This window comes from Telmatherina bonti (genome assembly GCF_933228915.1).
Source record: "Telmatherina bonti genome assembly, chromosome: 9".
NCBI lineage: Eukaryota > Metazoa > Chordata > Actinopteri > Atheriniformes > Telmatherinidae > Telmatherina > Telmatherina bonti.
The window spans coordinates 11,074,212-11,218,390 of NC_136627.1; the positions used below are offsets into that span (position 1 = coordinate 11,074,212).

Genomic DNA, 144,179 nt, shown 5'->3' on the forward strand with positions numbered 1-144,179 from the left:
TTTGACTTTGAGAGTTAGATCATCGCGTTGGTTGTGTCAGACACATGGCAAGTCTCATACAACATGTTATATGTGTTGTGTGAAACATCACAGTGACAACATGATTCATTTCGTATCATTGAGGCAGGTGGGAGCGCTTTGGTCAACTTTGTTGCTTTTATCATAAATTCAGTTGCAGCGGCAACAAGTTACACCAAATTTGAGATGACAGAAAGTGCAAATTTACTGTTTGAAACATAAATATTACAACTGTTTAGATGGTCATTAGCGGGTCACTAGTAGGAGTGGCATTTGGGTTGGGTTTGGAGTAAGATACGTAGATAAAACCACTAAACACAGCAGCTTTAGTCACAGCTGCAGCATTGGCCTGCATAAGCTGTCTACGGGGGAAGGATGTTTTACTATTTCTCTGCATCCTGTCACATATTGAAAAAAATGAGCCACTTCCTGCCGTTTTCAATCTGTTTAAGGGATCGCTGGGTTCTCTTGAGGCCTCAGATGTTTTCGCATTATTGCTCCTCTGGTCTGCTGTGTCTCCTCTGGCCTCCATTTGTTTAGTCACTTCCCCTTCTTTATTTTATTTATTTTTTTAGTTTTGATGTTTTGCTTTGAGTTGCATGACTCTGCAGTGAATTTCTCTCTACTGCAGCCTTTTCTGGTCCAGTATGAACTGGAGCATCGATACAACATGCTTTCTTGTGAATATGCAGAGCTGAATGTGTCTTACGGCAATGTACTTGAGTGAGTGTTAAAGTTTATAGATGCAAGAGTAAAAGCCTGAGAAGAAGTGAGTATTTTTTGCTTTGACTTCAGGGGGAGAGGATCAGCTGACCGTGACCAGACTTAACAGACACATTCATATCCCAGTCTGACCCCTCCATCCCTACAGATGTGGATATCAGTCGCTGACAGATGGAGAATCCCAAACAAGCATGAACTCGACCTTGATATACTCATGTAAGCACTAAAGTATAATTCCAACGCAGCGCTGACACAGTGATGCTTCAAATATACCCGTTTTCTGTGACTACTAGCTGCAGTCAAAAACAAACAAACATGCTTAAATTTGAAGTTTATTTGTGTAGCACCTTTCATGTACAAGACAATTCAAAGTGCTTTGCATGAAACAAATGTTACAGATTTTGTAAAGCAACATAAAAGACAACAACAGATAGAAAAATCACAATAAAATTAGGTGAAAGTTGGCATGCAGATTTCCGGCTGGCACATGAGAAAAGAAATGTTTTAACCTGCATTTAAAATGTCAAAATTTGTTAAAAAAAATAAATAAAAATGCTGCTTCTCCATGTTTAGTCTGGACTTTGGTCTGGATTCTGGTCTGGATTCTAGTCTGGATTAGTTGACTTGAGTCTTTAGATCTAAGCGCTCTGCTTGGTTTATATTTTCTATTCTGGGCCTGAAGACTGAAAGAAGAAAATCATGCATGGACTTTAGAGTTAGGAGGCAGTAGCATGTAACATAAATGTGATTAAGATCTTGTTTAAGAGCACCGAGGGTGTAAAATGGCTAAAAATCAGCATGCAGACAAAGATATATGAGTTTTTATTTTTATTTTTTCATTCCGCACTTTCACACTCCAAAGGTCACATTAAACATATATGGAGCTGCTCGAGGGAGGTAAGTGCTTCCATACAGGGATCCAATTTCTAAAGGGTCATAGTAAAGCAATATCTCACCTGCAGCAGTCCTATGAACTGATGACCTGACTTTATTTACAAGGAGCAACATCCTGTGCATACAAAGAACTTTTTCATTTAACCATCAATTGTTCTTAAAAGCAAGATTTTGTTCAATTAAGTTGTCAAATTCTTACTAAATTGGATAACTAATGGGTAAACGGGACCTCTTACATGGAAATAGTACATGACAAACAATATGTTCTAGTCGCTGTGGTTTGGTTTGTTGCCGCTGGCCTAGTTGACTCGAGCATACTACTTAGAAAAAAAAGAAGAAAAAAAAGAGCGGGGTATGATTGGATGCTGTTCAGTCTGACAAAGTTCTGACTATTCTCAGAAAAACAAACCCTTGTTGCTTATTTAGATGCATTTTGGATCAGTACGTCCGTCCGTTTGGCAACGCCTGTGGAACTTAAGGGTGTCTGCCTCCTGCATTGAAATTATGACAAAAAAAAAAAACCAAACGCTTCAGCTGCATTTGAGGATTTATAAACACAGACACACACACACACACACAGGATGAAGCCAAATGGAGTTAAAAACAATCAAAAGAGAAGTTAACTAGGATGAAGGAGGATTATGTCTATTTTGGCCAACTGAAAAAATAGCATAAGCATTTTTAATACCGTGCTCTAAGACATGAAGTAAAAAAAAAAAGAAAAAAGATCACTCCACCACATGCTGCATTCTAATACATTAAATTTTTGTAAAAATTTCTACAGCTTCCTTGACTTGGAACTTGACTTGAAAGCGAACCGTTACATTTCTGACAAGTAGCAGCAGGAAACAGTTTTGCTTTAGCAGCAATTTAACACATTCTGTCAAGGGCTTTAACCTTTAAATTTTCCTAGCTCGTTTGCTGACTGAACCAATTTCTTCCTTTTTTTGAAACTGATTTATTTCTAAGTCAACAAGAGAAGTTTTAAGTTTAAGCATTCACATTTTAGTAGGTATAAAATCAAAGCATCACGGCGTGCATGCATCAGAGCATGGAAATATCAACAGCAGCAGCAGAGTCTGTTTACGTCCTTCGTAATGCCACCTGTCTCTGTTTGTTTTGTGTTGAGAAACTATTCTCTTGCAAGAGATGTGTCGACATCCTCTTTCCTCTTCCAGAAGCCATCAAAAGAAAAGTAATACAAGAGTGGGTCCAGACAGCAGTTCAAACTAGCGATGCAGCTCAGGATGGGTCTGTAGTCCTCAAAGAAAACTACCAAGGACACCGGCAAGAAGAATACGGTGAACATCATTAAGTTCATGGCAAAAATCAGCATGACGTTCACCTTGTTGTTGACCCTTGCTGACTCATTCAGATGTCTCTGTATTGTCCAAGATACCAAAACAGTGGACACAATATTGACTGCCAGCATGGTGAACAGTAACACAAGCTGAAAATAGTCAATGACCACGTTTAGTGTCTCAGTATCGTCTTCCAATTGCCGAGTGTCATTGTAGAATACAAAACAGGCGTGTTCTTTCTTTCTTAAGGTTCTTAAGAAGCCCACGCTCTCTGGGATATTCACCACCACCACCATGACCCATACAAGTGCAGCAGCTTTCCAGGCCTTGGATGTTGTTCGAAGGAAACGCGACCTCAGAGGAAAAACCACGGCCAGCAGTCGGTCCACGCTGATGAAAGTGATGAAGATGGAGCTGGTGCGGATGTTGTTGCGAAAGAGCATTGTCACCCAGATGCATGCCATGTTGCCAAAGGGCCACGTGCCTGTAGCGTAAAAGTAGACCCTCATAGTCAAGGATACGATCAGCACCAGGTCTGAGATGGCCAGGTTGACCATGAAAACAGCACTGGGGGAGTTGATGGTGTGGTGACGAAGCAGAATCCACAGTGACGCGCCATTGAGAGGCAGACCAGTGGCAATAACAAATCCAAAGATCACAGCATAGGCCAGGTTCCCCATGTCTTCCTCATGACCCGTTTGCCTTCATGCGACAGATGGTTTGCCTCTGAGTGAAAAGCAGAAGTGTGGCAGGGTGACTGTCAGCGGTAGAAAACCACACTAACTCCGCCTTCTTGCCAACTACCACCTACCATGCTGCGTAAACAAAGCGTGTTACTAGAGGCCAAAGTGCCAGAAACGGGAAGAGCTCGGACTCTGCAGAGTTTAAGGAAAATGTGCAGAGGGTGTGATTTTATGAAAGAAATCTTTTTTTGTGCATCTTAAATAAACACAAAGGGAAATCATGAATCAGAATTCCCAGCACCCTTCAGCTTTTCATGTGTGCTCTATGAACCCAAAGTAGCAAAACACCCACCACAAATATTCCCCACAAGTCAATTTGAATGTGGGATTATTAGTTTTTGCTAATTTTCAGTGTGTGACCTCAAGTATTCCTTTCAGTTCCTGTCACAGATCTCACAGCGATAACGTTTCTGTCATTTCACGTCGTGAGAAACAAAAATATCGGTTTTCCCCCCTAGACAACTACCGGACAGTCAGTAGTCTTGTATTTCATTTAGCACATTTAGAGTCTGCAGTTGACTTTCTGTTCCCACACTCAGAACCAAACATGGATAATATTTTATGCAGGTATGTTGAAACTCTCAGCCTGTTAAAATCAAGGTGAAAAACATTTCGATTTGCAACCTTCGATCAAAACACCTATTAATTCCTCACAGTGTCATTTTTATGTCATGCATTTTATCTATTCTTATTTGAGCTTTTTTTTTTATTTATTTATTTAATCTAATTTTAAAGTGTTTTTAATGCTTCCTGTACCCTGTGGTGTGCTTCTGTTTCATGTAGAGTGTTTTGAATTGTTTTGCACATGAAATGTGTTGTATGAACACACTGCCAGACTCTGTCTTCAGACTGTAAACAGTTCTGTAGTCTTTACCACTAGAAGTCCCAGATGTTCTAACTCTATGGCCAAACGGCGGCCGCATGGCTGGTTTTGAGCTAATATCTTGACTTCGGTGTGAACCATAGACTGCATATAAAGAGCCTCTGTGACGTCACCCATAGGTTTCTGAAGAGCTGAATTGAAGCTCGTTGGGCGGTTCCTACCGTCGCCATGTTGGCAGCGTCATGCATGTCGTCTCGCCCGGAAAATACAAATATGGGCAAAGAGGTGGAGCTGAGAGGGGGGCTGTGAGCGCCATGGCGGATGATTGACATCGAGTGAACTCTGAGCTTTCTGTAGCTAAAAGCTAACCAAGCTAACCCCGCGATAACGGGAGCTAACCAGCTAATGGAGGTAAGCGGGCTAAAGCTAGGTCACATTATAAACAGGGTAAAAACCGCGGTTCTTCTACGTTCTTCTGACTTGAAGCCGGAGATCGGTACCTGTCAATCAAAAGGCTAACGCCCCTAAATATGCTAAATTTTGAGATTAAATCACATTTAAACGGCCGAGTTAAGAAAAATATTCAATCCCCCCACAGTTGTCATGAAGGTAAACCTGAACTATAAACTGAAAATGGATTTTTGAACCAGGCTGTAAACATGTTTATTTCTGCCGTGAAGTTGACCTTTTTAACATGGGAGTCGATGGGGATGTGCTCTATTTTGCAGCCAGCCCCTAGTGGATGAAGGGGGAACTGCAGTTTAATGTACTTCGTTTAAGCTTCACTTTTTACCACCGGAGGTTTCCGCTTGGTGTGAACAGACACTATTGTTGTATAAATGAGGCCAATACTCATGCAGAACTAAAAGATAACTTCTGTTGCTTTACATTTACCTTAATGAATCTGTGTGTTGTAACAAGAGAGGGGTAGAGGTAAAGAACTATTATGCAATATTTTGTCAGTTCTTCTTGAGGGATTGAAAGCAAACTTTGTGAGCATTACTACAACGTAACATTTGTTGATTTTCACTCCATGTGAAATTGTTTGTATCATGATTGTCGAGTGTGATTTGTAACACTTGTAGTGTCCCTTGGTTCACGCTGTCACATGGCAAGCTTTTTGTATGTTTTTTTTGTGCAGAATACAAAACAAAGTATTTAGAAATTTTCCTTACAGTTGAGCTTATTACAAGTTAGTCATCCACCTGCTCATTATGTCCCTTTTATTTTAGCATTGATCAGTTGACTTTGCACCAACTGCAGCCTGCCCACAATGCTGCGGCTCATTTGCTTCCAGGAACACGACAATATGATCACATCACCTCTGTGCTTCTCTACGTTGGCTTCCAGTTACTTTTAGGACTGGTACAAGATTTTGTTATTGTTTTTAAAGCCTTAAGAGGTTTGGCTCCGTCGTACTTGTCACAGTTGTTAAACCAGCATGCTCCAGCCAGGACTCTGAGGTCCTCTTTACAAGTCTTACTCAAGGTCCTGTTTGCCAGACTTAAATCCAGGTGTGACAACAGTTTTCTCTGTTGCTGCTCCTAAGATGTGGAATAGCTTTCCCTGTCACATCAGAGCTGCCCAATCTGTCTCCGATTTTTTTTTTTTTTTTAATGTGTCTCCGATTTGTCTCCGATTTTAAGTCTGTACTGAAAACCCACTCTTTTGCACTGGCATTTGATCAAACCTGAGCTTGACCTTTGTGCACTTTAACTTTTATTCTAGTTTTTCGTTTTTGATTCCAGACTTTATTTATTTTTACTGTGCAGTGTTAAATTTTAAATTGTGGAATGTTGTTAACACTTTCTTGTTCAGCACTTCAGGTAGCTTCTGCTGTAAAATGTGCTATATAAATAATCTTGAACTTAAACTTGAGAAATTATTGGCCCATTGATTAGAAAGACACGTTTGAAATTTATGTCCTGATAATAGAAGGAAGCAAAACTGAAAATGTCTTGAATTGATAATAAGGAAATTACATGAATGAGAGGAGTGTTCACACTCAAAAATAGAGGTACCAGCTTGTACCTACAAAGGTACAGATGCTTGTCGCTGGGAGTGTACTCTTTTGAGAGACATTTCTGTACCCTTCAGTTCTGGTCTATTTTTGTACCTCATCAAGTTCAACCTCACCTTATCAAGTTATGTTTTTTTATGTTTTCCACAGCATTAGGCCTGGTCCATGCCAATTAGCAATATTATCTTTAATCTAGAAATAATCTTCAAAAACTCAAAATACTGACCGGCCATACACTTAATTTGCAGCATCTGACCTTCATTGTCTGGTGTAGTAAACTGTTAAGTAGTACTACTGTCATCACTCAACTCTGCTCTAGTTTGTAACATTACAACCGCAGTAGTTTTTTATCCACCTTTCCTCTCATCCAAAGCATGTCCACTTCAATGTAAACAAAGAAGCGAGTGAACAATGTGACGTGCGACGTGATGTTGTCGGCTACAACAAGTGTTTTGAGGCTAAACCAGTCTGAACAATACATTTCTTTTGAGGCAACTTTTTAAAAATGTTTTTATTAAAATAATAGCACTGCTGCTAACAATAGTTTTTGTCACTACAAACATTTTTCAATGCTGCAGGTACCCTTATGGTTAAAATGGTACAAATTTGCACTTTATGTCACTTTGAACCCTTTTTCGTACTCTGAAGGTGTGCTTCTGGTCTCTTAAAGACCAGTATTGTACTTTTGAGAGAACATTTCTTTAAAATGTACCTATAGGTACAGAAATGTCCTTACCTTGTACCTCTATTTTTGAGAGTGTTGTAGTGTGATGTCAGAGAAGAAAAAAAGCTAGTTTATGCACTGCCAGTTGGCCACATGTTGAACAGGCTACATGTGGGTATTTTGTTTTGGGCCTATGTCCTGTACAGTACGCACTACACTGCAGACTATGCAGAAAACAGACAGGCGCCGCCTGTTGACTGTGTAGCCATTTTTTGTGGAAACAACTTTCCTTTACTGTTTGTAACAATCACACAATGTGGCATCATTGTGAACAAAAATAGCTTTGAAGACACTTTTCTGTTCCCACAAAAGTAGTAAGAAAGGCAATTATGTATCATATGAAAGCAGGCTATCTGTACAATATTGCCACAGATGTTTGAACTCAAACCATTTCACATATGAGCGATGCAGAGTAGAGGGGATGTAAAAACTGTGAGAAATGGTCCAAAGCTTCTCAGCCCTTGATCAATGAGAGAATAGAGTCTGTCCTGAAAGCTCCTTCTGGTCCCTCCTCAGGAGAAAAGTTCTCAGAAGACATCTGAGGCTTCAAGCCCCCATGCCCCCTGATCTGACCGTGTCCATGTCAGACAATGGCCACGTTTACATGGAAGTTTTAATTCCTCATTAATTCCAAATATAAGTTAATTCAACTTTAAACTGGTGAAAAATGGACATCTAAACACTTAAATCTGAATGAAAAAGTCCATTTGAAATTAAACTTTATTCAGAAGTAAGTGGCTGATTTATTCGCATTTTAATTCCGAACTAATTCATCTGTCATGTAAGTTTGAATTCCCCTCTAAATTCCCTTCCAGTTGTTCTGCAGTTGTTCTGCACATGCTTCTTACTTTGTCCCGTCCCGATAACGCACAAATTCTGCGTGTTGTTTTGCCTCCAGTATTCAGCAGTCTATGTCCTTCTCATTTTCACCTGTTGAAAACAGCTGCACGCGAATGCTCGTGTCAGCCTGTTGCTTCAAAATTATAATCAAAATAACAGCAAATCTGGTACCATGTTTTGCATGTTACGACCAAAAAGACAAGCTGGACGTAAACTTTGGTCACCTCCAGTTGACATTAGTATGCCACTCACTGTTGGTTTTTTTGTATTTGTTGGTGTGCAAAAGCAAAATTATGACTGTAAGAAAGTATATTTATACAGCAGCTTTAATGAATAACAAAATGATTCATGGTAAATTATAGTGAGAATAAAAACATCTAAATGATCAACCAACATACTCCAACATCCCTGAAGAAAATATACTATATAAAATAAAAATGCCATGAAAGCCCTACGCTGATTGTCTTTTCCTGCTCTTTGAAATAGCAGGCTCAAACAATGCAATGTAAATGCAAGTTATTAACAGCCATTCCTTAAGAAGTTACATTTTAGACATGAAAAGTTGAAGGAGATGTCAAAGCCAAGCGCCGGCCTCCGGTAAAAAAGTGAAGCCTGTGCAGAAGTGCGAGAAGTTGCCTTTCCCCCCCCCCTCATCCACTCGGGGCTTCAAAAGGAAGTCGGTCGCCATAGTTCCATGTTAAAAAAACGAACTTCACAGCAGAAGGGAACATGTTTATAAACTGCTTCAAACAAACATTTCAGGTTTAACAGGTTTCATGACAACAGTGGAAGGGGTGGGTAATTTCTTCATAACTCATTCATTTAGATGTTATTTAATCTTGAAATTTGGCATGATTGAGACTGCGTCCTTTTGACTGACAGGTATCTGATATCTGACAGCAAGAAAGCAGAAAGCAGTTTTTATCCAGGTAACAGCATGACTTAGCATTAGCCTAGCTACCTCTGTTAGCCAGTTAGTTCCTGTTAGCTCCCGTTGGCTCCGGTTTGCTCTGAGTTAGCTCAGGTAGCTCTTTAGCTTCAGGCAGCTCAAAGTTTGATAGATGTTATTAATCCACTCCAATGCTTACAGCCCCTCTCTCAGCTTCACTTCTTCACCCATTTTTTTTTTTTTTTTTTTTTTAATTTAGTGGAGCTACTGAGCATTTGATGCTGTCAAGATAGTGACAATGGAAACCACCCACCAAGCTTCCATTCAGCTCTTTAGAAATCATCACGGAGGCTCCATCCATCCTATTCATATACAGTGTACACTCACAGCCCTGACTTTACCCTTTGAGCCAAGTGTCTATTACTGTCAGTTTCCACTGAGTCCTTGTGCACCGCATTCCAGTGACATCATGGTGTCGTTCTGACCTCTGCGTTGCGTCAACACACGCCTTGAGTGTGTCTGGAGTGCAGTCTGCATAAATGGATCTGCCAGATTATATGAACACACATTCTTTAAATACTTATATCATTTAATGGCTCTTTACTGATAGCTTTTGATTGAGTGGCAGTAAGAATTATTGCATTTATGATAATAAGTAGCTGCGTTTGACTCACCATACACTCCCAAATCTGTTGTAATCTTGGTCCATACCACCATTTTCTGTTGTTGTCCTTGTAAAGAGAATCTGTCGTGTCATAAAAAAAATCATTTAATTTGCCACTTTACCTATTTATAGATTTGTTTCTATCTGAAGGTGAGACAGTCAGAAGTGGTCTTTCCTACCCCACATCTATCGCTGATGGCGTGACATGCCTTTTGTAAAAACACCATTGGTTATAAAAGGAATGAGGTATTGTTCATGTATAAGGAAGTTCTGCATTCGAATGTGCGTGCATTTGTGTGTGTGTGTGTGTGTGTGTGTGTGTGTGTGTGTGTGTGTGTGTGTGTGTGTGTGTCCATTTAAAGTCATTCAGCTTCAAGTCAGTAAGTATAACCAAGTGCCTTATTTCATAACCACAGCTAAATAAGTGTTTACATGAGTATTAAATTAATGAATATCATGTTATGGAAAATTTAAAAAAATATTAAATATCTGTGATTAATATTTGATTAATTCTGAGTTAACTCAGGACACTCATGGGATTAATCATGATTAACTCATTGGCTGCCACCAACTACAATTCAGAGAGCTCCATACTGCCACCATTTTGAGTTGAGTTGTAGGACTACTGCAAAACAGCAAAAGACGTCTTTAGTGGGGAATGTTTGGATTCAATAAGACATACAAATATGTTTTTGGCAGCCAGTGATTAAATAGATTGAATAACTAATAACCCTACTTTATTTATGTACCATTTTTGAGGGCTGTTCGGCAGAAATGATTAAGAAACAGGCTGAATCAGAGGCAAATTTGTCACAGCAGCCTTTTTTTCAATTCAATTCAATTCAATTCAATTCAATTCAATTCAATTCAACTTTATTTATATAGCGTCAAATCACGGCAATGCCATCTCAAGACGCTTTACAGACAGAGGGGAAAACATAATGAAGGCCAATTCATAATAGCCTATATAAGGAAACCAACAGATTGAGTTGAGTCCAACTCAAGCTCCCATCCTGAGCAAGCACACTGGCAACAGTGGGAAGGAAAAAACTCCCTTTTAACAGGAAGGAAACCTCCGGCAGAACCCGGCTCAGGACAGGCAGCCATCTGCCTCTGCTGTGTGGGGGGAAGAGGACAGAAAGACAACAGACAACAGGAACTGCTACTCCCAGCCAGGGAGACCTGCTGAGACAGGAGACATACATGTTAATGATGCAACACTGTTATGGGGGGGTAAAAGAAAGAGATAAAGAGAAAAAGAAAGAAGCTCAGTGTATCAGGAAATGTCCCTCAGCAGTCTAAACCTATAGCAGCATAACTAAGGGATGCTAACCATCCCTAGCTATAGGACTTATCAAAAAGATAAGTCTTCAGCCTAGTCTTAAAGGTGGGGTGGGTGTCTGCTTCCCTAACACTAACTGGGAGCTTATTCCATAAGAGAGGGGCCTGATAACCAAAGGCTCTGCCTCCTGCTCAGCTCTTTGAGACTCTAGGAACCACAAGTAAGCCTGCAGTCTGCGAACGAAGTACTCTGCTTGGTATATAAGGAACAATGAGGTCTTTGATATATAGTGGTGCCTGGCTGTGGAGGGCTTTGTATGTAAGGAGAAGGATTTTAAATTCTATTCTAGATTCAACAGGCAGCCAATGAAGAGAGGCTAAAACTGGAGAAATATGATCTCTCATGCTGGTTCTGGTCAGGACTCTGGCTGCAGAATTCTGGATCAGCTGAAGGCTTTTCAGGGCATATTTAGGACAGCCCAGTAATAGAGAGTTACAGTAATCTAGTCTCGAAGTAACAAAAGCGTGAACCAGTTTTTCTGCATCACTCTGAGACAGAATGTCCCTAATTTTGGCTATATTACGTAAATGAAAGAAGGCTGTTTTAGTAACCTGCTTAATATGTGGGCCAAAGGACAGGTCAGGGTCAAATATTACTCCAAGGTTTCTCACTGTAGCACTGGAAGCTAAAGTAATGCCATCCAGGTTCATTACAAAACCGGAAAATTTAGCTCTGAGTTTTTCAGATCCAACGAGAATTACTTCAGTCTTATCTGAGTTGAAGAGGAGAAAATTTCTAGACATCCAAGTCTTTATGTCTATGAGACAATTTTGTAGCCTATTGGGCTGATTTGTTTCATCTGGTTTAAAGGATAAGTATAGTTGAGTATCATCTGCATAACAATGAAAGTTTATTCCATGCTGTCTAATAATTTTGCCTAAAGGGAGCATATATAGCGTGAAGAGTATTGGTCCAAGTACAGAACCTTGAGGAACTCCATGACTTACTGTAGTTTGGGAGGAGGACTTGTCATTTACATGAACGAACTGAAGTCTATCAGATAAATATGATTTAAACCAGCTTAACGCTGTACCTGTAATTCCAATCACCTTTTCATAAAGTTGGATAAATGTATGCCATTCAGATTAAATTTATTCCAAATACGGAACGCATTAATAATAGTGATACATCAGCTGGTATTTTCCAATGTAATACCATCAAGCAACTGACAGTATTAAAAAAAATATCTACATTTGTGACTGGGAGTTTTAACATGTGAAAAACTCACTTTGAATCAACTTCAGTTTGCACGCTGTTGCTCTATTAGTGTTTGCAGGATATACAGGTACAAATGTGAGAAGACAAAAAAAACACTGAAATAAGTTATCAAGAGGCCTATCTTCATCCCTTCAGTTTATGTAGAACTGTGTGACACAGGAAACAACACATATGGTCCACGAGAGTAAGGTGTTACATTTTATCAATTTTTTGAGCAGAGGTGAGAAACCAAGAAAGGAAGCTCATGATGCACACTTTATCAAAGCTAATTTTCGAATACACATGGATCCACAGATCAAGGAGAAAAACATGTTGCTCTATTAATTGTGCAAAGGAGAAGGAAAAACAGTACAATTTGTTTTTAAATCTAAATTAGCTGCTTAATGTTATTTATATAAAATATTTTCTTTTAGCTAAATGCATTGAATCTTTTTGTATACTACAGTACACGGGCCTGAACCCTTGCATATGGGTTCATTTACAATGGAGCCCCCAATCAGCCATTTCAGAGCAACCCTCTCTAAGCTGTAGAGTAAAGTCATACTTCGGTCAGTAAATTCCAGCAGCTAATCTGGACATGGTTACTGACTGGTTATCCCGCACTAACTTCTGTTTATTCCTTGCCACTGCATAAGAAATGTCCATTAAACACACCTGCACATAAGTCAATGCTACATCTTAAGCAGACATCAAGCAGTTTTGTATGAAAATGCTGAGTTTGGATGAGCAATTACCATATCTAAGTAGTAATTTCATGATTGTTTAAATAAGTTAACTTTCCCCATTTAGAATTGGCAGCGGACATTTTAGCTAGCAACATTTCCAGTCTGTCATGTGCTAATGTCTTACAAGTTAACATTCAAGTTTGGACGAGTAATTATCATGTCTAAGTTGTAGTTTTGTGTATTAATCAGTTATTTTCCCCATTTAGAAGTGGCAGGGGACATTTTAACTAGCTAACGACACTTCGAGTCTGGCAGATACTAAGGTCTTACAAGTTAACATTCAAGCTAACATTTAAGTAGTAATAAAAAGCGTATGAAAGTGTTTGTGTGTGTGTGTGTGGGGGGGGGGGGGAATCGCCTCATTAACTAACCGGAAACCTCAGTATTACAAGACAGAAATGCACCTGCTGTAATTTCTGTGCAGGTAAAGATCAAAGTTTTGTTTTTTTATTTTTTTAGTTTGTAGACTACAAGAGTGTTTTACTCAGCAGTTTACTGAGCTAGAACAGTACAGGAAGTACATTTCTTTTTCTTTTTTTTTTCCCTCCATAAAACATAATTTCTGAATAAGCAAATCTGTATCAGACACCATCTTGCACACATGCTTGATCTTTTTTTAACTGGTGTTCATCTCAAATCTGTCACTAAAAGGCGAAGACAAAGAACTCTGACAAGAACATGATGCTGTAAAACTGGTTGACAGGTTTTTGGTAGACTGAGAACTTTAAATGCAATGTTCTTCAAATTAAAATTTTTATATAAGTTAAAGGTGTTTTTAACACCTTTAACTTATATAGATTATATATAAGTTATACATAACATATATAAGTTATATATAACTTATATATAAGTAACTAGCTAAATGCTAGTTCTCAACTAAATTCTAGTTGAGAACTAGCATTTAGCTAGTTCTCAACTAGCTAAATGCTAGTTGAGAACATATATAACCCAGTACTTTCATGTCTGCAATATTTTTTAACATACTGTATACTGTCCAGCGGGAGGCTTTGGTTACGTAGCAGTACAGCAGAAATACTGCAAATAGGAGGAAATGGATAATCTTGTGTCATGCAAAGAGTTAAAGATATCCTTTCAATTTACGTTATCCTGTGTAAAGTTGTGTACTTTACACAGGATAAGTTGCAAGTAGTCAGTGTCTACTTACATGAAACCGACAGCAATGTGTTCGTTAGCATGTTAGCTTGTATGTATTAAAGCAAAAACTAATTTGTACCTTTTCCTCTCTTTCTTCTTAACGTTGGCTGATGGTTGCATTTAAGGAGCTACAGCACATCCACAGCTCAGTGAGTGATTTTTATGGTGACTGAGTCAGTGCAACATACAGCTTCTTCTTCACTGTAAAAATAAAGCCATTGAAAAGGTCATGACCTTGTGTTTCATGATATAATTGACCAACAGTGATAGGAATGCAGCATAACACCTCTCACCCATTACTGCGAGTAAGGCAGCTTGAACTAGCAATGATTATTTTATAGGCTTAGAACAGACTTTCACTCCTTTTTTCAGCTTTGGTGAGCTGGAATTATGTGTGCAACGCAAAAAATTAGGTTTTTTTTTTTTGCCTTTAATGGTAATTCAAATGTTTATGGATAGCTCTTGGATGAAAACTTCATAGCTTTCTATTTGTTTAGAATTTTCCCACTCCTGCAATGTTTGTTAAAATGAAGCATTTTTTTCCATTTTTATTGTGCTTGAAAGGAAATGTCATTGCAGCCTCCACTAACACGGCAGGAATTGGAGAAGCCATTCAAGCATGCAGGCAGGCAGTCACTATGTCTAACAGAGCTTTAATTAATTTATAAATGTCTTGTTTAGGATAATCTGCAACTCTACAAACCTTTGCAAATCCCATTAGTAATATCATAAATGTGATATAAAAGCTCTTTGATTAAGAAGTCAGACATCGTTGGATCTCTTAAGTCTAAGTATCCAGCATTATCCAGGAATTTAGTTTCTATTTAGTTCCACCCTTTATTATAATATTAACAGAAACCCAAGCCAAATTCATAAATAGCCTAGCTGATAAAAACCAACTGACTGCATTGAATCTGGACTTCGATCCAATCCCCCATCCTGAGCATGCATGAGGCGAAAGTGGGAAGGAAAAACTCCCTTTTAACAGAAAGAAATACGTCATACAGAACCCAAGTCAGGGAGAGCAGCTATCTGCCTTGACTGGTTGGGCTGGAGAGGACAGGAAAGACAGAATAACATGTACAGCAGCTTTTATCCAGGAAGATCTGTGGACAAAAGAGAAATATGTTAATGATGGCAAAACTGTCATATATTTTTATATATGAGGGAATAGGAGCAAGTACTACTCAATACATCATGTGACATCCCCATGGCTGCGCAAGTAATGGATGGCTAGACAACCCCTATATATAGGCGCAGAAGAGAAACCCCCAGACTGAGCAAGTGAAGCTCCTGGCACAAAGAATCTCCAGTATTTGCTTACTAGTGTTCCAATGAAAGCTAGGCCAATGTCAAGCAATGTAAAAATCCACAATATGCTTTCTCAAGAGCTATAATAAGTCTAGAGCAAAGTCACAATAGAAATTTGTCAAGAATATGGCTACAGTGAATAAGTAAAAGCCGAGGTCCAATAGTTGACCAGAGTCAAACTTTCAACAGGCTAGAGTAAACTTTCCCAGGTAGGCTGAGAAGTGTGATTTCCCAATAGATGGATCATGATCTATATTCACACTTTCTTTGAAAACAGAGATAACTTCCCCAGTCTTCCTCTGCCGGAAGGCTGGACGTTCTTGCAACATTAAAAAGGCCTGTTATCAGTGATAGATGAACAGTACCCAGAGCCTTCACTATCTGGGGACAAATCTGCCACAATGTAGGTACTATAAGTTGGCATAAATACATCTTCATCCCACTAGAGATTTTACGGCAGTTCACAATGCACTTCTGCTTTGCAAAATAAATTCTTAGCTTCAGAGTTTCTTGGTCCATTGATTTTGGGCAAACTTGTTTTTGTAGATCAATCTGCTTGTTTGTGTGACAAGATCCAATAGCATTGTGTCTGTGTCTGAGATCAGTGCAAACCAAGAACGGTACAGAGGTGAGGCGGAAAAACCTGAGCAATGGTATCTGTTTTTACAGAAATTGATCAAACTGATACCTTTGTTGGATACAAACATTGCCGTCATGGAGTACATATTTACACTAAACACTAAAATAAGTTTGGGGCACACTGTCCTCTTGGATGCAATGTGAAAGTGACTGGTACTGCATGTGTAGACGGTTTTAATTGCACAAAACTGTTTCTTAAATTCTTAAACAGGAAAATATGAACCGTATGTTCTCTCTACAATTCACATCAGCAACATGATCCAAATTTTCTCTTATTTAGATTAAGATCAGAAGTATGAATATTAATCTGCATCAATGACACTGCAGATGTCTGTGACAATGTTCTCACCAGCATTTATTAAATTCATTAGAGCCTTCTTAACAGTTTGACACCTTTTTCTGTAAACTTATAATACTTTTGCTTGAAACATATCAGAACCAGAAGGGAGAATAATGAGCAGATTGTACAAAAACCACTGCATGACTCATCAGACTAAGCGGATAGGATAATGAATGAATGCACTGCATGACTTCCCTCAATGCATTTACTAAAATAATGTCTAAAAATCCAACTTTCCTTTTGGCATGTACTGCTATTTACCACCTGTGATGAACCATTTTATACAATCACACCCAAACATCATCCCTTTTACCTTTTCATCTGATCTCCAATTTACCACTTACACTCTTCTTCCCTCCAGCTGTCTCAGCCATAACCTTTTGAAAGACTGAAATAAAAATGGCTGCTGTAATGATAGCTATTATGTGATTTTTCTCGGCTCACACACTTTAATGGAAAGTGTGCATCGTCTTGGGAGTATCTGGATGTCTCTATATGGTATTCATGCAGGTTTGAAAAGTGTCAAAATTGTTTTTCTCTCCAAGCACAGAAAGCATTTCCTCTGCTCTCTAATATTTAGGAATCTTGAGTGTCTCTTGGGACAGATTATTGTTGTTATCGGCACTCTTGTTAAAAATAGTGATTTGAGATGTAAAATAAAGGTTATGAAGACAAATTTAGGAGTAAGATGGCCATGTGTTCATAAAGAATAAAAGAAGATCGTAATGTTTTTCCTTTTTGTCTCTAAAGTAAGCTGCTGGGCTGAAAGAGGAGCAAAAACATTTATAAATGCTTAAAGCTGGAAGTAAAAATGTAGTGGAGAACTGGTTTGTCTGTCATTTTATTCATTCCTTTTCACAGTATTGTTCCCATTCACCTTACCTGTACACTTTCAAAACTCAGTTGTGATTTACTAACATCAAAATGGTGTGTGTGATGAAAAATCACTCGACTTGCTTAAAAACCCCCCACAAAACTTTAGAGTAAGAATGCTTGAGTGGAAAGGTGGACTGCGCTTGGAGTGGTCACCAAGACTGGAAAAGCTGTACGTAAATGCAGTCCATTCACCATTTACCGTTAGACAACATGCTGCATTTGAAAGTCATATGGGAGCTCTTGACAGTTTTGTCTCAGGAGACAGACTTGTAGGCCATTTGCCACATCAGTCATTCAATCCCAGCTATTCTAAGTCCACAAGAAATGTCCTGGAGCGAGACACTAAACCCCACTTTGACTCTGAAGCACTCATTTATGTATGTGTGTGTGTGTGTGTGTGTGTGTGCTTCAGTGTGATAAAGAAAAAGCATTGCATCGACTGAAAGAGCAAGAAGTGCTGTAAGTGCATGTGAATGGTATTTTTGACATGTAATTGTGCTTTGGGTGGTCTGTAAGACTAGAAACGTGCTACAAATGCAGTAAGTGCAATTTCTAAAATTCAAATAAACATCACTGAGTTTGATTCTTTATTTTTAATCTTAAAATCATTCCCAACTTAGATTTCAGAATGCAGTAAGAGGGCAACATCTACCTATTTTATTCACCAGACTTTAGACATTACTTTGAAGTAAATCAGGTCTTAATAATCAAATTGATCAGTCACCATGGACAGCAGCAGCATTTGCTTGTGGTGGCAACAAATGAGTTTACTGTAACGTCTGCTGGCATTGTGGGAAATGAAGAATAACACGAAGCTCTCCAACGACGTCTTTATTCAAGCCAATTTAGCAGGCAGCTTCCCAACAGCACACTTTAAACACACGGGGTTTCCTCCCAGATGCATTCAATGACCGTACCCAACACGGGAAATCTCATACACCACATTTACTTCCATGCTGGGTCTCACCTATAATATTTTCTCTGTTGTTAACGTTAGCTTGACAGGGTGTATTCTCAGTTTGAGTACAGCTTGTCTGGGCTGCCTCCTCGTGCTTTTTTTATTTAGACAGACAGGTAAAAAAAAACAAAAAAACATTGAATAAAATTAAAAAATTCTGTCTGATGTTTTTATATTTTTGTATGCTTGGGAACGCATGATTGGATTAATGATGCATCTGCAGCTACTAAGGAAGGACTGGAGCCATCCATCCATTTTCTTTACCGCTTTGTCCAAGTCAGGGTTGCGGGGAAGCAGGAGTCTGTCCCAGGAATGATTGGATGAGAGGCAGGATACTCACTGGACAGATCACCAGTCCCTCACACGGGGGGACAACAATCATCTGCACTCTCTAGGGACAATTTAGAGTAACCATTCAACTGAACATACATGTTTCTGAGCGAAAGCTGGAGTACCTGGACAGAACCCACACATACACAGGGAGGACATGGCTTGAACCAGCAACCTTCTTGCTGTGGGGTCACAAATCTAACTACTACGCACGCCACTGTGCAGCCCAGGACTGGAACTCTATGAGTAATTCTCGCACACAAGAGGGGCTCGCTTGTTTTACAAAAAACGAGCCCCTCGAAGTGTGCAGACCCTGAATTGGCACACAGCGAATGATGAGGGAATATAGCCATTTGATTCAAGTGTGTTGGAGAAGGGATGCATCTAAAAGTTGCCGGATAGCAGATCTGCTTTGATAGTTAACTTTCAGACTTTTTTTTCCCAAAACATGAGCATTTTCTTGAGAAATAAGAGCTTTATTACACCAATTGGTTTGTAAATTTAAGGTTTGTTCACACATGCAAAACTATTGTGCAAACATTTAAAAAAAAAATCTAAATATACATAATAATTATTAGATTAATGAAATTAGTGAACAAATGTTCAAGCGGAACCACTGATTCTACGTTTGATGCATCGGGCCCCACAGCTGCTGCGAACTGGTGCAGCATGGTGTCATGCAAAAACATCATCTTGAATACTTCCGGTTCACAAAGCTGACATTGACAGACGAAAGATGGTGTGATTTTATCTAACGGTGTGGACCATCCTTATCCTGTCTTGTAAAATTCTTTCAGATGGTGTTGTGCAAAAAACGTGTTCATAAATACTTCCTGTTCACCAAGCTGAAAGTTGAAAAAGGAAAGGTGGTATGATGTTATCTACAGGACAGAAGGATGGTCCGCACTGCTGAAGTTCAAACTTCCTGCCGCTTTGCCATCTTTTTTTTTCAGTAATACGTTTTTACAGCCTTGCATTGTTACCATGTAGAGTTGCTGTGCTTGCAGCACGTTTCATTTTAGATCTTCAGAGGGTACGCAGGTCTGTCCACTCTTTGTGCTCAGCCACTCTTAACACAACTTCAGTTACTGTGGCAACTATTTATTTCTTATACCTTTCTGTTTGTTCAAGCTGCTTTGCCAACATCTATTCTCTATCTGACTGTACAAATATGAGTTGTACCCCACAAAAATTGGTCAGTTCAGAGGAAAAGAACTGACTTTACAACTTTGGTTAAAGTGAATGAACTGAATGTGAACACATTTTCCTCAGCATGGTGTGTAAAGGCTTGAGGAGGGATGACTTTAAGGGCAGTGCCTGAATGGAGTTTTGCCTCTATCTGTAATGAAACAGGCCCATTTCTTACCAGTTTGGATGAAGTGCCATTCTCCACAACAGGAAGGCTGGAGAGACAGCCATTGCTGTGTTCACTTCATTAAAATGCCCATTTCTGCAACAGCAGGACTTAAAATGAACCGTGCCCTCATGGTCCAGTGCAAATGCATATCTGCATGGTGGCATTAGCCATGCAGCTGGTAGTCTGGAAATGACTGACCCATAAGGTTGTGTGTGTGTGCTTGAAGCACAATAGTGTGTTTAGTGGACGATTGGTTGTAATAAATATTGAAAAGGAAACTTTTTTTCTGTTCTATGGTGCTTTAGTTTGCTAATTATAATCACTGAAAACCCAGGAGGTAAATCTGCTGTCCAGCGCAGACTGCATTGGTTTCCATTTGTGTCTCACTTGGTTGTGAAAGAAAATGTTGTGGAAGAGCAATGGATTTAAAAAAGATTATATGCTTAACAACATTCAACGTAGATACCAGCTGGGGCGAGGCAATTAACCCACTTCATATGTTTCATCTGAGGCCATGACAACCAAAACAAGTTCAGGGACCCTACTGTATTAGTCGCAGGAAAAGAGAGGACGAAGGAAACTCAAGCTCAAATAGAACTTTATTTACTCTCTTTTCCAATTAGTGGCTGCCATCTTAAATCTGAACAGGTTCAGGAAGTATGGGCTGATTACCTATGCAAATGAGAGGAAAGCTTTAATAAAGCTGCCAGCAAGAATGAACGAGTTTAGCAGAGTAGAGTGTTTCAGTCTTAAAAATAGACCGCTGGGCTAAACAAGGAGTGACAACATTCATGAATGCTTAAATCTGGAACAAGAAAAGTAAAAAAGTAGAAAAGTGGTGGAGAGGTCTTCCCTTTTTCAAATCTTGCCAGGAATAGTAAGAAGAGATGAGATTTGATTTCTTTTATAAATGCAATGGAGTTAATGAAAGCTAGTTTCTTCCTTTAATTTTGATAAAAGAAGCAGAATGACACATAAATGTGACTTAAAATTGATTGTAATCTTTAATATGACTTAAGCAAAAAAAAAGTCACACAAAAGTAGTTATTTAATCAACAATGTTTTGAGGGAAAAATGATCATAGATGTGACATGTAGTGCACATTGGAAATATTCCAAAACTTGTAAAAGTTTATCTCATTGTGGGCTCACCATAGTCCAGAATGATGAAGCAAAATTTGTTGAAGTCTTTGCTCATTCAAAAAAATAAAATAAAAATAGAACAAAGACAATAAATCTGGGTTTTTGTCCCTGATTACCCAGTTGGATTGGACAGCAGAATCTACAAAGCTTATTAGTTGCTCCAAACTTTCATGCATAAACCCAATTCCATCATCATCTTCACAGAAAGATGCTAGAGGGCTAGTCAGGATAAAGAGGAAGATGAATGTAGAAAAATAATGAGCAAGCTTGAGTAAAAACTGTTTTCAGAGTGCTTCGGTTTGCATTTGAGCAGCCCATTCTGCCAAAGAAAACTGGAGTGCCTGTCACGTAATGACCCAGAGTCTTTACCTGAACCAAGTACAACATTCCTCTAAAAACAGTCTGACTATGCTGTGTAACAACTCTGTTGGTTCGCATGCAAAAAAGCAAATGTTCAAGAAAAGTTTGAAAAGGCTCCAAAAGCAGTGAATGCTTAAAATATAGCATGTAGCATATGTGTTGTAATCATGAAGCTATTAGAAAAGTGTTATTACGCAGTCATAAATATTCAATATTGCATCATAGAAAGTAGAAAGGAATGAAAGGTGGTGTTACAACATTTGGTTTAGTTAGGCGTTGAAAACAACAAACAAAAAAAGGAAAGAAATGGTATTTAATATGTTCATTAATAGATGGTGGAAAGCTGCCACTACCTTATTTGAATAATGCACTGTATAAAACAGTTAAGTAAAATATTACTATCTAACAGTTTCTTTATTATCACAGTGTGTTTGGAAGGGGTGCCAAGTGGACCAATCGGCATGTTCAGTGTCAGGGTACAGCTTAGTGTTAAAACTAAACAAAAACTCATTGAGTGAGAATGATTCTGCCAGAGGGAATAATTTACACTCCCAAAGCAAACGCCTTTTAAAATATTATCTGTGAAAACTTTGTCGGTTATTACCACGACTGTTGCTTTGTCCAAGTTTTAAACAAACTGCCTGAATATTTACTGTATACAAAGAAGTCATATTTAAATAACTTTATTCATAGAAACAGGTTTCCACCTTGTGTACTTAATTGGCAAGGTGGGCAAAAATACCTGTTTAACCCTTTAACCAGGGTTAGGGTTAGGGCTCCACCCTTGGCCATTTTAATGTATGTTTTCTTTCTCTTTCTCTTTTTCTCTCTCTTTATCCCCCCCAATAACAGTTTTGCATCATTGACATGTATGTCTCCTGTCTCAGCAGGTCTTCTTGGAGTAGCAGTTCCTGTTGTCTGTTGTCTTCCTGTCCTCTTCCCCAGATGAAATGGCTGCATGTCCTTGAGCCGGGTTCTGCCGGAGGTTTCCTTCCTGTTAAAAGGGAGTTTTTTCCTTCCCACTGTTGCCGTGTGCTTGCTCAGGATGGGGGATTGAGTTCCAACTCAATCTGTTGGTTTCTTTATATAGGCTATTATCAACTGACTTTCATTATGTTTTCTTCTGTCTGTAAAGCGTCATGAGATGGCATTGCCGCGATTTGACACTATATGAATAAAGTTGAATTGAGTTGAATTTTAATATAAAATCTTTTACAATCTGTATATTGTTTTATATTTCTATACTACTGCTCATGACCGACATGAAAGTATCATGCACCTGCTGATGTGTCAGTAGTTTTAAGATATAATATCAATAAAGAGGTTTTCTCATAAAAATAATTACTACAGTTAAATTACATTTAACTGTTAATAAGATAATAACAAGCTTAATGAGTTTCTATTTGGAACTTTGTACTTCACGGGAAATGAAATGTCACACATTTGGTGGTCAAAAAGCAAATATATGGTTTTTTTTACATTCAGAAGGCCAAACCGTTTGCTGTGAATCAAATATGGTGCTTTAAAAAGATTCAATTACAAATAGAATGCAGATATTTGAACAGAAAAGGGTCATTTTAAATTGGGTTTCACCGCCCATTCCTGTCTTGCAAAATTACGCTTTGCATCAATTTTCGACCTCAAGTTTTTGATTCTCACTTGTCCACATTTCCCATAATCTTTTTGTTGTGGTTTCTTTTGCTTTTTAAGCTTGAATGGCCTTTGCCACTAATCTAACCACATGTGAATAGAGAGCCAGCCTTAACACTATGTAGTGTATACAAATGCAATTTTTCAGTCAGCTTTACTGTAAAAAAAAAAAAAAAAAATTGTGTTGAATCGTGTGAATTTTTTTGCATTGTATTTCCTCTGCTTTATCTTTAGATTTTTTGCACAGATTGGCAAAATTCATATATACACATATATATATATACACACACACACACACACACACACATATATATATATATATATATATATATATATATATATATATATATATATATATATATATATGTATATATATATATATATATATATATATGTATATATATATATATATATATGTATATATATATATATATATATATATATATATATATATATATATATATATATATATATATATATATATATATATACACACATATGTATATATATATATATATATATATATATATATATATATATACACATATGTATATATATATATATATATATATATATATATATATATATATATATATATATATATATATATATATATATATATATATATATATATATATATATATGTATATATATGGCTAATTGGACTTGACTTCAGTCAAACAGGTTTAAAGCACAATTTAATAGCATACTTGGAGAGATGTAAATCTTTGTGCTTTTATTTGGTTATGTTATACACAATCATTAGTAACCAGTTCATTTGTTTAACACAATTCTCAGGGCCAATAAATCACCTCAGGAGAAGCTTTTCCTCAAGAGAGGTGGAGGAATTTAACGCAAGCTGCATAATGTGGTAAAAAAAAATGCAGCTCAACTGAATGGCTCGAAGTTTGAAGGGTTGGATTTAAGAAATCTGAGTTTGGGAGGGGAAGACGAGAGCAGAATCAGGAGGGAATACGGGGTAATGAGGCAGCAATGGTGTGAAAGAAGAAATGGGTGGAAGTGATTACAGAACTTCCAAGTAGAGAGGTAACACCTAAGGATAAGTGGAGAAAATAGAGTGTGTGAGAAATTGCAATGCATGGAAAAAACAACAAAGTGCAAAAAGCAAGGGGAAATGAGGAGTGAGGAGAAGAAGATGCCAAATGACATGTAGGAAAGGAGAGAGACTCTAGTTAATCTCTTTGATGAGTTTGGCTCAGTTTGCCTCTGTGTTCTCAGATAAAGGCTGCCAAAAAGGAGACAGACACCTCATGTATGACTGGTCTGTGTGTGTGTGTGTGTCCTGAGTCTCCGCATTTCTGCAGTGTATTTGAAAATGACTCAACCTTACTTCCTTTTCCTTTTGCTTTTTGTCATTGCACAATTTGTTGGTTTTCACATTGCATCCAGCCACATATTCATCAGTGACGCTGCAGAATGTCAGAGTGGATTTGGTGTGGCTGCAGGTTTTCTGGGGGTCTTATAGTACAGTTTAAACAATGGAAATATTGCTGATGGTTACCAGATTGCACAAAAGGAAAGAAAAAAACGACTTTCCTGAAAAAAATAAAAAAAATCCAGAAAAACAAGAGTTCTCAGTTCCTGTCAGTCATATGAACATATGTTGTTACTTTCTGCAGTTGTTTGAGATGATGGCAGCTCAACACAACTTACTGTAAAACACAGTTCACAATGTGGCCATGGCAACATAGCAAGACATACGACAGCATAAAAAGGCTTGAGATAATAACCATCTACCTCGCCGCACCAGAGAACAAACAGATCAATGGAAAGCAGGCTAGCACACTTGCCTTATTAATCAGGTTACATTGGATCATATTCTTATGCTACAACTGGTTCGGTTCAGCTGTGTGCATGAGAATAAATAAAATGTTGATCTATAATACTTTACCAAGGTATAGGAGTACTCTGAAATGGTCACGTCTGCCTTCTTTTCATAGCTATGAACACCACATAGAATTATGTTCTCTAAAGCATCTCTCTTACAAGTCACGTCAGGGAAACACATCTCAGAAGTGTTTCCACATTTGACCTTACACCAGTGTTAAGAAACCACAAAGCCCTTGTAAAGAGGAAGGATGGGGTGGGTGGATGGAACAGATAAATACTGTATTTCAAACCATGAACCTTTGTACCACATGACATGAAAACAAACCTTCATTCTATCAGTAACTTTACCAAAACATTTTTCATTCATCATAAATTAGACAAAAACTTCAGTTTGGTAAAAGTAACAAAAAACATCAAATCAAATTCTTTTTTTTTTTTTTTGTTTTAAATAAGGCCATTGTCCACATCAGGAATACTTTCACCGGTTGCCTTACATGTCAACTCAATACGCTACAATAAAACTGGTTGGCATCAGTAAGTTGGGGCTTCACAAGGTTTTATATTATTACAAAGGAATTACTGTCCTTTTGTGCCTGCTTGTACATATAATGATTGGAAATGTTTTTCAGAGGAATGTCTTCTGATTTCTTTGTGTTTAGCTTTTATGGAGTTAAACTTTCTCGCAAACTTTTTTGAGAAATTCTAAGAAATCGTTCTCCAGACTTTCTGAAGGTCTTTTAAAGTTTCTCTTTTGACATCAAATTTCAGTCCAGTCAGTGTACACACTTATTGGTGGAGGAATGGGTTTTTTGATAAGCCGCTTTACAATGACTGATAAATCACTTAAATAAAAGAAAAAGCACATACATTCAAACAGATGGAATAACAACAGTGAACAAGGTTAAACCTGGTCAACACCAGCCACGGATGATGAAACTACTGTCTGGATTGCTTTTCACTCACTAAAACTTTATGCCTTATGCAAAATGTGTTTTACATTTGTGTATGAACTCAAGAATTGTACAACAACACATTGGCATAAATAAAAATAAGTATGTATGCAAAGACGCAGAGTCAATGAAGGACCTCAAAACATTTCTCCTCCTTTCATTACAATGAACACACTGCTGAGCAGTTTCCAGTTTGTCCAGTCTGTCCAGTCTGAATATGGCAGACTTTTTGTTTTAGTCATGGCTGATCACAACCATGTTTTCCATCTGAGTAACTGACTAAAACTGCGCTCTGCCCCAGCAGATGACGTAGGCGCCACCATCAACAACAGTGTCTCTACCTGTCATTATGGCAGCTTCCTCTCCCTCTATGGTGCCTCATGTTCCTCCTTGTTGTGTCGCTGCTTCTTCTGACTGTATTCCCTGTGTTTGTCCTTTCTCTTGTCTTTTTCTGCCGCCCCCCGGCACAGCTTGTCTTGAGTGACGAAGGCTTGCCAGACTGTCATCAGGAATTGCCTGCAAGACAGTATGATCATGTTAACATTTTATATGTTATCATTTCAATTTACAGTTGCTTATTTAAATAATATTATACATACAAATAAAACAAAACATGAACAACTTTGAGCCCCAGTGTGCGAGAGTGAATCCTCCCATCCAGCAGTGCACGAATTGAATGCAAACGGCCAAGTAGTGCTCTCTGGCGCCACACGGTTTCAGCGCGTTATTACCACTACAAAGGCGCAGAATCACAGATGTGAAAATTTCAACACATTGCACAGACTGGAGTGTCCTGTCATGTGATGAGGTACAGAACGCGACATTAGTCTGTTTCGTTACTGATGCCGATAAGTTACAGGCATGTGCTCCATGTACTTGGTTAGGCTAACTAGCAAATTGGACGTCTGTTATTTTATATAGCAAGTAACAGCAAATGATCCGACTCAGACGGGAGGAAAATGTAGCTACTGGACTTGCTCTGTTTCTAACATGAACACTAAGATAAACTTCATTGTTAGACTGGATGAACTTACCTGTTCAACCTCCGCCTCAGCTCTGAAGTCTCTCTCCCTCATGAATGGTCTCCATCTGGTGAATGCTGCACTGACGTAGGCTCATTTTCTCCTGGCTGTTGTTTTATTTTCTTCTCTTGGTTATTGTTTCCTCCCTCTCGCAGGGCAACGAGTATGGATGATCCTCCATTTCAATGGAAAACAGCAAGTTGAATGATCCACGGTCGTCTTTGCTTGTTTGCCTAAAGGTGTTCCTACTCCAGTACACCTGACTCACATTAATAAACCTCCTCACAAAGTTTTTTGTGAGCCCATTAACCAGACGCAGGTGTGTTAAATAGGGTTGCAGGGCAGTGGTACCTCAGGACCAGGACTGAGAAACACTGGGCTGCCGGATTCAAAGATGGCGATGCAACATGGCAGCCTTCAGTTGGGTGTGCTGCCACCTATGTATTTATACAATAAAGTTTTCATTTGGAAATTAGGGTTTGCAATTATGATTAGATGTTGGTAAAATACATCTTTGTGACAGCGATACTTACTTTGCTTATAAACAGGCATATAAGTTACACACCATATCAAAGCTAATCCGCTACAGCAGTGGTATTCCACTTGTGGTCTTAGGACCACAATCCAGCAGGGCTTCCATGTATTCCTGCTTCAGCACACCTGAATTAAATTACATGACTCAACCAGCCTATCAGGTTCTACACAATGACTCATTAGCTGTGATGGAGCAGGGCTACATGGAAAATCTGCTGGATTGTTGCCTTCAGAACCGAATAGAACAGCCCTGAGCGACAGCCTAAAAGGCTTTTATTTTACATTTGCACCTAACTTTTCTTTTGTTTTTTCATTTTGTGCCTTTATTAATGTGAAATCCTGCATTCTATCATAGCAAGGCAAGTTTATTTGTGTAGCTCCTTTCATGTGCAAGACAATTCAAAGTTCTTGATATAAAACATTAGATTTCATGTGGGCACATGAGGGAAATAAAAATGTTTTTAATCTGGATTAAAAGTGTCGACATATGGCAGTTTGTTCCCTATGTTTGCAGCGTAACAGCGAAATGCTGCTTCTCCATGTTTAGACTGGATTCTGGTCTGGACTCTGGTCTGGACTAAACCTAGACCTGAGTGTTTGGATGTCGGAGCTCTGCCTGGTTTATGTTCTCTGAACATATTCACACTCTGTACTCTGGGCAGAGATGTATAAAGTAGAAGTAAAAATAAAGTAAAAGTCCTGCCATGTTTTCGGATCTACGTGTGCATTTACAACATGTGTTTCCACTGACAGACTCATCTGCCTCGCAGTGGAGCTGAGCTGATTAAATCAGCTTATTTAGTGACTGGTTGGAACTGTCCTGCAGGACAGGACTTTTACGTTGTGGCACCTGGATTATACACCTCTTATTTTTGGTCTAACAGGCGCAGAAGGACATTTCTCTGTAGGACCTTGAGGAGTGAGAGTTTCCTTTCTGGTGTGTTCAGTTGGACCTGAAATGTCAGAAGTGGAAATCCCGCATCAATGTAGATTTCAACAAAACATGGAACTACTGTTTACATCAGCAGCCGATAGCATAAATTCTGTCAGGTTGGTGAGATTCATCCGACTTTTCCAGTTGGAGAGCCGACTTCACCCGAGATTCTGGTTAAAATTCTGACTTGGAATTGGGAAATTCTGACATTTGTGTAAAACTAAAAAGCACCATTAGTCTGAACACACAAACGCCGGGCTCTCAGTGTGCTGACACGACATTGTTTCTATGTTTTACCAGCTATGTTTGCTGCCTCTCTCTTGGAAAGTGGGAGGGCAGATCGGCGTCACTATGAATCTTAAAGGAACATATCGCCTCTGTCCCTAGTTCTATCTGCACCCATGTCTGCACCTTTTTCCTGCTAAGGATGGATGGAGTGTTCAGCCTTTTGCACTGTGCCGTAAACAATCTATGTCCATGGATCATTTGTTGGTCCTAATAGTCCTGTACATTTTATTAAACAGATTCAACTGTAAATTTGTTTTATTTGGTATCAAACTGGCAACGAAGCTGAATTTAATTTCCCATTTTTCTGTTCCAATTATTGGTTAAAATTTACAAAGCTTTATTGTTGGGATGTTTCAAGTCTCATTACAACATCCTGCTAAATCTCAACACAATGGCAACTAGAAATACACTACAGTGAGTAGCATGTTTCGCCGATAGCGTCTGGCTCTGCTGAAACATTTACTGAAGCTTGCTCACATGTTATCAGGTTAAAAATCAACCCACTACACTCACCAAGCAGAAGCGGTATGCACATAGCTGTGAATGTACCATAGACTGGACATAAAAGATGGATGAAGCCTCTGTGACGTCACCTGTAGGTTTCTGAAGAGCTGAATTGAAGCTCATTGGGCGGTCGCTAGTATCGCCATCTTGGCAGCTTCATGCATGTTGTCTCTCCCAGAAAACACAAAAGCTGAAACTTGACCTCTTAAATCTAAAATGCTGTGAAGTTGTTGTTTTTTTAACATAGGACTCTGTGTGGATTTTTTAGAGCCCCTCAGGTGGATGAGGGGGGAACTGAAATTTGTGGCATTTCCACATAGGCTTCACTTTTCACCACCAGAGGTTGCCTCTTTTAATGGACTTATGGCTACTGATAGGACTGATAAGCTGTTATGGCATATATCTTTACTTCTTCCTCTCTCTCTCTAATGTAAATGCTTAAAGCCATTCAGAAATCTTGCAGTTACATTTATTTTTCATCATCATAATTCATTGTGTCACTTTGTTTTCATATCTCGGTAATTACATCAGTAGGCTGTGAGTTTGTGAACCAGACACACTTTGATGAGGGAGATCTACAGTGGAGACAAAAGTATGTTCATCTCTGAGTCAGCACCACACCGTGGGCACTTTTTCCTCCCTTGTTCCTTCCCATCACTCATGTCGGTATCTATTTAGATCCTACCCTCAACACTGAAAAGAAACACTGTCCGTGGCTTCGATGGAGACTCTTCTCACCCCGATGCCTTCTATCAGTGCTACTTTAATCAGTGCCCTTGGTAAAAGTGCAACACAGAGGAGAAAAAAAAATGTCAAGCCTGCCTTGGCATTTCCCCCACTTCACATTTCTGCTTGCCAAGCTTATTCTCTGCTCTGCCATTTCCATCCAAGCCACCAACTCACAGCCCGGCCCACTACCATCTCATGCTGGCCGGGAAAAGTAGATTACCGAGAGGAAATGTCATAAACTCTATGGAGAGGAAGCAGGGGTTGTCAATTATACATGTGCCACTCTGCTGGTATCTCTGACTCTCTTTCTCCACCCACTCCTCCTGACATGGCCGGGGCTGGCCCACTCTCCTCCCCTCCATTCTACCTCAGTATAGGTCTGACATCTGTCTTTTATCACACTGCACCACGCGCGCACACCCACTTGCACCTCAAACAGCCCACGTAGACGTTGGCTGGACAGACAGTTGTTGGAAATTAACTCAAAATATTCTTATGGTTTTCAATCCAGCCTGACTGGAGCAGAGAGGGAGTTGTGTTGCGAGAAAAGCATGAATGTCTACATGCAGATGGCTCTATAAATAAACCACTTCTAAAGGGATCCACAGAGAGGATAAAATTAGTGCAGAAACCAAGCTACTAATAAAAGGCAGATTCGGGGGGAGACTCCATGCAAAATGTGCAAAATGTGTTCCTGCGGTCTTACTGCTGAAAACTGGAGGCACACAAACGATACATACTGTTCATCAATTGTCCAATAAATGAAAGAATTTGACTTCATACTAAGTAAAATGGTAAAGATAAGGATTTGAGCATGCTGTGCTCAATGTGCTTCTCATTTGAAGAGTAAAAACCGTAAACACACTTTCTCTGCATTAAACTTTTAGGCATCCAATAAAACATCTGTTCATATAAAACTCTGCCAGGTCGCTTATGTCACTCCACTTAAGAGCAAACTCAACCCATGTGGAAGAAAACTAGTTTCTGAAATTTCATGGTAAAGTTTGAAACACGCCAACAAGAGAAAAAGGATAAAAGAAGAGGATTTTGAAAAACTGGACCAGCTTTGCTTCAGAGATAAATAATAAAATAAACATGTCCATGTGAGTGTTTACATTCCTGTGTCTCAAACATACAGATGCTGTCTCACATGGTTGTTCCCGGGAGGACTTCTTCAGTCTGACGGTGGTGGGATCTGAGGACAAACCTCGGAAAAAGGGTTCATAAATAAAATAAATAATGTAAGAATGAATCTTTCCTCCTTCTCCAGGTTTATGGTTATTTAACAACAGGAACTGAGAATATTATCTGCAGTGACAGAGATGAGGATGGACTCCCACCCTGCATGTCTTCTGCATGTAACTCTCTTTTTTATCCCTTTTGTTTTTCTTCCAAACGCTCAACATGCAAATGAAGCTGCTTTGCAGTAAGTTTCAGAACACTAGACCACAGTAGATGCCACCCAGACAGTGATGTAGGCGATATCAGAGTAGATTCACCAGTACACAAACAGTTAGTCTGCTTTAGGTCAATTAGACAATGAGCTCAATTCTAGATTGAAAAAAAGTCAACTTGGGCACCAAAAAGATTACAAAAATCAGCTTTTTTTTAAAATGCAGGAATTGTTAGACAAATTTTTACGGGATGTATTTAGTTAGCCGGTGATTCAGAACAACATGTAAACATCATTTTGATGATAACAAACAATCAAAGCAGTGCACCCCCAAATATTACTTTAAGTCCTAAAATTTAGACAAGATGCAAAAGTGAATCCATGAAAGTTTTGAAGCAGTCAGTTTGCAGTATGTACGTTACCAGGCCTTCTTTTCCTCTGTTTTAGGGATGAACCTAAAAATAAGTCTACCATACATGAAAAGTCTTATAGAATTTTATTAGCCGTCAATTATTTTTATAACAGGAAAACGAATCAGAGTTTGAGGTGAGAAAAATTCATCATCTATGTCAATGTACATGAACATTTTTTAGATTTATTTATTCACTTGATCTATTATTGTTATTAGGTATTTTGGCTTTATCTTCAGCTATAGAATACTGTTATTATTATTTAGGATACATATATCATTACAAATATTATTATATTGAATATTAATGATTTTCTAGGAAGGGTTTGGATACAGTTTTTATATGTATGTAGTTTGTACTTCCTCCCACCTCTCTTTAGGATGTGTAAATAGAACATGTAGTTGTCAGTTATGTTTGCTTTATTTATTTATAAATATTTAATTAATTTATTTATTTTATTTATTTCTATTTATGTTTGTCTGTCAAATATTAATAAATATTAATAATAAAAATAAAAATGAGGACAAAATGCAAGCTAACAGGCAGGATTTAAGGTGATGAAATCACCCCCAAGTTTAATTTTAACAATGACAAAAAGTATTTTATAGACAAGATAACAAAGTTCAAAACTAAGAAGAAACCACAACGTCCGACTGCTAACACAAGCGATGAGCACGTTTAGGGGAGGTGGAGATCAGGAAATAAATGTCACAGTAGAGGAAGATGTGCACTTTAATGCAGGACTGAGACTGGAGGCAGACTGGTGCAGGAAAACACTTCTAAGGACAAGAACTGGCGCTCTTCCACAGCCGACACAAAGGGAAACAGAACAGTCTGGCAAAAGGGGTATAAATACACTGACTAACAGGAGACATGAAACGAGCTAGCTAACTAAACCAGGTGAGCTGATCAGCTGGAAGTAAAAAGGACCATGCTAAAAGAATAACAAAAATAAAAAGAGGGTAATAAAAACTAAAATGAAGAGACTAATAACTCATAAAGTCACTGAAACCCAGGAGGATTCCTCGTGAGAGAAAAACAGACAAAACTGGGAAAAAAACAAGAACTAAACTGAAAATGGTAGATAGTTGAAATACAACGCAGGCCACCAACAGCGACACTTGAACTGTTCACACGTTTAACTCTGAGCTTTCTAGATTCAGCTTGGTTTGAAACTGAAAATTACAGACGTACTTACTTCTGCTTTCAGGTTAGATTTAGACGATCAATGTGTTTTAGAAAAGCAACATGGTTTGCCTTAAAACAGAGACACTCTCGATGTTCATGTTCAGATTCAGCTCTGCCCGGAAAAGGGTGAGAACCATTAAACCAAATCTTACGGGAAAGGCAAAGAAGCGACTGAAGCTAAACCGCAACTGAAAATCAACGCAAGTGTTGACAAATCAAAGAAATCAGAACATCAGCATGGAAACTGGCAGAGTCAGAACGAGCTGTTCAAAAAGTACTTTCAAAATGACGCTGCTGAGGTAGTACCACAAATATGTTCTGCTTGCAGTTTAGTGCCTCACAAAGCAAGCAGCATGGTTACATCCAACACACAGAAAAACACGTGAAAACAATACTAGAGATGAAGCAAAGCAAGAACTGTTCGCTGAGAGCAAGAAACACAGTGAACAACTGTTACATACAAGACAAAGTGGCAAGCCGTTCACACTAAATCACAGCTGCCCAGGACCACAGATGAAGAGGGTTTATATAGCAGGTCCTTGGATTGATGTAGAAACCTGAGATAATCATGACAGGTGTATATGCTAATGTGCAACATAAGAGCACTTCTAGTTTGCAACTAAATGGTTGTCTATTGCATCAAAAACTGATGCATGGTGTTGTGGGATGCATCCATATCTAAGCTGCTGGAAGTTCATTTTTGAATGGCACACTGGCAGTACACACACACACAGAAATAAGTTTACATTATGCCAGTTCCCACATACAGTTGGCATAAATAGAAATTCATGTGGGTGTGAGAGTATGCGGGCGGGGGGAAAGTATGCAATCTGTCCCACAAACCTTTGTTTACTTCCTGTTAGCTCCCAGACACAAATAACAAAACATGTTTCTTTCCAGAGATCATCAAAATGATGTTTTCTGTTCTTATAAATCTGTTTGCATCTGGTTATCATGCAAACAGATTCATCTCAAAACTCAGAAGGCATCACCTTTGCAGTTTATGATTAAATTCGTAAATTTGTGCCACAATTTCTGTTATCCCCTCCCTGAGCCGTCACCTTATCGTGGTGGAGGGGTTTGTGCGTCCCGAAGATCCTAGCAGCTATGTTGTCGGGGGCTTTATGCCCCTGGTAGGGTCACCCATGGCAAACAGGTGTCTAGGTGAGGGACCAGACCAAGCACGGCTCATCGACCTCTACGATGACGACCAACCTGGGCATGAATGTTCCCTTGCCCGGACGCGGGTTACCGGGACCCCCCCTCTGGAGCCAGGCCTGGAGGTGGGGTACGAGAGCGAGCGTCTGGTGGCCGGGCCTTCGCCCATGGGGCCCGGTCAGGCTCAGCCCGAAAGGGTTACATGGGCCCCACCTCCCGTGGGCTCACCATCTGCGGGAGGAGCCGTAGGGGTCGGGTGCAGTGTGAGCTGGGCGGCAGCAAGGGGCGGGGACCCTGGCGGTCCGATCCCCGGCTGCAGAAGCTGGCTCTAGGGACGTGGAACGTCACCTCTCTGGTGGGGAAGGAGCCTGAGCTTGTGCGCGAGGTTGAGCGGTTCCGTCTAGATATAGTTGGACTCACCTCGACGCATGGCTTGGGCTCTGGAACCAGTACCCTCGAAAGGGGCTGGACTTTCTTCCACTCTGGAGTTGCTCATGGTGGGAGGCGCCGAGCAGGTGTGGGCATTCTCATCAGCCCCCAGCTTGGTGCCTGCACGTTGGGGTTTACCCCGGTGGATGAAAGGGTAGTTTCCCTCCGCCTCCGGGTGGGGGGACGGGTCCTGACTGTTGTCTGTGCTTATGCACCGAACAGCAGTTCAGAGTACCCACCCTTTCTGGAGTCCTTGGAGGGAGTGCTGGAGGGTGCTCCTTCTGGGGACTCCATTGTTCTGCTGGGGGACTTCAATGCTCACGTGGGCAATGACAGTGAGACCTGGAGGTGAGTGATTGGGAGGCATGGTCCCCCCCTCTGAACCCAAATGGTGTTTTGTTATTGGACTTCTGTGCTCGTCATGGATTGTCCATAACGAACACCATGTTCCAACATAAGAGTGTCCATATGTACACCTGGCATCAGGATTCCCTGGGCCGCAGTTCGATGATCAATTTTGTAGTCGTATCGTCGGACCTGCGGCCACATGCCTTGGACACTCGGGTGAAGAGGGGGGCGGAGCTGTCAACTGATCACCACCTGGTGGTGAGTTGGCTCAGGTGGTGGGGGAGGAGGCCGGTCAGATCTGGCAGGCCCAAACGTGTTGTGAGGGTCTGCTGGGAACGCCTGGCTGAGTCCCCCGTCAGAGCGAGCTTCAACTCCCACCTTCAGCAGAGCTTCAACCATGTCCCGAGTACGGTGGGGGACATTGAGTCCGAATGGGCTGTGTTCCGTGCCTCTATTGCTGAGGCGGCCGGCCGGAGCTGTGGCTGTAAGGTCGTTGGTGCCTGTCGTGGCGGTAATCCCAGGACTCGTTGGTGGACACCAAGAGTGAGGGATGCCGGCAAGCTGAAGAAGGAGTCCTATCGGGCCTTCTTGGCCTGTGGGACTCTGGAGGCAGCTGATGGGTACCGGCGGGCTAAGCGGCATGCGGCTTCGACTGTTGCCGAGGCAAAAACTCGGGCATGGGAGGAGTTCGGCGAGGCCACGGAGAAAGACTTCCGGACGGCTTCGAGGAGATTCTGGTCCACCATCCGGCGGCTCAGGAGGGGGAAGCAGTGCTCCATCAATACTGTGTACAGTGGAGGTGGGGAGCTGCTGACCCCAACTCGGGACGTAGTGGGTCGGTGGAAGGAATACTTCGAAGACCTCCTCAATCCTACCAACACGTCTTCCGATGAGGAAGCAGAGCTGGGGGACTCAGGGGTGGACTCTCCTATCTCTGGGGCTGAAGTCGCTGAGGTGGTCAAAAAGCTCCTTGGCGGCAAGGCCCCGGGGGTGGATGAGATCCGCCCGGAGTTCCTTAAGGCTCTGGATGCTGTGGGGCTGTCCTGGCTGACACGCCTCTGCAGCATTGCGTGGACATCAGGGGCAGTACCGCTGGATTGGCAGACTGGGGTGGTGGTCCCCCTTTTTAAGAAGGGGGACCTCAGGGTGTGTTCCAATTGCAGGGGAATCACACTCCTCAGCCTCCCTGGTAAGGTCTATTCAGGGGTACTGGAGAGGAGGGTCCACCGGATAGTCGAATCCCGGATTGAGGAGGAGCAGTGTGGTTTTCGTCCTGGTCGCGGAACAGTGGACCAGCTCTATACCCTCTTTGGGGTCCTGGAGGGGGCATGGGAGTTTGCCCAACCAGTCTACATGTGTTTTGTGGACCTGGAGAAGGCATTCGACCGTGTCCCCCGGAGGCTCCTGTGGGGGATACTCCGGGAGTATGGGGTACCGGACCCCCTTGTAAGGGCTGTCCGGTCCCTGTATGACAGGTGTCAGAGCTTGATCCGCATTGCCGGTAGTAAGTCGGATTCGTTTCCGGTGACGGTTGGACTCCGCCAAGGCTGCCCTTTATCACCGATTCTGTTCATAACTTATATGGACAGAATTTCTAGGCGCAGCCGAGGTGTTGAGGGGATCCGACTTGGTGGCCTCAGGATTGGGTCCCTGCTTTTTGCGGATGACGTGGTCCTGTTGGCTTCATCTGGTCGTGATCTCCAGCTCTCGCTTGAGCGATTCACGGCCGAGTGTGAAGCGGCTGGGATGGGAATCAGCACCTCCAAATCTGAGACCATGGTCCTAAGCCGGAATAGGGTGGATTGCCCTCTCCGGGTCGGGAGTGAGGTCCTGCCTCAAGTGGAGGAGTTTAAATATCTCGGGGTCTTGTTCACGAGTGAGGGAAGGATGGAGCGCGAGATCGACAGACGGATCGGTGCGGCGTCTGCAGTAATGCGGGCTCTGCGCCGGTCTGTCGTGGTGTGTGTGAAGGAGCTGAGCCAGAAGGCGAAGCTCTCGATTTACCAGTCGATCTACGTTCCTACCCTCACCTATGGTCATGAGCTGTGGGTCGTGACCGAAAGAACGAGATCTCGTATACAGGCGGCTGAAATGGGTTTCCTCCGCAGGGTGGCCGGGCTATCCCTTAGAGATAGGGTGAGGAGCTCGGTCATCCGGGAGGGGCTCAGAGTAGAGCCGCTGCTCCTCCGCATCGAGAGGAACCAGTTGAGGTGGCTCGGGCATCTGGTCAGGATGCCTCCTGGACGCCTCCCTGGTGAGGTGTTCCAGGCACGTCCCTCTGGGAGGAGACCCCTGGGAAGACCCAGGACACGCTGGAGGGATTATATCTCTCGGCTGGCCTGGGAACGCCTCGGGATCCCCCTCGCAGAGTTGGCAAATGTGGCTGGGGAGAGGGAAGTCTGGGCTTCCCTGCTCAGGCTGCTGCCCCCGCGACCCGACCCCGGATAAGCGGCAGAAGATGAATGGATGAATTTCTGTAATTTTTGCTCATTGAGGTCACTGGAATCTTGCTGCATATGACTTGTTTCCCCCAGCAGTCTCCACCACAATGGTCAGTATACTGGACCTCTAACTTGGACACTTTGTTTTAACTTGTCCATTTATTCATAATAGTGCTTCTTTTTTTCTTCAGTTTATCTCGTGGAGTTGCAACAAATCTGATTCTTTGCATGTTTTGAGCATGTAGGGATGACTAAAACCCTTTCTTTGTTCTTATGATATCATGTATCAGTCTGCTGAGGAGCAAAAGCATGAATAGCAGCAGGTAAATGCAGCAACAGCTCTGCTCTACAGTCACACTGATATAATAATGACTGCAAATAAATAAACTGCTGGATTTGGTCTTGACATGTATTGTTAACCAGGTACTATGATTAAAAACCCAGGTCTTCAAATGGGTCATTTCTTTTTAAGTCATTGCAATTGACCATAGTCGGGTCTCACGGCCCGCTGCGTCTTTAGGAGGCGATCGGTAAAGACCATTGGAAACTCTGGGCATACTGGAATGTTTTCCATTTTTCTGAGTCAGTTTGACTCTCATGGGCTTGTGGTGGAATCTAACTGGCTGGAGTTCACGCTATGACAGTAATTATTGTATAGTCTTACAGGATGCTTACTGTGTATAAAGTAGGTTTTTCATTTACGGAGCAGTTCAGATAGCAGCAGCTGCCATTTCTGGGTGTAAAGTCAGTTGTGGTTTCCTGCACGTTAGCTTTTGTCAGCCACACTCGCTTTCTTCACGTCCACTTTCCAGTAAGAACATTTTTTTCCTTTCTTTTTTTCATGACAGCCTGCCTGCTATTTTTCAATTGTTACTATCCAGATGATAGATCGGCCTATCTAGCTAGACAGCTAGCTAGCTAGCTGTTGCTGGTTGCACAGTATGTGACAGGAGAGGTTATAGAGAGTTTATAGGTCCTAGAAGTCTGCATAGTAAATTTGTAGGGAACCAAAGAGAAGGTTATTGGCTCAGGCATGGGAGCTCAGACTTAGTTCATCAAGATTTAGAAAGGAAATGTGCTCTTAATGATGTATGCATGTGGATTTTACTTGGCCTGATTTTCAGATTTAGTGGGTGCGACCTCTTTCAGTGTGAAACTTCCACATTTTGTTACACAACACACCCCTGTTTGTTCCAGTTCTCATCTAAAAAGATGTCAAAGTGACCAACCTTAAAGTGTAAAACTATTTTTTCCTGCTTCTTCTTTATTTCTCTGTCTGCCCATCTGGTGCCTTATTCAAGGCAAACCAAGTTAGCGATCATAAAAGCAGTTCAATGTGCTTCAGATAAGAGGAATAAAAATAAATCATTAAAACGATACAAAAAAATGTATTAAAAAATGTGCAAAAATCATGAAAACCAATAAAAAATTAAATATATAATATGGCTTGAAGAAAGGATACCCAACCCTGGTCCTCGAGGACCGGTGTCCTACAAGTTTTCCAAGTGTCCCTGCTGGAACACACCTGACTCAGACTCACACAAGCTCTGCACATGTCGGCTATCTGATTTGAATCAATGAGGACACTTGGAAAACCTGCAGGACACCGGTCCTTGAGAACCAGGATTGGGCATACCTGACTTAAAGGTAATACCTAATAATAATAATACCTGACTTCAAGGTGGAGTATGTAAGATTTTCAATATTTTCAAAATAAATTAATTAAAATAATAACTACAATCATAATTAGATAGTTTTTTTAAACATGTAGGTTCCAGTCGGTCCATATTTGATGTGTTATTAAATTACAAGTTTAATTAATTAATGACAAAGACCCTTCTTAAATGTTTGCCTACCAGTAAAAAAAAAGTGCTTTTTGGCATTTGTCATTGATTAAACTTGCAATTTAATAACACATCAGATATGACCAGACTGGAACCTACATGTTCAAAAAACTATCTAATTATGATTATAGTTGTTTTATTAGTTAATTTATTTTGAAAATATTGAAAATCTTACATACTCCACCTTTAAAGTAGACTTAATGCACAGTTACATGAGAAAAGAAATGTTGCTTTTCAGTGTTTAGTTAGTACTCTACTCTGAACTAGCGGATCCGAGTCACTGTATCTAAGAAAACTACTCGGTTTATATTCCTTCCATCAATGTACTTTGAGCTAAAACTGTTCAGTGATTTATAAACTATCAGCAGGTTTTTAAAATATATACTGTGATTGACTGGAAACCAGTGTGAAACCATCTTCAAACCTGTTTTCTTTTTATTACTATGATTTGTCATAGGAGTAGTATGCAAATGCAAAGGAACACACACACACAAACACACACACACACACACACAAGCCACTAGGGGGCTTCAAAGCTGAATATCCAGCCTTATTAGGACAATTAAAATTATTTTTATCTTTAAAACAAATGTATGACATAAGGATGAAATAAAGCAAAAGGATTAGCTGTGGCTGAGGTTTTTTGTGATATAATCAAGCCAAAAGTGTTGAACCCCATTGTCATTGTGAGTGACAGCTGCTGACTGGAACAGTTCACATGCAGCCCACACATCATTAGCGAGGACATGGATGGCAAGCTGCATCATGGTATAAAGAGAAATTTAGCTTAGCGGGGCAGAAAAAGATTGTGATGTGGGATGAGAGGAGGTTGTTTCTTGTGAGCTTATATGTCATTTTGTCCTGCTAGCTATCTCGTAGCTTCAGATAAATGCAAGAGAGAATGTTAGGATGTGTATTCTGATAAACAAGCTAAAGTGATAAGCTAAAACCATGTTCATGAAGGCAAACACTGCAACTGTTCATCTATCCATTTTCTTAACCGTTTCGTAAGTAAGTAAATAAGATGGACTGCCTGACTCTGAACATTAATTTCTACATAGATTACAGCATTTCCATGAGGATTAGTTATCTCACCATTGTAGTTGAGCAAACTATGGGAACCCAAACAGTATCTTGTAAAGGAGCCCTACATAGCTAGAAATGGCCCTGGGTCTCTTAGTCCCAGGTAAAATAAAACAAAACTCCTCTCTTTCTGTTAGATTTCTAAACTATGAAAGCAGTCACTTTAATTAGTCACTTAAATTACATTTATTCTGTCATTTGTTTTAATGTTAGCAAACCTAACTTATCCATAGCCTGTATCTGTATTTATTATTTTCTTGTTTTTATTGATTACATAGCATATTTGTTTGCCCTTGTCTTCCAACAACTTCATTTGTAGAAAGTACTGATCCATGTCTGACACGCTGCACTTTGCATGTCTGTGGTGAGCAGCTAAAAGAGTTGCCTGTATAGGATAAGTAATATTTTCTGAATCTGAAATGAACAGGTGCTTGCTAAATTATAAAGACTTGGACAAGGTGGAAATGCAGAGTGAAGGCTGAAAGGAGAATGGGAAAAAAAAAACCCAGCATCTCAGTTTGTAGCTCATCTCTGTGGTTATTGTAGTCGTTACAGCATATTGTGAAAGCAGGATTGCAGCTGTCAGTGAGTGATTGCTTGCAACATCCTGAACTGTGTCAGTGGGCTGTCATCTTTTCATACTGCTCTTACTCTACACGTTGCATCTCGCTTTACAGAAGAAATGTCTGTGGAGTGAGCACAATGTGCACAAGCAGAACGAACAAACTTCTGCAGTGGCATGTGATAGTGGGATTTTCAGATGCCTGTTTCATACATAACAGGGATTTCACAGGGGAATGATAAATACCGTGGCATGGGGTGAATTGCACATTGTGGCTGGAGCTGGATTGGCTCAGACACTTACCCATGGGTGTGTTTTTGTGTTTTCATTATCTTCTGTCTTTCCTGCAGCATGTACACATTCTAATGATGTGCCATCACTGTGGGAGCTATAGGTCCAACCTGTTCTATGGCTTGAGCTTGTGTGGATGATCTACTGTATCTTGCACCTCCAGGCAAACGACAAGTACACACAGACACACACACTCTCATGTACACAGTCTTAATAAATTGGACTACTTCCACTGGCAGAGAAGCCCAATGTCATAAGCATTGATCGTGGCTTTCGCCTCATATCATTAATAGATGTACTGTGGCCCTGTGCCGTTGTTTCCAAATGATCCCCCTGGTTATGACACTAAAGGTCCAGTCCTCTACAAAACCACAGCGATAAATCCTTTCCCTCCGATCTGTTTCTGGCTGATGCTGCCAGTCATGGTGCTGCAGCTACAGTCCTATAATACCCTACACAACATTTGGAATGAATCCAGTTCTTAAAATAGTGCCATGGGCTTGGAAGAAGGTACAGTGCACTCAATGTAAAAAGGAAAGGGGGAAGACAAGGGAGAATATGAAAGGGAGGAAAAATGACTGCAGTAGTACGGGTAAAAAGGTCTCCTATTAGGGCAGTGGAGGGAGAAATATTGGCCAGTGCAGCCCTGTACCATTTGTCCAAGTCAGGATCTAAAATAGAATCTGGATCAATTATTCATAGGGTCCATAACTCGTAATAAATGTTAGCTGAGACAGTGCGGCCTGGGCCAGGAAGAAGCAAAGGAGAGAGGTTAGGGGCACTTATAAAGGGCCAAGTTTAAAATTCTGGGCAAAACAGCAGAATAACCAATTATAGTTCAGACCAAGAAGTGACATTTAAAAGGCCTTTCAGTTGTTTGATGTGCCATTTTAACCATGTTATTATCCGTGAAACCACAGAGCATCCCTAAACCCAACGGAGCCATGGCAACATCAAAACAACTCTGCATGAATAATGCTGTTTGTGGGTAGGACACAATGGCCTTACATGTTGTCATCTGAGTCAGAAGAAATGCTCTTTGGGGACACCAGATTTAAATAAAGAAATTTATCTTTTGAAAAGGAATTTATTTTCCTCGATTTTGCAAATTGTGTCTTTCTTTGCGTGCGTAGTACTCATAGACTGTATATAAAGAGATGGACGGACTCTGTGACGTTACCCATATGTTTCTGAAGAGCTGAATTGAAGCTCGGTGGGCGGTTCCTACCATCGCCATCTTGGCAGGGGCATGCGCATCGTCTCATCCGGAAAATGGAAATATGGGTAAAGAGGTGGAGCTGAGAGGGCAGCCGTGAGCGTCATGGCGGATGATTGACATCAAGCGAACTCCGAGCTTTCTGTAGCTAAAAGCTAACCGAGCTAACCCCGAGATAACGGGAGCTACACAGGTAACGGAGGTAAGCGGGCTAAAGCTAAGTCATGTTGTCAACCTGCTAAAAACCACGGTTGTTCTACGTTCTTCTTACTCGAAGCCAGAGATTAGTACCTGTCAATCAAAAGGACATGCCCCTTAATTTGCCGAACTTCGAAATTAAATTACTTTTAAATGGGTGAGTCAGAAAAAAATTCACTCCCCCCACAGTTGTCATGAAGGTAAACCTGACCTATAAACCGAAAATGGATTTTTGAACCAGGCTGTAAACATGTTTATTTCTGCTGTGAATTTGGCCTTTTTAACATGGGAGTCTATGGGGATTTGCTCTGTTTTGGAGCCAGCCCCTAGTGGATGAATGGGGAACTGTAGTTTAATGCACTTCCACATAGGCTTCACTTTTAACCGCTGGAGGTTGCAGCTTGGTAGTACCTGTTCTTCCCAAGTCTTCAAAAGGATATATTGTCTGCTTCAGCATGGCTCAACACCCCTCCCAGATCTATAAAAGATAAATATTAAAAAACTGAATGTTGTTAAGCAATAAAAATTAACATTATTTGGTTTCTGAAATGGGAAAAGATTCAGCAGGAAAAATTTCCTGGACTTACATGGAAACCGTGTAACTTTTGACCCAAACATCAGCCTAATGCGAGTAATAATGGATCATTTCTGGGGTACATTTACAGTGCTTGAAGTGTGTTGGCTCTGCAAGGGAGCTACCCTCTTCAGAAACCAGACATCATTCCTTTTCGAACGGAAATTTGTTGTGATTGATAAACACTGTGGATGCAAAACCCACTCTGGTTGTCTCAGTATTATTAGATGTTACTCTTTGCTTGTTGTGCAAAGTATCAGACTGTGATGTACGCTTTCACATCTTTCAGACAGCAGTAAGTGCCTGATGAGCTGCAGAACATTGCAGTACATGTTTGTGTCTTTATTTTGCTTTTGGCAGAAACTAAATGCAGCAAGTTGAAGCCAATCGGCTACAGACCAGACGTTTAGTGGAAGTTGGGCTGGTCGGCATGCAATACATGAACATATGTGAGTGTTTTGGGGTTTTTTTATGAGTGTCATGGTGCCCTGCGATAGACTGGTGAGCTGTCCAGGATGTACCCTGCCTTTTGCCCAAAAGACTGCTGGATAGGCTTCAGCTTCCTGCGACCCTGAATTGGATTAAGTGGTTAGGAAAATGAATGAATGAGTGTCACAGTTGGAGACTGTTTAATTTTGCAACGGGGTTGTGTGGCCTGTGGGAAGGTAAAGGTTTAGCGCCCCTAGTGGCCAAATGTTACACAATATCTCTTTAAATTGGTAAAACAACCACTAGCTGTCAATTTTTTCTCTTTTTTTTTATATTTAATAAAAATTATATAACTCTAACAATACTTATCAGCAACACAATCAGCATTTTATTTCTCTTCACTGGCAGACTGTTGTCTGAAAAGACTGAATAGCCTTAAAATGAAAGTCTTTGTGTCTGCTCTTAATGTTTCTTGTTCTTGTGACCAACAGGGGATGACACTTCTGGTTGCATGAAGAAATCTGTTTTAAAGATTCTGGGCCAATTAATCTACTTCTCAGTTGATATTTACATCAGTAAATATGGTTATTTTGAGCCTATAGGTGTAATATCTTTCTGTAAGTCTTGTTACATCATAATGTTTATGATTCCAAGTCAGATCCACTCATGTTTTTTGCACTCAAACTGGTTGAATGTTCAGTTATTGGAGAAGTGATAGAACTTTAAGTATTAGAAAAAGTCAGGTAGAGTCAAGTGGTTGGGTATAAATAAGACTGGATTGTGATTTACACAGAAATGGCTTCAATTTGTCTTAGATGCTTTTTCTGAAGGGTTTCAGTGGTTTTTAGATGATAGTCTGAGATAAGTTAAACCATTAGAAGCCTGAAAATGATTAAAGTGATCAAAATACTTAAAAAAAAAAAAAAAAAGAAGTCATTTAAAATGTTTGAAGCAAGAATGCAAAATAAGGCATCAAATCTTAATTTGGATGCAACTCAAGCTAGAAGATGAAGAAGCACAATGTTTTGTCTGAAATAAGTACATTTTAATAAAACGTCTTATTTGGAGTACAAGAGTTTTCACTATCTCTACCTTGCCTTCCTGGTTGCACCAGTGCTTTACTAGATACGTGCATGCAACTACAACAACCACAGCTCCGATTTTACACATTTGCAAAGAACTTTATTTTATGTTTTTTTTTTTTATTTGTGAAATAAAATGTAGATGTTCACTCCAGTTTGTGCAACGTACCTGCATTAAAACACACTTGGCTGCAGCAGATACTGCAAGAAACATACCTGGACTTTAACCTGAATATGACCATGACAGTGAAAAACTGATTAAAAAGAGAAAATTAATTGTCAACCCACATAAAGAAAGATAAAGGGATAAACAGAGACATTTTTTGTTGAATAACCTTTTCTTTTCACCTTCAATCAAGGTTTTACTTTACTGGATCTCACCAGTGGTTTTTGAATAAGAAACCAGTACACATCACAAATTCAGAAGTGAAGAAAAAAGTGATGCAAATCCATGAATTCATATGTTGCCAGTTTATCTTTTAGGTGACCAGCCTTATCCGTCAATGGAGAAATGTCAAACAAATAAATAGATGAAGCCACAAGTTTGTTCTGTAGGTGTAATCTAACATGCAACAGGACTTTGATTTATAACATTTAACAGTTACAGTATAATGATAACAAGATGACAAGACCAGTCCAGAGCCTAAAAGTAGGCTAGGAGATGTTTTCCAGATGTTTTTTTTTTTTTTTTTTTTTTTTTTTTTTTTTTTGGCTTAAAATCCCCTTCACTCTCTAAATGCAGCCAATTGATTTAATGCTCTGACACAAAAATAAAATTTAGTCACCTGTTGAATGGAGCGGGCAGAAAAAACACCATCCATCATTTTACCAGCCTGTTCAAAACTATTGGATGGGGATATGTCTATCAAATTAATTTTTTATTTGTCCTTCCCCCCCTCAACCCATCGGGAACAAGCATTGCGGGTTTAGAGGTTTAGACCTATGAATTGTATATTTATGTAAAAATGTAGCTTGCTCAGACTGTTTTACTAGAATCTGCCACCCTGCCTTTACGCTTCACTGGTGTTAATGAAGTGCTGCAACCAAGTTTGAATTAGTGCCTGAAATGTGATCAACTACATGAATTCTTCTTTAAAGCCCAAACATAAAAAATAACTATGAGGGATAGATATGTTAGACCCTAGGCAAAAAATACCAGATGCAGACTGCACTGATGCCAGACCAGAAACCTCTCATCAAGAACTTGTTTAATGTGAATCCCAGTCCTATTAAGCCCACTTTGTAGACTGCTTGTTTACTGTGGAGTATTAATTGTTCTGTTGTTCAAACATATTTGAGCTGAGTTAAATTACTGCACTGCTAAATTATTCATTCAATTCTTCATCTAAGTTACCATCCATCCTTTATTTATTGATGCATAACCTACTTTCTACTTGAGATGAAGTTTGCAGGCTCTTGTCCTGATATTTTCCCTGTGTAATTAATGATTTATTGTTCCACAAATGGTGGCAAGCACAAGCGACCCAAACCATGACATCAACACCACCATGCAGCTATAGCTCCTCATGTCTGACAAAGAGCTGACACAAAGGGGGATCATTGCCCACAGTAAATGAAAAAAAGCATTTTTTGTTTTCCTAATAAGACATTATTTTAACTTGTCAGTTGCAAAAACAAATATCATATATATATATATATATATATATATATATATATATATATATATATATATATATATATATATATATATATATATATATATATATATAATATTATATTACCCTTGTAAATGAATCTCCCCTGAACTGAAGACAAATGGAAATTTTAGAGGCTTCTCATGAGAGACAAGAAACAGATTTTTAAAAAATTAAGCTCATCAAGACTATATCTGCCTTTTTATTGTAGTTTTGCCTCTTAGTCACTTTTTTAAATTTTTTTTTTTATTTTATTTTTATTGAGTGCTTGTTAGATTTCTACTGCATGGGACTACAGATGCACATTAGGGCAAATAGTATAATCCAGTAAAGAGCATCTTTACCATGTGTATAATATGGTCCCTGATAAACCAAATAAATAAATCATAACCATAGATAGATAGATAGATAGATAGATAGATAGATAGATAGATAGATAGATAGATAGATAGATAGATAGATAGATAGATAGATAGATAGATAGATAGATAGATACTTTTTTGTGACTATTATGGAAATTCATACTGCCGGCAGCTCAAAGAATATTAATTATCATTAGAAGTGACTGTTGTACAGTCTAATGACTGTAGGGACAAAGGATCTCCTGAACCTCTCAGTCCTGCACCGCATGGAGCTCAGCCTTTCACTGCAGCTGCTTCAGGGTGTCATGGAGGGGGTGTTTCCTCCTCATCTGCTGCAGAATCCACCAAATATCCATATTCTGTTTCTGTTTAGTTGTTCAGGTATCAGGTGTCATAGGCTGCTGTAAATCTTACACATTCATTACTTTTTCTTGAAACATAACTTGCCCTGCTGCTGGTCTGCTGCCAGTTCCACTTTACAACTACTGGACTGTCCTCCCTCTGTAGCACCTTCATTAGATATAGTTTTAAAACACACACACACACACACACACACACACACACACACACACACAAGCATATACGTATGTAAGGATTTGTGAACATAACCCCTCAGACATCAAACACATTAAACCATTAAAGAATTCAAATGAAATTCATTAATTGCAAATTCATTCACATTTCATATAAATCAATTCAGTTTTTCAACATTTAAACTGGACAAATGAAAAGATCTTCACTGTGACAGTTCAGCAGCTACTTCTGTGCTGGACATCGTCAGGTGTGGACAGATGTGGACAGACTGGTATCATCAAGCAGCCAAATTAATAAAATATCCAGGAGGGAAGTGGGTGGTGAGGTAAGCAGTCGCAGAGGTGGGAGGAGCAGCTACAGAGATGGGAGGAGCAGTCGCAGAAGTCGGAGGAGCAGTCGCAGAGGTAGGAGGAGCAGCTACAGAGGTGGGAGGAGCAGTCACAAAGTGGGAGGAGCAGCCACAGAGATGGGAGGAGCAGTCGCAGAAGTAGGAGGAGCAGTCGCAGAGGTAGGAGGAGCAGCTACAGAGGTGGGAGGAGCAGTCGCAAAGTGGGAGGAGCAGCTACAGAGGTGGGAGGAGCAGTCACAGAGATGAGGAGGAGCAGCTACAGAGGTGGGAGGAGCAGCTACAGAGATGAGAGGAGCATCTACAGAGGTGGGAGGAGCAGAAGCAGAAGTGGGAGGAGCAACTACAGAGGTGGGAGGAGCAGCTACAGAGATGGGAGGAGCATCTACAGAAGTGGGAGGAGCAGTGGCACAGGTGGGAGGAGCAGCTACAGAGATGGGAGGAGCATCTACAGAAGTGGGAGGAGCAGTGGAAGAGGTGGGAGGAGCAGCTACAGAGATGGGAGGAGCATCGACAGAGGTGGGAGGAGCAACTCCGGATGTGGGAGGAGCAGCTGCAGAGGTGGGAGGAGCAGCTGCAGAGGAGGAAATAGCAGCCTTTCGCCTCCTTCAGGAAGGAGCATAATGACATAAAACATACAGCATGGTCAGACCACACTGTGGTCTTACTCATCGTGGATCGAATTTAAAATATTTTTCAGCAATCCGTATTTTAAAGTAAAAAAAAATTGGAAAAGGAAACCCAGGTTAAATATTTGAAAATGTTGTGTTGTTGATTGAACCAAGAATTTACAATGACGACCCAGAAAGACAACCTGGAAACCATCTGGCATGAATGACTGTGGAAGAAAAAAAAACATTTCAGCAAGAAGTGACACAAGCATGAGCTAAACTGAAAACCCAAACCCTGATAGAAAACTTATTAGCTTGACGCAGCAGGTGGTTTGTTATTTGTTGTTTGTTTTCCCCTGTGCATTACCTTGGTAACTGCAGTGCAAGTCTCTTGCAAGTCTTATGCACCACTAGATTTCTTTTCTTCACTTGAGTTGTCACTTTCTGTTGGGTTAGAGAAAAAAAAATGCAAAGAACCACATAGAGTGAAATAAAGTGCGCCGGATTAAAAAACGCAACCTTTCCCAGACAACGTTGTCTGGTTAGATACCAACTGATCAGACAGAAGGGACAGTTTGTGATACATCAAGTGTAGAAACAGACTGAAAGTAATCATACAACAAATAAATATCTACTCCCTTGAAATTGGACCAACATTTAATCTAATATGAATTTCCTGGCTTCACATTAGTGTGGCAAGCAAGCACAGAAGCAGATGGAAATATCCCTAACACATTTGCAATTAACGGAAGACTTCATTGACTTCATGTTATGCCTCTTAAACAACTAACGTTGTTTACAACTGGTAGTGTTTTGCTGCATGAATGATATCATCCAGTCTCAAGAGTGAGCATAGATTAGTGATGACTGATTACCACTGTGAATGTGGAAATGTACTCAAAATCTTCGTCAAAATGTCCCTCGCATATCCACCCTGGCATGGATGCACACGCCTGAGGCCCCAATTATCACACAGAGACATTTCTGGTGATAATTGACTGAAGGAATGCCAGGCACTTACTGATGAACATGGAAACACTCCACCGTGCATCTCCAAATGGCTTTACTAAGCTAATGGTGGTGTGGGGGAAAAAATGAGCTCACACAAGGCAGAGGAGGTAATGTAGCTTCCATCTCAGCTCATTTTCTCCAAACGAAAAAGATAATCTGGACCCCCTGAAGGCTGCGGAGATTGAAAGCCTCACAAGCGGAAACGCTAAATAACTAAGAGAAATTAGACGTGAACCTGGGCCAAAGTCGCTCCCTCCTCCCTCAACTTCAGAGGAAACAACGATGTCCCTCCAGTGTAAATTAGATTTGAAATAACCTCTGTTATAATAACCTTTTTCCTTTGCTTCCACGCTGCTTCACATCCTTTTTTCATGTCCTGATTCATTCCTTTCTTTTCTCTTCTGGCTTTTTCATCTCAGTGCAGTCTGAATTGCATGCTGTTTGTGACAACTGGAGCACTTCCCATCCCCAGATGGACTGGCAACTAACGGCTCCTCTCCTCCCATCTCCGCTCTAAACCTGCACAGCCCGTGTCTGAGCAAAGTTTTGATGACAGGAAAAAAGACAGCGATCATGCGAAAGCATTGTTAGGAAATCCAAGTTGGCAGCTAGGGAACTGGATTGGGAATGAAAACTGAAGGTTTGCCTTTTTTTTCTGACTGGCAAACAAAGACGAAAAAAAGTGTTTCAGGTAGGTGATTGGCCAGTGCTGACATTTTTCTAAAGTGTCCTTAAGCAAGGTACTTTACTTGATGTGCTCAGTCTTGGAAAGCAGTCTGTGCAAGTGAATGCATGTGATGGACTTACTTCTATTTTACACTTTTATCTCACTGGACTGCCAATCTCCCAGTTGCTGCGTAACCTAATGAAGCCAAACGTATCACATTTGATACATCCAGTTTCTGAGACCTTTTGCATCAGTTTATGGTAAAAAGCTCAAAATGCTCAAAATCCTGTTAAACACAATTTGATACTTGTCTTCTGCCACCTAATGAATTGAAAGAAACCAATTACACTATCATCATTTTGACACACCACATGGTAATAAGTGGTAAATTTACCCCCACCCTGAAAAAAGGTCATTTTTCGCCAAATAATGACTTCAAACAAAAAACAAAAAAAGTTACTTTTCTTACCATTTTTTTTAATGGGTCAGGATTTAAAGGGTTAATTGCCCATCATAGCATGTCTTCATAACAGAAGTTAGTTTTGTGTATCTTAGAGTATCAGATCTTCTTCTGATACTCTAAGATGCAGCTCATTTTGTGAGACATTATTATGACCGAACAGAAACGTGCCACATAGATGGAATCCATGTCACACGGCTTCCACAGCCATGCTAGCATTGCTCATAAGAGATGTGCTCAGTTTTGGAAAGCCTGGCGCGACCAAGGCAGTCTGTGCAAATGAATGCGTGTGATGGATTTACTTCTATCTTACACTTTTATCTCACTAGATTGCCAATCTCCACGTGCCCTCTCACTATGCACTTGTTCAGATATTTTCATATTTGCAGTCATCTTCCAGGTGGATAGAGGTATTCTAGGCTGCCTCCGGAGAAAGCTGCCTTATTGAGAAACTGCAGCAATAAAGAGAATATTCTCGGATAACAAAAATGTTTTTGATAAAAAGAGGAATTCCGATGAAGAATCATCCTCAGTAATGTCGGATGATGCTGCCTGGGTTAGTTAAATGAATCAGAACCTGCTCGCACCCAGGCCACAGATGCTGCTCTATTAGTTGTTTTTTATTCCTCATTCACGTGAGAGATGTCATCATTTATTTAGTAGCTTGTTTGTGCAATGACTACCATTCTCTCTTCATTTCTAAATGACTTTACAATGCTACAGTTCCAACTAAAAACAATGCTTACCGTTCTCTGACACTCAGACGTCCATATGCACAAAGCTGTGCTGCAACTGCAGAGATAAATATGTTGTCATGTTTTAAGGAGTTACAACAGCTTTTAAACTGATCTTATTGCAATGCAGTGCAACTTTATTTATAACACACTGTAACAACAACAAAGTTAACCACAGTCCCACAATGTGCAATTATTGCTAAGGTCCACATAAAAGCTCTTTGAGATGGGAGTATTTACAACTTGTAGATCAGGGGTGCCCAGCTCCGGTCCTCAAGAGGCACAATCCTGCAGGTTTTTCCATGTTTTCCTGCTCCAACACGATTCAAACTAATCAGTCATTTTGCAGAACTTCACTGGCTGTTGGATCCATTTAATGGAGGCCATGTGTGTTGGAGCAGGAATACATGGAAAACCTGCAGGACAGCGGCCTTTAAGGACCGACTTTTGGCACCCCTGTTGTAGATAGATTCACACATCCCTATTTGATATAATTAAGTCTGAGGATACAAACTTTTTGTCAATAGGAAACACACTTGACTAACAATAACTTTGTTAATTATTTAATGTACTTTTATATGATTTTTTAAAAGCATCTGTTCCACCGCCACTACTATATAGCTTCCAGCGGAGGCATGAAAAGGCCACCAGAGGATTCTGTAACAGTAGGATTGTGACACTAGTTGTTATCAAAAAAGTGGGAACTGTCCACCAGAACATGCTTTCAGTATAGAAATGGGGACTTCATTATTAGATTGCATGCCACGGATTACATACCTGCACAAATTCATGCTAAGAACACACAGGTAGCAGCTTTTTATAAAAGGACACAGAGATCTTGTTTCAGCAAAATAACACAACATTGTAACCTGAAGGATAAAAGCCATGCAGTGTGAAAAAAACCCACTGACATTTCTGCATTAATGAGCCTAGAGATATAAAACATAACAAGGAGCCACACTCTAACTACTCAGCTGTCGTTCCCATCCTGAATTTAACCTTTTAGTTTATTTTGAATCATTTAAAGTGAAGAAGAATGCAAGTGTTTTGTATAGCTACACTATAGCAACTCACTGTATCTTCCAGATGAACTCAAAACTTTTAAGTTTGCAAAAAGGTAAACTTTGGGTGTATTAACATCATGATACTCAGGAGGCTAGCTCTGATTGAGAGCAGAAATCCAAAAATGTCCACTTCGTTTTAATCAAGCTGGCCAAACTCAACAATTTTATGCAGTTACAGCAGCTGTTCGCTGGAGAGAGGGGTTTTCTGAAATTATCACTCACCATTAAGAAAAAAGAGGAAAATCTGACTCATTGTCTGACCAAGGACAAAAATGGTTCATTCACCATAAATAGACAATGGAGCAATAATATATTTGTAGACTATACAATCCATGGAACCAGACAAGGGTTCACTTACAGGAAATCAAACAGTGCCTTTGGATTCTTAGGAAAAGCTAAAAAAAAAAAAAAAAAAGAAAATTTACAGAAAAATCACCTTACAAATGGTTGGTCAAGTGGAATGTACGGAGTATTGAAACTGCCAAAATTACAAATAAATATAGAAATAAAAAAAACAAACAAACTGAATTAACAAACGGATATGCCAACAAGTTAAACATACTGTGCTCTGTTATACCTGTTTGATGCCATAAAAGTCGTCCCTGAATTTAAAAGCTGCTCAGTACCGACTGATCAATTAGGCTTCTCATCAATAGATGAGAAGCCTAAAAACGCATGAAATAAATAAATAAAACTTTAAAATATTTGTCAAAGTAAATGAACATTACTAAAGCAAAGTTAAATGAAAACCATTGACAATGTCAGTTGAAGTATCAACTTATGTGACTTGGATAGATTTCTTAACAGGAAAGCGATTTTAATAATTGTAAAATTTATTGACACATCAATTCACTTACTGGTACATTTTTATTTATCTGTATTTATTTCGAACTTTGGCATTTTCAGTCCTCCAAAGCTATTAAATAGAGAGAGGTGTGTTTTAAAGCTCCAGAGATCAGATTAGCACTAATTCAGCAGACTGGGTCACATGTAGCACTAGCTGTGGTGCTGAGTATCACACTTATATCTGCCATAATAACTCAGATAAATTATTTTTGTGACACCACGTGGACTAATATGACAGCCAGTTGTTTAGTTTTTGCAGTGTAGTAACATGTCAAGGATTGCAACATAGATTGTTTATCTGGCACACTTCTTTTTTTACTACCTCTCCGCTGTACGGAAGCAGAGTACACAGGTGTTGAGACTTTGAAATGTGTGTCTGCAACATGAAGTGTAAAGTTTGTGTCCTTAAAGGTGGAGTATGTAAGATTTTCAATATTTTCAAAATAAATTAACTAATTAAATAACTACAATCATAATTAGAAAGTTTTTGAACATGTAAGTTCCAGTCTGTTCATATTTGATGTGTTATTAAATTACAAGTTTAATTAATGACAAATGACAAAAAGCACTTTTCTTTTTTTTTTACTGGTAGGCAAACATTTAAGAAGGGTCTTTGTCATTAATTAAACTTGTAATTTAATAACACATCAAATATGGACAGACTGGAACCTACATGTTTAAAAAAAACTATCTAATTATGATTGTAGTTATTTTTTTGTTAATTTTTTTTTTTAAATATTGAAAATCTTACATACTCCACCTTTAAACATGTTCCATATGAACCAATTGGAACTGGTTTCAACAGACCCTGAAATGAGACAGATAAAAACACTGACAAATAGGAAATTTGTTTATGAAATCTTTTATTTGATACAATTGTGCATTTATATAAAAGCTTTCTGACAATAACCAATTCAATTAAAAAAAAAACTTGTTCTGAGTTGTTTAACTTATAATCTAAACAATGAACTAAAGAGGAGCTGAGCAAAACTAATATTTCTCCTCCTTTCCCTCCTTTTTGACATGCTTGGCCCCGTGCTGCATAATGTGAATGTGGACACCCTTTCCCAGGCTGATCCCTGAGGACCAACAGCCCTTTCCAGCTGCACATAGGAAGACCCATGCATTATGCAGAACCATCCAGGCCTGTTTTGGAGCAGAGAAGCAAAAAGTAAAGAGAAATACAGAACCTTCCCGCAATCAGTTCCACTGTTGCAAATGTTTCCGTGGAAAACGTGGTCTTGTTCCTATCGTACGGAATGGGAAACATGAAATATTTAGCATTGTCATCCCATTTCTCCCCCTCTGCACTTTCCAGCTCCAAACTTCCTGCGGAGGGGGAAAAAGAGTTTTAAATGAGGTAGAAGATGGCAGAAAGCTTGTAGTCTGTTTTCTTCTTGTGATTAGCTGGATGGTTTGGGGGAGTAGAAGGGGGGGTAAGGAAGTATCACATGGACTAGTAGAGGTCGGAGCCACAAGATCCCCCCCCCCTCTCTCTCCTCAAGGGACGGGATGACACACGCAGAGGTGGAACATGAGATTTGATTTATGGTAAGAAGAACGGGCTGGCACAGGCCAGATCAAAGCACGCGTGTAGGAAGAGAAGAGCGATGATGCCGAGCCAAGGTGAGGCGTTTAGCATGCACACATGGACAAACAACACTGAAAAGTGCGTACACGTACACATGCATGCATTCATGACAGCATATAAATGCACAGTGTAGGGCTTGCTTTCTCATCCCGGCCATTTGTTTGAAGCAGCTGATGGTGACCTTGCCGCGGCGTACGCCGCCACAGGTATCTCGCTATAAGGCTGTGTTTGTGACGCCTAAAAAAGGCCCTTTCCATTAACATGGGGGTTTGTCCAAGCTGCAGACCTGTTATTTCTGCTTTCTGAGCTGCTGTGCACGGTTGGGGAAAGCTGTAAAAATGAGCTGGCACTCAGAAAGATTTTGTGCTCAGCTTGGAATTTAGGGTGAAAATGTCATTTTCTGCATTTGTCTGTGTGTGTAGGAATACACGCCTTTGGTATGTGCAATCTCCTTTAATGTGACTCCTTTTTTTCTCTCCTTTTTGTTGCTTGTACTGATGTCTGTACTACCACTGCTGAGCCTCTTTTTTTTTTTTTTTTTTTAAAGAAGGAGGCTAAAAGCAAAAAAAAAAAAAAAAGTCATTCAATTGTGTGGCAATATTGAGGCCCTTTGAATTCTCACTGGGACATCAAAGCACACAGCAAGACGCTGCTCTATTAGAACCCATGGGTGGGCTGGAAATATATTACAAACATATCTACTTTCTGCTGAAACTCACAATAAGAGTTTCATAAGCAAATGCAGACTTCTCTCAGTCGTCTGTCTCCCCGGAGGATTGTGATTAATCTTACCTTTGATGTGTCTAAAACAACAGGAGGGAGAGATGGGCGAGATGAGGGAGCCACTGCAGGAGCTGCACGGGGATGTAAAGACTTTGCAAAGCACAGTTTTAAATGTCACGCTAATGAAGCAAATTGAATTGGATCACCCTGGATATTGAAATTGTATTGCGGAGAATGTAACAGCATGCAAGCACAATGCACAGCGGCATACCGTTAGAAAGACCAGGCTGGTAGAGGGGCAGAGGAAGGGGAAATTCAGCCCTGAGAGAGAAGCGATGTTTTGCATGGAGCAGAATTCTCAGATTATATTAAAAGTGTCAGCCATTGCCTTGCGTTATTCTGATGTACAGAAAGCACAGGAAAAAAAACACATTCAGTACATCAGCATGAAGGCGCGTATGATTGCTATATAGAAGCAATATCATAGCGGCGTATGTCAGCCTTTGAGGTTATGAGATGAAGATGTTCATTAGATGGGAAGTAAAAGTGAATGTCTGTCATGTATCATTAAAAACCACCATGATTGCTTTTGCATATGAGACGGATTGCACATGTCCAAGCTGTAGATACAGTCACTCCTACAAAACGGGATTTCTTATGATTCACTAAATCATGACATGTTTCACCTTCTGATTCAGCCCTCTTCATCTTTGTGACACGGCCTTCCACTGAAACCAGTTATTTTCCACTAAACAGAAAGAAGGAAGGAACTTGCACCAGTCAGACCTCCACAAAGTTGCCCTCTCACTAACCAGATGGCTCTGTGTCATCTCAACTTTGATCACAGTAAAACATAAGGTGCTTCAGCACACAACTCGGGGCACCGTTGCCCTCTTCTCGTGAGGAACATGGACTCGTGTGCAGCAACATTGCCCCTGTGTGGTGGAACAAAAAACTGAGAAGAAGAAGGTTGGGAGAAGTCTCCAGGATACAGGATGCAATTTTAACTAAAAGTAAAACTGTCTATAAAGCTCGATTATGACCAAGATGATAGAGCAATCACAGAAATCAAAGTTTATAATTACTTTAGTGTGTAAGTTTTGGTTTGATCAGATCAGCTGCAGCATGTCAGCATCCACAAGCAGCAACTCCACTGTCGTCAACTTTAGCTTGTGATCTAATCCTGAATAGTTCAAACTGTCAAGTCCATGTATGGTTCAAAGCTGAAGTTTGTTTGCCTCATTTTAGGCCTCGACCTACCCTGTTGACTCCATAAGAACGTGCCTGGCAAAACAATACATGACCACAAGAAAGAAAACCCTGGTTCTACATATGTGGACCACATCTGGACCACACAACACAACAAGTCGCAGAACTGAGCCAAAGGTAGCCCAGATGTGTCAATCCAATAATAATACAATAAATGAATTATTGCATTTGTGATCACATATGGATTTTCTCTTGACTATACCACTGTATTATCCACCGTCTAATTCACCTATTCTGCTCTCTGCTTAAGCCTGAGGCGAATAGTTTTCTCATATTTCCTTATTGCTCTGCTATGCTCACAAGCTAGCTGCTAACTTTGACTGTTGTGTTCTATAGTGCTGGAAATTTAGTTCCCAGTGGCTGCATCTGAATATTTATTGACTTGCCTGCTGCGGATGAAAGCAGCATTGTTGATAGAGGACCCTACGTTGCCACATCTTTAAGTTGTGGGTTCTATAAATCAAAAATAAGAGATGCTAGCTTTGGAAAAACTGCAGTTTTATTGTTCTTTTTTTAGTTTTATTTCATCGTGTGTGGGTGTATTTTCTATTCTTTCCTCCCTTTTTAAGCTTTGTGCTCCTTTGAGTTTGTTTTTTTATACCTATTGTACTGGTTTTGTTGTAGTTTTAAACTACGGGCATGTCTTTCTCTATGTTACTTGTCTCAATAAATAAATATATAATAACATTTCCATTGTGTGTTGTCAGTGCTCCTTTACTAAAATAAAAATGTTCAGTGCAGCTATTTTAATAACATTCTGTTGTGCCAATACTTTATTTATTATTATTTATAGTTTATTTATTACTTTATTTATTCCAATACATGATGCCAATACTCCAGTTTATAAACTCCATACAAAGATAAAAGAAAATACAAAATAAAATAGTGGCTTAGTCAAGACGCTATGAATAAAGGTTAAAAAGTGCAGTTTAACATTTCAATCTGGTCTTCTGCTTTGAGCTTTAGAGCAATAGTCGTTCTATTCATCTTATCAGCTCTGATAAACCATGAAACACACTCCTTCCTCACCTTTAACCCTCCAAACACAACCTCATCGCCGCAGGACCAATTCAGTGTCACCATCAGATATAAAGCTGTTGTAATGGAGTTGTGAAATCATGTTCCAACAGTAGATTATTTTTTGATCACATGGAGGCACTTGAAAGAGAGCAAACTGTGCGTAATGTAGGTCTGAGTTCACAGAAAATAGGTCTTAGATGAAAGTTGATCAAATTAAAATGAATTAGCTGATAAGTTTCACGCTGCTGGTGAGAATACAACCTCCATGCAAACCACAGAGCCATTTCTTTTACGAAGCGAGCGGCTCTGAGATTTAACACAAAACGTGATCATGAATACTTTATGGAGACATCCTCACACTCCTGCTGATAAAGTAGCTCCGGCTGATTGAAGCATCTTATCTAGAAATGATTGTGAAAGAGCGCTTGATGTCAGGACTCTTAGGGAACATGTTCCAAACAGTACTTGAACTTATGTTGAATTCAGTGTAAAAGAAAAAAAAATCTTCCTTTACTTTAAAACTTTCCCTGAAATGAAAACCAGGAGAGATTCTCTTGACTCTGAGACATGCAGAAATGAGCTTCTGCATGTCGGTGAACATCTCTGTCGGTGCTTCTCTCCATCTTCCCTCCCTTCCAGGCCATTAGAGGGAGTAATTGCTGGAGCCGGCCTGCTGGGAGGAAATGGGAACTGGAAAAGAAAAAAAAAAAAAGAAATAAGTGCTGCAGATTGTTCCAGAGCATCAGCTTAATGTGTGGAGAGAGATGCGAGTGCACAAGCCACAATAAGCTTTGGTTAATGTGATTTTATTTTATGCAACAGATAGTGGAAGTGCATGCAGCTTGAGAGACTGTGTGTACACAGTGCAACACTAGAGGTTCATATCACTGAAGTGACACACACCCATGCTGTTGTGAAGGAATTATCAGGCGGACCCTGTTCTTTGCTTCATGAACACACACACACACACACAGAAACTCTGTGTATATAAAGGGTTCTGCCCTTGAATGCTCCCTCTCCTCATTGGAAAAGCAAACCTTGAGGCAAGCTGCTGCTGTCGCTGACACAACAGTGAAACAAAATGCCTGCAGACTACAATGGACGCTGGGAGATGGTGACCAATGAGAACTTCGAGGAGGTCATGAAAGCCCTCGGTGAGTTCCACGCATGCACAACACACGTAATGTAGCAGAGAAGGAAAGGATGCTGCAGGTGAGTTGTCTTTTAAAGACAGAAATCTAAATGACAGGTGGGAGCTGAAAAGTCTGACATGGGTGTGACGGAGAGGATGAGAGAGAGTTGGTAAGAGATGGAAAAGAGAGCGAGAAGAGGTGGAATAAAAAAGGACTGTTGTGGTGCTGCTTCGTTTCTTCATTGAGCTGCTGTCAGGATAAGTTAACCTCCACTCTGCGAGCAGTTGCCGTCTGTTGCCACGCCAAATAAATATTGATTCAGTCCCTTCTGCATTTTCATCCAACTGATGTGCAAAAACGAAGGACAGATCTGACCCTAGATCAGGCAACGGGGCAACTCATCTAAATGACAGAAATTTAAAGAAAAAGAAAAACTCTTCCCTGTTTGGCTCCCACCCAGAAACACTTTCATTATTCACAACTCTATCTGCGATTTATAAAACACCAGCTCGCACGAAATCCAGGAAATCCTCAGCGCCTTCACCTCATTTCCACCGAGCGGGTAGCAAAATGATATCCTTATGGAAATGTGTGAAAAATAACATTCAAATGGGTAAAAACGGGGGTCTCATCTGTAAGAGCGATGGGAAGAAATTGAATTGCCACTTTGGGGCAAATGGGATATGAATATCTAAACGGTAAAGATGGGTGGTTGACTTTGGCAGAGCTTGATGCTGAAAGGGGCGGAGAGACTCATTTAGGCCTGTTTTGACTCGGAGCAAGGTTATTTCTAACGGGTAAATGAGACTGTCAGAGGAACCCGCAGGAGTGGAATCATAATAAGCATCCTCTTGCTTTGGGTGTGTCTGTGCAAGATGCCAAGTCAGGACGGGAGAAGTCTTCACATCTCTGTTAACCCTTTGTTGGACAAATGGCTGTATTTGTACTTCAGCATTGGACATGCAAAAATAAAGCCTCTGCTTGCCCCGCTGAGTTCTCCGTTGTGTCCGTGACGACTTCACAACAATAACGAGACGGACTCCATTATCTGGTAGAACAATCTCTACTGAGAAAAACAAGGATTGACATACTTTGTGAAGGAGTCAATGCACACATGCTGTGGAACATAGAAACCATGTTACTGCAAAGGGAATGGATCCATACACAACATTCTCCACACCAGTCAGAGGCGACATCATCAGGTTAGATTCGTTATTTCACCGAGGTTTGGCATAAAAATGGGAAAAAGCTGCTGCCTGATAACTTCTGCTACTTCAGAAAATAATATTCACATTTTAAACTCTATTAATAAGACACTTTTCTGTTGTTGAAAATAAAGGAAGTATTTGAGTCCGTGTCGGATTCAGCTCATGTAAAACTGGCTCATAATAAAACCTGGGATGTTTCCTTTACCTGTTCCTGCTGGCAGATATCGACTTTGCCACCAGAAAGATCGGCTCCCACCTGCATCAGACAAAAGTCATCGTCCAGAATGGAGATAAGTTTGAAACCAAGACCCTGAGCACCTTCAGAAACTATGAGGTCAACTTCACCGTGGGGGAGGAGTTTGAGGAGCAGACGAAGGGTCTGGACAACCGAAAAGTCAAGGTGAGGGGCGGGGGGGGGGGGGGGGGGGGGGGGGGGGGGGGGGGGGGTTGGCTCCTGAATGATTTACACTCAGACCGCTGTTGGAAGAGTTTATCACTAATTTAATGCCTGATGTTTCTAATCCCAGACTCTGGTTACCTGGGATGGAGACAAGCTGGTGTGTGTTCAAAAGGGGGAGAAAGAAAACCGTGGCTGGAAACACTGGATTGAGGGAGACCTGCTGCATCTGGTGAGAAAAACGGGCGACACTGAGGGAGTTTGGAAACTACTGATATATTTACATGAGTCTAAATGTTTCCCATTCGTCCACTACTGCCAATTTAATCTGCAAAGTCAGCTTTGTCTATATGACAAAGGGCAAATAAAAAAACAATTTAACTTATTCAACCTTTATTAGTTACATCATCCTGAACGCTCTCCTATCTGCAGGCAATAACAATAAAACATACCTATCTGCAGCAGTCAGATAGCAGCTCTGTCATCACATCTGTGGCATTATGCTGCTTTCAAAGTCTGAAGGTCTGTGTCTTTTTTTCTTCTTCTAGGAAATCACTGTTCTGGACAAAGTCTGCCATCAAGTATTTAAGAAGGCACAATAAGAATGTTATCTGTACAAAACTAAGTCTGTAATAAAATGATTTAATACAACATTCTTATTTTATTGCACTTTGACTTAAAGAATAAGAAGGCACAATAAGAATGTTATCTGTACAAAACTAAGTCTGTAATAAAATGATTTAATACAACATTCTTATTTTATTGCACTTTGACTTATTGCACTTTGACTTAAAGAATAATGGTTGTGTTCCCCCCCCCCCCCCTACATTAGATACATTAAACACAGACGTGCACTGCTGGGTGTGTGGAGGTGGAGGTAACACACATCTGACAAAACGCATCCCCCTCCAACATGTAAAACTGAAGTTACTGAAATAACTTCATAAGACACAAAAGTGCCGTGCTAATTACAGATGGACGTGTTATAGTGGTTCTCTGACTCTGAGCCACATACCTGACATACATCGGTGTACGTGACCCTCACATCCATGCAGAAAGTATGTTTCAAATTAACCATCTTGCAGCCGTCCTCTAAATGTAAAGCTGGAAAACTGAAAATATTTATATATAATATGAGGAGAATGTTTTGTGGAGGGGCCAGCAACCTGTCCAGGGTGTACCCCGCCTCTCGCCCAGTGGCTGCTGGGACAGGCTCCACCCTCCTGTGACCATTAATCAGACTAAGAGGTTCGGATAATGAATGAATGAATGTTTGGTGGTGGATTCGAGTGTTTGCTGTGACAAAAGCGCCTACATTCCCCACATCAGCTTCTCTGTCAGAGATGATGCGTAAGATTTTCTATAATGTTTACTGACTCTGTTGTTTATGTGTTAATGTGTTAACAAATCAAGGTGCTAATTTCACAGATTTATGGATGGTTTTTATTTTGGCAGCCCTGTAAAAAAATGCTAAATTTATTTGATAAATGTACATTTTATATTTTTTACAGTTATGTCACAACGGCCTGATATGATCTTACAGCCTCCAGTGTGAGAACAACTGGTTTAGGAGACTGTTTGTTACGAACAGACTTGCATCTTTATGAATGCTATTATGACATAATCTTTAAATGAACTGTCGCAGAACTTGTCAGGCTACAAACTTATTCTTCTGACTGGATGGGTGTTTTATTGTCGGAGTCTTTTCTATGTAACTTTTTAAATGAAGACTGAATCCACGAAGGAGACACGGTCATACCAGTGTTAGTTAAAAACATTTAGGCAGTTTTTGGTTGGTTTTAGAGGGCTGCTCCTTCTGCTACTGTACATAGTTTGTGTCTACATGCATGGCAGCAGGGTCAACTGAAGAGGCAGAAAGAGAGGAAACAAGACTTCAGATGAGTTTTAAGCCACCGAAATACAAAACATCCAAACCGACAACATCCGTTTGATGATAAAATATGCAAATGAAATGAATTATGAACTGAATAAAAGCTGTATTAACAGTGTCATTGGGGGAAAAAACAGTAAAAAATTAAATGAGACAGGTTAAGAAAGATGTTGATGTGACATGCAGTCACACTGAAGAATGATAAACTGCCAGATGTCCTCCACTGTATTTGCTCTTAAAACATCTTGAATCTGTTAATAAATCCCCTTCCTACCACTGACAATAAATCTGACTGTGAAATCCTTTTTTTCTGTTGTATGATACATCATTTATACATTAGTTGACATTTTAAAAAATATGTTCCGTAAAAAAGTAATTATTTTAAAGTAAACAAAAAGAAATGACAAACTGCAAAAAAATTTTAATAAATAAAATTAAATTAGACAAGTCTCTGAATGGAAAAAAAAAAAAGACCCAGAATCTTCTTCTTTTTTTTTTATTCCACCCCAACTTTCACACACTCCCAGAGTTGCATGACTTCTCAGGTACAACGTGTTCCCCTGCTTCTCTGCCGGATCTGGAGCTGCTTTCACAGGAAGCGCAGAACGATCCACGTAGCCGAAAAATAAAGTCTTCATCAAGTTGGACAAAAGCACATACAGACAAACCGGAAACGCTCAATGTGATCTTCAAAAGAAAAGCATGACCGAATCAGACGATAGCTAAACAACAAAAAGGTGCAGTTTTGGGGGGGAACGAAATACAAGTAAGATTACAGTGTTTTGATGTCCCAGTGAAAATGAATAAAGAATATTAATTTCTAAAACACGTTTTTTTAATTTAATAAACTATTTACTTGTTTTTTTGTTTTTTTCTTTAACTAAACAGGGAATGCTATTTTGCAGTAATTATTCATTCATTCATTCATTTTCCTAACAGCTTATTCCAATTCAAGGTCGCGGGGAAGCTGAAGCCTATCCCAGCAGTCTTTGGGCGAAAGACAGCTCACCAGTCCATCGCATGGCCTTTACAATAATTAATAAAGGAATATTAGTAATATTTAACAGTCACTTTCATTTAATCAGTCAACTGTTGTTTAATTAAGATGATTAAGATTTTATGGTTTTACGTCCATAAAATACGACTTTTACGTCATTGAGAGGCCACTTCTTTGCCACTGCTTCTTTAATGTGTGTAAATTTTCGCTCACTTATTACTCAACTATACATTTAGGCAAACATTGTTCTGTGATCTACTTACAGAGAGATTGCGATAGTAGCTGGGTGGCATTTTTTGATGACATATATATATATATCGGATAGTTATGTCTAAATATTATCCCCCTAATATTTGTGAAAACTACAAGAACTGATCTTCACTTCAACACTAAAGTTTGTAGTTTGGTTTTGCGCTTGCAAAAAGCTTTTGAGGTTTACTTTGAAATTCCCAACCGGAAGTCACTATGTTATTATGTTTCGCTTGGTTGCAAAAACTTTCTCGGGCAGAGGACAGTAAGGCTGAATTTTTTTCTTTTGCTGCAAAGCAGGTCAGAGACACACTGATGTAGAGACATGGTGAGTATAACAGATAAACAAAATAACATACTGTAGCTTTAAATGGTTTGCTGCTTTATTATTTGCTTAAAGACACACTTTAGAATAACTTCTATCCTTAAACTCTGGTAGGAACTCCTCATGAAGTGTTCAGCACATACAAATACAATCAGCACAACGTAGAAATTTGTCTGGAATTAGTTTTAGAAAGAAAAAGAGAAGAAATGAGGAGCATTTAATGTCGTGCATATGTCATGTTTGCAGATTAAGCTGTATGAAAATATGAGAAGCCATGTATGCACTGACATGACACAAACCTGAGCAGGCATGCATACAAAATGTGGAATGGGAATTGGCAAGAGACACACCCCCTCCCAATTCTACCTTAAAAAAACTGAAAACATCAGGGCTGAGGACTGAGAGAACCTGCTGAGTGAGATGACTGGATAATTAATGCTGGCATTGATCACTGTGATAACATCTTATAAAACAGCCTCTGCGGTTGGACATCAAGCGGAGGCTGACAGCTCGGTCAGACCGAGTGAAAAGCGTGGACCTGCACCCCACCGAGCCCTGGATGGTGGTCAGCCTTTACAGTGGCACTGTTGTAGTCTGGAACCACGAGACACAGGTCATTATGATCACTCCGCTTCTCTTCACTCAGCTTCTTCAGTCATCAGTTCTTCAGTACTTTTGATTATTTCTTGGAGATGAATCCTTCCAGAACGTTTTGCTTTGATCTGTCTGTGCAGATGATGGTGAAAACCTTTGAGCTGTGTGATCTGCCTGTCAGAGTAGCCAGGTTCGTAGCCAGGAAACACTGGATCATTGCTGGAGCGGTAAGAAGACTCAAATGTTGCAGTTTTGAATATTGTTCATTCTTTAGTTCATAAAACCAATGTATTCCCCAATGCTTTGTTTAAGCTGCAGTCTTCTCCCTTTTGCCCTTCGCAGGATGACATGCAGATCCGTGTGCTCAACTACAACACTCTGGAGAGGGTTCACATGTTCGAGGCTCATTCTGACTACATCCGCGGCATCGCTGTCCACCCCGCACAGCCCTTCATCCTCACCAGCAGTGGTACGAAGGCTTTACATGTGATGGAAATGCTAAAACTGACTTAGTTTATGACGATCTTCATGCATTTTGTGTGCGTTTTCAGATGATATGTTGATCAAACTGTGGGACTGGGACAGAAAGTGGATGTGCAGTCAGGTGTTTGAGGGACACACACACTACGTGATGCAGATTGTCTTTAACCCCAAAGACAACAACCAGTTTGCAAGTGCCTCTCTGGACCGATCCATTAAGGTATACACACACAAATACACACTGAGGAATACAGTGGTCACACTGGAGGAAGATGCTATTTTTTTCCACTTTAGGAAGTTTAAAAAGTAGAGTTCTAGTGGGTTTTAAGGCTCAGGCTGTCGTTTGTTCTCCATTCAGGTGTGGCAGCTGGGCTCCAAGACCCCCAACTTCACTCTGGAGGGCCACGAGAAGGGAGTGAACTGCATTGACTACTACAGCGGAGGAGACAAGCCTTACCTCATATCAGGGGCGGATGATAATCTCGTCAAGATCTGGGATTATCAGGTAGTCAAACAGACACACATGTGTGCACACTGTGAATTGTGTGGGAGCAGAACTTGTTATTGTACGCTCATTACCAAACTATTTTTACAAAACATGTATTTTCTGATAATAATTTATAATGATCATTTATACTGTATTAATCCCAAGTAGGAAAGTCTTTCTCTGCGTTTAACCCGTTTTATTTACCCCAGTGGGCTTCCTGGGGGACTATTCTAATAGACGCAATAAAGAACATCGATCACTGTTTACTCAACAAATAACATGAATAATAAGAATTCACAAATATTTAAAAAGAACATAGATCAGACTGTAATAATTAGGAGGAATTGTAAACATCAGAACATACTGACCATAAATCAGTAGGTGGAAGATGAATCTAAAGAAACAGAGATCATGCCTCTACAGAGGATGCAAAATCATTCAGAGAACTATTATCTTGTTGACATAAACCAAATCTACAGTTCTGCTTTAGTCTGCACATCATAAACCTATCAATCAACTGATCAATAATAATCCTTGCTATGAAGCTGAACATATTTTATTGTAGGTAACCAGTATGAATCTCTGACTGATCACTAGAAAGGTATGGAGAGAATTTTGTTTCTTTATTATCCAATCAAATAAGTTAGATTTGAAACCAAAAATGATTTTTGAGAGCAAAAAAAAAAAAAAAAAAAAAAAGTGAGAATCAATTTTTTTTTTTTTTTTTGTAGAGAAAGAAACAAATTAGGTTCCAGTTAAAAAAAATATATTTGAGAAATCATACTTCTTCAACTACAATCAAAACTGATGTTTGTAAGTCAAAAATTACAACCATTGTGCATAAAAATAAGTCCTCTTCTCTTTACATTTTGAAAACATTTGCTAGCAAGTTTCAGAGTTTTGGTTGTAATTTTTTTTTTTTTTTTTTTTTGGGTCTCAACAATCATTTTTGGTTTCAAATCTAACTTATTTGATTGGATAATGAAGAAACAAATTTCTCTCCATAGAAAGATAAAACGTTGATAGCCTTTATTTAGAGCTTAGAATGTAAAGTTTTAATCATAGATTGTACATAAAAGGTTGTGGCTTTTCAGTGTGTTCCTGAAAAGCCACAACCAGCAGGACATTACCAGCTAACGGAGGTAAGCGGGCTAAAGCTACGGTAAAACCGCGGTTGGGCCGAAAATAAGGCCGAATTTCAAGATCTAAATGAATGAGTTATTAAAAAAAATCTTTCAACACCCACAGTTGTTGTGAAGGTAAACCTGACCTATTAAACCCGAAACGGTTTTTGAACCAGGCTGTAAACATCTCTACCACAGAGGTGCACAGCGCCGGTCCTCGAGGGCCAGAATCCTGCAGGTTTTCCATGTGTCCCTGCTCAGACACACCTGACTCAAATTAATCAGTAGTGCACAACTTCATTGGCTGTTTGATCCATTTAATGGAAACCAGGTGTGTTGGAACAGGAATATATGGAAAACCTGCAGGACAGCGGCCCTCGAGGAGCAACTTTGGACACCACTACTCCATTGAGATTGTCTGCCTTTTGCAGCCTCTAGTGGATGAAGAGGAAACTGCAATTTTGACGCTTCAGCATTGGCTTCACTTTTAACCACCGCAGTTTGCCGCTTGGTTTTAATCCTTTGAAGAGCTGTTTGTTCATCCTGAAGTCACAGTGAAACATTGAAACCCAATTCACGGGAAATCAGAACCTCCAGATCCTGGTGCAGGAAACGTTCTGAATTAGCCAGGCCCTCTTTTTATCACATCCAGATTCAAAATAATCATTTTATAACAAACGTTTAATGTAAAGTAATGATATATTTTCACCAGAAGCCTGTGCTTTAACACTATGTCACACTTGTGGGGGTGAGGAGGGGGAATCTTACTCAAGGTCACCTTGGCATTTCGTCAGGGGAGGCCTGGAATCAATCCACCAACCTTCTGGTTAGGTAGACGACAGCCCTTCCTCAGTGAGCTACAGCTGCCCGACTTGCCTCATCTTGTATTTTGTTGCTTTTTCTTTCCTTATTCCTCCCTTACTCCAATAATGTCCTCTTGGGTTTCTTTGCTAAATCAGTCATGGCACATGTCCAAAAAGCCGTTGTGTTGATGTCCAGTTGTTGGCATGTGACATGGCGCCGTAAACAACAACAGTTGTGATGGGATTCTCCGGGACAGAAAAATAATTGAAGTGCAGTTTCTCAGCCATCACACCAGGTCAGAAGCAGAGTTTTTAGGTTGGAAAGTTATGCATCTTGCTGATTCATAAAGTGAACTGTGTGTTGCTGTGAGCCTTGTTTTAATGCCTTTTAGATGTAAAAAGGAAATAGCAGGTAACAGGAATGTGTTTAATTAGCTACCTGTCTGTTTCAAAAGCCAAAAATCTTCTTTGTCTTCGAATTTCAAAGCTGTGAGACTTACATTTTGTGAGCATTTACTGTCAGTAGTGACACCATGCACCTAAACTCTGTAATAAAACACACACTCACACACAAGCACAGCATTATGTGAGTAGCTGACTGTGTCTGTTTTGTGTTTATTCACTAGAATAAAACTTGTGTTCAGACCTTGGAGGGTCATGCACAAAATGTGACGTGTGTCACCTTCCACCCTGAGCTGCCAATCATCCTCACAGGCTCCGAGGACGGTGGGTAGAACCACACACACACACACACACACACGCCCCAGATGAGCACAGTGCCTTGCTTAAATCTTACCGCTTGCTTGCTTCTCTAGGCACCGTTCGTGTTTGGCACTCAAACACCTACCGGCTAGAAAACACACTTAACTATGGCATGGAGCGGGTGTGGTGTGTAAGTGGCCTGACCGGATCCAACAATGTAGCTGTGGGCTATGATGAAGGCAGCATCATCATCAAGGTGTGTAGTCTTTTAAAAACTTGTCAGTATTTCTGAGTTTAGGGTTTAAGCTCTGTTGGGAGGTCTTCAGACTGCTGCTGGAAAACACGGATTTATAAAGTAATCATTGTTGTTGATGGAAAACGAAGCGATAAGATTCACTTTTAACCTATAAATAACACAACAGATTGTTAAAACCCACAAATCCCCACAGCATATAGAGGACATGGACCCTTTATCTCCCACAGCAGCTGTGGGCGGTTACATAATACACTCTCTGAGCTGGAGGTTCACCTTCACTGAACAAGTACTTTGCATTTCCTCAAACACACTTATAAGCCTTTTTGTTGTTTGTTTGTTTTGTTTGTCATGTCTTACATAGTTATTTTTTTTTATATACCCCTTCCCTATGTATTTTCAGCTGGGGCGGGAGGAACCAGCCATGTCTATGGACTCCAGTGGGAAAATCATGTGGGCTCATCACTCTGAGGTGCAGCAGGCCAACCTGAAGGTTCTGGGAGAGACTGAGATACCGGATGGAGAGAGGCTCCCACTAGGTGTCAAAGACATGGGCAGCTGTGAGATTTACCCGCAGACCATCCAACACAGCCCGAATGGAAGGTGAGCCACAAGTTCAAAATGATTTTTATGGCACATTTACTGCAATCCCCAGTTGCTTAAAGTGTCGAACAATAAAAACATCCATAAATTACTACAACAAAGACAGTGAAAACAAATGCACAAGGCTGGAATGAGAAGTAAAAAGCATTAAAATAAACAGTTAAAAAAAAAAATGTCAAGCTCAAATAGGTTTAAAAGTCAGTGCGAAGAAGTGAGTTGTGAGCAAGGACTAACCTTGACAGCTGGACAGCTGGACAGCTGGAATGTGGACTTAAAACCAGACTGGAACTTTTCTAAAACTTCTCCTAGAAACGTTGATGGTAAAATGTCAGGACATTTTTTTATCACATGATGAAAATACAAATTGAGATCTTGGCGTGAGCGTTGCCTTTCTTTGTCCTTTTACTCAAATCACCTTATTCCACTTCAAAGTCTTTCAATTTTACACCTTCTTATGTGTGTGTGTGTGTGTTTGTGTGTGTACTCATGCTGTGTCTGTTTAAGGGAAAAGAGGATGGATGGATGAGAAAGGGGGAGGAGGGATTAAGTAAGTATGGCTTGACAGGTGAGAGATGAAAGAGAGGATAAAAGGATGTGAATGCATGTGGGACGGTGCAGATGGATGAATGGACATAAGAGGAATGGATGCACGATGAGAGAGGTGGAATAAAAGAACGAGGGAGGGTAGGATGAACACACACACAGCTGTGTGAGTTCACCAGAAAGCTCCACAGGTGAGATAACTGGTGTGGTTAAATTTGATCAAATCAAGCTCACTGTCTTGTTAATAATTATTTCCAGTGTAATTATTTATTACTTCTGCCAAGGAGGTTATGTTTTTACCCTCCTTTATCTGTTTGTTTGTGTTCAAGATAACTAAAAAAGTTAAGGATGGATTTCCATTAAATTTTCAGGAATTGTTGGAAATGTGAAAGGGAAGAACTGGTTTCATTTTGGTGTTGATCCGGATTACCGTTTGGATTCAGGAATTTTTTACAACTGTGGCCCTTGGTGGAGGTTTGCTCTGTCCGAGTGCTTTTCTAGTATTCCCTAAGAAATGCTGCGCTGCGTGATGCATGTTTCCTCACATGTCGCCATAGAAACAGAAACCAGAGCTGCTGACCCCCTTCCAAATCACCTTATGTACCCTGATCGGTTGGCTACACTGGCCTGATCAGGCAACATCCATCTGGAAAATATTTAATTGATTACAAAATTAGTACACAACCTGAAGTGCAAAAAGTGTCATTAACATTTTAATATTAGTGTTTTTCAGGAAATTCTCAACTGTAAAGCACTATAAACTTTATTTACTTATTATTCATGTACTTTTGGCTGTGATGGATAATATGCTGCTGCACCAGCAGATAGGCACGTGCAGAACACATCAAATAGACACATTCACTAAGGTGAACATTGGTGCAGATTCTTTGTCTTGGCTTTTAGTTTTAACTTTGTTCTTCCTGGCAGATTTGTAGTGGTATGTGGAGACGGGGAGTATATCATCTACACCGCCATGGCCTTGAGGAACAAGAGCTTCGGCTCTGCTCAAGAGTTTGTCTGGGCACATGACTCCTCACAGTAAGTCTATTATACCTGAGCAATTTTACCACTGCTTAGAAAAATATTTGTTCTCTTGCAGATATTAATGGGAGGATAAATACATTGCACCAATAAAGTACATCAAATTATACATACAATGCTTGGAATAGAAGAAAACAGGCAACTTATGTATAATAATAATTAAGAGTGGATCACATGTTATTTTGCTGTCTCTGGGTTGTGCTTATGTATATGTAAGTATGTTTGTATGCATGTATGTGTGTATGCATTTATCTATATAATTATGGTTTGTAGGTGTGTCGGTGTGACGGAAAAGAAAAAAATGTTATTTGTAAATGTGTCTAAATAATCCCTTCAGAGATGGGCTGTGTAAACAGCCAGACACAAATACAAAATTATTCATTCATTCATGAATGAATGAATAATTTTATATGGTGATATATGGTTTATATGGAATGCATCCATACATTCATAATGCAATGAGATACCAGAGCTAGCTTCGATGCAGATTTGTGTATTTTCACAATGTCATGGGAATAAATAAAAGCACTTATTTGATTATTATAAGATGTTAGCATGATAATGTTACCTTTAAAGATTGATTGACTACATGTTTGTTTTGACTGTCGGACACTACAGCAGGGGGTCTCCAACTCCGGTTCTCGTGAGCTACCATCCTTCAGGTTTCAGTCTTTCCCACTGCAACACACTTGACCCAGATCAATGTCTCATTAACATGCATATGCAGAAGATGACATCTGGAGAACTTTTCCATTTGAATAAAGTGTTTTGTAGCAGGGAAAACTAAAACCTGCAGAATGGTACCCCTTGAGGACAGGAGTTGGTGACCCCTGTATTACAGTATGCTAGACTTTTCTAAGCTAGCTGTGAGCGCTAGCTTTAGCTAGCTAAGAAAAATCTAAGCTAGCTTTATTTTGATATTTAACACAAGGAAACTGATCTCACTTCAGGAAAGAAAAATGTCTTTCTCTAAATGGAAACTACTTTTAAAAGTGTTACAAGAACAAAATAAACATAAAATAACTTGATTCACAGTCTTGACCATCAAGCATGTTTGTTATATTTACAGATATGCCACGAGGGAAAGCAACACTGTGGTGAAAATATTCAAGAACTTTAAACAGAAAACAACTTTTAAACCAGACTTTGGAGCTGATGGTAGGTTTCTTTTCCTATTTATGTTAGGTTTGAATTTTTCTGCCTACACATGCTAAGTATTGACGTCCTCCTGTCCATCAGGTGTCTTTGGTGGCTTCTTACTGGGAGTGAGGTCAAACAGTGGTTTGGCTTTCCACGACTGGGAAAATGCTGCTTTGATCCGACGGATTGAGATCCAGCCAAAGCATGTCAGTGGTTATTCATTAGTGCAAGATTTTCTCATGGCTGCTGTCAGTTTATTGATTTAGCCTTTTAAAATGTTATTTTGTGTCCAGATTTTCTGGTCTGACTCTGGGGAGCTGGTGTGCATTGCTACAGAAGAGTCTTTCTTTGTGCTTCGCTACCTGCCAGAGCGAGTGTCAGCTGCTCATGAGTCCAAGGCGCAGATGATGGAGGATGGGATAGAAGACGCCTTTGAGGTCTTTTTCCAAATTTAATTGATGGGTGTCAGAGAACTTTAACCCTTTAACCTTCCCACCAAACAAAATTCCAAAGAAAAAAAAATTGTCTGTTTTTATGGTTGTTTTGGACAAAAATAAACAGAATAAATGTTTTTTAGCAAATGGTTGAGATGTTAAAAAGAAGAAGTTAATAATAATATAACAACAGTGAAGTGGTTGAATTTTGAAACAGTAACAAACAGTTTGGGTTATACATACCCAGACTGTTTGGTAGAGATGCTCAGACAGGTTTATTTCCACATTTTTTAAAAGAAATTCATTAAATTCACTGCAAATTTACCCCTTAAAAAGGTAGACCTTAAAGGGTTAATAAATACTTATTCTTTGGATAAAAATTCTTGCTGCTTGCACGCTCTTCCTGTTCTCATTCATTTCTTCTTGTGCCTGTGTTGCATGTTGAGCAGGTGCTGGGAGAGGTCCAGGAGGTGGTAAAGACAGGATTATGGGTGGGAGACTGCTTCATCTACACCAGCTCTGTTAACAGACTTAACTACTATGTTGGAGGGGAGATCATCACTGTAGCTCATATGGACAGGTATCACACGTTTCAGTGTATAAATTCATATTATTCATCCATTTGTATCCACAATTTCTTTTAAGAAACTTCAAACTTAAAAAAAAACATAACTTAAAACAAAAAACCTGCATCTCTGCTGCACTGCAGGACCATGTATCTGCTGGGTTACATCCCAAAGGACAACCGTCTCTACCTTGGAGACAAAGAGCTCAACATCGTCAGCTACTCTTTACTTCTCTCTGTGCTGGAGTACCAGACAGCCGTCATGAGGAAAGACTTCAGCACGGCTGACAAGATTCTGCCCACGATCCCCAAAGAACAGCGAACCAGGGTTGCCCACTTCTTGGAGAAACAGGTGTGACTGCCCTAACCTTTCTCTTTTTTTTCTTGCTGAATACTTGTAACATATAACTTTTTTTCTCCTAGAGTATCCATATTAAAGGAAGGATTATGATTCACACACAGTTTCTTTTATTCACTATGGTAGATTTTAAAAGATGCTATTTATTGTGTGTTTTCTTGTGTTGCACAGGGCTTCAGACAGCAGGCGCTGGCTGTGTCCACTGACCCCGAACACAAGTTTGAACTCGCTCTGCAACTGGGAGATCTCAAGACGGCTTACCAGCTGGCATTGGAGGCAGAGGTTAGAGACCAGTCTCTACATGTTGTATGGTAGCATTTGTATAAGTCTGCTATCACGTATCCACGTCTACTCATCATCTCAGGTTAGTTTTATAGTGAGCAATAATGTCCGCATTAATTGAGTGTGCTAATGAAGAGTTATTGTGTATAAAATGGACCTTTACTGAAGAGGATATGAAAGTCATAATGAATAAAAAATGTGTTTGAGTTTTATTGAATGAGATGTTTTCCATGCAGGAGAATGTATAGTCATTTGTTTGTCATATGTAGGTCTGAGAAGGTGAGTCACAGCTATGAAAGCTTGACAATGCACTGAGGTTCATGCTTTTCATCCTGCGATAATCCTCTTTCCTGTCTCTTTGGCACCTCTGGATGCGGGGGCTTCAGTCAGAGCAGAAATGGAAGCAGCTGGCAGAACTTGCAACTGCAAAGTGCCAGTTTAGCCTGGCTCAGGAGTGTCTGCACCAAGCTCAGGATTACGGGGGATTATTGCTGCTGGCAACCACCTCGGGCAACGTGGAGATGGTGGGCAAACTGGCCGAGGGGGCAGAGAAGGACGGAAAGACCAACGTGGCCTTTCTCACCTACTTTATGCAGGGCAGGTGAGTGTTTGAGGTGCAGGGAAAGGAAATGAGGAAATGAACCCTTAAAACTTTTGTTTTTTAATATTTCATTCTTTATTTGCCCAGACTGGAAAAATGTTTGGACCTGCTGATCAAAACAGATCGACTTCCAGAGGCTGCATTTCTGGCAAGAACGTACATGCCCAGCCACGTGTCAAGGTAAGTGCATGACATACTACCTAAATAGTGGCTCTGTAGCATTCGTTATCATGCAGAATGTCGCCATATGCCACTTCTTCATCATTTGTATAAAAGAGAAAAAGGTCCAGACCAAAACAAGTTCAGTTCTGCGACTCCAGAAGGTTTTTAGTTATGGAAGCCTGCATCGCTGAAAAGTTGCACGTATGCCTCTCTTTCTCCAGAGTGGTGAAGCTTTGGAAGGAGAGTCTCTCCAAGGTTAACCAGAAGGCAGCAGATGCTCTGGCTGACCCCAGCGAATACAGCAACCTGTTCCCTGGCCTGGAGCAAGCCCTGCTGGCTGAGCAGTACCTGAAGGAGACTCATGTCAGGGTCAGACCTGCAGCAGAGTACCCACTCATTATGGTCAGTGAGAGTCAGCACAACTGTTGTAAAACTTTACCCGACTAAACAGATATTTCACATGATACTGTGCAAAAAAGTTGCAACATCGAGCCAGTTTTTTAAGAGGATTTATTTGATATAGAAGAAATGTGTGAAATGACATTTTGCCTGTTTGTTCTTCAGCCAAATGAGGATCGGCACGTTCTGGAGGAATCTGATGGCTTCATTCCCAAAGGAGGGATCGCAAAGCCAGAGGTGACAGCATGAGTCTGTGTTGCACCATTCAGACACGTACATGCCCAGATAAGTGCCAGTCAGACCAAGTATATGGACAGAACAGGAATTATCCTTAAATGTACTCTTTGAGATTATCAATGCTGCAATGAATCTATTTAGTATTACCAAATGAACCTTAATACAAGCACAGCCAGATTCTCAACATGACAGCTTGTCATCTATGTGTGCACCGGCAGACGTTAGGCAGCAGTGTCCATCAACAAATGATCAAACAAATGTTTATTATTTCCTTTTGGGTTTCTGGGAGAAAATGTGATGATTGAAGCTTTTACTGTAAAGAAACAGCGTATATTAGAAAAATGGGAATGCTCGTTTTCTCCACCATTAAGCCAAATATTTCATTGGCATGTGTGAGAGTATCCAGTAATGACACATTTAAACAAAAGATAACATCCCTCCGGTGGGAGACAACAAAAAGACACAATTACAAATAGAAATGTGAAAGACTGTTGAATCACCTGACTAGGAATACTGTTGGAGTCAAATTCATTATTTCACAAATTATAATTTAATTTAAAGGAAAGATAAAAATATATAAAAGGATTTTGAGCTCTGAAGGTTTATATTTGATAAAATGTATAATTTTACGTTTCTTAAGTTACCATACGTCACTGGGAAGTTGCTGATTAGTCATATGGAAGCCAGAGACGTTAGAAGCAACATAGTTTTTTTGACCGTGTAATCCTGTTTTGTTATATTGTTCTTATTAAAACTAAAAGAAAGAAGAACTGGTCTACTCGTGTTTCAAATACAAAGTTGCCAGACTGACTTCAAAGTGGGCGGGGTCACATTGGCATGATCGCTCTTCTCTGAACACGTTCCACTCTGTATGTTCTGCATGTGACACAGTCACTGGGTTGTGTGCAGGATTATTCACTAACAGCAGCTTGTTTTCTTTGTCTCCCATTAATATTTAACCTGATAGTTTATGGTGCTCTTGACACTTGATAGTCTAGTCCTCTGCGGGGGGAATTAGAATCTAAGATTGGCCTGTTTGTGTCTTTGTGTGTGAATATGTAGGTACATGCGTCTATATAGGCAAATGCGTATGGCTGTATATGCGTACGTTTATGCAAATGTCTGTTTTTTCCTTCTTTCTCTTTCTATCTCTCTCTTTTTCTCTCTCTCTCTACGAGGTGTTTTCTTACTCTTTCTTTTATCTTTCTGTTGTTCCTATCCTCTCTGGTCTGGTCCAGCTGTAGAAACTCAAAAATTTACACAAAATAAATAAAGAAATAAAATAAAAATCCAGAAAATCAAGGGGATCATCAGACCAGTAATGCTCCCCTTGGCAAAGTAAATTTGCTCAGCAGAAACCAGTGTAATCCTGTTTTGTTGTATTGTTCTTATTAAAACTAAAAGAAAGAAGAACTGGTCTCCTCGCGTTTCAAATACAAAGTTGCTAGACTGACTTCAAAGTGGTGGTAAAGAAGAAAAAACTAAGTGCCACTACAAATACAAATGTGTTTTTCTGTGTTTTTATGTACAGGAAGTGGAGAGCATTAATGAGGCCCGCATCACACCAGAAGCTGAAGCATCAACAGCAGAGGAGCCCGCTCCACTAGAATGGCAGCCTTGCTCTGATCCTGCTGAGGAGAAGGATGTGACAGAAGAAGTCTCTCCTCATGTTACTGAAACTGACGCGTGTTTTGAGACAAATCAAGCACCGCCTGTGTCATGTGAAGTGGAAGACATAAAGGAGGACGATGTGAGATCAGACAGTTTGGTCTCTGAAGAAGAAGAAGAAAGCGTTTTGCAGGAGTCCATTCCTGTGGTTCCAGCCACAGAATCAGAGATGGTGCAGCTCAGCCCGGTGGGAGAAGTCAGACCACCTGCTGAAGCGATTGTCCAGGATGTGACTCCAGCAGCAGAAACTCCGCCTGAAACAAACACCATTCTGGCAACTGAAGAGGCAAGAGATGAGGCAGGAGTAGGAGAGGGCGTCCTAACAGTTGGCGCTGGAGTTGCATCAGAATCCGCAGCAGGTTGGGAAAAATCCAGTAACGAAACGGAAACAGAAATCACCCCCACAGAAGAGCCGACCATGATGGACGCAGCAGCTGCAGAGGAGACATCTGATGACAAGGGCCTTGTTGAGGATACAGCCCAGCCACACATCCCAGTAGAGGAGCTCATTTCTTTCCACACCACAGACGCTCCAGTGATGGATGCATCTGTCACAGTCCAAGCTCTCTCCTCTTTGACCCTCGAGTCATCACAAGACTTGATTTTAGACGCATCAGAGGTGTTGAAACCAGAGCCCGAACAAACCCCAGCACTTCCAGTTGAGTCAGAGGACAAATCGGAGCAGGAGGCGCTTGAAGCTGAGCCAGATATTTTAGTCCCAGAAGTAGCTCCTGCGGAGAGGAACGCAGCAGAGGAGGAGGAGGAGGCGGGCAGTGGGGGATCTGAGGAACCTGCAGAAGACCTTGAGGCAGACATGAACGATGGGGTAAACAAACTTTGAGCTGCAACATAAATATTAGATGTAAACAACGCAGTGAGAAAAGAAATCATGGTTTTTACTTAGCAAATGATCCAGGGTTGCTTCAGTTGGTCAGGTTTAGATTTAGGAATGTTATCTTTTTGTTCCTGTTGTTGGATAAACCAGTCAGAGATGCAGCAGTGATGCTGTCATGAAAGCTAAAGCTGCTCCAATACCATGTGTGTGACCAGAGAGTCAAAGTATAACTGCATGTAAAAGTTATATGCTAACCCAGTCTCTTTTCCTCCATCTCCAAACATTTTATCTGCAGGACCTGGATGATTTGGATCTGGACAACTTTGACCTGGAGGATATGGACACTCCGGATGTCAGCCTAGAAGAGGATCTGCTGGGAGAAGACTAGAAGCTGAAGATTTCACGAGTTTGTGAGCAACAAGAAGAAGGGCGAGACACGCCACCAGCACTTTTCCTTTAAAGGGAGAGGAACCACAATGTGTGGAGTGATGAATATGGATGCATTTAGGAAAACTAAGCTGTTCTTTTTATAGGTTATTTGTAGCAAATAGCTGAAAAGTTCCAAGTTTCTTTATTTCATTTCCTCCTGACAGCAGCGCTACATAAACCTGACAGCTACCTCTTTATATTCCCCAGCCCTTAAGTATCACCACTGTTGATCAGTGTTATGAAAGCCATCAAATCCAAGCAGTGTTCTATTATTCACCATTCAGGAGAAAACTTCTGGATCTTTTTTGTTTTTACCGAGTTTACAGGATGTATTCTGAAATGCTAAATAAACGGGATGCACGGATACTATTAGTTCCAAACCAAAGTACCGATGTGTGTACTGATAAATCCCAGTACAGTTCCTAATGTTTTGCCTGGTAAAGATGAGATGCATTCACTAGTAACCAGTGGGGACCAGAATGTCAAATATGACGACTGTTTACAATATCAAATGTGCTTCCTGTAAATCTGTGGTTCTCACCCCCCAAACAATATACCTTGGTGAACATGAGCCCCACCCCCACACGACGACTGAGTGGTTGTATCATTCTGATGCATCATTCCAGTCACATCACCGCCATCCTCTTAACGTCGGCCTATAAACTGTCAGAATCTTCATCAGTTCAGCCTTCCAACATGCTCTTCCCAGAGATGATGCTAAATTCAGATTCTAACGTGTACTTACTTTGTTGTTTTGGTATTAAGGCGCCAAAAACTTAAGGTACTTATTTCCGATTTATCTCCACATTAATGGAAAAATTGACAGCTCTGCTGGAAAAACTAATTTGATAAATATAGGCTTTTTTTTTTAGTTGTCTGGCAACCCTCACAGGGGTGCCACCTCCCAGTTTGAGACCCTTTGCTCTAAATGTAAGTAAACATTTTTATAAATACAGAGCAAAAGTACACACACACAGTATCAGACTGGTACCTGATGCTGGTATTGGCGCATACCTACTAAGCAAGCCATTGAATCCAAGATACTGTAATGTCTTTTTTACTTCGACCTCATCACACGACGCGTCTAACAGCCAGAGTGAACAAAGTGTTTTCATGGATTATTATCTAAACTAAGATCAAAGTTGTCATCGCTGCTGTTTTATGCTTTTTCTTTCCTCTTTTAAATAAAGTTTATTTGGACGCTACTGTGAATCTGAACTGGTAACATTAAATATAAGTAACTTCCTATTTATTATCCAGGCTTCGATTTCAATTTCAACAAAAACATTTTATTTGCTATATACATCAGTTTTATTCTGCAGGTTAATATTCACATCAAGACAAATTCTCCATGAGAAACATTTCTGATGAAGTCACAGGAAGAGTGGTGTGTTAGGCAGCCGAGCCCTCAGCAGTTCTCTGCTCAAACGCCTGCAGAGCCAGCTCGATGTAGCCCGACCTCTGGGACTCCCTCTGGCTGTAAATCTGCAGAGACAAGCGTTACAGGTCAGCATAATGAAGGAGACCAATCCAGTCCATCACATAATCCTAAAGTGTAAAAAGCATTAATAGTATTAGAACTAGACTGACTACACACAGCTGACATAGTGATTGTTAACCACCATGACTGAACCAGACTTTAAAAGACCCCTCCCCCCTCTTGCAACTACAGTCCCTGACCTGAGGAATCCTGGACCTGGCCTCACGGCTCCAAACTGCTGAGTGAATCTTAGAAGAACCAGCTTCAACGTGACCTCTTAAGCGCTTTTCTGACTCCTGGTTTTATTCTGAGTATCCTGGGAAAACTATTTTATTTGACCTGGATCAAATGGCAACTCATAAAAAGCAAGGTGTGTAAAAACAGAGCCATGAATCAGCAGAAGTTTTTCCTCAAAGTTCAGCTGTTCTCACCTTAAGCAGGTCAGTGCCGGTGGCCTGCTGGGCTGCAGCTTCCTGAGCAGACTCGCTGTGCGGATGGACCGTGTGGAACAGAGACACCAGGCTCTCCGCGTCCTGAAGCCTGTAAACACAGCTACACCGTCAGGGCCTGGAAGGAGTTTTTAGCCTGCAGCCACAAGTCGTGGCATGTTGGAAAACTCACAGTTCGTTCTTCAGCATGTCCACGATCAGCCCGTCCACCCTGCGAGCATTGACCAAGTACCACGCCATGCCTCCGAAGTGTCTGGTGGATCGCAGCAGCCCGTATTTCCCGTGCTTGTCCAGGTCTTCGTATGTGGCTGCATGCACCTGGCCAAACAAAGAAAAAGAAAGTAAAGCTCTACGCTATACGCTGTGACAGTGAAGACGTACAGAAAGAAAAAAAAAAACCAAGTCATGTTGAAACCTCGAGCCTTGCGTGTGTGTTGAAGGCTACGGCTGATGCCATGTGTGTACGGTAACCATAGCTGATAGTCACAGGATCAAGGTCAATGAAAAGTTCGTCTGAACAGGGCCTCCATGTTTCTGACACGTGCTTTAGTAATGATGACACACCTCCAGCACCAAGTAGCAACTCATTCAGAAGATGATTTACTTTATCGTTCTTTAAAACAATGTTTTCTGTCTGCTTCGTCACGAGAAGTGACACAAAGATGGTTGGAGATGAATCACATATGACGTCTAGATACTTTATTCAGAAGATGATTTATATGGAGAGTTGTTGCTAATCTGGAACCAACTCAAACTTGCTGACAGCAACATTAAGAGTAATAAATGTCAGTGTTCCAAGAAAATCGTTGGTTATTTTCATACTACTTCATTTATAAAATAATCATCTGCTTCTGCCAGGTTTTAGTTTTGTTTCAGCTGTGGACGTGTTTGGTTCATGAACCACTCTTTCCTAAGTTCTGCATAGTTGTGCTAATGTTTAATGAACATCAATGATAGACTGAAGTTATGAGGACTGTGACATTATGCTTGTGTCCTGATTCAATTCCAATTTTTTTGGGTGCCAATTTGATTTAAATTGCGATTCTCTCGATTTTTTTTTTTAATATTGTTGATTTTTATCTCCTAAAAAACCCCCAAAAAATGTACAAAACTTTTTTTGCTCAGCATTTTACTTAATTTCAATTAGGACAACACACAGTAGGCAGACCATCATTCTGCTGCTATAATGTCCAAGAAGTCAAGTACAAAGATCAATAAAAACAATAAAAATGACAAAAAAAATTTATAATGCATTATTTCTAATGATTTGAAAAATGTTTTAAAAAATTCTGATGTTTGATTTTTTCTACTCAATTTCCCTCCTCTAGAAGTTACTGGACAAGAGGGACAAAAGTAAATAAAAACAAAAAAACCCAACATGCTCTGTGGCATGCCACATGCTGCAAATAAGCGTGCACCCACACCGGGATAGTCTGAGGACTCAGTTCGATGGCAAGAAGTATCATGTCTTCATTTATTCTGGTTTGCATTTACAGAAACACCAAACTTCCTGGACAATGTCACAGTTACAACAGCTGTTTGTTTGGGGATGTTTTACCCCAAATGGCTGCTGGCCATAGAGAAAAAACGCTGGATAAACACTAGGAGTGGGAAAATTGAATATTGGGATTTTTTTCCTAAAGTGGAACTATTATGTGCATTTCAGGCTAATTTATTTTTATTTCTGAGACCAGAAGGGCTCGGATTGATGGATTTATTGCCCCAAATCCCTTTATTTACTTCAGACCAACCCTCTCCGTAGGCTGTCAGATCAGCCTGCGGGCAAAACGAGTGGATTGAGACTCTTCCGCATTAAGCCCCGCCTCCCGCCACTGCACTACATCGGGAGCGCGCACCGCACCTGCTTTCACCGTCATTGTAACATCTCATAAACAGAAGGATTAGGCTAATATGAACTCAATAAAAAAAACCAAAATACAATGTCAACACATAGCATCCAGCCCTACATGTTGGAACCTGAATCAGACCCTGAAAACGAAGTGGAAAACAGCAACCCACAGCAAGGAATGCAGCAGGATGTCTCTCTTTGGTAAACTCACCAGCCATCGTTGGAAATAACTTTATCCCACGTTTTCCACCCGCCTGATGTATTTGTACATGCCCTTGTTAACCAGTAGAAGGTAACCAATCACCGAACCTTATCCCCCGGGACGTCACAAGGATTTCCAAGTAGAAAAAACTCTCTAAAACGACACGTTTTTCGTCGCCATGGAAACTGAATGGCGAGGTGCTGGAACTCAAACTCAAACATGCGTTGAGGTGATTAAAAAAAACGGTGTCGTTCACATGTCTGATGAGGATTCAACACTGTAACACTGTAGAAAGCTCAGAAAACTTGAAATACCATAATAGCACCCCTTTAACAATTTTAAAATCGAATTTTTTTTCAAAAATTGATTTTCTTTCTTCTAATAAATGAATATAATCCACTATAAAATTTTTGTTGTTTTTATGGATCTTTTTACTTATCTTCTTGGGCATTATAGCAGCAGTCTGGCTACTGGGTTGCTTTTCCAAACTGAAATAAAAAAAAAATTAGCAAAAAAAATGTTGCACTTTTTTTTATGTTGATTTTAGTCCACAAAAATCAGCAATATCAAAGAATTGTGATAATCACAATTTAAATCAAATTGGCACCCAAAAAGTCAGAATGGAATCGGGCCAAAAGCATTTGGTCACAGCCCTAATGAACAACATTTGATTCATCAACTTGCCAAGGCAGAAAACAGAAATCCTGCCCCTTCCGTCACCTCATTCACTAAATAATGGAGTAAAACTAAATAAATGCCGTCCTTTTTTAGATTCTATTTTTAATGTCTTTTAAAATGTTTTTTGCTTTCTTTTACTGCATGTATTTTACTGTGAGCGCCCAGAACCTGCAGAGGACCCTGTCAGAATGGATGAGTAAAGCTTCATCTTCATTAGCCTGATGTTTAAAACTAATGCAGTTTTCTTAAGATACGGCCCAAAGTCAAACGTTTTCCAAGTCACTTCCTCCGTTTGGTTCCCTGGATGGTCTGTTTGCGTTCGCGCTGTCAGAGAACAACCAGGATTTACTTGCAAGTAAACCAAGACCCGGGTTTTAAAACAGACCAGTTTCGTTGAATGGTCGCCACCTGAGTGGAAATCAGCGTTTACGTGGCTCTGTGGTCGCGGAGCGGGGTTGATTCAGGGCGGACCGAACAGAGCCAGCGAGAATGTCTAACTTAATAAGACTGCAGCGCTATTGATGGTTTCCCTGCTGTTATCACTTTAAATTCATCATACTGGCCATCTTAATATATTTCTTTTTATCTCAATTATATGGTTTTTTTTTACAGTGTAAAATGTCATAAACAAAAGGCTTTCATCACAATTTTTACGACGGCATTTTTCTTTATAAAACCAGGACATTTTCTCCCTTTTTGCTTCACATTGATCTCATACGCAGCTTCTCGAGAATCAAACTGACAGAAATCTGTCAAAACTAGTTTTACAGTTGGTTTGGTGATCTGCTTAAAATAACAAGAAGTTCTGTTTCCACTTACTTTGATAAAGTCTGAAGAGTCTGGCTCAAACTGAACCAGACACAGGTCCAACACATCTTCATGACGATCCTGAGCGAACACCATCTAACACCAAGAAAGACGTGTAACTCAGTACATGAAAATGAAACTTAAAACCCTTTCACTGCTCGGAGACACACGTTTTCAGTTACTCTGCACAATCAGACCTTTATTCAGGCCTATGTGGGTGTTCACAAAGCTCCCTTGATGCACGTGCACTATTTATCTGGAAAATTTTCCAGACTTTGTGCCAGAATCCTTTCAATCCCCGTTCCTGAGCAGCATTTATCGCTTCATATTTCAGCTTTGTGAAACATAATTAAACCTTGAACTGACTACAGAAAGCATAAAGCAAAGCAAACATCTGTCACAGAATGAATGCTGTGACAAAGGGTCTGTGGCAGTGCACGGAGAGAAAAAGTAAAGATGAGATAAATTCTGTTAGATATTACAGTTTCCAACCTTAAGGTTCTCTTCTTTAAAGAGAAGAGGTGCTGTTATCTTGCGTCCTTCCTTGGGGAAGTAAACCTGAATAAGCCGGTCCCTCTCATCCCACGTCGCCTTCCTCAGAGTCCCATTAGGCTCCCGTACAACGATGAACCTCTCCTACAATAATTCATGAAAGCAAAGTATTGGAAATATACTAATTTAATTAACTTAAACGGCAGTGTTCAGGTTACACTGCAACAAAAACTAGTATGGTTGATAAATCTAAAATTATAGACACAACAACAACCACAAGAGTAAATCCGAGAGAACTAGCAGTTCCCAAACCTCCAAATGCAAGCTCTACATATGCATACACAAGCAAATGTGTGTGTACCCTGTGTGGGATGTTGTAGGTTATGTCTGTGAATACGTATTTGGCTGTGTCCATGCCATCCAGGATCTTATCCTCAGCCAACACATCGTTGATGGGCCTCCTCTCTGGAAGAACAGGAGGCATCTGCAGCAGCTTCTTAGCTTGTTCTTTTGCCAAAAGGACTGCCTATGAACACAGGGGGATTAGATTAAACAAGCGCAAATCAACGCGAACATGCATGTGTGTGTTCTTATATCTGCGTCAGGGGCACCTGCTCCAACTGTTCATCTGTCATAAGTTTATACGTGGGAGGCTTCAGCTCCTGTTTAATGGGTCGGAACACTTTCTGGAGGTCCAGTCCTGTTATCGTGGTGAGGATGTCCTGCACGGCTGGATCTGTAAACTTGGGCTTTGCGTTGTCTGTGGGTGCTGCAGAAAATGATGCACTTATTAGAGGTTTGAATGAACCATGTCAAACTATCTGTAAAACTTGTGGACGCGTGCATTCGAGAAGACACAACTTAATGACTCAACTTCAAAGTACACTTGAGGACCATGTGTGTCCAAAGTCAGTCCTCAAGGGCCTGTTCTGCAGGTTTTCAACGTATCCCTTTTCCAACACACCTGGCTCACATTAAACAGAATCAACGGCAAATAAAGTTCTGCGCAGTGACTGATTAATCTGAGTCGGGTGTGTTGGGGCAGGGAGGCGAGGAAAACCTACAAGATTTGGCCCTTGTAGTCTGAAGCTTCACTCCCACAATCCAAAGACATGCATGTTAGGTTGATTGGTTACTCCAAGTTGTCCCAAGGAGTGAATGTGAGTGTGGATGGTTGTGTCTCTGTGATGGACCGGAGACCTGTCCAGGGTGTACCATGCTCCAGTATATTTAAGCAGAAACTAAACTAGTCTCTGAATGACTGGAGAATGCATTTAGAAAACAGGGCGTGATGGCTCAAAAAAACTTGCATTTGTTGTCTGACTTCTGTTATGGAGGTTTTTTTCTTTTTTTTAACAAATCTCCCTAAAAAGACAACTGAATGCTGTTGCTTGTGTTCATTAAGACCAGAAAAGAGAAACATATCAGTCTGGTTCTTGCATCTCTATACTGGTTTCCTAAAATCTTCTTGTTGTGATAAAAGCTCTGAACAGTTCTGGTCTAAAATATATACCTGATCTGCTGACCCAAAAGAACCACTGAGACTTCTAAGATCATCTTGGTCACGTTTCTTTTCCAGTCAGGGAGTTAAAACTTTAGAGAATTTGTGTTTCTATAGTTTTTATGCTCTAATATTTGGGGTAAAAAAAACAAAACAAAACTAACAAACAAACACCCAGAAAGCCTGATGTCCACTGAAACCTTAGTTTTGTAAGGTGGTTTTGAATATTGATGCATTTCCTGTTTACATCTGCTTGTGTCACATGTTCCTTACATATATCGATGTCTGATTCTCTATTTCAGCTTTTTCTGTTGTTAAAATTTATTTCGGTATTTTATTTTTGTTCTGAACATGAAATGTGCTACACTAATAAACCTGCCTTGCCTTCCCGAATCCATGTAATACCAAAGCTGGACAATAATAACTTTAAAAACAAAACTACACAATATCTATGTGCAATTTGTGTTTCTGCAGAAATTAATCACCTTCCCACTTTAGTTAAACTTACTGATCTTCTGCTGCTAGCAGCGGAGCTAACGAAGCTACAAGGTCAGCATCATAAATGAGGGGAAAATCAGTTCAAATTATAGTCACAGTCGTAAAAACATACCATTGTCTTCTGTTTCACTGCAAAACGTCCTTAAACTACATCTCATCAACGATTGCTTACTCCTCTGCACATTTTTCATTCGAGAGTAGCTCCGAAGTAGACACCGTGCCGTGCCGAGCGCCGCCATCTTTCTTGTTACGTCGTTTACGCAACAGGCACGCTGGTCAATGAGACGCAACTGTTCATGGGAAATGTAGTGCGTTTTCATGTGTACGTGTAGTCTCAACATTTGCTTTATTTTCCTGCCCCACTGCCGACAACGAATTAAATGAAAAGATACAGAAAATGATTTTTTTTTCCTTAAAAAAAAAAGAAAAGTTTTAAAGTTGACCTTTCTTTTATCTTTTTTTCGAAGACGAATGTGGCTTTCACTTAATATCAAAAGATGAAAAAATGTTAATACCAAATACAACGATAATAAAATGCGTAAATAGTAAATAAACCAAATCAGCCACACTAAAAATGCCAGTTTTATACGAAGAATGATTCAACTTTTTAATATATAATGGCTGTGGTTTGTTTAATTGGAGTTATTTGGGAGAGAGTTAGTAGTTAAACTCAGAATTAATCCAGAATTAAGTGTTTGTGAAGTAATGTTAATATCAAAGGATGAGAAAGTGTTAATACCAATAAGAACAACAATAAAATGCGTAAATAGTAAATAAACCACGTCAGCCAAGCAAAAATGCCAGTTTTATACAAAATATCATTCAACTATTCAGTATATAATGTGTGTGGTTTGTTTCATTGGGGTTATTTAGGAGAGAGTCAGTAGTTAAACTCGGAATTCATCAAGAATTAAGTGGTTGTGAAGTAATTATAATAATGATAATATTGATGATGAGGATACTTAAACACATAATAAAAACTAAATTATGGAAATAAAATACCGTTTTGATCACCAGGTGGCACTATGCTACAACATAAAACTCAAACTGCAGCGCCTCAACAAAAAATGTCACCAGAATGAAAAATCCAGTCGTGTATATGTTTTATTTTTCCATCAGAATCTGACAGACATTTCTACTTATCTTCTTTGTGGTTCAGCTTAGCGTAGCCTACACACACTCCTGACTCACCATGACAGTGTGTTCTTGACTCTGCTGATAACTCTATAATCTGTCTGGATGATAAGTTACACACTCTGTTTTCAAAGAAAAATATACACCACAGTTTCTTATGTAAAGATAAATCTCCCTGAATACATCGTGCTGTGGTTTATTCTAAACTTTGTCCCAGTTAAACACCACTAATACTGACAGACATGAGACAAAAACAGTGAAGTACAAAACTTAATAAAGTTACAAAATGTGCCTCCTTCCCTTTAAATTAAGTACAAGATTTTACATTTAATGATTGAAGCGTAACAAATATGGCTCTTTCTTTGACAGATTTTTTTTTTATTATTATTTTGGATATCTTGACTTAAGGGAGAAATGAATATGATTATCTGCGGTGGAAATGAGGTTTCAGTAAACTTATTTTTCCACTGTCTCTTAAAAGTTTCATTAAACATTTAAAATGCATTATTTATCTGATGACATTTTAACAATGCCATCATTTTAAAAAGTAGTGTGGGCAAATTTGCATGCATACAAACATACATGCAGCAGCGTTTTATGCTGTTCAAAAGGACGTTATTCAGTAACCAAATCTCAAAGCTTCACAACTGAGTCATTTGCACAGAAAATCCCACCAATTCATCAGCTCTAAACTCAGATTGTCATGACTGAAAACCAACTGAATTCTGTCAGCAAAGCTGAGGATGAGTGATCCTTTAAGGAAATGTGTTTTCTTTAGCACATCTGACAGATTTTTTTTCTTTAGATTTACAACAAAGCATTTACATAGTTATACTAATATTTTAAAGCTGTCTTTTCATAAATGATTTATGTTGAATGAGAGAAACTAAACCTGCGTATTTGAAAGGAATGCTGATTTATCTGTTTATTCATTTTGTGAAAATGGTTAAATCGGAAGTAGGAGAAAAAACCACTTTGGAAAACTTTTGATCAGGTTGTGAAAGTTTTATTAGTGTAGAAATTTTCTAACACAGTAAAATATGTCAACCAGAAATTGACATGAATATTTGTTTCAAACTAAATTTAAAAAAGAGCATCAGTAACACTAATTTTTATGTTATGTCAATAAACTTCCAATCAAGCAAAAAGTGTTTTGTTTTGTTTTGGTTTTTTTTTAATGATTATCAGATGCATAAATAATATTTGTAGCCATCATATTTGGCAGCCTTAAACCTATGTGTTGACAAGGCAATACGAGTAAAAGATTGTGAACATAAATCTGACTTAAAAGACGGCAAGATCATTTCGATGAGAAATGAGGGGTGCTATTTTGACTAAAGGTTTCCAGAGTGTCTCTGAGTCAGACCTGCTGTGTGTGTTCATGGCAGCGAGATAACATGTGACCCAAAGCATCAGCAGTGTGACTCACGGCAATGCTTTTAGCAACCCAGCTACATTTTTGCCAACAACAGAGCTCTGTAGCACCATGGCATTTACATATTTTAAGCTTAAAAAGCTGTTTATTAAATATATAATATCCTCAAAATCATAAAAAGCGTCTAGCTGTGCAATTTAATGATATAAAACACAGAAACGTTGGAATGAAATTCTATTTAATTTAACCGTATAACACCTCTCTATTTCTATCTGTCTCTCTCTCTCTCTCTGTCCCTCAACACACATGCACAAAGTCCAGTAGCCACAAGCCTCCCACATGCCTTCACAACCCACAACTCCAAAAACAGCCGCTGCGCTCTCTGTCCCACCACCACCACAGCTCTGGTGATCATTAATACAACCACATGTGCCACGCACAAACTCTTCCTCCAGGATCTTATTTCCCATCTCCCCCAGTATCCCCCCTTTTCCACCCCCACTAATCTGCAGGAGGATTTAGATATTAGGTGGACAGATGGAGGTGTGGCTCAGTTGGTAATGAGGTGAGCAGTGGCAGCGAGTCCGGAGGCCCAGACACCGGCAAAACGACGTGTGGATTGAGATGTTGGAGGCCCCAACACAACCAGATGTACCCAGCTGTCACTCTGCTGACAGAAAGTAATCCTGCAGCCGTAACACACTTCCAGAGAGACACAGACAGAGACAGAGATGGGATCAGTGTCTCTTCTGTGCACTTTTAACCGACTGCTAAACCTTTATTTTAATTCTGGACACACACAAACACTTTGTCATAAACCTCAGAGGAAGATTTCGGAATAATTCCATTCATGATGACTTCTGTTGATTCGGTTGTGACACTCAGCCGAGTGAAAGTAAATTCCCTTTTAATGCAGGAACTTTGCTTGTAATAAAAGTATTTCTTGGATTTTTCTTTAAAGCCAAAACTGCTCTTGTTGAACTTGTGCTGCAGTTACAGTGAATAACTTGAGTGTAAGAGTGTGTGTCAGCGTGACTGGGGAGCAGCAGGAAGCTGAGAGGTGAAACCTGAGTGTAGAAGAGGGGCTGGGTGGGTGTGGGGGGGGGTGAGGAGCATGGTGGTGGTGGTGGTGATGGTGGTAGTAGTGGGGCACATTGGGAATGATTGTTTATTTAGCTTTCTGCACGGTCAACGGAGAGCAGGTTCAGAGCGGGGTGAAACGGAAAGGTGTGTGTGTGTGTGTGTGTGTGGACAGAGAAGAGGATGTCTAATCTCAAACAACTGGAGAGTCCAGCATGCACGGCTGTGAGAGGAGATGATGGAACAAATTTTATACTTGTCCTTTTCAGTTTTATTATCCTCTGTTTTTCTAAAGGATGCGATGAAGTGATGGCAAAATGTGTGTGTCAGCGTGCAAATAGGTTGCAGTTGGTGGAGGATTTCAGTAAAAAGTATTCCTCCACAAATACACTGCATAAAAACATAAACAGCATTAATTGCAAGACATTTTTTTTCAATTAACTTTTAAAATAAATGTTAAATTATGAGTCTTTTAAAACTGATAGCTGTGAAAAACAAGGCATTGACCCAAAGCTGTATTTGCTCATTGAAGAACTTCTTCATGTTGCATGTTTAGAATATCCATATATATTGATTTACTTTTCTCTTCAATTGTAGCTTTTAGCACAGATTTGGTGCAATATTTTGTCCCACATTGTAATATTAAATCGATTTGGGGGAGTTTAGGTGATCTAAAGATCTAATTCAGTTTTTAATCTGTCAAAATAAATAGAAAAAGATGCGGGTTAGTTAAGTGTTTGCATGCATGCTTCTGTGGGATCCAGGAGGGTTTCTGTAAGTACACACATACGGCCAGCAGTAAATACAATTTCTAAAATATTTTTCTGTTTTGTGCCAAAGAGAGCTGAAGACTTTCTAAAGTCCTCACCAGAAAAAACAGCAATTTAAAGCTATGAAGTGAGGACATGTCCTGAAGGAATAACGGTTATCTCTGAGGTTAAATGTTGATGTCTGATTTTTTACTAACTTGTGTTTTTTTTTTCGAGAATTTTCATAAGAATTGTCAACATTTTCCTTTGTTATACAAAGTTATGCTCTCTGTAAACGATAAGTGGTTTTTATCTTCATCATGGTGTATGCGACCTCTGTAAACTCCCTGTATTTTGACTGTTTTCTGCTTCAGATCTGCCTTTAAAAACGGACATTTCTTCTCCAGATGCTGCCAGTTAGCTGATGAGCATGTCACTAAAATCAATGAATAACATTTTCTTGTACAAACTAATTCCCACATCCAGTAAAACACTGAGAAATAACTTCAGTGTGGTACAACAAGGAATCTTGGTTGCAGTGTGTGTGTGTGTTTGTGTGTGTGTGTGTGTGTGTGTGTGTGTGTGTGTGTGTGTGTGTGTGTGTGCTTGACATGCACCTGTGTGTGAGCTGTTGTGGCTTTGGGAGTGGGCACTCAAGGCCAGTCCTTTTCTCCTCCGCCTCCTCCTCCCTGTCTTTTGAAGAGGAATGAAGATGGGAGAGAGGGCACACAGAAGGTCAGAGGAGAGGCAGTGATAGGAGGAGTGAGGGAGGGGAGAGACAAGGGAGAGAACAGAGGAGGGGAGGGGAGGAGAGGGGGGCAGAGGGCACAGTGACATTACCACCAAGGACCTCCACAACCTCCCTCCAAAACTAGTGTTCTTCACAGACGGAGGGTGAAGAGAGAGCTGGTCGTTGGAATATAAAACTATTAATATTTATTTAGAAAAAAAGATCCTTAAAATGTTCTTTCTTCAGGATAAAGAAGGAAAGAAAAACTATACATCTCTGATGTTTGTAGCTGAGACTGAGGGGAAAAGTCTGAGGGAGTTAGATGTGTGTGTGTGAGTGTGTGTGTGTGAGAGAGAGAGGTTGGAAGGTGGAGTGAGGAGGGTCAGAGTCAGGGAAGGTAAGAGGTATGAAAGCTGATGGCAGCAGCAGAGTTTACCTGCACCTTCACTGACCTCCATCCATCTGTTTACATTCACTGATTCCGGCTTCCCAGAAAAGCCTTCTGCACACGCTCACATGTGCACACAGCCTCACACACATGTCGATGCGTATGCGCTCTATAGAGATGTTTTGTGAATGTTGACTAAACTGAAAAATTTCACCCCCCCACACACACACACACACACCCTGTTTTTGGGTTTAGTTGTGTTTTATACTAAGTTATTTGATGGTTTTTGGTCATTTTCTGTCTCTTTTTGCTCCTGTTTGGCCAGAAATGGAGACATGAATGATATGCGCACCCAAAAACATGCAGTTCTTAGTCCTGCATGCATATCGATATTTAAAAAGACAATACAAAGAGAAAATGCACCCTTTAGTCATTATTTAAAATAAATATAGAAATATTTACAGAGCAATGCCACCAACCTTCCAACCATGACATGAATGAAGAGAAAATAAAGCAAAGGAGGTCACAAAATTCAGTCTGAGTATGAAAGTTTTCTGATTTTGAAGTGTATAGGCATCTCAGTGATGGGCCAGGACTGTATGGAAGATCCTTCTGATGAGACTGGAAAATAAGGATAAGTTTTAGGAAACTGTTGTGACTTTCTGGCACAACATCAGCTGCTGGAGCAAAGGCTCTGCGACGGACTGGCAACCTGTCCAGGGTGGATCCTGTATCTCTGCTGCTAATTGCTGGGATGTCCTCCATCCCCACACAACCCTGGGTTGGACTGAGTGGCGCAGAAAATGAATGAGTGAATGAAAAACAAAAATATGTGCATCTATTAGCACATTTTCTCTCTCCAAACAACCAGCTCTGATTCCTCTGATCTTCCTTTCCCTCTGCATGTTTTTTCCTCTTTTATTACTTCTGTTATTATTTTCATTTCTGCACAGTTTTGTCTCTTTGTGACTGAACTGATGCTTCACATGAAAGATATTTTGTAAAAGGAACATTTGGTAAGCTGAACTTTACTCGGTTTACAAAGTTTTTACTGTTCTGTCTATTCTGATGTGTTTCAACAATATTTTGATGATCAAATAATTAAGGGACTCTCTGCGATTATTTATGGCTAACATCAGATCTATGCATATAAAAAAAACACAATGACTGTGCTTTAAAAGATTAATAAGAGAACCACGCAACTTCTTGAAACCAGTCAAAATAATAATAATGCATATTGCTGAATGAGTACACACACAGCTTCATGCTGCTCCTGATATTAGCTGATTAATTTCAAAACATGCGGTTCATCTATGATTACATATTTTCATAACTCATTTTCTTTTTTCTTTTTTCTTTTCTTTTGTTCCTTTTATCAGATCTTCATCTGTCCGTGCCGTCCTCGTCTTCTTTCCTGCATTTATCAGTATTTTTATTGTTTTATCTTATTCCAAACTACAGCAACATCTTTGCTCTTGGTATGATTCATAAAAAAGTTTCTGTTTTTCTAATCTTCCTGCCTCCCATCTAGTAATTACCAGACAAATTGAGAAACAGGGATGTTCTGATTTTTAGCAGTGATGCATCTAATCCACAATACTATCAAGATTAAATTCAGTCACTCTAGTAACTAAATGCGATGCAACAGTCGGTCTGAAAATAAAACATTAACGAGATAAGATAGAAGTTAGATAACAACACAAAATAAAGCAATGTGAATAAAACATGAATGAATAAAGAATCCTTAAACTAAACTAACTCCATCTTCCAGGTCGGAAATGATGGTACAGAGCCAGGATCATCACATTGTGGAAGTGGAGAAGATTAAAACTAATGAAGAATAAAAACGGCCGATATGTGTTGTTTTTTTTTCATGATTACTGTGAAAGAATACGATCATCCAATCTAGCAAGCAACTCAGAACATGAGTGAATACCAGCAGGAGAATATTACAGGGGATTTTGCTCATTTTTTGGGGGTTACCAACATGTACAGGTTACGTGTATCTGTACAGGTAACATGTTTAGCTGAGTTCATTCAACAGAAGTATGATCCTTACAAGTATGACCTTGTTGTAAAGGTGACTATTCGTGTTGTATAAACAACCCCAGTCATTCTTATCAAAGGGAAAAAAAAAAAATCAATCAAACACAAATTTCTTTGAGTTTATTTACACTTGCTTGTATTTTTCCAAGCAACAATTGACAATAATGCACTAAAATATGCATACTAATGCGACTTTAGCCACAACTTTGTCTCCAGGCGGACCCCTCCACCCCCGCTGCATTTCATTTCAACTAAACCCAAAGCCGTCCAGGTTAAATGCAACGTGAGAAGAAGCACACACTTCTGCACCTCCTCTTTCACTCTCACGTTGTTGTTTTTTAAATTCAAGATCGGGGTAGGTTGGAGATGAGGTGACAGGGGGAGCGTGGCACTGATAAGGTAGCTAATACCTAGCTTTCTCAAAGGTCAAAGGTCGATTCTGATTGACTGCTGGTATATTTGGGGTGTTGGAGTGTGTGGAAGAGAGAGGAGAGACACGGGGAAATGGAAAGCTGGTGGTGGTTGCACTGGGGTGTTATTTATATGACTAAATTTACAAGACAATGATAAAAGCAATACGCTGCAGAAGGAAAATGCTAATCTTCTTGTCACACAAAGAAATCAGAATCAGTGTCCCTCAGGAACAGGAAATCCAGAGGGATCAAGCCTCTGATCCACCCCTGCACTCAGACAGACTAACACACACTCACATAGACCCACACACACATACACACACACACACACACACACACACACACACACATGTGTTACCATTAAATCAGCCTGTTGATTGAGCCGGTCGCTAATTTTAGCCGCAGACCCCCGGCTCCCAACGAGCAGCCTTTTTGCTTGTCCGAGTCTAGTTGGGAACAAGCGGAAGAGAAGGTGATTAATAACTGTCATGTCTGTCACGACAAGGTTGCGCACGAGAGGGGCGGGCCTGACGCTGGGGGGGAAATGGAGTTACACGCAAGATGCTAACAGCTGTTGTTGTTGTTGTTGTCCAGGGAAGAGAATAGCTGGAGAATAGCATGTCATTGCCTTTGTTACAGCAACACACCAACAATGGATGCAGACAACTTTTACCCCATGCAGATAAGATATAAAATATTGTTTTGAAATAACCCTCAGTATCTAAGAGAGAGATGAAATGGGTAAAATTCAGGGATTCATTAAAGTCATCTATTTAGATTACATAAGGTACACTTCTATGCATGTATGCTGCATTGATGCGAATACATGGCTTACACTGTCATTTATATTCTTATAAAATCACATCCTCTACATCTCTGTTGTATGTCTTCTAGCATCTCGACTGTAGTTCATATGCTTTGAAATGGAAACCACTAGAGGGTGTCAAGCAAGAGCTTTGAAGATGATAACAGAACTTTTCACACCTGATTTCAGCAATTATACTGAATTCCTTTAAAAATATTAGTTTTCTCTTCCGTGTTGTTATCTGCTGTATTTGAGTGAGAATCTCTTATGAAACTGATGTGAATCTGACTTTTTACCTCTTTTTGATTCCATATATGTGGCAAGTTTGACTGATCATTTGGGAAGCTTTGGCGTACCAAAAGCCTAAAGCTAGAAATATGTTAAAATCTGAAAGATTTAGAACATTTAGGATAGAAATTTACCTATTTTACATCTCTCTGTTTTCTTTCCTCTTCTTTCAGTGCTCTCTGTTATATACAAATAAAACACATGCATAAAAAGATTAGATACTAAATGTGAATCAAACTATACTGCTGGGCTGCATAAGGTTACCGTCAAGTCCTTAAATCAAGGGAATACTTGAGAATAACAATCACTTTGACTGAGTTTTGATCATTGGTAATGGTTTGAGAAAACCACAGCTGAAATTGAATGTTTAAATGTAATGTCACAGGATGTTTCACACCCTTTCGCTTCTACTTAGAGTAACATATCTTGCATCATTCATACACACATGCTTACACACTCAGACACCCTACACCTGTATATTATATTGCTTGTCAGTGCTGCATATAAGGGTTTAATCTTAATTAGCAGCCAACTTTAGAAATGTTTGGACATGTCTGTCAGCACAAATCACTTAGTTGCAGTTGACCTTGTTTCTTTAGATGATTACCCGTTTGCACCAGTTTGATCTGCAGCAGGTAAGCTCCTGTTAGGACTGCATGCAATAGACAGAAACTGATAAAAGCATGGAGACGTTGCTAATCTGCAGAATTACAGCACGCACCATTCGTATAAGTCATTTGGCACTGCGCAGTTCCCATGCACCCAAGCGTGCATGTAAGTGTGTGTGTGTGTGTGTGTGTCCATCTGTGTGAGTGATCTCAGTCTGTCCATTCTGCATCTCCGGCCTTGCAGACCTGAGTATTCCTTTGGGAGTGGGAGGCTGCAGGCGTTTGATGTGGCTAACAGTCGCCTCCTCTTTCCCTCTGGCTACAGATCAGTGGCCAGAGCCTGCGTGGGTCTGCCCGGTTGAGATGACCACAGCGACAACGTTCAGCTGCCAAACCAACAGCTCAGGTTTTCTTCAGTCACATGACCCGGGTCATGTGACCCAGTGGGGGCAGCCAATGGTGCCGCTGCCCTTGCCTCTTCATGCGGTGGGAAAACATTCCAACAGCTGGCCTCAGACAGTTCAGAAACATCTGCAATGTCCGCCAGTGGTGAGAATCCCCCCCGCCCCCCTCCTGCTGCTTCAGAACATAACCTTATGATAAAAGAGTTAGTGGACCTTTTTTTTTTTTTTAAAAGACACTTCTTACAATGGAATCCATTTCTCATGCTTCCTATAATACATTTCAATACCTTAGAGGTTAAAGTGTCATCTTCACATTAACCTGGGACTCTGAGTGGAGTTCACTGCTTTTTAACCGTATCTTTAAACCAGATCTGTGTGTGCATGTGTGAGTGTGTGCTAGAGAGCGCTGCATAGCCTTTGACATATTGTTAATTTGAAGAATGTTTGAAGTATGATGCAACATCAGCTGCTCTCACTTAGCTTTGAGCCGCTTTCCTCAGAAAAGTCCCCCACCACCCCCTCTCTCGTATTACCAGGGAGACAGCCCGAGTACCACACTGTGTGTCAGTTGTGGAAGGAAAAAATGCTTTAGATGTCTTGTTAATTTTATTCAACTTGAACTATTTGACTTTTTTTTTTTTTTTTATTTAAATGTTTGTTAAAAAAAAAAAAAAAAAAACCTGATAACAATTTTGGAGCTTTCAAAATGTGGAATAGATAAGATCCATCTCTGTTTTGGGAATTTGTGTTGGGTTGAGTGAGGCACAGTCTCCAGTTAGGGACTGTTTTGAATGATCTGCAGCTTTGTGCGTGGCGTCTTTGTTGTGATGTGGATGTTAGTGCATAAGTGGGTGGACTGAAACTGTGTTTTCCCAATGTTGGGAATTTTACTGGTGGAAAAATATGGTGAGGTTTATCTTGTGTCCATTGCATTTAATTTGTTTCTGTTCTTTATAACCTGAAGGAAGGCATTTCATTAAAGCTCTTCATCCTCTTGTCATGATGTAATATGAAGGGGCTTTGTTTTCTCTGGCTGCAACCTGAGTCTCACTTGCCCCATTGTTAAGGTAAAGTTATGACAGGCCCGATATGCAGCGTTCTGCAGCCAGAGAAAGGCGTTGGAGCATGCTCTAGCCCGACATTACCCCTGACTCATGGAAGACATCGCTTCCTCACTTCGTACTCTCTTCCTTCCGCATGTTGCTTCTTTCATTCTCCTTATTTTCCTTGCTACACAAGCTTATTTGTTCGTTTACCTTTCGGGTTGGCCTCTGTCCATCCTCATCTTCCCAGCAGTTCCTGTTGGTGCTCTGCCAGCTCTCAAGCAGAGGTGTCATGCTTTGGTTCCTGGCTTTCAGTTGGAGTTTTACATAAAATGCAGGACTACTGATAATGGAGCTTGATAAACAAGAGAGGACAGGAATTACGGCGCCTCACCTGGCTGCAAATGTACAGGCAGCAGGACAGGTAGAACAGCCCCGAACAGTCCAGTGTCAGCCTGAGTTGCCATGACGATCACAGGAAAAAAATCTAGATAAGAAAAAGTAAAGGACATGTATGTCTTTTCATTGGGTTATATCATATATCTTATGGAACAATGGCTAGATAAATCTAAGAATGTGCATAATTTAGATTCAAAGAATAGTTTTTGAAGTTTTTTCTGGAGGCGGCAAGAGTGGATGTTTTTACCCGACTTGTTTTCATTTCAGAGCGTTTTCTAGAAACAAATGAAAGCAAAGCACATGTAACACATGTACATATACACACACACACATATATATATATATATATATATATATATATATATATATATATATATATATATATATATATATATATATATATATATATATATATATATATATATATACATATATATATACACATTATTATCTAAATAAAGCTAATTTGTTGAGATATGGGTAATATCCAACATCTTTCTGTCCATTTGCGTCTCACAGTAACAATTTTTACATCTTTTAAAGTGTATTTTAAATGTGATTGGGGCTTTATCAGTAAAAGTTTTTCTTCACTAACTTAGTAAACCTTGAAGTGATTTGAAAAAGCTGTACTGTTTTGCTAAAATTGAATACAGTATCAAGCTAAATAAATAAAATAATAACAAAAGATATTATACAAGAAAAAAAGTAATTAGCTTTTACTGTGTGATTTGGGTTGGATTTCATAGGCCTTTCTATGTGGAGTTTGGATGTTTTCCTTGTCCATGTGTGGGTTTTCACCAAGTGATGGTAAGGCATGTTGGATTGGTTAGTGTTTCTAAACTCGTCCTTGGAGTGTGTGTGAGCATGAATGGTTGCTTGTCTCTGTCTGATGGACTAGTGACCTGTCCCTAGCAGCAGCTGGTATAGGCTCCAGCCCCCCCACCCAAAAATGGATGGATGTTTGGATAAATGACCCAGCTGTGATAGGACAGTGCTTTTTACTTTCCAAAGTGCCCACTCAGTCTCACACCAAAATATGAAAAAAGTCATAAAAACTTTATTGATTGTGTAGATGGGATTTTTATTTCTTTTGTGCAACTGAACTGAAGCAAATAACAAACACTGTTTGTATATTTTGGAGAATAGTCATTTAAAACATGAAAACACAACAGTCTGGAGGACAGACTGGCTGTCAAGTGAGTGTGACTGTCATCCTAAGCCTCAAATTTTAACCCTTTAAAATTCATGCTGATTAAGAAACAAGTGAAAAATGCTTCTATGCATGTTTTCCTTTCCTTTGAAAAATATATAATAATAATAATAATAATAATAATAATAATAATAATAATAATAATAATAATAATAATAATAATAATAATAAATGTTTTTTCTTTTAATCAAATGATTTGAATTACAGTTACTAATATAATAAATAAAGTGAAATGGTCCAAACATTAAGATATTTTTTCACATCAAAGCCAAACCAATTGGTGGAGACAGCTCAGCTCAGATACGTTTAACCACAAACATTTATTGTTGTTACTGATAAGATTGTTGTATGAAGCGCTACAGCAGCCAGTAAAAGCATTAAAGTGATTTCACTTTAAAACAGCTGTCATATCTTGCACTTTCAGTCACTTTCATGCTTCTTCTTTACACATATACATAGTTGAGGTTAGGTTTAAAAAAAGATCTGAATAGTTAAAGTTAGGAAAACATTGCGGCCTGTGGTAAAACTTACACTTAAATAACATATTCTGTTTAAATTTCCTTTTCTTGGATTACCTGATGCCAAGTCTTGTTCCCTCAGCTGTACATGACATGTCACCCTTACTGACGCGTAACATCGACAGTACCACGAGGAAAAGCAGACACGTTTGTGTTTCACAATATTCTTCTTACTTCATATTTGTCTGTGAGACCGAGCAGCAGTGAAAAATATCAGCTGTGTAAAATGGAAACATCACTGGTGAAACTGCAGATCACAAACAAATGAATAACTCACCACCTTTCTTATCCATTCAAAGCATACAGAATTATATAATTATATTAATTATATAATTATATGTAATGGTAACCAGTTAAAAGAAAAAGAAAAAGAAAAACACACACACAAGAAAAAAGCATGTTCAAAAATAAAATTGGATTTGATTGTTCAGGTAAATTAAACAATGCTAGGAAATGTGGTTTATACAGAAGAGTATTAGGGCCACTGAGTAAAAAGACATAATTCTTTGAATTTTGACTTTTTTTTCTCAGAATTCTGAGATAAAAGTCAGAACTCTGAATAGCCACGCATCGCAAAATAACGCTGCGTAGCTACCTTGCATAAGCAGCCATTCTGACCATTCTGAACCAAGGTTTACACACTATACACACCTGCAAATCGCAATTGTTGTTTGTCAAAACTGACAAATGTTTCTGTCATTTTGCAAAAGAATGAAATGGGATCACAGCTACTGAAAACCCAGACATTAAACTGGTAGTCTTAACTTGTAGTTAAACTTCTGAGAAAAAGTCAGAATTCTGATTTTTTTTTTCACAGAATTAATTTTTTTTAATTTATTGGCCCTAATACTCTTCCGTATATACAGAATTATACAGCACTCTAGGATTCCTTTTACTACCAGAAAAACAGAATAGTTGTTTATTAATTTCTTTCTAGTCGTATAAAAATGTGTTATTATAATTGCAAACATTTAACATTAGATTCTCTCCAAATCCATCTATAAACAGCCAAGATACATGAGAAAAATTAATTTCAGCTGCAGGCTGACGCTGTAAATGTCTTTTCATTGGATGATACTTCACATGTAGTTTCTATTAATAAATATGAAAATAATTTTAATCATAACATCAATAGTGTTTTTTAATGACTAAGCCTCACCAGATGTTTTAGCTGTGCCACCCAAACCAAAATGTTTTTCATGTTTATGCTTACTGACAGTTTCACCAGCTGTGACTTGTTGAGACGACATTTAAGTAAATTGTTTAAAATGCGAATAAATAAAAATTTGATATTTTCTAGTGAGAACAGTTGATTCAAGATAAAAATGAATGCATGCCAGTCAGAAATAACTTTAAAAAAAATAGATAAATAAAAACTACAAAATACAAAGAAAGAGCTTTTGTGTCCCTTATATCCATGACAAAAATATGTGCTGCTAAACAGTCCAATACAACAACCAATACCTCAGAACGCATCTGTCTTCTCCAGAAAATTATGTGAAACCGCTATAATTTGTACTGGCATCGTCTTTGACCTCTCACCTACATGAAGTAACCTCAGGGTCTGGCCTTGTCTTTCAACTCTGAGCCCAGGCACGGGCCCCGGAGCTGCTAGCCTCTAGGTCAGCTTGGATAAAAGCTCTCCGTTATAGGAAAAGGAAACAGCTCATGTTGAGTTTGTTTTACATGCAGCTTTGCGGATTCCCGCTTATGCATGCATGTGTGAGCGTCCACTTCCCTTTGCTGCTGGCTCGGCGGCATAGACACGTGTGAACATGTTCAGGCACCATGCCTAGGGACAGGATGGGCACCCACACATGTCGCCATTGCTGGGGATCGGATGGCGCAGTGCAGGGCTAACGGTTGCTGAGGCGGGCTCAGTGGGCACAATGGAAGGATGTGGTGTATTGTTTTAGTTCATGGGGCAACGGGGCAAAGCCTGGCAGGGTGTGAATGCCATGGTTTGACACATGTGACAAGGCTGATGACTGATGTTAGTAAAAGCTGAACTTGTCTCAAAACGTGAAGTTAAAGTCTTTATGATGGTTTGTTATCAGTGACAGAATTGGAAGTGGAGAAGGAAATGCAAATAATACTGGTATTGGGCTGTTCCAACAAAGTTTTTGTGTTGATTTTGTGGCAACGCAGCCATTGCATTTCAGCGGAAGTCTTTAGGTTCCTCCTGCACTTTGTCACTTCAGAACTTTTTAGCAGATTTCAACTTTCTCAAACAGCCATGCATAATTTGATAGAACGACATCAATGGGAATGGAAGTTGGAGTGGGTTTGCATGTGGAATGTGTCACAGCCAATCAGGCGCCTCACTCTTGGGCTGACAGCCAATCAGGTCACGGCACTTCAACTTCCCGAGAGACCACTGAACTCCACCCAGAGGACATTTCTGAAGAGATTGTGAACTTTTCACTCCAGGAGATCTCTCCTTCCTTCTCTCTTAGCATAAATTCTGTCTTAGACAAGTATGTCTCTCTGGTAATTGTATTTTGCCTCATGCCAAAGAAATGTTTCCTCTCTCACTGCCTCTGATTTCTTCTCTCTCTCATTCTGTCTCCTTGTCTGTCTCCCCTCAACCCCTAGTCTCTGTCTACTCCAGTGATGGGAAAAGAGTTGAATCAGGAATTTCTGTCTGTCAGTGCTGTTTGGTTAGACAGGTCATATAACACGGCTATGGCTCATTCACATGTGCCTGAGCATCGAGGCAGTAACAGCTATTTATATTAAAGAGCCCAAAGCAGGCAGCGCTGGGGCTCCCAGCCCTCCATGGTTACATTAAGTGAAATAGAATCAGCCTAACCCTCACCACTCAACACACCCTGTCTCTGTCCCAACACACTGTCTGTCTCTTTCCACTATTTCCTGAGACGATCTTCCTCCTGCACTACAAGATTTTTGAAGAAGTAACTTGGTCAGTTTGGCACTGTTCCTTTTTTTCTTTCTTTTCCTATGCTGATAAAGTTTCCACCTTCAACAGCAAGACAAGCAACATCAACACCCACCTGTAGAGAAACATATAGTTCTGGCTGTTGGTGCAGATTGGCTGACATGTTTCCATTAGTCTGACCCATGGCAGCTGTGGCTACACATACACATAGCAAGTTAACAAAGTTGATTTCACACACATTTCATTGCATCGCATTTATAGATTGTTTTAAAAAGAAATAAATTCTTTTTTTGTTTTTGTTGTCAGAAAACGATGAGTTTAGCGCATCAACAAAATGTATAAATATCTTTGAGCCTTGTTCCATTAAATGTTTATAGTCATTAATTGGCGGTGGCTCAAGGGGAAGAGTGGTTGTCACTCAACTGGAAGGTTGTGGTTTGATCACAGCTTCCCGAAACCACATGTTGATGTATCCTTGGGCAAAATACTGAACTCCAAATTGCTTCTGATGTGCTCATCAGTGTCAATGTGTGTGATATTGAAAAAAAGTATTTTATGTATAACTGCTGAGAAGTGCAGTATTATTGTGTGAGTTAATGAATGAATGGGACTTGCTGTGTGAAATCATTTTAAGTGGTTAAAATGACAAGAAATACTTAGCACAATACTATTTTCCTTTTAACTTAATTGAAGTCTGAAAATAACATTGTAAAGTTACACAATCCCAGTTCTAAAAAAGGTTGGGACACTGTGGTAAATATAAAATGAATGCAGTAATTTTTGATATATTTAATGGTGTCCGTATACTTGTCAATATATATATATATATATATATATATATATATATATATATATATATATATATATATATATATATATGTATATATATATTCAAAAACAATATCATACTAATATTCAAAAGAACTGTGTTGATTTATTTTATGAACAGTTTTCTGTATATGGTAAATGGACTTGTACTTCTATAGCGCTTTTCTAGTCATGCAGACCACTCAAAGCGCTTTACACTACTTGTCACATTCACCCATTCACACACACACACTTATTCAACACACTCATACCCCGATAGGCACATCGAGGGCAGTTTGGGGTTCAGTGTCTTTTAGTCAGGGGAAGCCTGGAATCGATCCCCCCAACTTACCAGTTGAAGGACGACTGCTCTTCCTCCTGAGCTTGTGTGCTTGTGTGTTGCACATAATTTTTTTCTTTTGTTAATATTTACTTTAATAAAAAAAATTTTTTTTAAAAAATTTCATGTACAAGATTTTTAAAGGATAACAGTAAAAGTGTTCTGATTTGATTTTGCACTAAGCGAACTTTCTTTTAATAAATACTAAATTCAAGAGTAATATATTTTACATGACTATTTGAGATCTTTACTTATAGGGCAGATTAGAATTTAGTAACTCATCTTTTTCATAAAGAGAAAGTGCTTTTATTAATTCTTCATTGGAATGTTGATCCGTCTGTTCTTATTCAATAAGTTGAAAAAAATGTGATCATCTTGCTTAAATAATCACAATATCTCGCAACATATCATTATATCATTATATTATGTATCGTTTCCCCTGTATTGTGAAACATATCACTTATATACACTCCCAGTCATTGGTATAGTGATCCCTTAAAAAGTGTATATACTCTCAATTTTTGTCCTTTTTAAAGAAAAAAAAGTGACATGTAAGACATGTGATGTCTTGTGACGCCAATTTCTCAGTGGGGATCCATTCCCGCCTCCAGCTCTGTTTAAGCCTCATCCTATCCACATGGTCCACAAACTCATGTCGCCAGCAGTAACAAATACTGTAACATACAAAAAAATCCATCAAGAACGGTTTAAGAGTTTTCTTTTATTTAACTGTCATTTTTACATGAAGACAACTGCTGATAAATTAAATAATTTAAAATAAAACAGCAAAATGATGTCATAGCCGCTCTTTGTTTTTTACCCTCTTGTTGTCTTTTTAAAAAAGAAATCTTTACATTTTCACTCCCCTGAATTATAACTGTTCAGAAGAAACACACAGTGGATGGAAATTGACTGTTACTCTCTGTGTTTAGAAGAAAAAATAGTTCACAAAGCTTGCAGTTCATACTAACTTCTTAGCTTTTAATTAATAAATCCTGAAATTTTCAGTTTTCAAGAAATAAGATCTCCAGACAGGCATCTTACACAGTGGGTGAAGAAACATCTATTTACCCATGAACATCCTCTCAGAGAGGGGTGAAAGGGGCAGACAGGGTGATATATATATATATATATATATATATATATATATATATATATATATATATATATATATATATATATATATATATATATCTTTATTATGTCTTTGGTCAGGCCAAACTTAAAGGAGCTGCTGGCTAACTTCACCAGCATAGCGTCCATTCCATTAGCTGAGCTGCTGGTTGACGTACATTCGTTTGTACGTACATTTGTACATTTGTACATTTGTAACTGTAAAAGCAGCATCACAGGGGATTTAAAAGTGGGTATACACACAATGCTGACCAAACAATTAGTGGGCATACCATTTAGGCCATTTACTGATTTAGTGTGCTTTTTCTATAAATCCCACTTAAATTTTTGTTTTCAAAATCTGACATTTGTTTATACAACCTAGTATTCAACTTAGTATCAAGAGACCTGTAGAAACAAGTTGACTGAAGTACTTCCATTTGTAAGAAGTAATCAAATAGAGTTTATCCAAGATAGTCTATTAAATTAGTTTATCTCATCAGTAAGATCTACTATAGATGCATGTTCAACAGGAATTTAACCTTTTGTGATTGCTGCGCTATCAGTTTGTGTTATGTGTCTTACTTGTTGTGTTTACATGTAGATAATGTGGAAATAATCTGTTGTGTTTGCAGTTACAGTTGACACAATGAGTGTGGAGGCTGGTATGAAGAGCTACTATTTGCGTTATACAAGTATTTAAATTATAGCTGTTGACTGACGTCTATTGTTAGTTTTCAATACCTGCTGCAATAAATCCAGTATTAGTTTAGAAACTGCTATAACATTGTTTCCATGCTGTATAACTATATGGTGAATATCAATTTACTTTTGGATAAATCAAATATTTTATTCTAAACAACTTGAATCTTTCAGTTCAAATCAAATCAGATGGATTCAGATTTTTTATCTGAAGAAAATGAAATGATAAAGTGTGCCTATTTAGATGAATGATCTTAAAGACACAATACGTAACTTTCAACCCTTAAAACTGAGCATTCTGAACTTGTCTGACGGCACAGTGACATTTATTATATTCTGCAGCTGCCAAGCAGCATCCCAAGGCTGAGAAACTGGACTTCACAAGTTTTTCTTGTTGGAGCTGAATTTTGCTTTGTGCACTGCACCACATACAAGGAAGGGCTAACACACCAACAAGTTTTGAACCAATGCTCTGGCTGATTCAGCAAAGAAACACAAGAAGACATATCAGAGGAGGAGAGAAAATGAAAGAAAGAGACAGAGCAAAGATAAGAAAAGAGTTGAGAAGTTTGGTTTTTACTGTCTGGAGAGAGCTCATACAGGTTGGAAGCAAGATGGACGCTGGATTAGCCATTAAAGTGGGCACATCACTAAGAATCATTAAAGGTTTTGTAGTACGTCAACAACTTAATTCAGTTACTTGTTATCAGTTGAAACAATTCATTTAGGTTAGTTCAACTATTCATCTTTTTACAGTGAAGTGTGGAGACTATTTGCTGGAATTTTGGGTTGTAATTCCAATTTTCGCAGCATACAGTTTTTACCATAATTGATGTACAACTGGGGTGCCCAACTCTGGTCCTCGAGGACCACAATCCTGCAGGTTTTCCACGTGTCCCTGTTCTACCACACCTGGCTCAAACTAATCAGTCATTGTGCAGAACTTCAATGGCTATTGGATCCATCTAATGGAAGCCAGGTGTGTTGGAACTGGGATACATCAAAAAACCTGCAGGACAGTGGCCTTTGTGGACCGACCTTGAACAACCCTGATATTTCTTCAAAACCATGTGGCAATCTCCAGCTGGAAGCCTATGCAGAATTTCCAAAAATTGCAGTTCACTCTCCATCCACTAGAGGTTCCAAAACAGAGATAAGCTTGTTCCATACTCCACGAGAACAAGAACTGAGTTCTTGTTCTTGAGGATGCAAGAACAAGAAAAAAACGTCTTGCTCATAATGTCCATACATCCTCCACGAGAAGCACATCTGCAGCGGGGAGGAGTCACTGGGGGGGGGGGCGATGTCTGCTTTTATGTGCAATGAGCCCCGTTGTTACCTCCGCTAAGGAGGTTATGTTTTTCAGGCATCTTTTTGCTGAAGATAAAAGGTAACGGAGGATTTTTATAAAAAATTTAAGAATTGCTGGAAATGTAAAAATGAAAAACCGATTAAATTTTGGTGGTGATCCGGATCACCGTTTGGATCCAGTAATAAAGGATTCTTCAACATTGTGCTTGGCGGAGGTTTCCGCTCTCTGAGAGCTTTTCTAGTTTCATATTTAACGAGCAACTTCGTCCGCGGCAGGGCGGGTCGTGCACGCGGAGTGTTTTAATGTCACATGTAAAAATGTTCGTACTTTCTCACCACTTCGATCAGATGTTTTATCAAAACAATCCGTTTTACCTGGAAACAGCAACTCCACTTCATGCTTTTTCCATGTTAACCACGCCTACATTAAATGTCCGACCAATCACACGATACTTCTCGTAGCCTGGCAAGAAAAAAGTTCTGCCAGCCCATTGTGTTGAGATCTGTCTTCAAACGAGAACAAAATGACGTCATTTTCTTCTTGGAGCCTCAAGAACAAGAAAAAATTTCTCGCTTCTCGTGGAGTATGTAACAGGCTTTACACCCCATAAAGTCCCATATTAAAAAGAGCAACTTCAGAAATAAACATGTTTACAGCCTGGTACAAAAAACCATTTTAGGTTTAATAGGTCAAGTTTACCTTCATGACAACTGTGTGGGGAGTGAAATTTTTAAAAATCATCCGTTTATAACAAATTCCATTTCTGAATTTAGCATAATTAGGGCCTCGTCCTGTTGATTGACAGGTACCCAATATCCCACTGCAAGAAGGAGTGTTGCATAACTATGGTTTTTAGCCAGTTAGCTCTGGGTTAGCTTGGTTAGCTCTTAGCTACAGGCATGTCTGAGTTTGATAGATGTCAATCATCCACCCCATTTCTCCAGGACAGACAGTAAGCATGATGCTGTCAAGATGGTGATGGTGGGAACTGCCAAATGAGCTTCAATTCAGCTCTTCGGAAACCTACAGGTGACATCACAGAGGCTCCACCCATTTTTTATTGACAGTCAATGCTCAATACCTAAAAAAGTTCCTGAATTGTGATCAACAATCTGAAAAATAGTAACAACAGGGAAGTCTCTTTTTGTTCATTAGAGGACATGCAGAAAAGCTAAAAAAGTTTTGTAACATCAGAGTCTTCTTTTTTTCTTTTTTGTCAAAGTGGCAGAAAATTGCTTTCGATGAAATCATGCACGATATAGTAAAGGTTTTGAATTATTTCTTTTTTCTTTTTTTTTTTAATGTGCTTTTAATGGTCTAGAGTAGATTTTCCACTTTGCTTGTGTTGCTGCAGCTTGACATGATTGGCAACAACCATGTGAGTCCATCATGAAATGAATGAAATGAAATGAATCCTCCAAGTTCATGTATATTTCATCAGGCCAACGACGTCTTACTAAAAAAAAAAAAGTTTGCTGAGATTTGCTGAAATACAGGGGGAGTTGGTAAAGAACAACAACAATGTGCTCACTGGGAGTTTGACATCAGTTTGGATTCCCAGGACGTGTTATCACCCTTCCATTCACATCTGAGATTGTGACCTGCCAACAACAACAGCACCCTACTTTGTTATGTTCACAGAAGCCCACTCAGCAACATAAAATGCTTTAGTTGACATGGTAAAAACCTTTATTACCAAGTCAGGTTTCAGAGAGCAGATGTGTTGTTAGTTTATGGCTTGAACTTTTCCTGATGTAAAGAGTTGAAGCGTGCAGAGCAAGCAGCAACATCTCGGATTAAAACGGTTAAAACATCTATTAAATCTATTCAAAAAGCATTAAAAGCCTAATTTTCCCATAAGTGCGGACGAAGCAATTCCTTCTCTGAAGTCTGTAGCGGATGATTAGTTGGTTACAATCCTGAACAGCATGTTGGACAATCGTTTTTAAATAAATCCCAAAGCAAAGTAGCACCTCAGGCTGTTATGTTTTCTATGCTTGTTAAGCCACCGCAGCACATTTACTGCAGTCTTGTGTTGAGTCATAAAAGTATGAAAAAAGTTGAGTTACAAAGCAGTTTGTAGTTGAAGAAAGAGTCATTTAAAACCATGACATGATCAAAACTTTCAAGTACTTTATTTAGTTAACTTTAAAATATAGAAAGGGGGAGAGAGAGAGAGAGAAATCTTGAGACAGATCCATGTTTCTTCCTGTTTCTATCTTTTCTTTTTATTGTGAAGTAATACTTAAAATGAGCAACGCAAATAACAAAAGCAAAACTGGTCATTTTTCTTCTATTCATTTCTTGTGTACAAGCATTTTCATTTTTACAGATATATTGTAGGTGTTGGAGTTTGGAGATTGGAGATTTTCCAAACAACTTTCCACCAATGTAAATCCTCCCCCAGTTTCAATCTGTGCTGACATCGCTACCAGATTCTCTCATTTGGATAATCAGACAGGTGGTGGTTTTGGCTGCATTTAAAAAAGGCTTCAGGCAGAAGCAGTCACTTACCTTACACCGTCTCACACACACACACACACACACACACACACACATAGACACACGTACACACAGGTATATGAATGCAGACAATCCCAAATGTAGCTTCTTTTCACTTTCTCACACACACACAGTTACCGTGACTAATACCGTACCGCTTTGCTGCCACAGGCTGAGTTCAAAGGTCGATTCTGTGTCAATAAACAAGGCAGCATATGATTGGCTCCACGATGACTCAAAGTTTTACTGTTGCTTTCTTTGATTGGTGTAAACTCAGCCTGGTACTTTATTACTTGCACAGACACAAATGAAAATTCATTTAAATTTTCCTCCATATAGAGTTTACCTACAGAGCATTCATTAGCACAATAAGGATAATTAAATTAATCTGAAGAGCTAAAAAAAAAAAATTATTATTATTTTTTTTTTCGTTTTTACTGTTTGGTTTTGTCCCCTGATGTGAGCTGAGTCCTGACTTTGACCCTGCTGATATGAAATCCTTTTCTTTTTAACCTGATGGTGGCTCTACCTCCAGCCTGCTCCAGAAGACAGGTATAGTGTTTCTCACTGAGCGTTGTTACACTGTGCTTGACCTCGCTGCATAGAAAACATGTTAGATAATGGGCCCAGGCCGGCCAGTGGGGCCAAGTTGTAGCGTTTGATCGGGAAATCCTGCATGTGGCTGAACTGGATGGAAATCTGATTAGTAACCTTGGTGACAAAGCAATAGGATCCACAAGGCTTTGCTTCAATCAGATGTGACAGGGTAAGTTTTTGTCCACGGCTCCAGCGCAGCAGGATCAAGCCAGCCTATAGGGCTGAGTTACAACATTAGATAAAGTGCTGGAGAGTGTAATTGAATGCATCAGCTGAGAGTGGAAGACAGACATCTGATTGAGCACCGATAACCTGCACCACTTACTTGATTTAACTGTTCCCTGTGCCCTAGATGCCATTGATTACCTAATATTTTAAAGCAAACTGGATTATTGGAAATCTGGGTCTCTGAATATCAGACAATTTCAGAGGTTTTGAGATGTTTGTGTGTCTTTTAAGGGGTTTAGATGGAGTTGGGCCAAGGCAATGCAGTGGCCAGGAAAATCAGCAACGTGAAGGGTGAAGGTAGATTCCAGTAGTCAGGAATTTCTAAGCATAACAAACATGTCAGACCTTTTTAGCAGGCAACGGCAGGTCACAAGCCAGAGCTGCGAGGGTGTATATTGTTTCTGATTAAGCTTTTCTACGCTCATGTTGCTACACTTTCTAACAATTTACTTTACATCATAAGGGTTTCAAACATTTTGCTTTGCCATCGCCTTGAAAAATAAATCTGCCTTGTGGATGAAATGAAACTGATCAGCAGCCCTCCTCTCTGATCTACTGTATCTGCAGTATCTCTCTTCAGTGCACAAGGACACTCAGATGAACGAATGTGTGACTTATTTCTTTTGCTAAAACAAGGTCTGCTTTTTTCATGCATTGATAAAGAATAAACTCTTATCACTGTTTCCAAATACTCATAATAAATTCTCTTCCGGAGCTCTTAATCTCTTGAATCCCTGAAGTCACGGTCAGTGATATAAAACGGTAATATTTCACACCGAAACACCTCATCCGCTCTCCCTGTGTGTTTCCCCTGGGGATATTTAGCAAAAGGGATGAATTGACTGACCATAAAAAGCCTGCGCGTTGATAATTTCCAAGACATCTGCGAAAAATGTAACCTTTCCATCGCTCTCATGATGTCAGCGGGCTGTTGTGTTCAGCGGGGGATTGGGCTAAAGCGCTTGTGGCGGAGCCAAGGTAAACCGTTCCAAATGGAGCACGGCGCAGGAAAAGGGACACCATCGCAACAAAAGGAGTTAGATATGGATCGTTGGGTTGCTCACTGGCCCCAGCTTGAGCCAATTATTGGTGTCATCTTGATCCAATTTAATCAATCTGAGGGGAGACTCGAGGAAGGGAGGTGGGGTGGCGGACGGGTGCAAATGTTGGTCAAATATCCTGCGCTGACTGAGGAGCTGATACCCCTTCCACTAAACAACCACCCACCTAACAGCACACACACACACACACACACACACACTTCACCTGATACCTTTATTATCACAGAGACTTTCCCCTGTAGCAGAAGTTATTAAGAAGAGTTGATCAGTTTCATTCTCAGTGCACAGGAACCCTCAAGGCCATGTCGCTTTCAGAAATATAACTGCACAAAGTATGAGGAAATATTTCATAATACTCTCACTTTAGGTGGACGCATCAATACAATGCATGGTTTCTTTTTTATGCTATTTACTTATTGGATCATTTACTTATTGTCTTCCTCCTAAAATGCAACAAGAGATCCAGCTACATTTTCATTGCCTTAAGGCACTGGACTCCATCGCTTAGCGGGGCTTAGTCTATGGCCTTCAACAATGTTTTTCTTTCCTGCTTTCTGTAGTGGTTTAGTTACACTGTTGTTTCAACACATCTTTCTCTCTTTGACCTTTTATTCACTATTACTAGTTAATGAATGCTGAACATGACTGCTCCACATTCACAGTTGAACACCATCAAGCAGCTCAGTGAAAATTACAACTCTTTTTTAACTCTGAACCATTAGAAGTTTGGAAATATACCAGAGTTTAACCCAAAAATTATTAAGTAACTGTGAAGAAGGTTTTGTAGTGAACTGGTCCATTACAGTCTGCTTCAACTTGGTGCAGGGTTCTTGACAAGTATGAGGGAATATTTCTGCGATATAGTTAATGTCACATGGTTTTTTTTTCCTGCACAGGAAGATCAGCCTGAGAAACAGGTCGGTAGAGCAGTACCAGCAGCAACAGCTAGAGTGACTGGAACTTTGAGTGTTTTGGCAGCATTAAGTCCAACACATAGCCACAGTGGTTGTATCCTTTAGATCAGGTATTCTCAGTCCTGGTCCTCGAGGGCTGGTGTCCTGCAGGTTTTCAAAGTGTCCCCACTGCAACAAACCTGATCCAAATCAATGTGCATTTAACAGACACGTGCAGAGCTTGTCTGAGTGTGAGTCAGATGTGTTCCAGCAGGGACACATGGAAAAGCTGCACGATACCAGCCCTCGACAACCTGGATTGAGTGTCCCTGCTTTAGGTTGTGTTTACAGACAAACGGAGTAAGGCCATGTTGATCTCAAAAGTGCAGCCATAATTTGTGTGAAGGAGGGCAACTGGTGAATTGTGAATACATAGTGTATTTCCAGTGACATATTCAGTCATCTCAAAATATAATGTGAAATAGTTTAATTGCTCCAGGATGCAAAATGTAGCAGTATCACAACAATGGCTGAAAAAATGGTATAATTTGTTGTTTTCTGTAATTTATTCTTTACGTGATGGAGAAAAAATGTCAGCCATGTCCTGGTTACTGGTTGAATTTCTCTTTTGATGCATCACCTGTTCAAAATAAATTCAGGATGAGAAAGGAGGGATTAGTTGGAGATGCTAATGATGGACAATTTCTTTAATAAGTGATATCTGGTTCAGAACTCATGCTTATAGAAATTTGTCACAGTTCCGGTAATTGTACTTTTCTACTTTCTAACCTACACAAGAACAGACATCATATAACTTCTATTTTGGCCTCTCTGCACTATGTACAGGTGCATTTTGAAATGTACCTAAATATTTTAGCTCAGATGTTTAGAGCCCTGTCTGGTCAACCCTAAGCAGACTTTCTGCTCTATTTTATCCACATCCCTTTGTGCAGTCTAAGGTCACTTGGTCTATGACTGCTAGTGATCCCATAAACCCATTTAAAGTGTTAAGGGGATGGGGCTTTTAAAGTTGCGGCCATAAAATTATAAAACTTGTTTGCCAGTTTCTATTAAAACTAAAAATAAAAAAAATAAAAAAGCTAAACTTTAGGTAGGCTGGTATTTAGGGCTTGGCCTGATGTTTTCATGTCTTGTGTTTTATGACTTGATATTTTATGTTTGCGGTCATCTCTTATCTCTTATGGTTGTGTTGTCATAGTGGTTAGCACTGTGGCGTCACAGCAAGAAGGTTGCTGGTTTGAGTCTCGGCCAGGGAGGTAGCTTGAATGGTGGCCTTTCTGTGCATGCTCTCCCAATGTATCCGTGGGTTCTCGCCGGATTACTCTGGCTTTCTTCCATCATCCAAATACATGCATGTTAAGTTAACTGGTTAATCTAAGTTTTCCCTATAGGAATGTGAGTGTGAATAGTTATTCGTCTCTCTGTGTTGGTCATGATGGACCGGCGACCTGTCCAGGGTGTACCCCCTGCCTCTTTTCTGGTGATTGCTGGGATAGGCTCCAGCTTCCCTGCGACCCTCTATTGGACTAAGCAGTACAGAAAATGACTGACTGAATGATAGTTTAACCAATTTATGGTTTTCAACCTGTTAGTAATACTATATAAATAAACTTCACTGACTTACTTTACTGACTTTACGTTTATATCTAACGCAGAAGGTCATTAGCTCAAGATAGCTTGTTATTAGCCTCTCCATTGCTGATACCAACATCTTGTTAATAAAAGACAGCAGACTAGTATGGTCTGTATGGAGTAGCGTCATGTTAGACTCGCCATGCTGATGGACTGCACAAGAAGCATCAAATACAGTCAACCACTAGCCTAAAGAAGTTAGTCGTTAGCTTATCCAACGCTTTCACACATCCAGAGCCAAACTCAATGTTAGATACAGGAACCGCTGCCCAAGCAGAATGAGTCTCGTTTGCCGCTACTGGTCACTCAGTTACTGCTATGGGTTCATTATTAACCACATCAGTAGTTGACTTAATCATGGATTTAGCCTCATGGCATAAGCATGTAGCTGTTGGGTCCTCAGTAATCTTGCTTAAAGCTTCTTTACGGCACCGTATGAGGTCTATATGCTAAATACACGCTTCGACATTTTTATATCATCCAATTTCAGGATTCCTGTCATGTTGAACACTGTCCAGATTGCAAACAGCCAAGGGTTGTTTTTTATTGTCAGAATTTACACCATGGGTTGTTTGTTGTCTGTTGTCAGCACAACTTGTTAAAATGTAAAAAAAAAAAAAAAAAAAGAATTTTCATGCAGCATATGCATATGCCAGATGGCTGCACCACACATAAAACAAAAGAGAGGGAAGCTTAAAAGAAGAAACACAATGAAGTATTTAACAAGTTTTCAGATTGCTTGTCCACCTCTGCACATCTCCTTTGCATTCAGTGCCTCAATTCGTTTAGTGCATCAGTTTATACAAAGAACACCATTGTGATTATATGTTTCCATTTCCTCGTGCATTAATGGTTACAAAACATCATTTCATTTAATGTCATCTGGCTAATTTGCCTGACAAACATTTTGCCTCAGAAGTAACTAAAATGCAAATAGATTTGTGAAAACTGGAATTTGCACTTCTAGGTTTCCTTGGCTCCATTAGTCCTGTAGGGATACTAGATGCATTGTCCAGTGAGAGGCTATCCTGAAGCAGATGACAGCATCGCTCATTGATAACGCACACCTACACTCACAGACACACATCTGCTGACTTATAGAGTGTAACAGCTCTCATCTAATCAGTGTTTCCATCTCCAGAAGTCTGTTGAAATAATTAAGGCTTGGGAAAAATAATATGCAAGACTGGCTATTATTTTTCATCTAAAGCCAGGTCGCGTTCCCAATTACTCTAAAATGTTGTGATGACATGCTCTCTGTTTTTACTGATAATATTTATATTATTTCAGGTAATGGGTCTCGGCATGGGAAGTGAAGACGATGGTCACTCTTTACAGCACTTTAGATTAAATGAGGCTCCAACATGACCAAAGCAAAAGCCGCACAGACACGTTTTATATTTATTCTGTATTCTCTCAAGTCTTTGCTTATTTTAATGGCACACACTCTTTGTAATTTATGTCTAGCTCCTCAGATTGTTTATGTATACCTATTATTATCAGTCAGCAGGTCTTTCAACAGTTGTTGCAGTGATTTATTTCATCTCCTAACAGCCCTGTGATGTTGTGGCAACCCTGGAAGCTGGTGTGTGCATCCACAGGATGGTAGCCAATTATATGGAGTCCACTCCAGTTTTTTTAAATTAAAAATGGCCTCCTTCCTCTGTTGACCTTGGATCAGCTTTCCATTTCTTATTTTTATTAGGTTATTAACACAAACCCCTGAAAGTATCTTTTTAAAGTCTAAAACAAATTTGATTAGGCCTCTTTACTCGCACCGGTGCAGACATACCTATCACTGTCTAACTCCTGTCTGCTCCCTATTACCTTCGACACTGAAGTCAGTGAGGGAGCCTGGACCTGAAAGCCTATATCCCCCCCTCCACACTGGACAAAGCAGGGGGGTGCCGGGTTTGCAGCACATTACCTCTTTATTGAATTAATTACGATAAGGATCATAACTTTAAACGCGGGGTGAGGTGCGGGGCTTTTTTCACCGTGGATTGCTCGGAGCAATAACTCCCCTGAACGACAGTGGAGGGGTTATTGGATCTGTCAGGTCTGAACTCTGTGGCATGGTAACGAGGTCCATAAGGTAAGACGAGGTTGGCAACAGTTCGCCGCGCTGATCCTTATACGCCTGCAACATGGGGAAATTTGTACTACATACTGAACAAATAACAAGAGAAGAGAGGCAGATTGAAGCGACTGGTGAGGCCCTGTTTTCATTGCGCCTTAGTCCGATGGCCCAGAGGGTCATGTGGGGTTACGGCCAGGTCTGGCACCAAATCCAGCTCTGGTAGATGCAGTGGCCCATTTTACTGTATGATGATGCCCTTTGGATATTGCAAATATTCTTTTTTGTTTTGTTCTTCTGTTTAGTGCACGTTTACTGAGCTTTTGTAGCTTCCAAAATGCTGTTTTTTTTGTGTTTTCCACACATATAAAGATTTATTATCCTTCTGGGGGGGCCCAAATACTCTCAAAACCTAGTTGTTAATTGCACCATGGAAATATAGATCACTTTAGCAGTGTGAGTGAGAGACAAAAAATGTTCAGGCATGTTTGTTCATTTGTTTTTATCATCAGGCAATTGTTGATCTGTTGTTTCTTGGACACCTTCATTACTTTCAGTGCTATTTCAGGCTGTTTTGTTTAAAAAAATAAAAAAAAGTGGTGTGGTATAGTATAGGCTGAATATCACTATATGGTATATTGTAGGCCTGTATAGCATTCAAACTAGGCAAAGTCTGAATTTGAACTTATTTGAAAACAGTAATCTCTTCTAAACACCAAAAGTCATTTTAGCAAATAAAGTCAAAGAATTTCCTTTTTGTTAATAGACAGCTGCAAACATACTAATATGAATAAATTTGTAGACACTAAATGACAAAAATCTATATAATCAACAAACACATATAGAGAAACTCCATCTTAATAAGGGCCTATGCACAAAAAAAAAAGAAAGAAAACAAACAAAACGCAAATTCCCTGATTGAAAATATAAAGCAGGAGAGTTAAATGGAACTTGTTTTGACTTTCAGAATTCATATATACATATATATATATATATATATATATATATATATATATATATATATATATATATATATATATATATATATATATATATATATATATATATATATATATTTCATATATATAAAAAAATATATATTATATATATGTTATATATATATAATATATATATGTATATTATATTATATATATATATATATATATATATATATATATATATATATATATATATATATATATATATATATATATATATATATATATATATATATATATATATATATAATCTATATAATCAACAAACACATATAGAGAAACTCCATCTTAATAAGGGCCTATGCACAAAAAAAAAAAGAAAGAAAACAAACAAAACGCAAATTCCCTGATTGAAAATATAAAGCAGGAGAGTTAAATGGAACTTGTTTTGACTTTCAGAATTCATATATATATATATATATATATATATATATATATATATATATATATATATATATATATATATATATATATATATATATATATATATGTATATTATATTATATTTTATATATATCATTTAAAAGGAGTTTAAGCAAATATTGAATCGAATAATAGTAAAATAGATTAGTATAATAAACTCAAGCTCTAAGCCATCTGCCCTACCCAGAGAAGATGGTAAGGGTCAGTGAAGAAATATAAATATAATAAGACCATGTTTTGTGTGTGTGTGTGTGTGTGTGTGTGTGTGTGTGTGTGTGTATTTAAACCACCCTTCATTTATATAGATAAAATATGACTTTTTTTTAACAATTTAATTTACTTGAAAATTGGTTGAAAATGGGCTATTTTACGGAGTGCATTTTGACATTTTTCTTCTGAGACTCACTATTTAAAGAAGGTCTGGCTACAACTGTAACCATGTTTTACTCCATGTAATGATGTCGACTCAGAGAAGTGTTTGGTGCATCGTTTGCTTTACATTAGCTTTAACAAAGAAGTTACTTACAGCTGGTTAACGCTTGCTTTGCACTTTAAGAAGACCTGCCTTGTTCTCGCGAGTGAGTGGAAACTGGGCATGAAGTGGACTAAACGACTGGATTTAGAAAGTAGCTTTTTGTTTTAATAACATCAGTGAAGGAGCTATTTTTACCCACTGCAGCTGAATGAAGGTTAAAATGAGGTAAAAGACGGGGTGAGGGTCAGTGCTTACATGCTGTCATGTCAAGTCAAGAGGTTAAAGTGACAATATAAGTCAATGGAATTACTAACAATTCAAGGATGTGTGTGTGTGTGTGTGTGTGTGTGTGTGTGTGTGTGTGTGTGTGTGTGTGTGTGTGTGTGTGTTAGTGTTGAAAGTCTGGCCTCCTATCTAGAACACTTCAAAGAATTCCAGAACCATTAAGAGTGCCGTCTTCATTCCACCACCAGCTCTGGAGGTGTTACTTAGCAGTTGTAAGTATTATTTATGTTTGGAGGTAATAAAAGGCTTGAAGGCACGTGGTTGTGGAGAAAATTAGACAATGAGTTCATTTTAGAAGAGAAAACCATTGCAAGAGACCACTTTCCCTATTGATTGACAGGCTGAGTGCCTGAGCTAAGTGATGATGATTGCATTTTTGGGTTTTTTTATTGATCTTTTAGTGATGTGTGAAGTGTGTACTTCTGACTAGCTTGTGTGAGAGTTAAATATGTGCAGATGTATCATAATATTTTCTCTGCAAGAAAGCGTCTTTGAGGCACAATAACCTGCAGCTGAATCAGCGTGCTGCCCCACCATGCAGGAGCTTTCATATCAGCTATCTGGAGAATGTGCAGGATCACCACAGACTTACTTTTCTCAGTGTTTCAGTCTTGTTTAGTCATATTTTAGCCAATTCAACAACAGTTCGAATCTCTCTGAATTTGTCTTTTCATTCTCATTTGACACCGCCACACTGACAGACCTACCAATTCTTCTTATCTTCTCAACACTACTGGTTTTACACACACCTATCCATGCCCAGAAAATAAGTCTGCATGCAACTCCACTCATATTTACAGATTAAAAGAGCAACAAGTATGGCAATAGTGTATTTGGGGCAAACAGTGGGGAGATGAGATGCAAACACCAGCTTGTACAGCTGGCTTTTGTTTAGCCGATTGACACTGTCAATGGGGGAGGAAGGCTAATTCCAAATCAAAATACATCCGCATCAAAGGGTCTTTAATAAAGCCTCAGCATGAAGGCTTCTACTTAGAATATGGTAAGCAGATTTGCATTATTATTTAGCATCATGCAGACTTGTGGGTATGACTGACAAGGCCAGAAGAAAGAATGACATGATGTTGAGAGTTCTGCAAAGGCAGTTTGTATAGCTATGTTATTTCAGGGTTAAAAGACTTAAAAATTGTAGGACTATTTGAAGATAGTGCTCAAACATCAGCTTCAAAAAAACTAAATAGTAGTAAAGTATCAGTTAGTGAACCATATTTATTATTTTCTCCCAGCACAATAAAAAGACTTTTCTTAAAACTCACAATTCTAGGTGAGATTTTATCGTTTTTCTCAACATCTGATGAAGAGCAACTTGATTCACGCTAGATTTAAAACAAGCTTGCCTTTGGAGCACTTTTCAGATGTTTTTTAAAAGTTAGATTATGGCTGTCAAAGTACAGATGGTTTGATTTTTTTAAATTTCGAACTATTCCACATGAAAAACAGAAGTAAATAGATCAATTAATAAATTAATTAAAAGATAAAGAAAGAAATAAATATATTTACATTTTTACTAAGCATTTTAAAATATAATAATTTTAATACACATTTTCTTTGGAAGACTGAAATATAATATGGGAGATTGCAGTCACATCTTTTAAAGGTTATCCGTTAATTGGATCAAAGTAACTGAAGAATAACTGATAACATCATATGTGAGGATCATCATAAATGTTCGATACTTTTAGTTGTAACATTTTCTTCACAAAATCAACTATTTTACCATTTTAATTGGATCTCTTATATTATATGTATATATATATATATATATATATATATATATATATATATATATATATATATATATATATATATATATATATATATATATATATATATATATATATATATATATGTATATATATATATATATATCTTATATGTGATGAATTGGGAAGAGATCCAATTGGAGTTGATCTCAGTGTGTCATAAGGATTAAGAGACTAATTTTTAAAATGGTACAATTATGTCTGATGTTGACAAAATGTCAGCATCTGTGAGACAATTTTGTCACAAGACTTTTCTAAAACTAAATCAAATTTTGCTCTTAAAATGGTAAAATATTTTTTTTTTCTCTAAAAAATATGCAGTTTGTGAATCCAAACTTAAAATTTTTATTAGTAATATCAAGGATATCCATTTATCTTTGCGAAGCAAGCAGTCTTGCCACCCACTTGATGTGACGGGGAAGGAAGAGAGTCTATGTGAGCTTAGTGACTTCAGAGCTCTTCTTTCTATTTGTCTCTTTATCTAAACAAATTAGATTTTCCACAACGAGTGTGCAGGAAAACTTAACTGAAAACCACAAATTTAAGGTGTATGAACTCATAAACTCTTTCTAAGTGTGAATCCAGGATGGAACAACATGTGCATTTAAGACCCAAGCCATCCTCCATTGCATGCATTTGACCTCATTATAGCAGGAAAAGCACAGGTGTAAGTGGTAAAATGGAAACTAACAGCATTCCTTTTAGCTGAGCTACTTCCAGCGTGCTGCTATTGTTATGCTAGCTCACTGTCTCAGTCACCGTTCACAGAAATTTGTTTCACCTGTGTTTCTCCTGTTATGACAAGTCAAAATGCCCAACGTGAAAAGGCTCATTGTGCTTGTCCAGTAGTTTCTTTCATATGATTCCTTTAAGCTTTTGGAATAGCATGCCGGGTCACTTTTCACCTTAGAGATAACAGAAGCAAGCCAAAGAGCTTCATATCAGCGATTCGGACTGTGTGATGTGATCATTGTTAACATAACCAAACAACAGAGTTTAGCTAAATTTGAGATTATTGTCGGACATGCCAGTTTTTCTCTATTTACACTGGATGAGCACTTCATTCTCTGTTTTATATCATTAGACCCATATAGAATTGCCAGTCACATTTCAAGGTCTTATATGAAATGATGCAGTCGATCAGCAGTATTAGGTGAGTACAGATAGACAGATTCCCCAACTTGCCAAAATATAAGTTAAGCAATTATAGGTTAATGACTTATGGATTTGATTTATAATCTGTCAATGACTGCAAGCTATTTGAATTTTTAAAACACAGAAACATAGCCAGAAAAAATTCTAATTTTGCTTTTCATCCTATTTTCATCTCCTTATTCATGTAATCTGGAATGAGCAAATCCAATGGAAGAATGTGCTCCCATTATTCATCAGATTTATTTTAATGCGTTATAATCCGGTTTCATTTTGTAATAAAGATGTCCACAGTATCTTTACATGGACATATTGTTGACATGCATCATAGACTTTTCAGTCATATTAAGTTGCATGTTTCGTGACTAAAACATTTTTTCATCAACACACAAAGCAAGTTGTTATTTTGCCCTTTCTGGCTTTGATATTCACTGATCAGCCAAAATCTGCCTTTTATCACCAACAAGATAAAGATCTTCATCTAGTTGGTGACAAAAGGCAGATTTTGGCTTTTTATTTTATTTTTATATATATATATATTTTTTTTTTTTTTTATTGCTTAGATCTCTCGAAGTAATAAATTCTGGTGACATTTTGAGACTTTGCATATAAAGTCCTTAAAAGAGCACCAGTTTAAAAATTCTCAAATTTTGGACAAAGCGTGCCAAACGATGCCATCATTGGTTCGTTTGTCCTGCAACAAGCAGGCTGTGAACTTCACATGTGTACTCATATTTATAATGTTTATAAACAAAAATAGAACTGAAATCAAAACACTAAAGTTTTTAAAAAGGATTTTTTCAGAGTCATAACTTCTAATCATAAAATCTAAAAGATGCACAATTCCCAACATGATTAATGGCTGCAGGCGTATCAGAGATGTTAGGAACGTTCCAGGGATTCAGGTTAAAGTCATCTTACACCATTAAAAATAGAAATAGCCTATTCATCTCTCTGGCCATCCCTTCTTCCATCTCTTTCTTTTTATTTGCTGAATAAATACCCTGCTGGAACATGGACTCTCCTGTAGCGACAGCTGCTGAACTCCACAGAAAAGCCTCTTTCTTTCACACTCCGGACCTCATAGTCGAGCTATCGCTCCATCTTTGGCCCAATTCAGCTGCCTCATTTTCTGGCCTACTCTCTATCTTTACATCTCTTCACTTCTCTTCTACTATGTCTACATGTTTCTTTCCTCATCTGTTCTCTCTCATTTTTATTTTTTTTTATCTTAATTTTATCACCTTTTCTCTCTTGGCCCGGTTTCTACAGTCCAAATAAATCGCCGCCGTACTGTAGGAGCCAAAGAGTGACATAGTTTCATAGTTTCTTTTCCTTTTCCTCCATGTGGGTTCACAGCAGCACTATTTATATTTTTGCTCACTTGTCACCTTATTATTTGTTGTGCCACAGTACAGTAAATGTTTCTGATAGAGATAGGAGCTGCAAGAAAAGCACTCCTTCCTTTGTTTTCTGTTTATTTTGTTATCCTTCCCTCACTGTCTTTTCTCTTCATCTCCGAGAGGCAAGCAGGGCCGAGTCTTTATCTGGTAGCCAAGTTTACACACTGGATGGAGAGAGAGAGAGAGAGAGAGAGAGTGTGTGTGAGAGAGAGAGAGAGAGAGAGAGAGTGAGAGAGGCTTCAAACAAACAGCTTTGCCTTTCTTAAAGTAAACATCAGCACTTAAAGTAGACCAAATATTTACCTTGAGCCTCCGTTCATCCCTTCTGTTCGGCTGGCTCTCACCTTGCAGTGCCACACGCCAGCAGATGGATATCACCACCAACTATCAATAATATCAGTGTTTCTGATTGTGTTTTACAGTGGGAATGTCTCTGTTTGTGTCATAAACAGAGAGTTTGTGAATAAATAGCGACAAGCTAGACTGAATATATTGAGTTTATGCTGATATTTAGTCATATACAGATTTGGTTTCATTTTCTTTTACAAAAATATGACGCAACGTCTCCCTTACAAACACTCACAAATCTTGTTTGCATACTTAAACAAAAAATAAAGAAACTTGCTTTGCTGCATATGAATGAATGTTCCGGTGGTGGTAGGAGAGACCGTTGGGTGGCTGCCATGTTTCCATCAGTGTGACCCGGGGCAGCTGTGGCTACAGATGTAGCTTACAATCACCAAGTATGAATAAGGAGTGAATGGATAATGGATTTACTATAAAGTGCTTTGGGTGCCTTGAAGAGTGCTATATAAACTAATCCATTATTATTATTATTATTATTATTATTATTATTATTATTATTATTATTATTATTATTATTATTATCGTTGTGTTCACATGAGCACACAAACATATACCTACACACACTTACCAGGCTGCTTGTAAAAGCGGAAGGATATCCTCTGGTTTAAATAGCCAATGCGTAGATTTACACTTCAACAAACTCAAAGATAAGCTGACTCTTTACAGCGCCTGCTTATAGGTTTTTTTCTTGGTGTGTGATCAGCTCTCAATGCTTATTGTGTTTGTGTGTTTGTGTAGGGGCACGGCCTTTGTTTGCGCCTATCAGTCACCTCATCATTTCTCTTCCTGTGCCACAAGCAGACCGAGCCTGTCTGTGTCCGTAAGATCTGACTTAGTGTGTCTAAGTGGATGTGACGTTTGTTTCTGGGCGCAGGAGTTATCATACGTCCCTGCTGTTTGGACTAATCTGACCAGTCACACTGAAACTTTTGACCTCTTTAAAAGAGGTCCTGTCGCAATCGTAATGGGCTGACAGATTGACAGAGTCCTCTGTAGATGAGTCCGGCTGAATTATTAATCTACCTATCTTTCTATGAGATGCTGTATTCTGCCCACTTCTACAGATGTTAATACATCTGCATCAGGTGTGTAACTATAAAGTCAGGCTGTACTACCTTGATTATTATAAATAGGTTTAAAGATATTTTGTATGAGACTAAATAGAAATAAATGTTTAATTATGTCCTTTAATGTCAACATGGAATTATTCTTTTGGCTTTCATGTATGTTATGTGAAAACTTTAAAAAAGTTTTTCTTCAAAGTGAAAATTGAAAATTTAACGAAATAAAAATTATTTATACACAGAAGTGAAGTTGTAAGGCTGTATTACGTTTGTTTTGTTTTATTGTTATTCAAAATAATCTATGATTCATTTACAGTCATGTTCCAAAGGCAATAGATGCTGGCAGGAGTGATCTCCTGTACCTTTTTGTCTTGCAGCATACATGAAGAAGCCTCTAACTGAACACACTCTGTCTTTTTCTCACTGTATTTTAAAGAGTGTGTGAACAAAGGTTCATTATATTCAGCGGTTTGTGCAGCTTTCTTCTCTGGACAGTCAGTGCCAGGCAGCTTCCAGCTTCTCTTCTCGATTAGTTTGTTCAATTTCTTTAAAGGTAAACTCCATCATTTTCCAGCCTTTAAACTCTGATGGCGACTGATGGAACACTGACATTCATTATGCACATTTCTGAAGCCACCATTACCCTGCAGCAGAGAAACTGAGAGACCACACAATACAACCTTTGTTTACTCCCAGTCTGAAAAATCAGGCTTTTTGGTTTATGGCGCCACATCACACGTCAGTTACTAAAGTCAACATACTGGCTGTTTTGAATGTGCACCGTGTGTTGTGGCTAACTGTCCAACGCCATTATCTACTTCAGCCGCTGCAGGCTAAACACAGGAGATATTGATGACGCGCACTAAGATGTATGTTCTCCTTATTGCGTTTGTTTATTTTTATAGTTACTTTAAATAAATTACAATGAACAAACAATACGCAGAGCAAAAACATCTAATTGTGGTCAACAAAAAGTTTACTCCCGAGCTCACCCCACTTCTGCATCCTTACAGCCAAACGATGCGCTCAGGTGAGTGCAACTATTTGTAATGTGTGCGTTCACACCCAAAGTGACACACCCTCCACCCAAGTGCCAATCAAGCCTGCACACATCAGCATATTCGCAGACATTCATGACTTGTAATATGGCTCCTACACCGTGGCTCAATCAACACAGATTTCCAAAAAGATGTTACTGGAGGAAGAAAGAACAAGCGAGAGAAAATGACAGAGCAAAATGGATAAAACTAGAGAAGCACCAGGAGAGCACAAACCTCCACCAAGCACAATGTTTAAGAATCCTTTAAAAAATTCCTGGATCCAAACAGTGATCGGGATCACCTCCAAAATTTAATCACTTCTTCTTTTTCCACATATCCAACAACTCCTGAAAATCTAATGAAAATCTGTCCATAACCTTTTGAGTTATCTTGAACACAAACAGATGAACACCTGGTAAAACATAACCTCCTTGGTGAAGGTCATAAAACAAAAGTCAACACTGGACTGACTTTTACTGGCTTATGAGAGCTTGGAAAAGAGACAGAATGCAAGATATCAGCCTCAGTTTCAAGAAGCATAATGTGCTCTATTCTCTCTTGTAGATATCTCCTGGTTGCAATTTAAGTCTAGTCATACAACATGATAAGCAGGCGTTTCTATCTCCATATAAACATCAGACTGAGCTAAGGTTGTATATCTTGATAAACCAGAACGTGGGGTCGTCTGAGACGTTGTCCGGAACCCTAATAGTTGTATTGTAGAAGATATTGTGATATCTGCAATCACTGAATCCCTATCCACTGAACTGGTACCATATTGTATTGTGATCAAACTTATGATTCACACCCCTGGTTGGTAAATTAACCAAAAAGGAGGATAGGTGTACCAATATTTGATGAGTTGCTACTTTTTGGTCTCAAAACTGGAATTTGTTTAGAAATGTTTTAAATCTTAAAGTGAAAAAGATGCAGAGCTCTTTTTTTTGGATATAACCAAGAGCAAGTTAGGAAAATGCCAATCAGGAGGGAAAAAGAAAAATAATTCCGAAATGGACACTCTCTCTCTCTCTCTCTCTCTCTCTCTCTCTCTCTCTCTCTCTCTCTCTCTCTCTCTCTCTCTCTCTCTCTCTCACTGTAATTTTTGCTCAGTGTCTTTGCACTACCTTCATTGCCAACACAGGTGTTATGCATACACCGACTGTCTGTGACTTGTTGTTGAACAGCTGCAAGTAACAGCAATTAGGTTGAGAGTGTAAGTACTGAATGTCACTTCACACTTAAGGTCTGAGCCAAAATCTGCTCAGACATTCCCCTTGTCACTATAGACAACTGTTGCCCCAAATGCACACAGACACATACACAGAATGAGTGGTAAAGTGATAATAACATTTGCAAGATTAAAGGCTGAGCAAAGACCGTGATACATTCTTTCAGTTGGGTAAAAGTGGCACCCAGTTTGGACCTTTCATCATGGTGGAAAGTGGAATGATGGATGTTGCCATGTGACATCACTGACTGGTTTTTGGATAAATGTTTTGAATCCTTCAGTCTAGTAACTGGTCATTGCCATCCTGGCTTTTTGACTAATAAAAATACAAGACAAAACAGAACAAGTGCTAAATATATTCAGAGTTTTACCTCTCAGGAAAATGTATTATTCACCACCTGGTTAATCATGCACTTTTCTGAAACCCTAGTATCCAGCATATTGGCTACACGTCTATAAATATATATATATATATATATATATATATATATATATATATATATATATATATATATATATATATATATATATATATATATATATATATTATGCAGAAGTTGCATAAACTAAAGTAAATTCTCTGTGTGAATGACAGGTATGTTGCCTGCTTCCTTCATTTGCTCTGTATTTGGAGCAGGTGTGTAGTCTGTTCATGTCTGCCCCACCTTTGGGCATAAGATGCCTATGTTTTTACTGACAGTACATATATTTACCAATTGCAACAATTTGACATAAACTGTTTTCAGGCAGTGAGTCATTGTATTTTTATGCTTGTTGTCATAAGGCTTTATTGTTTAATACTTTGTATTATTGTATTTGCATGTATTATATGAATGAAAAAATATACTAAAAGTTACATAATGAGACATAAAATCTTTCCTTTATACGCAGCAATATCTGTCAAAGAATATGGACTTGGTGAAGAGAGGTCTTTTTGTCTTGTTGAATGCCATTTAACACAATGGGCTGTGACAATATGCTTTAGTCCCGATTTGATCCGATTCCGATGTTTTGGGTGCCAATTTGATTTAAATTGCGACCCTCACAATTCTTTGGTATTGCTGATTTTTGTAGACTCAAAACAAATAAAATGTACAAAACTTTTTTTGGCTAGTCATTTTTCTTGATTTCAATGAGGAAAAACCAATACAGTAGCCAAACAATTATTTTGCTGCTATAATACCCAAGAAGACAAGTAAAAAGATCAATAAAAACTATTAAAAATTACTAAAAATTTTATAATGGACTACTTTTATTGGGAAACAGTCGATTTAACAAAAGAAAATTGATTTTAAAAATGTGAAGCAAAAAATCCCAATACTTGATTTTTCAGTTTGATTTTCCCACCCCTATTTAACACCCTTGATGCCACATTAGCATCCTTCATCACATAAATCCAACAAATATCCTAATATTAACATGTATTCTCCACAGAACTGCGGTACATGATCATTAATAATGACCACTAAATTAACACACATGCATCTCATATTTGCAGAGCTATAATTCAACTTACCTGTTTACAAAAACATGATTCTCCTTTTTATCACTTATGTGCAACATAAGCATCCTTTTTACATCAAACCACATCTGTATCCATGTGTTTTATCCAAGCGGCCAGCTCTGGCGGTTAAAAGTGAAGCCTATGCGGAAGTGCATAAAACTGCAGTTCCCCCCTCATCCAGTAGGGGCTGCAAAACAGAGCAAATCCCCATAGACTCCCATGTTAAAAAGACCAACTTCATGGCAGAAATAAACATGTTTACAGCCTGGTTCAAAAATCCATTTTCGGTTTATAGGTCAGGTTTACCTTCATGACAACTGTGGGGGGAGTGAATTTTTTTCTAACTCACCCGTTTAAAAGTAATTTAATCTCGAAGTTCGGCAAATTAAGGGGCATGTCCTTTTGATTGACAGGTACCAATCTCTGGCTTCGAGTAAGAAGAATGTAGAACAACCGCGGTTTTTAGCCGGTTAACAATGTGACTTGGCTTTAGCCCGCTTACCTCTGTTAGCTAGTTAGCTCCTGTTATCTCGAGTTAGCTCGGTTAGCTTTTAGCTACAGAAAGCTCAGAGTTCGCTAGATGTCAATCATCCACCATGACGCTCACTGCTGCCCTCTAAGCTCCACCTCTTTGCCCACATTTGTATTTTCCGGGTGAGACGACGCACATGCCCCTGCCAAGATGGCGATGGTAGGAACCACCCACAGAGCTTCAATTCAGCTCTTCAGAAACCTATGGGTGACGTCACGGAGGCTCCTTCCATCTCTATATACAGTCTATGGTTTTATATTAACAAAGGCAGAATAGCTAGCTAGCTAGCAATAAGCAATGCAACCAGAAAGGATAGTTGGCTGGTTTGAATTGTTTCTATTTATAACATTATTGCATTACAGGTGTTTAACCACTGAATTTGTCAAAACTTGGACTTAGGTGCATCAGAATTATTGAACTGCAAGTTATTTTTGCATATGGACATACAGTTTATAGTATATTATAAAAAATGTTGTTTGATCAGTACCCATAATTGCAATGTCCCAATCTTCACTCAGTTAAACAAAATGAGGCATCAAATCAGAGAACACGTTCAAACAAGTTTTTTCTTTGTAACCGTCACTTCCTCAAACGGAGTTGCCTAACATACTAGATTTACTCTCACGTTCAAATAACAATTACATTCATATCACTAACATCAGTTTGCATCTGGATATTTTACCCAAATTTAAGGAGTCAGCTAAATATATTAATTATAGTACCATGATTTTGCTGCCTTCGCCCCCCCTATTCTCCACACACCTCCATTCCACTGCCTCCCTCATCCCACTCTGCCTTGGATCCTCTCACGAATACCAGCATAAAGAAGTTGTCCTGTCACTGAACCCCGTCCCACCTACCTGGTGACACACCTATCTAAGGACATGCATACATGCATGCTCCTGTCCTTATCACCACCATCATTGCAGACTTGGCTTCCTTCTTTGCTCAGATGCATAAAACCTATGTTGTACTTGCAGAAACTGTGCAGACAACTGCCACAGCATGCACTCTTCCCACAAGCAGCATCATAGTCCCAATGTTATCTCCTTTGCTCAGATTCAATCATACATAACTTTAAATGCACACACACTGACACACACAAACCCTTGACAGAGGCATACACGCACTTGCTCTGTGGTATTTGATGGTGGTGCTGTGTGTGGGTTCTGTCACGATTTTGGGGAGATGCCTATCTGGACCCTACGGGAAGAGCAAAGGAGACAACTGATGACAAGAGAGGATGAGATATAGGAACAGTGAGGGTGAGTGGAGACACAGATAGGTACAGAGGTGTTTTATCTTCCGCTTCCAAATTTACCTGCTTATCATATTTATGAGGTGGAAAAGGCACAAAGAACTTGGAAAACAGCATAGATTCACAAGCTGCATTTATGGATGGACTCACTGATGTTGAGGGGTTTCCCGTGCACACACCTTTTTTTTTTCGTATGGCTTTTTCAATACATGTTTGTCTAGCATCAACATACAAAACACTGTTTTATGTTGTTGATATGAGACAGAGGAATATCAAAACTATGGAAACATTGAGCCAACAACAGCAACTGCTGTAACAGTTAAAGAAAAAAAACTTCTGAAGTCGTCAGGGCCGGATTAAAAGTGCACAGGCTTCTGGGCCCAGAGTGTTCCAGGGGCCCCCTTCCCCACCGCAACATTATGAAAATTGTGAATGATACACTGTGAACCTACATTTCTAACATCTCTCAGCCAATGGTACCAATAGCCATACACTAGACACTGTGGTGTAAATATATGGCTTTTATGTACATTTTGTTTCATGTCCAAACTGCTGGTGTTTGCCCTACATGGGCACTACATGGGCTCCGTACCCATAATGCTCATTGGATAAACCGGCCTTGGAAGTCGTATGTGTGAAGTTTTTATGAAGATTGTGGCATTCATAAGTAAACACTTTAAACTATTTCAGCACCTGAGTGCAGTTCATTTAAATTCATTATTCCTCTTAGGAGATAAATGTTATCACACCACTGACCCACATTCAGATTCACTTGAAGCTTTAATTTAATCAGATGTGGGCACTTGCTCTGTTGCAGCACTGCATTTTAAAGGATGCTGGATGTGTTTGGATACAGCAGGTGGTTGCTTCTATAGGTATAGGTGATAGATTAAATATATTCTATGTTGTACCAAATTCCCCTTTAGCCATTACACCATGAGGATGCGCATCCTAACGTGTAATTCATTTCCAATTTGTGAAGAAAGCTGCTTTTATATTAAATCTCATTGTATTAATATTTGTGACCAAGTGTATCACTTAAAAAATCAGGACAAACAAGTTTCAATGCAAATCTGTCTCATCTCTGTCTGCATCTCATCAGTCTTGACCTTATGGGTATTATTAGATGTTTATACAATGTAGGGTCAACTGGGACTTTCTTTTAATTTCCAATCTAAAGGGAAAGATACAAACAGTTATGTGGTCTATGAACAGAAGTCTTGTAAAACATCTGCTTAAGCACAACTAAAGAACATGTACCATAAAACAAAGACATTGAAACAATGTCAAAAGAAATTACAAGCACTGACAAGTCAAAGATTCCATCTCCAGGTCTTTCAATATGGGTGTAAAATGCTAAAAAGAGACACGATTTTGAAGTAGTAAAATGTTGTGTGGAATATTCCTGTCTGTAATGGCACACAGTCCCAAAATGCTACTTTCCTTCTTCCCAATACAAACATGGAGAACAGTCATTGTGTACAAGTTGAGAGTTGCATTTGTAAAATCAAAAGTTCTTGGAAGGACATGAACAGGCAGAATTAAACAGCTAGAAAGAAAAATGGTCAATTTCATCATCTAAAGTTTATTTTTGATGGGTTTGCGTAGATATCCATGCGCTTTTTATTAACAAATCTTTAACTATAATTACTTATTATGCAAAGTTTTGAAAACACTGTATCAGATGATCCCTTGTTCCTTTCTCTTTTGCCTATGAGACACACACACACACACACACACATGGACACATGTACAAGGTACAATTAGCAGTGGCTTTGCCCGGAGGTGGTGTGTCTTGGTAATATATGATTGTTGATGTTTTCCAAGTCTTGCTAATAGAAAGAACAAACATGGCCTAACCTTTTAATTGAGTGATGACATGACAATGATGGAGAGATTGTTACGCACTCAGTGTGGAGCCAAAGAGGAGTGTCCTGTGTCCCCTTCTTCAATTTCACTCTTCTGTCCCTCTGCATCCAACTGGCCAGTTCCTGTTTGTGTTGATTACTGCTGATGACAATGTCAGGAAACCTCCGAGTCTCCCTTTCTCTGAACATTGTGTCCCCATTGCCTCCCTGTCACCCTTCAGTCCCTGAACTGAAAGTACATCATGTAGTTTGTCATTTTCTATTTTTCCATCCATCTGTTGTGGAAGTTGTGACGGTATTCATTTCCTCCTTCATCTTTTCTTCTCCAGTACTTTTTCACTTTTATTTGCCTCCACTGGTACGATGAAGGTCAGAGCAGAGAAAACAGACTAAAGTATACAACCTTTCCTTACACCATAAAAATCCCACTGTGGTTTGTTGCATGTCCATGTGTGTGGATTACCCGCTTCTTTTCTGAGTTATTAAATTTTCTTACCTGCCCACGTCTAACATGTTTACATCCACGTCCTTATCTGAGCTCCATCAACGTGTGCTATGCTGCGTTATGACAGAATGATGGAAGAAGAACAGACTCTCCTCTCTGCAGGTTGTAGATGGCAACAGCGAACTAGACTGGTTTTACGATTCTGCTCCTCCTCTTGTCTCCTGTTCTTAAACCAGGAGGTGATGGAGTTTAGAAAGGTGAGTTAGTTTAGTGGCGCCACAGTAAATGCAAATATCATCATATCCACCATGGATGTTTTTCTTGGCAAGCAAATGGAGCTTTCCATAATATTACAGTTCTTCATTTCTAATTTTTCTTTTTTCTGTTGATAGAGCTTTATTAGTCCCATATGGGGAAATTTACAGGATTGCATCTGCAAAGAGAAAGCAGGACTCAGATTAAATATACATCTTTGTGCAGTAAGAAAAGCAAATAAGGCTGTGTGATTTCCTCCAGGTTGTCAGGAGCTCTATTGCAATCTTTTTTGCTGGCTCATCTCTCCTTTCATTTTCACAGGAATAAGCCAGGAGAAAAATATGAATATGCACCTTAAAGGTAGTGAGGGGTCCAGATTACCTGATTCTTATCATGGACTGGATGTTGACCTGCCATAGAGTGGTGAAAACCCACATGTCAGATGAGAAGAGCAGCTAGTAATGTAATTAGTCAAAGCTGTGCTTCTGCTTTTAAGTGACCAACATGCATTTCAACTTGCAAGTGTTTATTTTGCTATCGTGGAATTTAAACCAAAGTATTTACCTGACACTAAATTAATTGGTATACTTTTCTTGGCCATTAATGAATAGTGGACACCTATTCACAAGCTTTTTTCTTTATTATTCAGGAATGAGGACTGTATATTTGTAAATGAATCACTTCAGTGGATGTTAGTGAATCATCCCAAACATTACCATTCACTGAATAATAAACACTATATTATAGAACTGAACATGAATATATACATTGTAACGTTTGCCTTTGATAAACAGGGAAATAAAATGATACAATATGAATTATACTGTTTACATCATTTATATTTTGTTAGTTCACAGAATACATTAAAATAAATCAAACTTTATTCATAAAGCACTTTTCATACAAAAGCAGCTCAAAGTGCTTTACATAAAAAACACAAAAGAAATCTAATTAATTCTAAGTATCTTTGATAAATAAAAGATCATTTGCAAAAAATGTTATACTGTATTTAAAAAACGTGGCATTGTTTTTTTTATTTATGCATGCATGAAAGGGCAAGATTAAAAGAAAATGTAAGAAATAAAAATATTCTGTAAGTAGTTTTGGTTTATTTAGATGACTATTGCCAGTCCAAACTCTGGTAACCTGAAAACACAGTTAAAGTGACTGAAAACATAAATAACTTGTGTTCATACCACAGTGCATACTGTGTGTGGCATTAAGTATCACTGGTTCCACCAGGGACTGTCAGCGTTGTGACATAAATTTTATCTCCTCACACTGAAAAACAAAAACACCTTGGATGATTTTTTTTTCATGACTCAATCTAACTTCCACAAAAGTGTATCGCTCCATCTTGCTGTTAAAAAGAGTCTCCCGCTGCACGTTTTTGCATGTATCGCTGGCAAACAGCTTCATATACTCAATGTGACTCATATACTCAAATTTGCCTCATTTTATGTAGTTGCTTGCTCCCATAAAATGGGAACTTTATTGTTTTTATACTGTTAACCCCTCATGCAATAGTTTTAATGAGAAGAGCATACAGGAACCTTGTAATCCTGTAGTTTACATACTAAAAACCTGTCATGTAACAACAGTTTTCTGCTGTGCATCCTGTGTTATCCACCATCTTTGGCTCCATGTATACTGGCTCTATCCTTTGTACCCCTCAGGCACATTTGTACACACACTCTTAGTGTAGTGATGTCGTATCTGTCTCAGTTTAGGGGAGGTCCAGACCCCCTGGGGAACCAATAGCAGATCAGCATTTTTAAGACCGAGGAGGGCCACTGGTCTATTAGAGAGTCACAGAGGAATTTTCTGTGAAACGGAGACCGGCCAAGTGACAGAGACGCCACGCAGCTGCACTGCAGCAGCTCTGCAGACAAGCTGCATTCACATCTCTGCATCTGCACATCTATTTCCTCTTGTTATCTCTTGTTATTCTTCTGCACTTCTTACAACATAATATACTTGTTTAAAACTGTATGTTTTTAAAGACATTATGGGCAAATATGCTATTTTTAAGTATGATCAAATATGCAAATATATAAAAATAATATATGAAGATTATGAACGCTAACAGTTTTTTAAGCATTCATAATGGTTTCAATGCAAATTGCACTTTTCAGATTGGAATTAAGAAACTAGTCATTTTTAATCAACTTTTAAATTCCCACTTTTGGTGCCAGAACATCTGGGGACTTGAAAGAAGGGAAGCAGTGGTGTGAGATATGAGTGTATCACACGTGAGATATGAGTGTATCACACACACCTAATGTTTGCCTTGGCCTCAGAGGTGCAGATACAGACTGAGAAGAGGATAGGAGGGAATCATGCCCTGCAGTGTTTATGTAACAAACTGTGTGTGTGTGTGTGTGTGTGTGTGTGTGCTTGTCAGGATCAGAGGAGCTTGTGGATTCTCTTCCCAGAGGCTAAATGATTTTCATTCTTTCAGCGTGTGAATTGAGACGCGACATTATCGCACATGCCAGTCAGCACTCCAACAAGGCAAAATGCCTGGAAAAGAGCAACAAGTTTCTGGAGTTTTGTTTTCACTCTGTCCGATCTGTTTCACACGTTGCAGCCCCGAATGCATGTCACAACCTCCATTTGCATGACTTATAGTGAAGCTGAAACCTTTTGTGACTCGTGTGTTATTTTTACATAGAGCCCACGAACAAACCACAAACTCACACATGCAATGACACACATGCCACAGGTGTGGTTTTGCGGTGCAGCGGGTTGATTGGCAGGTGGTAGAAAGGAGAGGAAGTAAGCCTGACAGGGCTCTCAGGTGGTGTTAACTACTGACTGACAGGCAAGGAGTCAGTTAACTCTTTCCTGCCTCTACTGTTTGCAACACCTATTGTTCACTGTCAACATTTAATGCAATATTTGTACATATATAAATGTCATCATCTGTAAATAAATAGTAAAATATAACAGAAGAAATGTGAAGATGACACATAACATCCATGACATTGTTGTAGATGTAATGGTGTTTTTTTCTTTTCAGAGTGGCTGATATGTTTATTTCATTAATAATTTCAGTTAAAAAGTCTCATTTTTAATAATTGTGTGATGTCTTTGTAACGGTCACATATATGTCCCCCTACCCTCCATCCCTGTCTTTTGTTGACTACTATCTTGCATCTGGTCCCTTCTGTCTTCTCCTGTTTCTCTAGAGTGTTTCTGCTTACCCCTGACTTTCCCTTAAGATCCCTAGGGTGTGTGTATGTGTATGTGTGCAAAGCCAGGTGTCTGCTCTTTGGGCTGTGTCTGTCAATGGTGTCGGGGTTTGGCCGGGGGGGAGGCGGAGGAGGTTTATAAGTGTGTGTGTGTGTGTGTGTGTGTGTGTGTGTGTGTGTGTGTGTGTGTGTGTGTGTGTGTGTGTGTGTGTGTGTGTGTGTGTGTGTGTGTGTGTGCGAGAGTAGGAGCTGCTGGGGCACTGTGACCAGGAGCATCTGGGAGAAATTCCCAGCATTCTCAGGGATCGGCTTGGGATAAAAAGCTGTGCAGTGCTGCCATGCACCTGGCTGAGAAAAGGAGAGAGGAGATACACAGGCATGACCCAAACCCTGACACACATGCACAGAAGCACACCAGCACAGACATCATCTCTGCACCAATTAACCTGAAATGTAAAACTACACCATTAAGTACAGAGGTCAAACAGAGAAATTTGACCAGAGCACCCCCCCCCCCCCTCTTACCCCCCACCTTTCCTGACAGAATAAAAGTGATATCCCCCCCTCTTTCATTCTGCTTGTCTTCCAGAAAATGCCTTTTTTATTAAAATAATTTCTAGATATGCCAGTCAATCTGGTAAGAGAAAAGCAGCAGTAAGTGAAAGTGTACTGTGAGGCTGTTTGTGTAATCAGAGGCTCTTGACAGTCTGTCATCTGTCAGCACCAGTCATCAAGTGCACTGAGAAAACAGCTAAAGGCGGAGAAAGTCTTGATGTGGAGGAGGGACTGTTAGATGAGACAAAACTCTGGTTAAACAGCATGTTTATATTATGAGATAATATATAATCACATGCAGCTCCATCTGGGAAGCCACTGGCTGTTCTGCTGAATGCGTCTCTGGGCTTCGGAGGCTAATATTTCTGAGTTAGTGTTGTCAGTGGATATCAAATAATTTGGCCAAAGCATCTTGTTAGTAAAAAGTAAATGAGTTATTTCATCATTGGTAGGGATTTTTTGGCAGAATTCATGGCTTTGATGTGTAGATTTATAGAAAAAAACTACCAGTCATTACACTAAAGCATGTTTAAGGCTTCTTATGAAGCCTTCCTCTTGTCTGGTAGAATACTGTAGAAACATGACACTGCAACATGGCACACAGGAAACTACATTATCTGTAGTAGAAAATGACTTTTTCTAAGGTAATTAGAACATAGTCATCAATATTATGATGCATCAGAAAATATGTATTGCCTAGGTGATGTACATTGAAGGTTTGGTGTACTGTGCAAACTTGTAGCACACAAAGAAATATATACTAACAACATGCACTGAGGGTTGCATCTTTCAGAAGTACAAAATAGCATCCAGTTAGTAGTTCGACATCAATGAATATGCAATATTTTGCCCGTTTTGGGAGGAGAAAATGTAAATATATTCATTTAGCACCTGCAATACAATCTATCAAACCTGAGAGCAACTTTGCTTAAAGGAGCTGTGTCTGTATTTAATACATTTCAAAAGGACGTGCAAACAGTCTGCATGTGTAATTGAGCGCATGGCTGCAGATATTGTCATAAGAAGGAGACATTGAAACACAGCACGGAGATGCAGAGAATGTTTTTATCACTGGCATGAATATATTTGGGCTGAACGAGGAAACAATCATCAAAACATAAGTCTTATCCAGCATTTTGGAGCTGTTGGAGGAATGTCACACACCCTGTTACCCCACCTGTTTTATTACACACCAATTTTTCTTTTGTTCACCGTCTAGCATCTTTATACCGTTTTTTTTTTCCCTGTATAGCATCTATTTGTGTCCCAGTCAGATTTCTTTGCTGTAGGTTGTGCTTTCTCTCTGAATTTGCAACGCTGCAAACCAAGAAATGAGCAAAACACTTGTTTAGGAAGTCTCAAACAAAGTATGCAATCACTCTTAGTAAATCACCTGCAAACCGTGGTACAACCCCACACGCCAAAATCTAGATTGCACACATAGATTACTGCTTGCAAGTTGGGATCTCAGTTGATTTGACCCTGAATTTATCAACAAGAAGAGGAAATTTAAAGGACAAATTAGTTTTACAGGACACAGAGATCTCAACCAACTGTTAGCATGATGAGATAAAGCTAACCAAATAGCCAGAAAGGGACTTATTTTCATGACTATTTGCGCATAAAATAAACTCATTAGACTATAAGTGATGAGTGATAATATGTTTAATCTCTGTTCTAACATTATTTGTGCATAATTACTTGTCTTACAGGTAATCTAAGTGTTTCTTCATTTCTAGTCTTAGTATAATGCTAAGCGAAACAAAATCTTTCTTTTCCAGCCAATGTAATCTCATTTTTTCCTTTTTGTTATTTGCTAACGGAATTGACTCACAAAGACAAGAACTACAAGATGTTTCTTTAAAATTTTGGGTGAAATTATTACTGTAGTCTGTTAAAATAATACTGGACTCCGACAATGCTAGTTTTGATCATACCATTGGTATCTTCTCACAACTGACTTGGCTTTTACTTCATTTTAAGCCTGTCTCTTTGATGCAGAGCAAGTGTTTACATGTACTTCACTCCCGTCTTGCTCTTTTGTTATTCCTCCCTTCCCCTCTCCCTTCTTCTACCCTCTCTTCTACGTGTTTTTGTGACTTTATGTCTGTGTGCGTATGTGCAGGTGTGTTTTTGTATGTGCATGTGTGTGTATGCGCTGCTGGAATGTTGACCCACACAGAAAGAGGGTGAAAGACTTCCCAGACATCAAAGAGCAGGTAGCTGACAAGGAGAAGAGGGACCTATAAGTCCAGTTGGATGACAATAGACCTCAGCGCACACCTGGACCGTATGGAAAGGCAGCGACGTGGAGAGAACTACACACACATATTCACGTATATGGTAAGTTTAACAGCTCAACACATTCTCATTCATTTCCCTCTCTGGTTCTGCTCCAAGCACACACACATCCTCCTAAATGCATTTAAGCACTTAACTCGGTTATCATGCATGTCTCCGTGACATTCATACACTCCTCTCAGCCTTGCTGCTATCCACCCATACAGACCCTCCCCCTCCCTCTGCCCTTGTCCCTGGCAACCTCATCACCGACCTCTGCACCCACAGGTGTTGAGGTCTTTTTGTCCTTGGACATGTGTGAGCAGCCCGGTGTTGTGACGAGCCCTCAGACCCTCAACCACCTCTTCTCTCAGGTGCATCAGGGTCTCAGGTGAGCTTGTGGGGGGCTGGGTGGAAGATGGAGATGAAGCATAACTTCACACCTCAGAAGTCAACTCAGAATTGAACTTTAGTTTCTGGAGGATTTTTCTGTATTCTGCTTTAGGGATTTTAAGATCAAAAATACAAATTAAATCTAAATGCTGATTGTTAAGTTTGGGTATATTTTAAGAGTTTTTATCTCACAACAGGTACCAGGACCAAAACAGCAGCTGAATGATTATGAGTATTATGCTTCCAGGTCATTTTAAACCTCATAACAATGTAAATTAAGATTTTGTTTTATCTGTGTATTTTAAATGGTCATACAACATTTGTACATAATTTAATTCACAAGTTCACTGTTAATCATCTGTTAAATAATCATTGTGTTCATGTTTTAAATTGCATATCATCATTTCATTATCGTATTTGGAACCACCAGCAAAAATCTTTTATTTACTGTCATTCCCTGGTCATATATATATATATATATATATATATATATATATATATATATATATATATATATATATATATATATATATATATATATATATATGATTGAAACATTGCAAATGGAAATAGTTTGTACATCAGTGTAATGGGTGTGCCAGGAAACTGAGCTCTGACAAAGGTTCCATCATTAAATATGTTATTTTTCTTATGCGTTAATGGGTCTGTAAATAATTAATCATAATTAACAAGTTAAAGTCCCATCCCAATATATATATATATATATATATATATATATATATATATATATATATATATATATATATATATATATATATATATATATATATATATGTATATATATATATATAATGACCAATCCCACATCAACATGTAGAGTACTGTTTGATATTGAGCAAAATTAATAGTAACTGTTTTATTTTCCAGATTGTTCCATTAAGATGGCAATGAAACACTTGTTGAAAAATATATGGCTATATATAAATCATAGAAGTACAGAAAATTTATAGAATGACCTCGCATTTAAATCAGGTTTCTAGAATCTTCTTCTACCTGAGTAATATTGTAAAAATTAGGGCCACCCTGTCTCAGTGATGCAGAAATCTTTCTTTGTTACTTCAAGATTGGATTACTGTAATTCCTCATTCATGGGCTGTCCCCAAATGTGCTGGGATATTTTCCACGACTCTAATCGGAATAAGCAGTTCGACTAATGAATGAATGAATGAATACATGAATGTGTTTCTATTAATTTAATGCAGAACTGACATGCACCAAGCTAATAGAGCTTGCAGGGATGCCTCAGACAACAATTTCTAATATATTTTTATTAACTGTGTTGCTGATGTGTCCCCCTTCTTCCTCTGACTATAGTTGTATATATTTCATATCATAAATAGTTTGCATCAGTTTATTTAAATACAGGTTAAAGACCAATGTTCTCAGCTGCATTTCAGTACTTTTTATTTTCAACTTCCTTTATAACTTGATCGTGTTTTAAATAGATTTTAACTAATGTTCTTTCCATTTCCTTTCTCTTTTGTCTGTCATATTTAATTATGCTTCTTATTTTCTAATGTTTTAATGTCTCTGGGAAGCACTTTAACTCACCCTACTGTTGAACTGTGCTGTACAAACAAACTTGCTTTTCCTTCGTAGAGACACCCCCCCTCACAAACTCATACTATACTGGCATCCATATACTCTTTCAAGCATATTACGTTGCATATGTTATAGTCAAGGACAATATTTTATTTACTGTTTTTGTTTATATGTCAGTAAACAAACAAATAAAGAAGTTGGGCATGTTTGTGGTAAATGACTCTCTAGCAAGTATCTGCCTCCGTTCTAATGTCTATAGTCCATATAGTAAGACAGAAAATCTTTTACTCTCAACTTGCCAGTATGCTGTATAAATACCTTTGACCTGTCTGAGTTAAGTCTTAAACTGTGGCTTGTTTTTAATATCACACTGGTAATTTCCATGGTGATGGACTGGCGACCTGTTCAGGGTGTCCCCTGCCTCTGGCCCAATGACTGCTGGGGTAGGCTCCAGCTTCCCAAGAGCCTTAATTAGACTAAGCAGTTCAGAAAATGAATGAACAAATGAACAAATGAATGAATCTTAGTTTCCAAGGATTTACTAGGTTCATTCTTGTCCTCAAGTACAACTGTTATGCACATTTTAGAGGCAATCCTACTTTAACCCACCTGAGTCAAACGAAAGACTCGTTAACAGGCTCACAAAGAACTTGATAAAGAAGTTTATTGATCTGAATCAGGTGTGTTAAGAGTAGGCACATTTCTAAGACATGCAGGGCAGTGGTACATAAGGACCAGGATTGGGAAACACTGCACTAAGTGATGTTTTGCCAGGTGCATGTCCAGATGTGTTGGGGTACCTCTGGTTCTTCATTTTGGTCCAATGCTTCTCCCATCTTGGAAAATCCTTATATACTGCTTGCCAGACATTCTGCATCTGTTTATGTTTTTCAAGCAATGATGGCGAGTGCATATGCTGCTTTCGCACTCAGTCGGAGCATCCAGTGTGGAGCAGCAGACGCTGTTGAAAAGGTGTGCAGACTGATTCGTTTTCTCGGTATAGTCAGTGCAGCCTCAGACATTTTATCCTTATGTTGACATCGAGATCACAGATTGTCTCTTAGCTCACAATCTGCAGCAAACTCTGAATGGCCTGTTTTTGTTTTTTTTAAAACAGTGTTGTATTTAGGCAACAATCTTTGGGAGAATTTAAATCATCAGTGTTACAAAACAATTTTTAAACTAATCCCAGTTCTAGCTGGGATACAGGTTGAGGGCTTTTCACATCTAAAATATTCATACTAAATTTGTTAAGGCAAAAAAACACAGAGAAATGGACAAGAGCTAAAATATATATAATGTCAACCATTTGCCATAAACAACCCTTGTATTGTTTGGATTCAGAAAACTTGGTAAAATCTGTTTTGTGGGTAAACCAGCAGGTGTTTTGTCTGATATAGCCCAAGGTCTTGGTAGGGAGGAAGAGAAATAGATAACACAGAGAATGGAGGAGGTTTGGTTAACTGTGACCTTCTCTGGCTTTGCATGCTATCATTTAATGGTGTTGTTTAGGATTAACTGTGGCAAGATGTCGCAGGAAAACCCAGAGAGATGGAAATGATTGCACTGGATATGTTTTCTAATCTCGATTGTCTTACATGTGTCTCATATCATGGGTTCATATGTAATTAAGTGTTCACATGAAAAGTTTCATGTAGCTAAATAACTTTTTTAATAAAAGTGGAAACTGCCCCGCGATTGACTGGCAAGCTGTCCAGGGTGTACCCTGCCTTTCGCCCAAAGACTGCTGGGATAGGCTCTAGCTTCCCTGCGACCCTTCATTGGATTAAGCGGTTAGGATAATGAATGAATGAATGAAGTGGAAACTTTGATAAATATCAGTCAAGCTTTCGACCACATCACAGCACTGAAACAGCTCTGGTCAAAGTCTTAAATAACTAGATTGAATACTGGTTCTGCTGGATCTCAGATCTGTGTGTGATACTGTACATCACATAGTCCTGCTGCACAGGCTGGAAAATTGGGTTGGACTTTCTGAAGTGGTCCTTAATTGGTTCTATTTAGAAGGCAAGAGTTATTTTGTTACAATCAGCAGCTATGAATCTGAGCGAGTGGCCATGACTTGTGGAGTACCTCAGAGGTCAGTCCTTGGACCTCTTCTGTTCAACTTATGTTCCTGTTTGGTCAAATACCACAGAACTTTAAGATCAATTATCACAGTTATGCAGATGATATACAACTTTGTCTGTCATCAGACAAACTGCAGTCCAGTCGACTGACTGTGTCGGTGTTTGTAGCAAATTAACACCTTGATGAGAGAATTTTCGGTAACACTTTACAATAATTGTACAAATCATATACTTAAGTTATGTGTAACTCATGATGAACTAATGCATTAATTTATGAAGAGTGTATCATGAATTCTTGTTGCTCATCATGAACTAATGATGATCTCAATGTTGATTCATGAGATTACTTGACCCCTAATTGATCATCAATTGATGAACATTAGTTCACTGTTGCTTAGTTCATCAATATAATCAACAAATTTGCCAGTTTTGATACAAATATATCATCTCATTCCCTGCTACTTTTTTAAAAATTTTTATTTAAAGCAAGACACACTCAAAGAAGTTCACCTTGGTGAAATGAATATGTAAAAGCGCTTGGAGTGATTATGAGGATTTTAATATCACTGTAATAATGCAATACATTTGATAAAGATAAGACACTGGTTTATTAAGGAAATGCTTTGTTTTTTTTATGGCAAAAAAAAATCAAATACATAGATGCTTTAGTAACAAAACGAAAAAACAAACAAAAATTATTATTATTATTATTAGTAGTAGTAGTAGTAGTAGTAGTAGTATTATTAATAATAATAATAATAATAATAATTTATTAGTAATCACTCTAAGTGCTTTTACATCCATGTTCATCCAAATGAACTTATTTGAGTGTGTCTTGCATAAAAAAAAAAAAAAAAAAATTAAAAGAACATCAGTAGCAGGGAATTTAATATGTTTATATTTAAACTGGCAAATATGTCATCATATTGATTAATTATCAGTAAACTAATGTTCATTAATTGATTATCAATTAAGGATCAAGTAAACACATGAATAAACATTGAGATCATCATCAGTTTATGATGAGCAATAGGAGTTCATGATAATGTCTTCATTAATAAATATATTAGTTCATCATGAGTCACACATGAATATCTGATTTGTATCATTATAGTAAAGTATTACAGAACTTTCTACAATTAAAAGCAGACAAAACTGAGAATTTTCTGTCTGGTAGCAAAGACAAGAGGGTCAGTGTTGGTAAACACCTAGAGACCCAGGCTCTCAAGACCGGTGACTAAGTTTGTAACCTGGCCAGTGTTGATGGACTCAGATCTGACTTTCCGCAGCCACATCAAAGCTTCACAAAGAAGCTTTTAACCAACTCAAAAACGTCAACAGAATTAAAATTTTAGTCTCCCAGCAAGAGCAGGAGAAACTCCTACATGCATTCATCTCCAGTCAACTGCATTACTGTAATGGTATTTTAACTGGACTTCCTGAAAAGAACATTGGGGCACATTCACATCAGCCTTTTTTAATTCGACTCCTAGTCTGTTTGCACAGAAAGTTGGCTTAGTTTGGGGAAATGTGAATGTGCCAAACGAATTATGATTCGGATCATGAAGTGGACCAGATGTTTTTCATACTGCGTCCATTGTTGCAGTGTATTTCTGCAGTATATTTTCATGAGACGAAATTAAAAAACAAAAAAAAAACAAAGCAGTGGTAGTTTCATCTCAATGTTTAGCTCGCAAGTGGAGAGGAGTTTTCTTCTTCACACGGGTCTTTCTCTTGTTAAATACTGGTGCAGCGCTATCTTTGGTAAGAATGGAGATATTTTATTGTAAAGGTCTGGCTCGTTTGACCAAAGTGCAGTGTGAATGCAATCTTCATCTAAATGGATACACCCTCCTGAAACTTGGAACAAGTCCAATTGGAACAAGTCTAGCGGACTATCCCTATGTAAATGCACCAATTGCACCAATTTGCTGCTCATCCAGATGCTGCTGCGAGAAGCTTTAACAAGGACTAAGAGATCTAAACACATCACACCAGTTTTAACATCTTTACACTGGTTTCCAGTCAAACCCTGCTGACTGTCTACAAATCCCAGAATGGTTCAGGCCCAAAATACCTCTGTGATATGTTAAGAGAATATAAACCAAGCAGAAGTCCTAGATCCAGAGACTCATGTCAACTAGTCCAGACAGAAACATGGAGAAGCTGCATTTAGCTGATATTCTGCAAACATGTGGAACAAGCTTCCAGTGGATATTAAACTTTCAAGATGTAGACACTTTTAAATTAAGGTTAAAAACATTTCTTTTCTCATGCATCTATGTACTAAATCTGCATAACTTTGAACTTATTACTTTCATTTAGCTTACTATTTTATTGTGATCTTTTTCTATTTGTTGTTGTCTTTTATGCTTCTTTACACCATCTGTAATGCTTTTAAAGTTTTCTGTAAAGCACTTTGAATTGTCTTGTACATGAAGGTGCAATACAAACAGACGTGCCATGCCTTACTGGCATGTTTAAATGACAGTTCCATTAACACAGAAGAGGCTGGGTTACCACCAGCCTTTCTTATCTTACTGCACGCGAACGAGGAGGGGTCCAATCAGACTTACTCCTTACCCTTGCTTCCTGTTTTTCCTGCCAGGATGTCCCGTCACCTTGGCGACCCAGTGGCACACGCAGCCTCTTAGCATCCCCATTCTTCAAAGGAGAATGCAAGCTTCAGGAAATTGGTTTAAAGTTTCTGAGAGGGAATCAGTTCATTTCCTAATGGGCACTCATTAGAACGATGGCAATCTGCCAAGTCTACACAGGCATCAGTGTGACGTCTTTTCCCTAATTGCTCATGATTTCTTGAACTTTGCCTTTTTTAATGCTTAATTATATTTTTACCAACATCTAAGGACATCAGGACTCTTGTTTAAAGTCCTTATGAGACCGTAAAATGCCTAGAATAACAAACAAACAAAAAACAGACTTTTATAGAGTTGCATCTTTCATTTAATTTTACTTTCGATGTGCATTTTATTCTACAAAGAGAGGAAGAGTCTTTCTGCTTGGTTGATTTCAGACATATTTGCTGGCTAACAAGCTAATATGTGCTGAGCCTCAGATGTAAACAAATTCAAAGAACTTTAATCCCACATTGTGCATGTTGGGTATGTTTTTAACAGGTTGTACTCAGACGTGTGAAAATGCCAAATGCATTGTGTTGATATGAGAGCTTCACTGAATAAAACTATGACTTGCAATGTTTTATACTAACGAATTTACAGCTAAACGATAAGTTAAGTAATCTCATTGCCAAGAAAACGGATAGAGTTCAGTTAGACTGGACGCTGTCAAACATTGTCTGGTGTGTTGTAAATCAAGTCATCCAGAAAAGAGGAGGATTCAG

The 144,179-nt window shown here is 39.1% G+C and overlaps 4 protein-coding genes across 4 annotated transcripts; 2 read left to right on the forward strand and 2 right to left on the reverse strand.

The window, feature by feature from the left end:
- Window positions 1-2,767: 2,767 nt before the first annotated feature.
- Window positions 2,768-3,616, reverse strand: LOC306760349 (lysophosphatidic acid receptor 6-like; the record flags this gene model as incomplete). Its single annotated transcript, XM_079246161.1, has 1 exon — window positions 2,768-3,616. The coding sequence occupies one exon, from the start codon at window positions 3,614-3,616 to the stop codon at window positions 2,768-2,770; it is 849 nt and encodes a 282-aa protein (XP_079102287.1).
- Window positions 3,617-58,474: 54,858 nt separating this feature from the next.
- LOC306760647 (retinol-binding protein 2-like) lies at window positions 58,475-60,733 on the forward strand (the record flags this gene model as incomplete). Its single annotated transcript, XM_079246596.1, has 4 exons — window positions 58,475-58,547; window positions 59,956-60,134; window positions 60,262-60,363; window positions 60,680-60,733. The coding sequence occupies 4 exons, from the start codon at window positions 58,475-58,477 to the stop codon at window positions 60,731-60,733; spliced, it is 408 nt and encodes a 135-aa protein (XP_079102722.1).
- A 3,404-nt stretch (window positions 60,734-64,137) lies between these two features.
- LOC306760710 (coatomer subunit beta'-like) lies at window positions 64,138-77,802 on the forward strand. The gene is made up of 21 exons (XM_079246677.1): window positions 64,138-64,206; window positions 64,328-64,414; window positions 64,530-64,656; window positions 64,739-64,887; window positions 65,026-65,172; window positions 67,708-67,807; window positions 67,897-68,039; window positions 68,440-68,639; window positions 70,110-70,220; window positions 71,293-71,381; window positions 71,463-71,569; window positions 71,657-71,800; window positions 72,247-72,377; window positions 72,507-72,714; window positions 72,892-73,002; window positions 73,389-73,603; window positions 73,691-73,783; window positions 73,987-74,167; window positions 74,330-74,401; window positions 75,933-76,895; window positions 77,200-77,802. The coding sequence occupies exons 1-21, from the start codon at window positions 64,153-64,155 to the stop codon at window positions 77,290-77,292; spliced, it is 3,525 nt and encodes a 1,174-aa protein (XP_079102803.1). The 5' UTR covers window positions 64,138-64,152; the 3' UTR covers window positions 77,293-77,802.
- Window positions 77,803-78,627: 825 nt separating this feature from the next.
- mrps22 (mitochondrial ribosomal protein S22) lies at window positions 78,628-85,528 on the reverse strand (the record flags this gene model as incomplete). Its single annotated transcript, XM_079245783.1, has 8 exons — window positions 78,628-78,818; window positions 79,245-79,353; window positions 79,435-79,580; window positions 82,811-82,894; window positions 83,291-83,434; window positions 83,652-83,816; window positions 83,902-84,059; window positions 85,402-85,528. 8 exons carry the CDS (start codon window positions 85,526-85,528, stop codon window positions 78,726-78,728), a joined length of 1,026 nt encoding a protein of 341 aa, XP_079101909.1. The 3' UTR covers window positions 78,628-78,725.
- Window positions 85,529-144,179: the final 58,651 nt, after the last annotated feature.

Bases quoted from the DNA above. Each gene is read 5' to 3' on its own strand.
- LOC306760710 (XM_079246677.1), top strand. From the start codon at position 64,153: ATGGTGGTCAGCCTTTACAGTGGCACTGTTGTAGTCTGGAACCACGAG. The intron at 65,173-67,707 runs GTAGTCAAACAG...TTTATTCACTAG, and splicing joins TCAAGATCTGGGATTATCAG to AATAAAACTTGTGTTCAGAC. The intron at 76,896-77,199 runs GTAAACAAACTT...TTTTATCTGCAG, and splicing joins AGGCAGACATGAACGATGGG to GACCTGGATGATTTGGATCT.